This window comes from Argiope bruennichi, chromosome 7 (genome assembly GCF_947563725.1).
Source record: "Argiope bruennichi chromosome 7, qqArgBrue1.1, whole genome shotgun sequence".
In the NCBI taxonomy this organism is placed as follows: domain Eukaryota; kingdom Metazoa; phylum Arthropoda; class Arachnida; order Araneae; family Araneidae; genus Argiope; species Argiope bruennichi.
In genome coordinates this window covers 61,207,286-61,346,904 of record NC_079157.1, presented here as the reverse complement: position 1 = coordinate 61,346,904, position 139,619 = coordinate 61,207,286, and the positions used below count along the sequence as shown (strand labels likewise).

Here is a 139,619-nt window from a genome sequence, read left to right as displayed (position 1 = left end):
ACAATTTTATGCAATAATCTTTATTGACAAATATGACACTGAGATTTAAACGGCTGGAACAGACCGAAAAGAAACGATTTTAGATGATTAGTCAGAAAATTTTTGCTTGGTGCTGAAATCATACTATGAAAAACATCATGATGGTTCTTTGTAGCCACTAGGGCCAATTGGTTCACAGAATAATAGTGGCTCATGAACTATGAATGAACTTTCTGTATGATGATAAATAAAGTGTAAAAATTGTATAATTCATGTTTAATTGACGCATGTCAATAAAACGCAACAGTTGGCAATCACTTTTAACAAATTGTGGATAGAAAAAAATTGACGTTAGTTAAGTCAAAAGACGCAATTTAAATGCCAGATGTGAAATACGCAGATATGCATGTTTTTGAGCCATCACATGAGTTGATACTGTTAAGAATTGTCAAATATTTCAGCGGCATTTTAATCATAATTTGGAACCCCCAAATTCAAAATGACATTTTAAAAGTTGATTTAAACCACCTTAGTACTTTTTCCCCCTTAACACTCCAATATTACCTTCAAATTTCTTAAATATATTTGGGTTTGTATTTTCCTGATACCCCCCCCCCCCACACACACACACCCGAGTTCAACGATGAAGTTTACTCTTTGATTAGGTTTGTGAGGCTGATGCCAATTGTATGGGGGCCTTGATGCCATCAAGTATAATTCTTTGGGACTATTTTCTATCTCACAGATATCATGAGACCGTAATCTAAAGTAATGACTTAATTCTGATTTTCCAGTTTAATTCCTTATTTATGACATTTTTATAATTATAAATTAGTGAAATTTATTTTATCTTTTGAATTTGGCAACACTCTCTACGAACATCAGTACTGACGTTGCAGCGGCGTTTTCTTTTGCCCATTTTAGTTTTTCTTGAATATCTTTAAAACTCCCCAGTTTTCACACTACGCGCTTAAATCAAATTATAGAATATAAAATTCCTTACATTTTCAATCTTTTATTTTTCTTCAAGTTTTAATTTTTTTTTTTTTTAAATATGGGTTCTAAACTATTTTTTCGTCTTCAGTAATTTACGACCCCATAGATCATCAAATCCGCATGTTACCAACATGAAAGAAAGAAAGAAAAAAACTTTTAAGAATGTGCTTTCACTTAAAAAGAATTCGTAGGTGAAACACCATTTGTTATTTTTTTTATTAATTTCTTACAGTTTCCAACAGTTCTCAGACTCCCTCTATTCTTGCGATTTTCACCTACTAAACGTGATTTCGGACCCTATGTTGTATGGTGATTCTTGATTCTTTATCCTCTTGATGTCTACTATCATCCCTCTGAATTTATCGGTCGAATTCAGCATCACCTTCTATATATATATACCGGGTGTTCCATAAATTTGTAAATACTTTAAAAATTCATAAAAATTGAAGGAATGAGTATATTTTAATGCGGTTTGCGAAACTGTTATTCTCATGAAGGGGTATTTTTTTAATAACAAAACAATAGAAAGAGTTCAAAAATTTGTCGATAGAGGGCGCTAAACACAAGTAAAACATACAATTCTACGGGAAAAATACTTTTATTTGCATGCAAGCAATTGCTTACATGCGTATCACACCAGTACTACAGTACTTGTTCTATGTGTCCGCCATTACCACAAATAACAGTGGAAGCGGGAGACAACACTGGTAATTGCATCATACAGCATATCCGGATGAATGCATGAGATTTCGTAGCGAATGGCTTCCTTTAGCTGCACTAACGAAGTTGGCCTATGGCGGTACACCCGAGACTTAAGGTAACCCCATAGCCAAAAATCAAGGGGTGTTAAATCTGGTGAGCGTGGGGGCCATTCATGTGTAAAGTGACGGCTGATTATCCGTTCTTCAGTAAAAGTTCTTCTGAAAAATGCCTTCACTTCGGTGTCGATGTGAGGAGGTGCTCCGTCTTGCATGCATGTCACTGTGTCAAGGACATCGTCTTCCAATAAGGACGGTATCACTTCCTTCTGTAACATTTCCAAGTAACTTGTTCCATTAACTGAACATGTCTTCCATCCTGCTTTTTTACAGGGCTTTTCAAAGAAAAAAGGGCCTACAATAATGAATGCAGTGAAACCACACAAAACAGTAACCCGTGGCGAATGCCGGGGCTTCTCAGTGTAAGCATGTGAATTCTCATGTGCCCATATTCTACAGTTATAGGTATTAACTGCTCCATGCAAAGCAAAATGAGCCTCATCTGTCCACAATATTTTCAGCAGCCATCGCGGATCATCTTCAATTTTCGCCAAAGCCCAATTTGAGAATTCCAATCTCTTAGCTGTATCATTTGGTAAGAGATGTAGCGATTGCAATTTGTATGGGTACAATTGCAATACACCATGAAGGATACGGTACACCGAAGTCTTTGGTATACCAGTTATTCGTGCCACTTCTCCTGCGCTACTGACTGCACTTGTAGACTGTTCCCTTAGCGTGTCCATTTGCGAAGAGACATCGGGGGTACGGACTGTTGTTAAACGAGTTGCACCACTGCGTGGCCTATGACACAAACTTCCAGTTTCTTCGAAATGGCGTACTAGGGAAAACAAGTCCAGCAGGAGTGATCGGACCTGAACCTTTCTTCAATCTTTTCTGGGTCCTAAACTTTCGTAAGGCTTCAGCCGCCGATTCGTTGCTGACATAACACAACTTTACCAATAGTGCTTTATCCACCAGTGTCAACATCTTAATACAAACCTTATGCAAACCTTTAGAAATGATGTGTCAATCACTCACTCTGCCTTCATAAGACTTTAATTTGCATATTTCCACTGATTTGCTTCTGTGCAGCACCCTCTATTGACAAATTTTTGAATTATTTTTTTTTTCTGTATCAAAAAAAAATCTCCCTTCATGAGAATAATAGTTTCTCAAACCGCATTCAAATATACCCAGTATTTCAATTTTTATGAATTTTTAAAGTATTTACAAATTTATGGGACACCCAGTATATATATATATATATATATATATATATATATATATATATATATATATATATATATATATATATATATATAATTGAAAATTAAGCTGAATTTTGGTGTTTATCCATGATAGCATCCAAAAATATTATTGTACAAAAATGAACTTTATGCCGTTTCAAAATCTAAAAAACATTTTTAATCATACTAATTTAATAGTCATGCGAATTTTTCTTTAATATTAGCAATTTTTAATTTTTCCCCCTTAATATCCAACAATAGATTGTATTCTTTCCCTGAAATTCAGTTCTCAGTATTTCATCGAATATTTAATCGCGTGGTTTTCTTCTGTTGTTGAAAGCTAGAGGACAAATAAAAAAGTGAAGTTAGATACCACGAAATTTAGAAGCTAGATGAGCTGGACATTTACATTTTTAATAGTGATCTTATGTTATAGAGCTTATCTCCATTGCAAAGGCTTATATACACAATAAATAAAATTTAGCCTTTTATATCTATAAATTATATCTTATTGTCTTACGTATAGAGGATAAGACTTATTTCGAAACAAATATACATGTGTATGTAATGATATCACTTAATCTAATTTAAGTCTTAGTTAATTTCCTAATTTTTATTTTAATTTAATCCATACTAACTTCATTCTAAATAGTTCTCTTAATTCCTGATCCAACTAACACCTTTTATTTAAAGAATGCTATACGCGCTCTATAAAACTGCTCACTTCTGCATTTTCTCATGATCCGAGTGAAAGAATAAAAATCCATAATGCTTGCAACAATCTTTTAAAGACGCCTAAATTTCTCTTTGTTAAGTCTACATATGTCAAAGAAATCCCTATCAAAATCTCATTGTAAAACCACTAAAGGAAAAAATTTTTCTCTCTTCTGCCCTTGTGCCGCGATATAGATTGACACATCGCTAATCGCTTTGTACAAGTATGTAATAAAGTATGCCTCCTGTGGTGAAATAAATTGAAGTTTTAAAAGTTCAAAAGTTTCTTCCATTCTGCCAAGTATCTGCCAAAAATATGTTGACACACACAAACACACACACTAATTTAGTTTCGAATAAAGGAGAAATTACTGAATATGTATGGATCAAAAATAAAAGATTGGAATACCTCCGTTAGATAAGAAATAATTTATTATTCGTATTTATTTTCGAGAATGGCAAAATTCATCATATATATATATGAAAATGGTGTAAGAGTCCTGTCATTGAAATGATTGTTCTTCTAAGGCAGAGAGTGGCGAACTTTTTTTTCGTAAAGATATAATTTTAGAATTTTTTTAGTCTATATTATATTTTCAGAATTTTTAGATAGTTTAAAGCGTATGCAAACACAATCAGAATTATGGAGCTTCAAGCCAGCAACATGAAATATAAAATATATATTTAAAAAATTGAATCTGAAAATTTAACACTTATCTTTTTTTTTTTTTAGTTAAAATTAGCATGTTTTTGCTTGGCATTAAAGGTAATCTAATAAAATGCAGTACGATTCAGTCATTTGTTATAAATGCTACAATAGTCGTCGTAATTATTACTATTAAAGAAGATTACTTAAAAAAATGTCTACACCTGAATTTTCATTTTTCTAATTGTAGGCAGAGAAATTTTATAACAGATTTAAGTAGAATGGTCAATAAAATTAAAATGGTATATACCGGGTGTCCCATAAATTTGTAAATACTTTAAAAATTCATAAAAATTGAAGGACTGGGTATATTTGAATGCGGTTTGCGAAACTATTATTCTCATGAAGGGGGATTTTTTTTTTTTTTTTTTTGATACAGAAAAAAAATAACTCACAAATTTGTCAATAGAGGGTGCTGCACACAAGCAAATCAGTGGAAATATGCAAATTAAAATCTTGTGAAAGGCAGAGTGAGCGATTGGCACATCATTTCTAAAGGTTTGCATAAGGTTTGTATTAAGATGTTGACACTGGTGGATAAAGCACTATTGGTAAAGTTGTTTTATGTAAGCAACGAATCGGCGGCTGAAGCCTTACGAAAGTTCAGGACCCAGAAAAGATTGAAGAAAGGTTCAGGTCCGATCACTCCTGCTGGACTTGTTTTCCCTAGTACGCCGTTTCGAAGAAACTGGAAGTTTGTGTCTTAGGCCACGCAGTGGTGCACCTCGTTTAACAACAGTCCGTACCCCCGATGTCTCTTCGCAAATGGACACGCTAAGAGAATAGTCTACAAGTGCAGTCAGTAGCGCAGGAGAAGTGGCACGAATAACTGGTATACCAAAGACTTCGGTGTACCGTATCCTTCATGGTGTATTGCAATTGTACCCATACAAATTGCAATCGCTACAACAGCTCTTACCCAATGATACAGCTAAGAGATTGGAATTCTCAAATTCGGCTTTGGCAAAAATTGAAGATGATCCGCGATGGCTGCTGAAAATATTGTGGACAGATGAGGCCCATTTTGCTTTGCATGGAGCAGTTAATACCCATAACTGTAGAATATGGGCACATGAGAATCCACATGCTTACACTGAGAAGCCCCTACATTCACCACGGGTTACTGTTTGGTGTGGTTTCACTGCATCCATTATTGTAGGCCCTTTTTTCTTTGTAAAGCCCTGTGAAAAAGCAGGATGGAAGACATGTTCAGTTAATGGAACAAGTTACTTGGAAATGTTACAGAAGGAAGTGATACCGTCCTTATTGGAACACAATGTCCTTGACACAGTGACATTCATGCAAGACGGGGCACCTCCTCACATCGACACCGAAGTGAAGGCATTTTTGAGAACTTTTACTGAAGAACGGATAATCAGCCGTCACTTTACACATGAATGGCCCCCACACTCACCAGATTTAACACCCCTTGATTTTTGGCTATGGGGTTACCTTAAGTCTCGGGTATACCGCCATAGGCCAACTTCGTTAGTGCAGCTAAATTAAGCCATTCGCCACGAAATCTCATGCATTCATCCGGATATGCTGTATGTTGCAGTTACCGGTGTTGTCTCCCGCTTCCAAATTGGTATTTGTGGTGATGGCGGATACATAGAACAAGTACTGTAGTACTGGTGTGATACGCATGTAAACAATTGCTTGCATGCAGATAAAAGTATTTTTCCCGTAGAATTGTATGTTTTGCTTGTGTTTAGCGCCCTCTATTGACAAATTTTTTGAATTATTATTTTTTTTTTTTGTATGAAAAAAAAATCCCCCTTCATGAGAATAACAGTTTCGCAAACCGCATTAAAATATACTCATTCCTTCAATTTTTATGAATTTTTAAAGTATTTACACATTTATGGGACACCCGGTACTTCTGAATGCATATTTTAAATTTAGGTTAAAGTATATGCTTTCTAATGATATATCTGTTGCCCGATTTCTCAAGAAAGTTACTGAAAATTCTGAGAATACGATATGATGTTATGGTATTTTCAACAGAATGACTGATTCACATTGTTTAGTTGATTTCTTGGTTCCTCTCGACTAATAATGAAGATGAATGCGTGTGCTAGCGTTCTGTTTACCCACAGCTACCAAATTTGACACGTGTATACCTTGGAAGGTAGAAATGTGCACTTGGGAACAATTTTCTTGAAATATTAAATAAATTTTGAATTAATTAAATATTAAGCTGAATTTTTGTCTCTTTCCGCGATAACATTGGAAATGTCCCAAAGCGCTTTGGGACTCGCTCCATATTAGAAATGGCATGTTATACAAAAAATGGGAATCCGATGATGGACGCAGCCTCAAGTGGCAGCTTCTCCTACCAAGATCTAGGAACTAGACCTTAAAAATAGCAAAATCCTTGATTCGAGCCAATGAAATTCACACGAAATCGCGCGTCATCATGACGTCAGAAATAAATTTAAAAACAACGGTTTTGGTGGTAAACATGAGTATATGGTATTATTAAACTGAACTTAACATGAAATAATAAGGGTACTAGTATTTTATATGAAATTCTGAAAAAATTCTGGTCCAGCCAAAGAATACGGTTTAGATAGACCAAATAATAGACATAATTTGAGGAACGTATGAGGAAAGACTTCAGTAAGCTTTTTAAACTAAGCTTTCTCTCTTTGCAGCCTCATTTTTGAATTAATGTTATGTTTCTATAAAGATGTCAACACAATCCAATTAACATGGTGATTTGTTAATTTTAAGGAAGGTTTAGAAATTCAGAGATTATTTTTATTACTGTGTGGGTTGAGGTTCGAACTCGAAACGTTTGGGTTCGTTGCCGAGTAACAAAGCCACTAGACAAAAGTGTACACTCTTCTCCGGAAGTTGTTAACTGGCTTATAATGTTACCACCACAACAGTCCCCCACCAGTGAGTCGGTAGAGTTTATCGCGCCAGTTATGGTGAGCGACGAACGTGATTATCGCGCCAAGCGTTATGGCGAGCGACGAACGTTGTAATCGCGCCAAGTGTTATGGCGGGCGACGGTTGCTGCGGGTAGATGGAGCCACGACAGCTGAATGAAGAATGCGGTTGTTCAGAACCAGGGTCACCAATGTGCGGGTTGAGGTTCGAACTCGCAACGTTTGGGTTCGTAGCCGAGTAACAAAGCCACTAGACAAAAGTGTACACTCTTCTCCGGAAGTTGTTAACTGGCTTATAATGTTACCACCACAATTACTAATCTTATAAAATTTGACTTAATTTTTTAGTAAAGCAATTTACACAATATTTTTTTTTTTTTGCAAATTAAAATATTTTTTTATTTTATAACATAACTTTTATTTAACAGGAGAACTAAATTATTACAACAGAACTAAATATTTAAAAAATGCACATTTAAAATTAAGATGTGCATAACTTTCAATAAAAACTGTGCATAATTACAAGACAGACAAAAGTATATGCCAAAAAACACAAAGATGCTTCATTTTTGTGGCCAAGATACTTAAAAGTTTTAAATTTTTACAGCACTTTTTTTATAATAAGTTCACAAAATTGAAATTAAATATTATTCTTTACGATTTCAGTAATTGTTAATAATTTGTAAATCCTTTTTAATATATTAATGGTTCGTTACTGCTATTGCTATTCTTTCCTAAACTCATTTTCTGAAAGTATGACAGCATTTATTTTAAAAGTTGTCTAACATTTTAAGTTAAAACGTATAAACTTAATATATATATATATATATATATATATATATATATTATAGACTTTACGATATGGAACCAAAAATTATCCACATTTTCGGTTATTTCAGCTAAGCCAAAATTAATTAATGATTTGGTTGACATGTGGGATAAATCTAAAGCCTTTTATTTTGCTGGACCAGAATTTTTTCAGCATCATATTTTTCATATAAATAATTTCTTAAATTTCATATAAAATACCATTATTATTTGATCAGTTCAATAACACCGTATACTCATACCCATTATGACTTAATAATGTTCACAACCAAGTCTTCTGTTTGTTTTTCTCGTATTTTTATCTCTTTCTGACGTCATGATGATGCGCGATTTCGCATGAATTTCATTGGATCGGATCAAGGATCCTTTCATCCATTTGCTATCTTTAAGGTCTAGTGATCTAGGATTCCAGATTTCTTAAAGGCGGACCTGGTTGCCAAAGGCATTTTTTTAAAAATAAAATTTATATCTGAAAATATACAGCGATTGGAATATCGATAGACATCCTAATAGAAAAAAAAATGATTATTTTAAATCAAAAATCTAAATAAAATTTTTAAAATTCTTTTTTCGTGAGCACTTGCTACCAAAAATCTCTATGGGCCAAATTTGGTAGCTGTAAACCCAACGATGTGCTTTATAGAGAAATCGGATGCCAATCTGCAAACTTTATGACATTAAAAAAGAACTTTTATCATTATATTTGTGAAGCGCCATTTGAAAATTATCGTTGAATATGCATGCATCGCATGTAATTTTCATTTCAAAGCTTTATCGTTTACCTCAATTAAATTCGTTGCTGTGGAAACCAAACAAACAAATTACAGATTCTGTTTAGTTTAATGATAGACTATCAAGTTTGCTTTAATTAAAAAAAACAAAAAAAAAAAAAAAAAAAAAACTTCTATTCATGCGAAATGAAAATCGGAAGAGATTCATCCAATACATAAAAGAAAAATAAACATACAAATATTGGAAATCGTTTATTCCTAGTAAATCCTTTGATGAAGTGTTTTTCCATGGTAACTTTTCCCAGTCAAAGTATAAGAACAATTTTCCTTTTTGAGGTATACAAAAAGAAAATAATACACTCATTAAAAAATTCGAATTCCAAGCTTTTGACCAATCCGTCGTTTAAGCGCTTCCTGAATCCGAGAAAACATTTTTTAACTATGTCTGTCTGTCTATGTTAAGTCAAAAATGCTTTGAATTAGACGAATAAAATTTAGTGTGTAGATTTATACAATATTTGTAGATTGCCTTCAAATTTTGAATGAAATCCATTCATAATAAATCGGTTTAACTAGCTGTCTGAGTACAAGTGAAAACGATAATTATAAAATATAAAAACCTAATGCTATAAAATTTGGAACTCATATTTAGTATCTACAGTGTAGATAAATATTGAATTTTGAATTAAATCCATCAAAAGGTTGATCGTATGTTTAACTGTATACATTACACATCTGTTATACATGCATGTTTCAAAAAACGAAATAATTTTGATAATGGAAATTGGTATGTGATATTATTACTAAAAATATAGTTGCACCAAACTTTGGTTTCGATCGGTCAAAAAGAAATTGTCTAAGATGCAAACTCAATTTTCTTCATTGCACTACGTACAAAACGCACATTTGCGGGACTCTGAAAATTAAATTCTGAGCACCTGTATCTCGTGCCCTAAATCCATTATTTTATACGAAGGAAAGGGAGGGGTAATAGCTTTAGAAAGTATGCATGAAAATTTCGAAGAGACTAACGCCTTTAATTTGTATAAGAAATTCATATAAGGTGCTTGCTGAAAATTTGATGGTGCTCGAGATTCAAATTTTTTCATATGCCCTCTATTTGTTTTCTACAAATATTAGCTATTGTCATTACCTTTCCTTACAACCACAGGAATGTATGTCTTTCCATTTAATATACCTTTCATGTCTTCTCTGTGAATAATACTTTTCAAAAACTCAACCGATATCAGAAATAGGGTAATTACACTTTTTTATTATTGCAACACATTGGAGAATCACTTTTCTATTATAATACTGTTCATTTTTGAGTTGACGAGTCGCCACGGAATTCATATTTTTTACAAAACATTATTGCTTGGCCAACTGATCCTCTAAACTAAATAGGCGCTATGATGTAATTTTATCCCGCCTACGCATTGGTCATACTCGCTTGACACATAGATTTTACTTTTTGACAAGGATCCTCCAATATGTGATAATATTAAAATTGCGGAGATATTTTAACAGTTCTTCTCATTTTAATAGAATTCGCAAGTTTTGCTGATCTAAATTGTAAACACTTTAATTCCAACAAATTTACATTAGATTTTTTATTGGGGACACATCATCCAAACATGTTCTTGTATATTAAAGATGTGGGTTTTATCCATGAAATTCAACATCTGGTTTTAATATTTTCCTTCCTTTTCAACTTTTGACTAGTTTGAACCCACACAGTCAGTTACACTTTTTGCAACGTCAAACTACTTTTTATCTTACTGGGAAAATGTTAAGCTGTTTTGGCGCAGCATATTCTGTATCGGGATCTTGCGTCAGAAATCCAAATCCAAACCAAACCAAATTACTGCAATGTCATTTCGTTGAATGGAAGGGCATTCGATTCAATTATGGAGTATCGTTTTCGCCTTTTTTTTTTTTTTTTTTTTTTTTTTTTGACATTAATATATTTAGGAATCATATTAAAAAGGAGTTAAGAAAAAGATGAAACTGAAAACAGAAAAAGGTGGAATAATCTTTTAAAATAAAGTCTAAAAATGAAATTTACAAAGTTGTGAGATTACATCACTAGTTATTTATTCATTTTTTTCATAAATATAGGGTGCGGCAAAAAAACTCAGACAAAGTTATTATATCATAGTTAGAAGTAGCATAGAAGTGAAGTTAATGAATTTCTTTTTAATTTTTGCTCATTTCTTTTTGCCTACCACTTCAATTATAACATATTTTATAATGTATCTTTTAGTTACGTATTGTCTTTTGGCTTTTTTACAACGCCAAGCAAAAGATATGCTATTTTAGAGTTCAAAAACGAACAGTATGAAGTCGTTCCTTTGCTTAACGTGCCTCGGCAAATGGTATCTGAGGCAATCTATCGTTTCAAAGATCTTGGCAATAATGGTCAAAGTCCAGGAGGTGAATGAAAACGTATGGTAATAGCCGTAAAGTTATTAAAAAGCAAGCTCATTTCCATGAGAAAGATCGCTCGTAAACTGGGAATAAGAGATCAATCAATGCAACGAATTTTCAAAAACAAAGCTTGGACTGAAGCCTTAAAAGTTCCAAGAAGTTCAGCTTCTACTGAAGAAAACAAACTCATGCGGCTCCAAAGACACCAAAAACTTTTGAAACGGGCCGCAAGTCAGCGCTGAGAGAGATTCCTGTAACTATGAGAAGCTCTTTACCGTCCAAAAACTCATAATTCCTAGAACTATAGGATCTAGTCAAGCACTTCAGCTTGTCAAGCACTGTTGAACATCGCAAAAATCCAAAGTCAGTCATGGTCTGGAGCGGAATTTGCGTACGCAGCAAAACATCTCTGGTTTTTGTGGATGATGGCTTTAAAATAAATTAAAAAGTGTACCAGCGGAATATTTTAGAAGCTATTGTATTTCCGTGGGTCAAAACGCACTTCGGCAATGTAAAGTAGAGTTTCAGCAAGACTCTACACTAGCTCACAAGGCTAAAAAGACAGAAGAGTGGCGCAAGGCGCATTTTCCGGACGTGATATCATCTGGAGAGTGGGCACAATACTCGCCGAATCGCAATCCCCTGATTATAGTATATGGCCCATTTTGAATTCTAGGGTTTGCATTAAACCACACAAACGCTTGGACTCTCTAATGCAATGGCTTTTGTGGGAATGGGATAGACTAAGGGTAGAAAACTTGCGGCCCATTGCTGAAAATTTCAATAAGCGTTTGCACGACTTTGAAGCAAATTAAATTTATTTATTATTAAATATCTATTCTTATTTTTACTTGTTATATTTTGTTAATTTATTTGATTTTCATCAAGTGATATTAAAACTTGTTTGTCTGGGTTTTTCTGCCGCACCCTGTATTGAAGAAAAAATTTTGAATTCATATATGAGAATTTTTTGGCGAAAAAGATATACGAGCAGGGACGAATTTCCTAGACGTTGTATAAATATATTCATAAAAATACAAATTCTATGAATTTTATAATATTAAGATTTTGATAAGTACAACCCATCAGGTTCATATCTTTTTCCTTAAGTTAAATTTGTTAGAATAATATTTATAAACACTGAGCGTCTGCTTAAATATATTATTGAGTACTAGAGTCGCCACAGATCGCCAGCTGTTTCGCCGGGTATATTGATTATATTTGGCTTCAAATAAATCGTTTTTTATAACTCCATGTTCATAATTCGCCAAACTGTTTGATATTAAATTTATGTTAATTTAATTGTCTTAACTAAGTTCTGTTTATAGTGTACATCAGTCTTTTTATGAAAAGTCCCATAACATAACGCTATTAAAAAAAGTGATATCCAGTTCATCTGTCTTTTAAATTTCACAATACAGTAACTTCAATTTTTTTATTTATCTTGTAAAGTACGCAGATATTAAACAGAATCTTCCTTCTTTCGCTTTCACCAATGGAAGAAAATCATGCGATTAAGTATTTAATGAAACAATAAAAACAGTTTGAATTTCAGGCAGCAATATAATATACTGCTGAAAATTAGGCAAAAAAAATGTATGCTTGTTTCAAATTGCAAAAATTCAGAAAAAAATTCGGATGACTATCAAATTGGTGTCATTAAAAAATAATTTTTGTAAATTTGAACGATGTAGAATTCATTTTTGTGCAACATTTTTAGAAGTTATCGAAGAAAAAAATGTTAAAATTTTGCTTAATTTTTAATTAATTAAAATTTTAGAAACATTTTTTTAAAAAAAATCGCTGAGAGGTGCGCGTTCCTCCCTCCAAGGTAACATGTGTTATATTTGGTAGCTGTTGGTTAAACTGTCTGGATTATAGAACGCCACACACGCACATTAATTAAACATGAATGCTGAATTAAATATGATTAATTAAATATTGCGCTAAATTTTAGAATTTTTCCTCGAAAAGTTTCGAAAACATTACTGCACAAAAATAAATGTTAACATTTTCAAAATTTGTCTTTTTAAGGATATCGATTTAATAGTTGTGCTAGTTTATGCTCAATTTCGGATTTTGCTGAAAAGTTTCAAAAATATTACTGCATAAAAATAAATTTTAACATTTTCAAAATTTGTCATTTGTAAGGATATCAATTTAATAGTCGTACTAATTTTTGTTGAATTTCGGCAATTTTTTACCCAATATTCAATGATAGATTATTTTGTTGCCCTGAAATTCAACCCATTTTCACTGTTTTATAAAATATTTAATCGCATTATTTCCTTTCATTGTTAAAAGCTAAAAAAGAAAAGTTCTGTTTAATATCTGTGTAGTTTACAAAACAAATTATAATAATAATTTTTTAAAAAAAACTAGAGTGGTTTCTATAAAACTTTTTCGCATAAACTTGATAATACACTCTAATAAACTTGTCATGCCAGAAAATTCCTTACATAGCACTGGCATACAATAGTTACGAAATATTAATTTTGGCAAGAATTTAGTACTTTTATTAAATCTATCGTATCAGCCTTGACGGTTTATTATTATTATTATTATTTGGTGATTATTCCCTGGCATGTGGTTCATAGTCCACGAAATTCGAATTTGTGTTTCAATGTTTTTCTTAACTGATTGAAAGCAAAATTTGACACAGAACTATAATTGCAATTACAAAATCACATATGAAATTTAAGTCATCGTGTCATTGAGTTTGTATGTTTCTAAAAGTAGGACAGACCAACAAACGATCAGTACCTTGTTGGGACTTCGTGGACTATGAACCACATGCCAGGGAATAATCACCAAATAATAATAATAATAATAAACCGTCAAGGCTGATACGATAGATTTAATAAAAGTACTAAATTCTTGCCAAAATTAATATTTCGTAACTATTGTATGCCAGTGCTATGTAAGGAATTTTCTGGCATGACAAGTTTATTAGAGTGTATTATCAAGTTTATGCGAAAAAGTTTTATAGAAACCACTCTAGTTTTTTTTTAAAAATTATTATTATAATTTGTTTTGTAAACTACACAGATATTAAACAGAACTTTTCTTTTTTAGCTTTTAACAATGAAAGGAAATAATGCGATTAAATATTTTATAAAACAGTGAAATTCGAATTTGTGTTTCAATGTTTTTCTTAACTGATTGAAAGCAAAATTTGACACAGAACTATAATTGCAATCACAAAATCACATATGAAATTTAAGTCATCGTGTCATTGAGTTTGTATGTTTCTAAAAGTAGGACAGACCAACAAACGATCAGTACCTTGTTGGAATTGGCTAAATAGGTGTCTAGACCATACATGTTAATTCTGTGTATTGAATTTAAACTATATAGCTCTCTTCATTTTGTAGTTATCTTGCTAGTTTTTATTCGAACAACCGGATAGACAGACTTCCCCTGAACGGAGTTTACTCAAAAATTGGTCTAAATCTACAAATTTGGTGTAAATACTGTATACCAAATTTCAATCATCCAGCTCAAAGCATTTTTGAGTAATCTTTAGCAAACACATACAGATAGACGGATATTTTCGATAAATATGTTTTTCTAACTCAGGAGGTTTAAAAAGTGGAGGTTAAACAAAATCAGAATTTTTTGACGATTACTACACTTTTTCTATAATACGAATACGAGAAAGTAAAAATGAAGTTACAGTAACGCGAAATTTAGAGCATAGATTCATCGAAAATTTATATTTTTAACAGCGTTATGATGTTATAGGACTGTCTTCATTTTAAAGGTTGCACACAATAAGCAGAACTTAGGTAAGCCAATTAAAATAAAACTGCTTTTATGTCAGACAATTCGGTAGAATCATGTACATGAAGTTGTATACAAATGATTTATCTGAAATCAAATATAACCAATATTATCTACGAAACAGCTGGTCACCTAAGGCGATTATTAAAGCAATAAAAACGCATTCACAAAGTAAATAAAATATAAAAATAACTACCCTAAAGTAAATCATTAACATGCTGATCAATTTAAAAATATATTGAAATTGAAAAATAAGAGGAGGGGAAAAAAGAGAGGTCCCATTGTGCGCTTTCTAGAGCAACAAACTACCTAAGTCCGCCAATGAATACGAGGTAAATTATAAACATGATAAATACCAAAATTGGAAACATTTTGAAGTCTTAATCCTTTTCAGAACTGCTTATTTCACTATCTTTCCCATACGATTTTTGAAATGAAGTCAGATACTGTTATGAACCTGTAATTGGACGCTGATCGGATGCCGGATCAATGACCTCCGGGCTTGGCAACAAAATGCATGATGCTAGAATCCTCAAGAATTTTGGCGACAAGACCAATAAGAGCCGAGTTAGGCTTGATTGTTCGAAAACCTTCTCTGCCCTGCTCCGGCAACTATAAAAGGCTGGTAGTGCAAGCCGAAGACAGTCGTGTAGAGAGTCGTATAAGAGCCAACGACGAATTAGTTAGATCAGTCCACGAAGCGCAAGTGGTCAGTAAAGCTCAAGCAAATAGTAGGTTGAGAATCGGTACCGTGCGGGGCCGAGTTTGGGAGACAAGTGTTGAAGCAGCATCGAGTTGTGTGTGAGTAGCCATTCGTATAATAGTGAATAGGTAATTAGGTACAACTAAAGCGTTTCGACAGACCTTAGTGAATCGTTACGTAGATTCTCTGTTTTGCCATAAGTGTATTCGTTTTAATAAATGTCGTTATTTTTTACAGAGGCCTGTTGATTGTGTTACACCATACACCGACTACAAGCGAACCCGTTCTTTTGAGTTTAAATGGATTAATAATTTTCGTAACATTTGGTATCAAAAGTGGGATTTTAATTGAATTTCCGCAATAATACATTGTACTCAAGAGGTATTCCTTTTAGGATAGACTTGGGTGGAGACTACAGGGATGGGAAATTTGAAAATAATAACTAAAAAGAACTAACTCATTGGAGCCAGACCCAGCAACTAAGAGTTGAGTGAACCAGAAATATCATTCGTAAATTAAATGAAGAAACAAATCAATTTTGAAAATAATTTATGAAAGGCTTCGTAGTATGTTTCAACACTTTATTTACATGAAATTAAATCAATCTCTGTTAATTATGTAGAGAATGTATATTTCTATGTGCATTTTAGCTCCACTGGTCAGACGGTCTAACTTACAGCTAACATATTGGTACATAAATACTCTGGAGGGTAAAAATGTGCAACTCGAAATCTTTTTTAAAATTCTGATTAGAATTTTCATTAATAAAAAAAATAATGATGTTTTTTGGAGTTGTGGAGGGTTTGTAATAACTCTCAAAATTTTATTATGGAACGTTCATTTTTGCATTATTTAAAAAAATTTGTTCTTTGATAAAATCAATTTAATTACCATATAAATTTTTCCAGAATTTTAATAATTTTCTTAAAAATATTTTTGCATAATATATTTTATTATTGTAAAGAAATTCAAACCGTTTATTTTCAACTACCAAATATTTAATCACGTGATTTTCTTCCATTGATGAAAGCTAAGGAATAAAGTTTCTGTTTAATATATGTCTGGTTTACACGAGGAATAAAAAAAATAAAGTTACTGTACCTCAAAATAAACGTGCAATTAAAAGATTAATTATCAAGACATGGACATTTTTTTTTAATGGAACTATCATGTCGTGGGTTTTCATTAGAAAGGTTTGTGTTCACGATATGCAGTGCAAGAGTAAAGTTGTTAAAATAAAATATTTTAAAGTTTGTCACAATTTAATGATTAAAAATGCTTCGCTGAGAGAACAATACAATTTTATAAAGATCTGCAATTTGGATGGAAATCTATGCTAATATAATATAAGAATTATAAGATATTTAATTGAAATTAAACATAATCAATATTCTTGGCAAATCAGTTCGTCGACAAAGGCATCTAGAGGTACCGGGTGCGCAAAAACTTTAAAAATTTATAAAATCCGCAAAATTAAGCAAAATAAAAAACGGTTTGCAGCATTAGCATAGATAAGTCACAAAATTTTTTTTTAGGTAAGAAAAAAAATTAATTCAAAAAACCGCCGATAGGTGGCGTTTCGTACATAAGTGAAAGAATAGACACTCAAATATTAAAAATAATGTTATCAAATCATTTATTATAACAATATGTGTTCAACATGTCCACCATCACACGTGATTACCCAATGCAAGCGTGCCACAAATCCAGCAAATGGTAGAATGCAGCAAGTCCGGCTGTATACATGACATCTCTCGGCGGATTGAATCTTTCAATTCCGACAGATCGGATGGACGGGATCGATACACTGGTGTTTTAAATTTCCCCATAACCAAAAGTCTGCTTGTGTCAGATCTAGTGACCGAGAAGGCTATAGAAACTTTCAACGTTTACAAATGATTCTCTCTTCCCCGGCGTCTGTATCAGGAATTCCTTGACTGGAGTAGCAGTGTGACTTGGTGCCCCATCTTGCAAAAATGAAACAGAAGAAAGCACATCTTTTTCACGCAAACATGGAACAACCTTTTCACGCAGAAGCGTTAAATAACGCTGAGCATTAACTGTCACCGTTTGCCATCCATTTACTGGACACTGTGTTTCAAATAGGGATCATATGATGGAACCTGTGGAGCCACAACATAGTGTGCCTTTGGGGGAATGCAGTGGTTTTTCAGTGCACACTCGTGGATTTGAAGAGAAGATGTGACAGTCATGTGCACTAACGTCGCCATGGAGCGAAAAATGAGCTTCATCTGTCCAGAAGATGTTAAAGATCCAGGAGGGATCTTGTTCAATTTTGGAGAGACCTCGCAAATGCTTCTCGCTCTACAGTATCCGATGCTAAAAGTGTTCATGGAAAAACTGTAATTTGTATGGATACTGATTAAGAATTCCATGAAGAATGTTGCATATCGAGGATAGTGGTAATCCCAAGCTTCTGCCAGCTTCTCGTGCACTGCTAGTCCCTGCCGCAGTTTTGGAAGCTAATGTTCCCATTTCGGCTGCAACGCGCTCCGAACGTGTTGATTAGACTTCACTTCAGTTTCATAATTCGATTCAATTAGCAATAGAATGATTCAAAAGGCTCTTACCTGTCAGAAAGGAACTGGAAGCAACTATACTCTGTTTCACCCTAACTTGGCAGTAGTGTATATTTTAGGGATGCCGAATCGCAGTCGTTATCAGGGGAACTGGGTTACTTTAAAGTACAAAGTTACTAGAAATGCAGATCGCTGGCGAAACTTTATCTCGCAAATTTTTCGCCAAATAGTAAATATTTATTTACTTTATTATATTATCACTTTATCGGAGAATTAATTGTTTCCTTACTTTCATTATTTTTTTAATATTATTGATACATTATTTTAATAAATCATTAATGTTATTTCATTTCGTTTCATCGTTTCTGAAAAGAAAACCCTAAATCTTTCAATATTCGGTAAAGCGTAGTTCGGCTAATGTTTTTCGAAAAGATATCTGTATCATCGTTCACATCTTTTAAAACTTTATCTAATGTTGGGATCTCATTTCTACGAAAATATGCATGAATTTTTCGTCAAATACAGGATAATGTAAAATCATCATATTTTACAAGACCTGAATGTTTGGCGGAGATGTAAAAGAAAAGCGCGCTAAATATTTGACCTTGAAGACCGGTTCTAGCCAAAGTGGAATTCATTATGTCAATCTTTTAGTTTTATTCGTTCGCTTTATTTACAAAATACTTAACATATAAGCACTTCTAACTTGAGAATAATTTTAAATACATATTGATAAAAAAAAAGGATTTCTGTAATTTATGATATTATTTGATAAATTTCTGCGCATTTTAACTATTTTAAAGTCGGAATTGATGGGGAACTCTTTCACAAAGCGGAGAGTCACATTTTCTACCTTTTACAATACTGCCAAGTTAGGGTGAAACAGAGTATAGTGGAAATTTCACATTTTATTCACACACAGCTAGCATACTTACAGGAAAGACAAAGCAGTACAACATAACATCACCACGTACACAACAAGACTGACTAAGAAAAACAAAAGCCAAGGAGGGGACACAGCGCCCTCGGGTGGAAAGCCTTGGACCTTGAGGGGTGTAAATAAAGTTTCAACATGTATCTTCATTAGACTTAGTCGTCCGCACCTTACACGATCCTCCAGCGATCCGGTTTCCTCAGATCGCTGAACAAGCTTTATGAGGTCTGCCACTGTTAAAGGCCCTTTTCCAGTCTTCACATTTTTTTGAAGTCGGAATTTATGCAGTACAATGGTCTCTAATTCCTAATTCAGGTAAAACAGCTTCACCAGCAAAGCTGTATCTTTTCCACTCAGCATCCTTGTTCACATACATGATGGCATGGAACGGAAAACTGGTTCTGGATCAAGAGCATAAGTATTTATAATCGCCTGTCTCATTTGCATACATCCAACTAAGTCGCTCATACCAGCGCCATCTATCGGCTGTTTTTTAATTATTTTTTTTCTTACTTAAAAAAAATCCCATGACTTGATGCTAAATCTGCAAATCGTTTTTTATTTTGCTTAATTTTAGGTGTTTTATGAATTTTTAAGTTTTTACGGACTTTTTGTCCACCCGGTATAAAACTGGGTCCCTACTTTTGGGTAAATGCCATTGATCATCTACTTAAAAAAAATGTTTGCAAATTATAAAATAATAATCATCGGGGTTGTTCACTAATAAATTTCTTTGATCATTTAATAATTTCTTTGATCAATAAATTTCTTTGATCATTTTGAAATTTTAGTATCTAGTAAACTAGGGAAGATTTCGAAGGAAATCTACTAATATTTTTTTACTGATAAACTGATTAGGTTCAAAATTTGAAATAAATCTATAATTTTGGTTTCAAGATCACATAAAAAATTCCAATAATCTAGCTTCATCGTTTTCAATTATCTGTTTCCCATAGGAAAGAATAAGACAAATGTACAGTCAACGTGTGGACGGATTTTGTTGACAATTTTACAAAAATCTACAATTTGGGCTGAAAGATCACAACCAAATTTTATTCGTCTTTGAGTTATCGAGGCCACAAACCGATTTAATCCCAAAAATGGTTATTTTGGGCTCAGAGAATCTAAAATGTAAAAATCCATCAAAATCTCGAGGTTCTTTTTTTTTTTTTTTTTCTTTTGGTGATATCGGTATTTTTTCGTTGCATATTTCGTTAAGATAAAAAATGTTATTCGAATACTATTTCTATGTTCAGATAGCAAAACTTTGCAAATATTTTTTTTTTTTTTTTTGATAATTTTGCCAGGAGGAAAAAATTTAGCATTTTCCTTTTTTATATACGTAGTATAGATAAAGTACAGTAATCGTCAAAACAATCCAACTCGAGGTCTTGACGAATCACCAAGTTTCAGACCTCTGTGCTGACTAGCGCTCTCTATGTACGAATTCAAAAAAAAAAAAAAAAGAAGAAGAAAAAAGACCAGAACGAGAGAAGCTGTGATGGAGTGACGTGAGGATGAGTGGTGTTATGTGGTAAGACGTTGTGTGTGTAATGTGTTTCGTGGAATATGGCCTCAGAAAACTGTTAATAAATGTTTCATTTAATGCTGAAATAACTTTATATCTTTTACATTTGTACCTGTGATGTGTGCAATTAATTACTTATTAAAACATACTGCACTAAAAGGTTGTTGACTATTTTTTGCTCTTAAGAAACGTCACACCTCCTTGAGTTCGAAAAACACGTTTCGTCTGCTTTGAGCTGAACGGATGAAATTTGGCATACGGTCTATGCACGAAATTTGTAGCTTTCTATCAAATTTTGAGCAAAATCCTTTAAGAGGAAGTCTCTCTCCAGCTATTCAAGTAAAACTTAACACGATAATGAATAAAATTCAGTAGCTAGATGAATAAAATTCTGTACATATATTTAACAACTCTAGGGTAGACACTTGTCAAATTTGAAACAAAACCAGCAAGGGGTTGGTCATCTGTCTGTCTGTACTTTTAGAAACATGTAGACGCGATAACTCACAAATGCAATGACTTAAATATATCAAACTTTTGTTTCAATCGATTGAAGAAAAAAAAACACACAAATTCGATTTTTCGGATACTATTAAACGCCTGCCAGGGATTAATCACCAAAAAACTCGCCAAGAGATCACACAATAGATTCATTAAAAATACTAAATTCCGAAGAGTTTTTTTTTTTTTTTTTTTTTTTTGTTTTTTTTGACATCTTTATTTTTTTAAAGATTTTATGAAAAAGGAATAAAGTTGTTTTACACAATCAAACCTACTACCAAAGTTGTATACGGCATTTATAGCGGTTTCTCAAAAGTTAATATTTTGTAACTTATGTACGCGATTTCTATAGAAGGCACTTTCTGGCACAACATCTTTATTAGAGAGTATGCGAGAAAGTTTCGGGGAAATAACTCTCGCTGTTTTTTTTTTGTTGTTGTTGTTGTTGTTGTTTGTCTTTTGACATCTTGATTTTTTTAAAGATTTTATGAAAAAAGAATGAAGTTGTTTTACACAATCAAACCTACTACCAAAGTTGTACACGGCATTTATAGCGGCTTCTCAAAGGTTAATATTTTGTAACTATTGTATGGTACTGTATAAAAATTCAAATTTGGGAAAAAATGATTTATAACAATTCGCCAACTGACCACTCTGAATTATTTTATTATCTCAATTAAACAGATTTTTTTAAAAATCAATATTGCTGCGAGTTTTTAAAATCATACATACAGGCACTAACTATTTACACTAACATGGAATTTTCATAACTATAAATTCGGCAAATACTTTCAGTTAACATTAAATTATTAAAAATTATTTGTTTTCCTGTGCTACGCAGTTTATGATACACTAGCCGCTTTTGGCGACCAGTCCGCTCCTCAGGATTAATGACAGCTAAAATTTTAAATTAAATAATTTGTGTACTTAATCTTCATGACTTTCTCAGTATAATATTCTCTAACTTTAAATTTTGATTAACATATAACTTATACTGTTTTAGAAGACTTACACCATTCTGCTCATTGTACTATGGATTTCTATATTTTTCTATCTATATCTTTATACATATAATTATATAATACGAAAGAGTAGCACTGTTTAAAAATGGGCGCTTCTTTAAAAAAATCTCATCATTATTTGATAATGAAATTAATCCTTAACTGTAAGTACATCAAAATTTTGAAATTTTTATTAAATGCATGCTTTATTTTAAAAAACTACTCAACATGGAAAAAAAATAAGCGGAATCTTCATATTTTTATCATCAACAATGGAAGACAAAAAAAAAGATGTAATATTAATAACAATAATGAAAACGATTTGAGTTTCACTTCAATAATAAAATATATTGCTGCTTAAAATATTAAAAAAAATAAATCAAAAATAGGAAAAAAAATTATACGACAAAAAAATTTTATATTTGAAATGGAAATTCTTTGAATATTAATATGATATCAAAATTTATTTTTGTGCTGCAAAATTTTTGGAAGTTAGTGCGGGAAAATGGCAAAGTTTCACATAATTTTTTTTTTTATTTAAAGAAATTACCAAAAAAAAAAAAAAAAAAAAATCGCTCCGAGGTGCACATTTCCACCATCAAAAATATAAATATACCAAGCTTAGTATATCTAAATCAATTTCTAAGCTCTGATCTATAGAACACTAACATACATTCATCTTTATTATTAGCGTTTACAATGAATGCCATTAAACTGTATAATGGTATAATGATAGACCTACGTTTGAAGAAATTAATTATTGGCACATTTTATGGAAAATGTTTAAGCAAAAATTTTTAATATACCATGAAAATATTTTTAACTAAATATTAAGGTCAGAATTTATATGTAAGCATTAAATCATTCTTTTAAATGTTATTACATTCACATTTTTTTTAAAGCAGAATGCGAAAAATTAATCGTTTGGCAAAACACGCAATGCCAACGGACGAATGCCTACTAAGAGGCAAAAAATGCAGAGAACAAAAGATTCAAGTACATTAAACTCGCAAAATACGAGTACGAGCGTAAGAAATGTTTGAACACGCGCCAACCTTTCTAAGTAGCCAGCCAACAGGCGTCTGTTCCTTTTTGGAATGGAAAGTAAAACTTGGAAGTTCCAATATACTGCGACATTTCGGTATATTTAAAAAGTGAGAATAAATGAAATTTAAGATATTTTTTTATTTTTTTTGCGAATGCACATATTAAAATATTATTTTATTTTTATTTTCTCATATAGAATAAAAAAAATTGGAACAGCCTAAAAAAAAATCCTCCAAAAGTTAAAAAAAAAAAAAAAAAAAAAAAAACATCGTGCATCTTTTTTTTTTTAAGTACAGGAATAATAACATTCATAAAAAATGTATTTAATTGCATTTCAACGCGACTGGGTGTCAATCCAGTAGTTAAAAGTGGAAAATATATTTTAAAAATTTATTAAAATTAAAGAAAACATTACAAAGAAATAAAATTAATATAATCGAAATTTTTTAAATAAAGGCATAAAAAGTAGTTTTTGTACAAAATTATTAAGAAAAAACCGCTTAGGTTAACATTTTAATTCAAATCTTGAAATTCCCTTTTTTATTGAACATTTACTACTCAAGAAGTAATAAAGTACCGAATTTGATAACTGAAGGTTCCAACGATCTGCCTTATAGTATTGTGAACGATTTTTGCATAACATATATCGCAACTTGCAGATAATAACAGCCAATTCAAAAATGTAACAAGCCAGAATGATGCAATTCAATACGTAGTCTTTAATCCCAAATTAGTCATGGCCGAAGTTGGCTATTACAATCAAGCCGAATTGTATTTAGAGTATGGAAAAAATATATAAAGCAATTTTATAGTTTTAAGTTGGTTAGGCTATCCGTAATAGGCCTTTAAGTTTGCACCATATATGTTACCGGGTATAGGATTGAGACACTCATTTTCCACATCCAAATAAAAAAAAAATTTGTGAGTAGTAAAAAGACATAAAATGAGCAATCGAGCATTATAATAACTTAATTAGATTAGGAATAATTTTTTTAAAATTTTAATTTGGGAAAATATTTTTCATTTCTTTTTTAAATTAGAATAAAATTTCTAGAATTCGACTTAAATATGTTACATAAAAGAGAATAACTGATAAAATTTTTAGATTAATATTATTCTTGCCTTACATATTTTTTTTGAGAAATTCGACTTTGTCTAAATACAAAGAAGGGGGGGGGGAGGAAATCGAAAAAGTGCCTGCAAGTACTTTTCTGCCAAATTTCGAGAGCTGAAAAATAAACCTAATATAGAAGCATTATTCTTCGATACCACGTGGTATTATAATGGTAGAATTTCAGAAAAAAAAAAAATAGGTGAAAATTGTAATTTTGTTTTAATTGTTAAGCCTGAATGTTTTACCCTATGCCGCTACAAACTAAGATATTTTAAATTTAATTTTTACTTTTCCTTAATAGGTTTATTTTTCCGTCCACAAAGTCTTATTCATGAAAAAATAATTTGGGCATTTTCGGACTTTTTTTATAAAAAAAATAATGCATATATCGACCTGAAATTTTTACCAGATATTTCCTTCTATAAAATATATATTAAGAAGGAATTCGAATTTTTTTAAAATGCATTCTTGACTTAATTAAGCTAACATAACTTTCGATAGAACATTTTACAAGTCTTTTCAATATCTATAACTCTTTTAAGTACACATTTATTTTAGGTTAAAATTTTATTTAAAGGCGAAAATCAGGTATTTTAACTACACTTTCCACCTCCCAGTATATCTGGGAGCTAACTTAAAGAGACCAATTTTGGATAATCATTACATATATATATATATATACCAGATGGCTTGTCGGATATTTCGTTATCTTTAATTTCAGTTAAATCTTTTAAATATAACTTTATATCCATGATACAGTGAAGCTGTCTCATGAAAGGCATGTTACTTTGTCTTCATATGCTCCACGCATTATATATTTGAAACTCTCTAATAAAGGAGCACTCTCATGACATCAGGGAGCTATTAAGATTATAAATGTACAATTCATGTAATTTATAAATTTTGCATTATTATGGCATTTTTTTTGTATTTGTTTTGTAAACTACGAATTTTGCATTATTGTGGCATTTTTTTTTTTTTTTTTTTTGTGTGTGTGTATTCGTTTTGTAAACTACATAGATATTAAATAAAATATCCTTACTTAAATTTCAACAATGCAAAAAAAATTATACAATAAGATAGTTGATAAAAAAATGAAAATTTTTTAAACTTCAGGGCAACAATGCAATTTATTGCTGGAAATTAAGGGGGAAAAAATATTTTTAAACCAGCTGGAGCGATCTCCTGAAACTTTCCCGCATATTTTTTCCCCGCGTTTTCTCATAGCACGTCTTGCTTAGAATTACAATAGTTAAGAAATACGAATCTTCAGCGTGAGTTAGCATTTTTACTGAATCTGTTGCGTCATCCTTGACAAGTTTCTTAGCAATTAATCTCTTGCATGCGTTAATAGTATCCGAAAATCGAATTTGAGTTTCAGACGCATTTTTTCCCACCGGTTGAAACAAATACTTCGCACAAAGCTCTCTTGTACTGACAAAATTAGATACCAAATTTGATATATTTAAGTCACTACATTTTTGAACTATCGCGTTTACTTATTTCTGAAAATACACACCCACAGATGGTCAAATCTAGTTGGATTTAGCTTAAAATTTGATAGATGGCAGTCAAAGTTAAATCTGTGCATCGAATTTTATTTATCTACCACCCACCTTTTGTTAACTGTTACCTCATATTCGAACAGCAGAACAGACAGACTTCCATTGGATGATTTTGCTCAAAATATTAAAAATTTTTCCATACTGGATCAACAAAGGCCTACCAGAAACCTTCACGCATGACCTCTAATAAATATATTTGTATATTATTAGCCATATGATATTGGCGATCCATAATTACGAATGAGCCTATACGGGGGCGATCTTCGACGATTAATCGCTGGGATGCGATTAATACGAAAGTACTAAAAAACAGAGTATGTATTTTGAATGCCCTTTTCGAGTGATTAAAACCAAAATTTTGCATAGAATTACAGTCGTAAAAGAAAAAGAAAAAATCACGGACTAAATTTCATATAATTAAGTCATTGCATTTTTGAGTTACTGTGTTTACATGTTGGGGAAAATAATACAGACCGATAATGCCTTGATGAATATGTCTCCACATATCTACAATTTAAATGTTAATTCTGTGTATCATCTCTTCGTTTTGCAGTTGTATTAACTTACATTCGGACAAACGAACAGATAAGATTTCTTCAGAATGGATTCCGTTCGAAATTTGAAAGAAATCTACAAATTTGTTATGAAGTCCATATACCAAAACGCTTTTCAGTTATCGTGTCCAGATATAATCCAAAAATTTGTTTTCCGGACTCATAAAGGTTCGAAACGTGGAGATTCGCCAAAAAAAACCAAGTTTGAATTTTTAACATTGCAATACTTTATCTTTGTATATGCGAGAAAGTAATAACTAATATGCCAATAATAATTTGATTTTGTATGTCCGAGTGGACAATCCATTCTTCCCAGTATTAATTATATAGGGTGTTCATTAATTGTTGTCGGGGTTTCCGTACCTCATAACTTTCGAATAAAAAATATTACGCAAAAACCGATTACGTATTCGTAAATTACAACTCAAAGAATTTTATTAATGGTATTAAAGTGTAAAGCTTGCACAATTTGCACTTTGTAGGCATTCAGCTGAAGGCGATTATGTATTCGTAAATTCGCTGAACAAATTTTGACTTTTGATAATCGTACGGGTTCTCCGAGCCCCATATTCTACAGTTATGTTTATTCACTTTTTCTGACACATGAAAAGTGGATTCGTCATTGAAGAACCATTTCCGAAGGTAATTTTCATCATCCTCAATTCGAGTCAAAATTTGTTCAGCGAATTTACGAATACATAATCGCCTTCAGCTGAATGCCTACTAAGTGCAAATTGTGCAAGCTTTACACTTTAATATCATTAATAAAATTCTTTGAGTTGTAATTTACGAATACGTAATCGATTTTTGCGTAATATTTTTTATTCGAAAGTTATGAGGTACGGAAACCCCGACAATAATTAATGAACACCCTGTAGGTAAAAATTAATGACAGTCGGGTTTCAAGTCACAATCATATTTGACCCTGCTATCCCAATTTATGTAAACGCTATATTATATATATAGTGGCTCCTAAAATTGAGTATACACTATACTCTTTCTTCTTTAATTTTATTCTTTTTGATCTTAAAATTCCTATTTATGGCTAATATTTATAAGAACGACAAAATATACATTAACAAAAGTATTAGGCTAAAAAAGAAAACGAAAAAATCAATAATATTTTTATTACAGTAATTTTTATGTCAAAGTTACAAATTCCAGTCACAAAATTGAGTATACTCCTAATAAAATATGAGACTTGACTACTATTATTTATTTTCAAATGAATAAGTAAATCAGTTTTGTTACTTTAATTGGCAATCATTGATTTCCAAGCGAAAACAAATGTTTTGGTTATCATAATGAGCTCCAGAAATGAAACAAATGTTGAAATTCGGAAACTTGTTATTAGATTGTCTCAAGATGGTAAATATCTATGAGAAATTGCAAGGGGAATTCAACGCAGTCACGGATGCGTTCAAAAAATTATCCAGGAGTATAAAATGTATAGCCAAATTGTTAATAAACCTGGAAGAGGAAGAAAAGAAATCCTCAATGTCACGACCAAGAGAAGAGTTATTCGAAAGGTAGCAAACAATCCTAAGGTGAATGCTACAAAAATTGCTACATTTACTTCAAGAACAATTGGAAAGAGTGTTTCTGCAGAAAGAATTCGAAGAGTAATCTGAAAAGTAAATTAAAATGGTCGCCTAGCCAGAACAAAACCATTCATTTCCAAAGTAAATAGAGAAAAAAGAATTTCATTTGCTAAAAGTCATATTTCAAAACCTCCGGACTTCGGGAATCAAGTAATATTCAGTGACGAAGTAATTTCAATGTTTTGGTAGTGATGGTCGATGTTATGTTTGGAGAATGCCCAATTCTGAACTTCCTCCTAAAAACACCAATGCTTCTGTCAAGCATGGAGGTGGTTCACTTCTTGTATGGGGCTGTGTGTCAGCAAAAGGAGTGGGAAATTTAGTTTTCGTTGATGGAATCATGGAAAGAATTGAATGTTTGGATATGTTGAAGAACAATTTAAAACAAAGTGCCCAGAATTTGGGTTTAGGGTCAGGTTTTCTATTTCAACAAAATAATGACCCGAAACATACAGCTAAAATAGTTAAGTTATGAGTGTTGTATAGTTGTAAATTGCAATTGCACACCCCTCCTCAATCTCCAGATCTCAAAGTTATTGAAAATTTGTGGCATAATTAGGAAAATCAGTTCAAAAACTCAATATTAGAGGCCAAGAACACTTAAAAAGAGTATTACAAGAAGAATGGTCGAAAATATCCGGCGAAACAACTCAAATTCTTGTCAACTCAATGCCACACCGTTTACAAGCTGTTCTAAATGCAAAAGTATATGCAACAAAACATTAATTTAGCCTTTTCTCTTTTTGTTTAGAGATTTTGCTAGATGTATACTCAATTTTGTGACTTTGGAATTTGTAACTTTGACATAAAAATTACCGTAATAAAATATTATTGATTCCTCCGTTTTGTTTTTTAGCCTAATATTTTTGTTAATGTATATTTTGTCGTTCTTATAAATATTAGCCATAAATAGGAATGTTAAGATCAAAATTAAAGAAAAAAGAGTATAGTGTATACTCAATTTTGGGAGCCACTGTATATATTCCATTATCTCTCAATGTTCTGCTATATCTTTCAGTTTCCATAAGCAATTATCAGCAGAAAGTAAAATCGTTTGACAATCAATATCAATTTTCCAATGGGAAGGGGAAGAATTTTAACTCAGAGAATAACAAATTTGGTTTACGAGTTTCCCCTCCTCCCCCCCACATATAAAATGTCAGATCGTAAATTAAACGGGCGAAAAATTCAATTTATCGCCGCCTTTGCTTCTATATATAGAGATGTTGCTGCTTGTTAAATGCAAGATTATCAAGAAATACCGTTCAGCATATTTTTGAATTTGTATATGAAAGCAGAAATCTTCGACTATACACCATTTAGTTCAAATACAAAATGTTTTCTTAATAAATTGAACTGCAATAATAAAGGATCTTTCAACCTTTAAAAAAAATTGTTCCATAACACTTCCATGCAGCATATTAATAATTTATTAATCTGCAATGCAAAAAGTTTTAGATTATTGCAATATCTGTATTAAGATGCACATGATTTTTATCTGTATTAGATCAATAAATACTTCAGTAAAATTGAATTTCTGATGTAATTTTACATTTTATTGACAAAACTGCATCAGAAATTATTTGATTTTCCTTTTGCAAATCATATTTTATACTTAAAATATCAGCTGCTTTCAATTCAATTGTTAAACCGGAATTCTGCAACTTAAATCCAAAGAATGTTGTTCACAATTCATCTAATCGTTTGTCTTTTCTATTTTTAAGTCAATCTTCTCCAAAGTTTATTTTTAGTTACTTTTTGAAGTTAGTTTTGTTAGTTAGTGTTTTGTTTGAAGTTAGTTTCATTCTGCTTCAATTCGAAACTTATGTAATGTTTCTATATATTTAATAAAACATATACATCTACTTTCATTTTGTCTTTACTTTGATGAAATTAAGAGTCAAATCATGAGATATGCAGTTCCCCTTTTCAAGCTTCAAATTCGATTTGTTTTCCCAAGTATGGTTTACTCCTATGAGCCCAGACTAATCTCGAATCGCCCCGTTCGATAGCGACTCGACTCTGGTATATATATGAAATCCAGGAATGGATTTTTTCGCCGACCGGAAGCTCATATAGAAGGAGCGACTCCATTCTGTTTCTTGCACAAAAATTTAATCTGGGCTTTACCCAGTTATTTTAATACTAGTAGAGAGTTAAATGAACTAAGAAAGAATCAAGAATTCTGTACTGTGTAGAATCTTGAAGCACCATCCTTCATATTGTTAACATTATTTTTCAATCATAATTCCCCTCAAGAATGCTCGAATTACATGAAGATCCCCCCCCCCTACTCGTTAAAATAATATAATCGCAAATTTAGTTTCAGAATCCTAACACCATTAAATACAGCTGACTTGTTCTCGTATATCTTTCTACAGATTAAGCACAATTTCTTATTAGTGGCTTTTCAATCAAGTCTAAAGTTACTTTCATTTTAGTTATAGAAGTTGCTTTTATTTGCATTTTAGGAGAGTTAGATATGCTGCAAATAAAAAGCTTCAATGCAATACAAGAAATTTTGAAATTATTAGTGCACTCATTTTCCACTATTAGGTTGCAAAAACATTGCATTATTGAATAATAAAATCAGTGAAACATAGGATCATTAATTTCCCTCAAGGGTTATCCATACAAAATGGACAATTTCTATAACCAGATAAAAATCAAACTTTATAGTTGATTTTTTTAGCTAAAGAATATGAAGACATTAAAATCTTAAAGTACTATCGGTATAGTGGAACTTAAATATAATAGCACCAACTAGGGCAATTGCAACCAGTCTCTTACCCTTAAAAAATTTTTACCTAGCAAATAAATAATTCATTTGTTCTGCCTGATGGGGATAATATCGAGAATTATTAGCACTATAGACAACATGTTATACAAGAGAAAAAAAATGTAACACATTAAAATGCAATGATATAACAGCAAGTCATCTCCGCTGAACTGGAAGATGAAGTATGTCTGCAAGTGTGTGCAGTCAATGTTGTATATAATGCAATTACTTCCAATCCTAACCTATTTTTGTCTATCATTTTCAGTTTTGTTATAAGATACTTTAAATGACATTCATAATTTAATTTCTGTATTATGTAAGGTAATTTATGAAAAATCTATTGGATTTCATTATAATTTTTATTCACAGCATCTAATACTTCTAAAATAAATTAAGTGATGGTAGCAATATATGTATAAGTTTACCCAATTAACTTCTTTTCCCATCATTTAATGAATTTAATTAAACCAGTGTGGTGCCCCTTAAACTTTCTCGTATAATCTTTGATAAATTTTTCATGCCAGAAAATGCCCTACATGGCATTTTAGTACAATAGTTAAAAAAATAGTAATTTTCGAAGTGAATGTAGCATTTTTACTGAATATGTTATGTCACCCTTGATGATTAATCCCTGGTATACGTTAACCCATTCACTGCCAGCGAAATTTATAATCACTTAATTTTATAAGTTTCCTACAAGATATCTTATAAAGGGTTAATAGTATGCAAAAAAACTGGAGATTTGGGCATGTTTTTTCCAACCAAGTGAAAAAAATTGAACTGCACTTGCAGTCAATGTCCATCACATACCAAAAATTAAGATATATTTACATTATTGTGTTTTAGAATTATCGCATTTGCATATTGCTTCTAAAAGTAGAGAGTGACAAACAGTCAAAATGTTAGATTTAGCTCAAAACCTGACAAATGTCTAGACTATAGATGTTACATTTGTGTACCAAATTTTATCTATCTAGCACTCTTCATTTTGCAGTTATCATGTTAACTTATATTCAAACATCCAAACTACCTGAAAACAGATTTCACTCAAAATAGAAATCTGGAAATTTTGTGTAAAATCTGTATCAAAATCCAGCCGTCTTTTGAGTTATCTTTGTCACAGATGGAAATTTCCTAAAAATGTTTTTTTTTTTCTCTCTCTTTTTTTTTCTAATTCAGAGAGATTAAAAACTTAGAAATGCGTCAAAATCTCGAATTCGAATTTTTTGATGATTACTATACTTTTTCCATAGAAAGTAAAAATTGTATCAACTAAATTTCAGCAAAAGCAGTTAAAGGGGCTATTAAAAAACTTTAATAAGAAATACTAATACCTTTTCTCAGGAAGAGGATTAATACTATTTGAAGAAAACATTACATATTTCAATCTATACAAAAGTAAAAAAAAATTAAACAGATTAGAGACTTTTGTTACTATTTAGAATAAGGATAAATTTCAGGCTGTTTTTTCTCTTGTTGTTTGTAACAATTTACAAATTCCTAACTAATGAGTTTTCTTCGCAACCAAGTTTTCAAGCAAAATTATGAGATTTTTTTCAATAGATTCCACTGTATTTACTTTCTAACGAAATTTCCTTAGGACACTTGAATAAATTTGGAATTCAGAACTTATTATAATATCAATCTGCTAATAGAATGCAATAGATAATTAATAACTTGAAAATAGACAATTTAAGAGAAAAATAATTAAGTGAACAACTGTAAAAAATATGAAAAAGCATTTTGTTCAAATCACTTTAAAATTCCTGCTAAGACATGTGCATAAAGTCTGTTTAGTTCAAGGGCAATTGGGTTTCTTGCTGGCAATGGATGCATTAGAACTGAACTATATATCATTCAATATTGTTTGGCATGCTGACCCAACCATACTGATAGGCTTATTAGATAATTTTTTTTAATAGAAAGCATGAACGTGATAACTTAATGATTCACAAGCATACCAGCTCTATTCTACTTCCTTGTGAACATTTTGTTAGAAAGCAATCCTCTTTCCGCATTCGAACATGTACCAAATGTCTATTCAAGCACCATTGAAACGTAAATATCAAAACTCTGATATCTACTAGAAACAGATATTCAAACTTCCCCTCCAACAAAATCAATTAAGGTAGATTTTCGCCCTTACGACACATTTGGAGTACTATCATTCCATAGGCATGTTGTGAATGTATGGCTTTAACATGTCAAGTACCATGTGCATCCTTTTCTTCTAACCCTTAAAATATAATATTTCTTTCATAACTGGAAATTATATAAAATAGATGTATTTCAGTGTATCATTTTTATGATCTCAAGCTTAAAATTTTATAAATTAAGTATATATAATTAGTATAGGTGTCCAATGTGGCCTAAACAAAAGGTATGGAATCAATCATTGGTGGTTAACAAGATAGGAAATGAATATATACTGTCAGTCAACCACCAACATGGCACTTAAAATGTTAAACTGCTTTACTCAGTGATTAGTATTTCACAGTACTACTTGCAATAATTTCAATTTTACAAATTAGAACTGTATCATTTTTCATGACCTATCCTGTGCAAGTTCTTTCACTTTATGATTCAAGTATTTCTGGAGTTTGATGAAAATGTTTTGAAATTCTTATCCATAGAAGATGGATTAAAAGTAGCTGTTTAAATGTTGGGTAAAGTATAAAATTTGCTCCTGTTATATAATGTGATAGATAAGAAAACAATTCACAATGACAAACAAGAAAAACAATTCACAACATAGAAATTGTTAAACACTGCCTGGGATGAAATATTAATAAAAATTCTCTAGCATCACTCAACCTTAGTTTTAACTACATGCATATTATACTAACATGCAATAATCTATCTCCAGAAACTTCATTATTGGTATTAAGAAATCTGATTTAAAAAATAATCCTAAATTTAATTGATTATTAAGCATTGTTTTAGTAGGTTTGCATAACAGAGTATTAAAAAAATTCCCAAAAATCGATTATTAAGCATTATTCTTTTAGTTGGTTTGCATAACAGTATATATTTGTTTGAGATAATTCTTAATCTTATAATATAAAAATTAAAATAATTACTTCTGATAAATTTGAATTTGTAGCATGCTTAAACCTTTCATTATCCCATTTCAATAAATAGAAAGTGAAAAAAGTGATATAATGAAGATGAAAAACCCATATGTTTTTGTTAAAATAAACTATAAACAATTAAAAAAGTTAGTTCTGCACCCAAAACCAAAGAAAATGAGAATATTTACATAGCAATAAAAATATAGATTTAAGTTCCAAGTTTTTGCTAGATAGAAATAACTAAATTGCAAGCATAAAGGAGGTTAAATTGTAAAAAAATAAACTATTAAAAATTAATAGAAAAAGATGTTATGTATATATACTTAAAAAAATTTTTTTAAAAAAAATCAAACTGTTTAGTAATGAGTAGAAGATTTAAAATATATAGTAAAACTCTGATCTTATAGGTTCTATTATATAATAGCAAAATAAACAAAAAAGAAATTTTTTTTTAATTCAAAATATTTGAGTCAGAAATAAAGAAAATAATTTTTATATTTAATTTTCTAAAGAACACAATCGAATATTTAAAAATTAAATTTTCATAAAAACATCTTTATTGTTAAAATCTTGTACATTTTCCTAAATTAAAATGCTTGGGATGGAAGATATAAACCGGATAGCTGTTTTACTTCCTATTTATAATCTAATACTTTACATTCACATGTTATGATTCATAGAAAGAAATTTAAATTCAATTATTACAGCAATATTTTCACTTCTAGGAAATGAATTAGATGGTAATGCTTTACGATCTGAACAACAAATATCATAAATCCAAATAAAATCAGAGTTTTACTATACTTTCACAATGTTAATCAAGTATGCTCAAAGAAGCAAATACAAATAAACCAAAGGGATAATAAGCAGCCATTAATATGTACCCAACACATGTTTGGGTTTTCAGATAATTTATTCAATCTGTAAACAATCGAAGCGCATATAATTAGTAAGCATCAGCTGGTGTTGCAAAAAATTAAAAATCCATTATTAGAATAATTTACATAAAACATATCGAAGACATAAATAAGATAAAAAATGTACAATAAATACTGTGGTAAAAAGATTGCAGTGATCCTCAACAAAGGACGATATCAACAAAATTTTAAAATTGCATGTCGTTCCATAATAAAAATTAAATGTACAGTATTTTTAACTACTATATTTCAATGAATCTTAACCCTATAAAAAAGACCAATCACAGCTATTAGAATTTTTCAGAATCTTTGTTCACAGTAAGAAAATATTAAGGGAAAACTTTGAATATGCAGATATATATATATATACTATACAGATTTAAGAATTGGAAAAAATTCCGGAAAAATTTTCCCAACTAAAAATAAATTTTGAAACATCTCTGGTTCTGGCAGATGTAAAAAGTTTTATTTACACAGCACAATCATTAATCATTTCAGAGAGGAAAAGAAAAAAATTACATTTACACATTGACACAAGAACATGCCAGGCCATGTTTTCCACTGAATTGGTGAATTTCCAGTTCTGGTTACAGAAACTGTTATAATCTAAATAGTCAAGAAGTTGAGCATATCTGACTTAATTTTTAACAAGAAAATTAAGGTGCAAGGTGTAGACATCCTGCACACTGAACACTGTCAAATAAAAAATAAATTAGGAAAAAAAATAAAGAAACTGCCAGTAACTATAAGCATAAAAATTGCATAGATTGTTTTGTTTAATCCTCAGTAGAGTTATTAACAGCAAATTGTTGCCAATTCACAATAAAAATACTTTAAATTTATAAATTTCAGTCTTCCCCCATTTGCTACAGAATTTTTCAAAGTAAGAACTGGACCCAAAATAACCGCACTGACCAGAACAGGAAACAGCAGAAAGTAATATGGTGTAATGGAAGAAGCGCTAATTATCAAATTAGTCTATTGGGTCACATTGCATATTTCCTTGTCCATTCTCTGGCCAGCTCATTGTACTTCTCCCGATCAGTTTTGTAGATTTTAGCTATTTCTGGAACAAGAGGATCATCAGGATTTGGATCGCACAGCAAAGAGCATATGGACAGCAATACTGGAAAGAAAAGAAAACAGAATTCAGCAACTTATGCATGTATATAATAAAAACTCAGCCTTTTAAGATAAAAATTAAATATTCATTAACCCCTTGATGCAAGTCCTTGAGTATAGCTAATCGTGAACTTTCTTGAGGTAACTGACAATGACTTTCACTTGCCAGAAATTGAAAGCTGATGCTTTTTATGAAAAAACACCAAAAGTTTCTATATTAAGCTCCCTTCTTAAAACTAACAATTAAATTATCTGCCCTGAATACTGCTAATTGAAAGTAAGCTGCAGTTCATTGGGTCAAAATTTAATACATTCAACAAAAATATATTTATAAAGCAGCCATTTAATATTTAACTAACTTAAAAATAACTCAGTGACAATTCAGCCAATGAGGCTACAGGAACCATCCTAAAATTATTTAAAAACATGTGTTTTCATTTTTATTTTACTTGATCATTTCTCTCCAGAAAAAGTTCTATGATAAATGAAAATGAAAGGAGCGAAGGGAAAAAAAATGGGGGGGAAAAACCCGAATCAAATAAGTGAAACTGGGCTAAATATAAAATAGCACTGGAAAATATCAACATTCACTTGCTCTGCATTAACTTTTACATCAGAAAGCAAAAAGACAAGTTTTCTCTATGAAAATAGACTTCAGAGCTGGAAATTTTACAACTAGTTTAAAACATGGCAACCGATGTTTCTTCCCCTTTTCCCAATCCAGTAGAAACATCTTCTGTTAGAAGTTACTCATAAAAAAGTTTCCTTAAGTACATCTTAGATAATTAAGTACATCTTAGGCAAATTAGAATTTTTAAAACAAGATTTTCCCATTATATTCTCAGGAGAATTTTTTTACAATGCTCTTCATTTCTGAGTTGTTAAGCCACCAATTTACATACATTATACTCGTAACATGTATGTAGGAGTAAAACTGAAAAATGGGGGACAACGCTACCAACTAGCCAAAGAGTTTAAATTCCTTTGCACTGAAAGGAGTAACATTTTTTGAAATAGGAAATATAATTGCCACCTTTGACAATATTAAAATACCAAATTTCGATCAAATTTTTTATTATATACGTCTTTAAAAAATGACAAATTTATTCTTCATTAAAATTTGAAAATGATGTTAACATTTAATGTGTCAAAACAAGCAATAACATGTCTTATATTAGAATCGGGCTTAAGAAAATAATTATTTTTATTCCAAGCCCTACATATAATTGTCCAGTTTTTTTTCTTTCTCCCCCCCCCCCCCAAATTGGATGCAAACTTTCAACAAATGCATATAAACCACTACCAACAAGTTCATAATACCCTCAATACAAAGGAATAGTATTTCTTAAAACCATAAGTTTTTAAAAACTTCATAAACAATGACTGAAAATATTAAAAGTAATTAAGTCCATGAAAAAAAGCATGAAAAAAAGCATGAAAATAAATTTATACATTTGAATGTGATGTATAAATACCTATTTTAAGCTTTCGTGCAGTTATTTGAACAAGTTACGAGCAAAAGAATGAGAAAGCATTTTATGCAAATCAGGTTTATTCAAATTGTTAATAATATTTGACATTTTTAAACAGCAGATTTCAATAACTTAAAATATAAATCAAGTAAGAAAATACAGAAGAAACGAAATCAAGCATCTATTCTAAGAAAGGCCCCAACCTCCTAATTAAAAATACAAACATTTTTATAACTTATTTCATTTTGTTAAAATAATGGTGTTAATCCTGGAAATGAATTCTATTTTTAATCTTCTAATTATTTTATTTTATTTTTTTAAGATTGATATTTTAATCCAACATTTGTAAACCGCTTATCTTTTAAAACTAATTATTCATGTGTAATATTACAATGACATTTAACATTATAATAGAAGTAAAAACAATTTAAATAAACTGCATGGTTGCAATAAAAACCAACTTCAAATCTTTTATACATCACAGAAATATACAGCTAGAAGATTAAACTATAAAACAATTAAAGTGAACTGAAAGAAATTAATAACTAAGCACAATCTTTAATAATTAATATTACTAATTAAGGAATCCAATGAATATGAAGGTATTATAATAAAAATAATTTATAATCACCTTTAGATATTGTTAAAGCAGGACTCCATTGTGAGCGTAAGATATCCAAGCAAATACTACCATTACTGTTGATGTTAGGATGATAAATTCTAGTAGTGAATGCTACCTATATAAACAAACAAAAAAAAAATGCATTAGAAAATTTTTGAAAATATTTTTATATAACAATATACAATTATATTTATATAATTGTACTCTCCTTTTCTATAACTTCTATTGTTGACAGCCATGTTCAATTTTATGATAAAAAATTGGGTTATAGTTTAATTGTTATTAAAAAATTATATAATTTTTATATCAAATAAAAATTATTACAATAGAAATACTGTTCGAATACAAACAAATTAAACTTTATTACTTTTCATAAAGCTTTAAGAGGTGCACAGATGTTGCAAAAACAAGTTGCTCAATAACTTGAAGTGATAAATTTAATGGTTAATCAAACCATAAAACTTTTTTTAAAAGGGAGGAGGAAATTTCTAAGCTATTGTTTTAGATAAGAGAAAAATATCAAAATATTTTTAATATTATGGAACTTATCTATGAATTCCAATAAATTTTATTTTAGTTAACCCATTAAAGAAGACAAATTTAAATAAACATATATACCTATTAAGAAGGTTATATAAATACATCTGTTAGTAATAGAAGATCTAATAGATAGTTCAGCTATTTTAAAGACTAAGATAATAGGAAAAAAATTAATCAAATATTAAGAAAAAAATTTTTAATGCATTGTAGTATTTAATGTATTATTAAATAACAACCAAGATGTTTTTTCCCCTTCAAATCCAGGAATACAATACATATTTTCATTTAATTCTACTAAACATGGCTTGAAATTTTGAAAGAATTTGATAAATTTTCATAATTGAAATGCCGAAAAAATACTTAAAAATATATATACGAATACTTTTCTAAACTTTTTTTTCCCAAGGAAAATTTGTTAAAGTAATGGAAGCTTATAGGAGTGGTCTCCCTGAAACTTTCTCACACTCTCTAATGGAATATCCCTGTCCCCCCCTTGTATAAAATTGACCTTGGGAAGCCCTGGAAACACATGAGTGCTCAGATTTTCATTATCACACAAGAATTGGATGCTTCATAGTACAGCAAGGAAAACCATTACTTGTGTATTAATTGGCAAAAAATAGTTACAAGAGACTGGTCTTCAGTGTGAATTTAATATTTTTACTGAATCTAGTGTTCAATGTTTGGCAATTACTCACATACAGTTAATATACAAGTACCAAAAAAAAAAAAAAAAAAAAAAAAAGGCCCCCCCCCCCAAATGAGTGACCCAAAATTGGACATAAAACTAAGAATGCAGCGACAAGATCACATACCCAATTTTATTTAAATCACTGCATTTATATGCAGGAGAAATTATTAAACTATAGCTTCCGTAATTTTTCTAGGACTACAAAGATGCAGAGGGGAAAATTACAAAAACACTAGTTAAGCTTATTAGTTTTCTTATATAAATATTTTTGTTAAGTTGTAATTTCAACCATAATTTGTTACAAAAGAACTGACCTAAAATTTATTGTTTAGTTTTAGTTTGATACTTATTATACATGACATCAAAATCAAATTAATCTAAACTCACTATTAGAATAAAAGACTTTTTATGCATTAATAAGATTGTTAATACTAATATATATCTGGGAAACTAGACAAAGATTTTTACAGTGCTCAATAAAACTGAGTAAATCTAAATAAAATAAGCAATTATTAAAGAAATTATTTTTACAATTGAATTTACAGAATGAACATTATACAAATAGTTGTGTAAAAACTTAAATGAAATTGGAATCTTTCGGTGCACCTATACAGTATCCATTTTAAAAGTTTTGCCCTTTTTAAAATCTTGAATTTCAATACAAAAATAATAACAAAAACAAAGATAATAAAACCAATATTATATATCAGTTGATTGTACTTTTTAAAACCAATAAAGATTTTGAAATTCCAAGTTAGTTATTGAATAAATTTAGAATTAAATTTGGTTAATTTGAACACATTACAGCTAGATAAATACCTTTCTAATCTTAGAAAATTTATGGAAAAATTGAGCATAAATTCTTTCCTAACAAAATAATAAGCCCAATTAGTTTATCACCCATTCAGCATATGGAATTTTATTGCAGCACAAAAATGCTGTAATAATTTACAAATCCTGACAAAAATAAAAGACTAATAGAAACCAATTGAAAATTAAACCAAATGAAAAAATCCAGAATAGATTTTGTTAGGGAAAAATTGATACAGTACACTCCCGATTATCCGCGGAATTGGGTGGCGCGGCCGCCGCGGATAACAAAAATCGCGGATAATCTGAAAAAAGCTAAAAGCGAGTATAGCAAAAAAGAAAACAGTCATTCCAACTTTGAAAAATCGTTTTATGTACAATAAAACGTAAAATAAACAGCAGGATGTTTAACTAACTCTTAATATTTTAGTATATCACTCAAAACTAACCTAAAATGCATTTTGTTATGAAAACAGAAAAGTGCTTTGTATTTACGAGAGACGTCAAGGATACACAGAAAAATTAATACATATGTACTATTTTAATACTGTAATGTATTATGTAATTACAAAAGCATAACTGTAAAACTGCACTTTTTTGAAAAAATCAGTCAAAAAAAAAAAAAAAAAAAAACCTTTGTGTGGCAGGCGCGGATAATCGGGAGTCTACTGTATTACAATCTTTTTAGGTTTTTAGTCAACGCAGAACTTATAAGTCAAACTTCTTTTAAATGCTCCTAATACCTATATTTTTATTAATATTAATGACAGCAATTATTAGATTAATTATTATATTATTATTAATATTAATGACAGCAATTATTAGATTAATTATTATATTATTATTAATATTAAATACAGCAAGAAAATATTTAAAATATAATACAATTTATAAAAATGACTTAAAAATAAAATATCAAAATTTAATAGAAGCAACCTGAACTTTACCTTTGGAGGTTTAAAAGGATAATCTGTAGGAAAATGAATAGTGAGGAAAAATACACCTCCTTGATATGGGCTATCTGGCTGCAAAGGAAAAATTTTAAAAAATTAGCAAGCATATACAAAGTAAATCATTAAATAATGTAGAACTTGTAATGATTTATGAATAAAATGTTAGAAATTAAGTTTTTAGAACCAATTAAAAATACTTTATATAACAAAAAGAAAAAAATAATTTACACCAAGATAAAAATTCTAGCTTATCCTTTAGATAGCATTTAAGCAATAATGTAGGGTTTTTTTTTTTTTTTTTTAATGAAATGTTTCTTCTATATTCGGTTTTTTAAGCTTATATAAATTAAAAAACATGAATCAGAAAAAATTTCCTCAATTTTACACAGAATCAAATTATTGTTGAACTTCTAATTGGTTTTCTTTTTATTGTATTTAGTTAAAATATTGTGTTTAAAAAGTATTGATATTTAAAAATAACAGAATGTTTAGAGTGATTTTTTATAGAATTTACAAAATCCAGTTGATTTCCTGTATTTTTCTAATACATTTCATATAAAGTTTCACATGACAAAGTGCACTTTATTAGTCCCTGACTATTAATTTTAAAATTACAGCTAGTCAACTTCATTTTATTTCATAAAAAATGCAAAAAAGTGATTTGTAAATTATAAAATTTTAAATACTTAATTATAATTATTAAGTTCCGGACTAAATCGGGTAAGAAATGGTAATAATCGCAACATATTTTTATAATTACGGAAATTGAAACCCAATGGTCTACTTTAAAGTAACTTTAAAAAAAAAAGTTGTCTTTAAAAATTTCTTTATAAGCATCTACAAAACTAAAAAAAATATTCTATTATGCTTTACAGGTAAATTTGAAATAAAAATATTAAAAAAATCCTAGAATTGAATTCTGTATTAAGTTTATTATGGAAAAAGAAATAAAATAAAAATTTTCAGTAGAAAATACTATACAATTAGATTTCCTCAAATAAAATATTATATTCTATACAAGAGAAACTTGAAAATAGATGTTACTTACTGGACCCATTATAGTTGCTTGCCAATGGAATACTAGATAAAAGAAAAGTACATTTTAGAGAATGTACTTTACTATGATCAGTTTTCTAGAAATTGTTCTAAATTTTCTAATTAATAAATAATTCAATATTTCTATTTCATTTTCAGCTGTACTTATTTAAATGCTGTCAAAAATTACAGATGTATATATAACAAATATAAAATTAGAACACACACTAAACCTAGTTTAGGTACATTAAAAATTATACTTGACAAATGATAGTTATAAATCTTGGATATTATACAAATTTATTCAAATTGCAATAAAGCGAATAAAAATTTTTAAAAGCAAGGTTAGAAAGGTAATTTAACAAAGGTAAGAAAAAAATACTAAAAAAAGCATTTGTTTTGATTATTAAAACGTTTATAACAAATGTTTTTTTTTTAAAAAAACTCAATCACATTTTTAAAAAATGCAAAATATTTCAGCAAATAATATTTTAAGGGTAAGAGAAGAAACAACTAAAAATACATTAAAATTCCAGCATTTCCCACAATTTGTAATGAATATTAAAATGGGATTTTCTTTCCAGTTCTTTTGGATTTTCATCTTTTAAGACGCCAATTTCTGCATATGGAATTTTAAACATGTTTCTGCTTAACTGTTACTTTGTGGTCCTAAACTATTTAGTTCCTGTTATAATCAAAAAAAGTAGCATCATTCAGTTACTTAACCTTATCTTAGTATAAATTTGAGAATGGATTCTATACATAAATCAGTTCAAATTGATTCATATTAAAAAATCATCAGAGCTTCTTTACAAAACATTAACAAACATGTTGAAACATATCTTAGCTAATCAAGCATGAAATCTTTAATGTATTGACTGCTGTAGTGAATTTCTAGCATTGTAATTTATATGGGCTCCACCGGTCACCAGTGATTCCCCATTGCAGTCAAGATGTTAAATTCACATTTTGCATCAAACGTTTTAATTTTAAACCTGAACTATAAAACATAACTAATGAAACTGATTATTTGGATTAAAATAGATTGTCAAGCAAACATTTCACAGATATAGAATCATTAGCATAAAAATTATCAATAAATAAAAGAATAACATCTATGCTATATAATTAAGAGAGAATTATGCCTTTTTGAATAGTTACTACAAATATACACTCCGTTACACAAAGCAAAATGCGAAGTTCATTTGAATTGAAATAGTTGTTTTGAATTGGTACAGATAATACTACCAAAAAGTAATTTTTTAAAAATATAACAGATAATGTTTCCAAAATTAGGATTTTCAGATGTAGCATTCTAGTCAACAGAAAAAAAAAAAAATCTTTCTTAAGAAATAAATATACAAGTTAAAATATTTTATTACCACATATCTGCTTGAGATATTAATCCATTTTATTAATATTTTTTAATTAATCTTAACCTTTGACTTATCAGTACAACTAAAATTCAAATTGTTAAATTTCTACATAATGCTACATAATTTCTATATTGAATTCAAAGAAAAAAAATTCACAATTTTTCAATCTGTTACCAAAAATAAAATACCTAATAACACATAAACAATTTTCAATAAATTACAATTACATTTTAACTCCCTGGCCCATATATAAATCAAGTCAAATCTGACTTGTCATTTTAAATAATACATTGCTTCCAGCTTCCACATTAATGTTATATAAAGATTAATAAAGAGATTAAAATCTTGCATAACTTTTAATAATTAAAACAAATTAATAGCATTTTTATATTCTCTTAAGGATTAAAATCCTAACACCCATTACTTTTCCCAGATGCAAAGAGTTTAAGCTATGTCAAGTAGATCATATGCATTCAGAATTCACAATACGGAGTTCAAAGCATGAATATAGTATTAGAAGAAGCATTTCTAACTTATGAAAATTCCAATCAATAAAAGTTTAATTAGAAACTTACTTAACCCTATATGAGCCAACACCAGCAATAAAAAAAATATGTATAGCTTAGTAAGGTATTGATATCTAAAACCAGTGAATGAGTTTTCTGAATGTTGGAAATAACACATTAGAAAATTTTGCCGCTCCTTCACCATAAATTAATATGTTCATATTAATAGACTTTAATGTATTAAACATAGAAATCTATAAATTAAATTCTAAGACAAAAATAGCTAATGTTACTGAAAAACTGCACACACATTTTTGGCAAAAAATTAAATATTTTTTATAAATACTTACAGTCATCACCAACAGGACCAGCAGAACACTGAGCTGGAGGATCTCGTCCTAGATCTTGTAGTTCCTAAAATTAAAATTTATAATAAAATTTAATTATTCAACAATTTCACACAGAAAAAAGACAGAATTTTTTAAAAAGATAATTAAAAATAATTTCTAAAATATAAACACCCATAAATTAGTTTCACATAAACCCATATCATGGTTCATTTTTATTTACATAAAACAATTTTCAAAAACGTTTGCCCTTGTTTATGATTTACTGAAATGGAAATTTATTATAAAGGGTAATACTAGAATTCATACCTTATCTTAATCTAGATTTAAGTAGTATTCTATCATGACAGATATAAATAATAAAATAAAAATGCCTATAATTCAGTAAACCAAGTTTGTAACAAGTTAATATATTTTTAGGTTTTTATTACAAAATTAAAATGCTACTATTCTTTTACAGAGAAGACTAAATTATTTTTCAACATTCTATAGAATATTTATAATTTTGAGCAAAATAATTTCCTCTAAAAAATAAAGTTAAAAGTCAACTTTTGCAAAATAATAATTTTTATTTATTATAAAATAGTCTAAAGAGACTAAAAATATGAAAATATGCTATGCAATAAAAGGAAAACATGATAATCCATTGTATCAATTTTTTCATCTTCGATACATATTTATATATTTGTTACTATTTTCCAGCTAAAAGTTTTAAATTATTACAACTCATTAAAAAGATAACATTGCTATTTTTAAATTTTTATTAAGTGTATGAAAATATAACTGCTTATTTTACTAAAAAATAATTATATTGAAATAAAAAAAAGTTAATTCTGTCACAGTTCATAAATTTAAAATGATCAAAAGCACAAATAAAATAATGAAAGAATGAATAAAAAGAAGAAAAGTTAAGATTTCATTACATCTTCCAGCTTTTAAACAAAATATGATTTTAATCCAATTTTTCTTTAAACGAATATTAATAACCGATATATTAACTATAGATATTAATATAAAAATAGTTAACTTAAAAATAATCTTACATTACAACTAATATCCTTAAAAAACAAAATTTCATAACTTTTTTTAGAAATTTTATATAAATTAAATGATAATTCAGCCTTGACTGCACAATTGAGAAATTAGAAATCCTCTACTATCCTGTCAAGCAAAACATGTCAATTTAGTGCAGGAAAAATACAACTCATGCCTGAATGAACACAGTCCAGGAACTTGTTACTGCTACAATTAAATATGAGCAATGAGTACATTGCTTTTAAGCATAAAGATGAACTCAAATTTAATTTTAATAGCCAAATATAAATAATTTTATGAAAAACAAGATGAAATTGTAGTTTCAAAATATCACTTCAAAAAAAATCTGAAAATAAGTAAATAAATGATATATTTTAATTCAATCATGTTCTTAACAATTGACAGATTTAAAAATTAAATCAAATTTAGACAAATTGTATGTAGATGGTTAAAGCATGACTTAAATGCAAAATTTTAAAGAATTAAAAGTAATAAAACTGATTTTGAAATCAGTCTAAATTAAATCAATATACTTATATATTTATACAAATTATCAGAAACTTATATTTAAAGATAGCTTACCATTTCCTATATAGCATAATTTAATTCTTAACTTTAATAAAATAATTTCAAAGAATTTAATAAATTAAGTAAATGAATAATAACGATTTTTACAGCAGAACAATTAACAACTTAGAAAAAAATTTTTAGTATTTCTAATTGTCTTTTTCCACACTAAAGCAAAATGAAACAAAATCCTCATCTAAGCTAACGAATGATAAATAATCAAAATAATGCAAGAGCATATTTTCTAAAAATCAGAATAAACTTAGGTTAGTGCTAGTCAGGAAATAAAAAGTAAAAGCATTCTTTTGTATGCACATGATAAAAATCATTTACTAAGGTAGATAAAATCGACAAGATAAGAAAGAAGATAATACGAATCAAAATTGATGATTTCAACTATTAAAATAGAATACAATATCAGCTGACAAGTAAAAAGTGTATTTATATTCTAGAAGCAAATGTTTAAACTATCATTTGTTGAAAAGTACTACACTGCTTTTAATAAATGGCGAAAGCAATTAGAAGCAGAAAATTCAGTTTTATATTGCAACAGTTCCAAACAATCCTTTCGATCCCAAATAGCAAGTCTTACTTTTTCGCATGTCGAATTACAATTTATTACAATTATTATTTTAAACATCGTATTCCAATTAATTACAAGGAACAATTTCGATAAGCAAGAATTGATCAAATTGACCAATTAGATTTGTCAAGTAAATATACTGAATAAATTGCTTTCCATATTAGATTTTCACTCCCAAAAGCGATAAATACTATACAATAGATATAATCACAAATTATATCGTTAGAAATTAGCTAGTTTAAAATATATTTTTTTATCAAATATCATTATCTATATATACATTTAAGAAATTATAGGCAGTACTCTGTGATAATAATAAAAAGCCTTTGGGTAGGTAACCTTAAACAAAATAAAATTTTATAAATTCTACCAAAAAATTAAGAATTTTAATATTTAAGCAATTATTTTAGAGGAAGCATTTATTTATCTTTATTCAAGAACATATTCAACGTCAATTTACAATATTAAATGAATTATGGCAAACTTTAGTGTTTCCAACATAAGAGTACATGTTTGTTGAAAATACATAAATTTTTTTTTGCAATATTCCATAACTACAATAAGATTTAACTGAATATTTTTATAGCATAATGTGTGATTATCAAATCTGACAGCTCTTGCAAGACTCAGCTGTCACATGTTTAAATAACTCGATTAGAAATTTAATTTTTTATGAAATAATTCAATTAAATACACGATTGTACTGGAATTAAACTGTATAAACATAAGTAAAATAAATTTCCAAGATCACAAGAAAAATTTAAAAATAACAAAAATTTATTAAAGTAATTTGTATGCAATGAAATAATATGCAATTATTTTCAAGAATATAATTTTCTCGTGATTAATGAACCGTAATTACTTACACTTTGGCATTTCAAGGATAATGACATATCACGCTATTTCATCATAATTTTAAAAATGCATGTTTTTATTTATACAGGATTAAAATAAAAGAATTTTAAACTAAAGAAACTTGCAATTTTTTCAACCGCATTATTTATAATATCTGTCCAAGACCCACTTAATTAAAATATATCCAAAAAATAAGCTTTTGTTCTGTTATCAAGACGATACTGAACTTTCACAACTGAATTCTCGAAATTCGCACTTCCGTTTCAAGAATTATCAACATCGACGACATAGAAAAGATTTAACAAACGAACATTTCATAGAACTAAAATTCGACAGAAAACTTGTAAATATAGTTTAAAATACATACAAAAGTTTAATAATACCCTTATTATCAGCTTTAACAAGTGTAGGCTTAACAATTTCATTATTAAAATTTGAATACGGTCCACAATTTAGATACAGGTTTCAGTAATCTAATATTTATTTAAGAGCATAATGATTATTAATGCGTAGGATAAGCAGTTTATTGTACTCAAATTTGGACATAAATTTTTGGCGCTTTCCCTTAAAATGCATTAGTAACCAATCAACACTATAATGAGGACAAATATCTCACCTTATTAATTCTTTTCAATGCCATTTCTTAGTATGTGAAACGGATAAAATCCGAATTATAACCTAATAAAGATTTTCCGGCACACGGAATTATAATTTTTAGCAAACCAGGAGCTAAAACAATTTTAACCGTAAAGGCGTTGAACTGCAGATGTAGTAATACCCGAAAAGAGCAATAAAGTAAAGATAGAAGATCAAAGACAAAATTGCGAGTACAAACCGTGTGGCGGTGCAGCCAGATTAAAATTTATAATTTTTCCTTCATTGAACTTACAGAAACGAGAGGGCAGTACTCTCTTCTAATTGAAAACTAATTTTTAATACATAGAGAAATATTTATGACAAAAATTAAGTAAGGAGAAAATCATCTGAAAGAAATTTAGAAGCAAATAATAAAAAATATTCAGTTTGAAACTATTCAATAGTAATCATTTGCCTAGTGAATAAAGTGGCTTCAAAATTTACTAGGACAAGCATAAGAGACCTACGGCAACCAAGGATAGCAGAATTTCTTTAAGAATCTAAAGCAGTTTTCGAAAAAAATCGGTAAAAGTGTCTATGATATAACCCGACAGATTTAATTTTGCATTTTTTATATCATATTCACATGACACTTCAATCAAATTTTCACAAAACCTGGTTCAGATTCATAAAGAGCTTCTTCATGTTCTAATCTCAAATTCTACTATTCCAAGCCCCCAAATGCGACCTAGTACCATTTTGAAGCACGCATTCAATCATTTTCCATCAGCTAAGAGAAGACGTGTCTTTTCTTCACTGAGTTGCAAATCCAAGTGCCCTTTATTTAAATGATCTTCGATATATCCAAAATACCCATTTTGCCTTGTACGGGCCGCGATCATTTATATGAACTCCCAAATACTTCCAACAACTTTTTAATTAACTAAACAAAATGTTTTCTTTTCGGCATAATGAAGTGGATTCTTTGATTTCTCTGATTTAAAACCTTTTCGTTCCATGAAAATTCTTATAAGAAACTTTCCTCTTTTCACCAAATCTGTCTTTATGAATTTTCTCGAAAACAACAATTAAATTTCTTTTGTTTGTTTCTTTTCTAAGTAAAATTAAATCTATATTTAAATTCATATAATACCGATACGTTTAGTGCAATCAGAATACATCATAATTTTGACTCCATTGCCCTCTATAAAATATTTCATCCCTTAAAACAGTAGAAAATTTTCTTCGCGAAAAAGCTCCAATATTCAGAAAAACAAACTTTTCTCTTTCTAAGATGTAAATCCATGCCTATATTCTTTGCTGGTTAGTTATTCTTTGTGTTTATGGGTTTACTCCTACATATAAAGAAAGGAATCTATATTTCTTCTAGCATGTATGAAATGCTAAATATTTTGATTTTTTTTTCTGAAAAACAGTCATTAAGCTTGAAGGATTGCAAGTACAAGATCCCCATCTTTCTAAATCTGTAATCGTTGACCGAATATTCCATACTCAACAACGTCCTTTAAATTATGAAATCTTTCACCCCAATCTCCAGGTGAAAACTAAGCCCGGTGTTCATAAAATTACTCCCTCAAGGAATTTATAAAATAAATAACAAAGTATAAATATAAAATTATAATTCATAATTCTTTCGAGATTAATTCATGATTCTCATCGAAAGAATTACTATTCATTATTCTTTCGAACATATTTCATTACCGATTACTGCATTAAAAAAAAGAATTGGATATGAGAATTGCTTTTATTGACAGAGAACAATGCAAGAATTACGATAATGCTAATTAAATATTGATAATTTAAAGCAGTTTTAAAAATATTTGTAATAAATTCTTTAATCTGATTTTAACCATTTAGCTTTTGAAGTTATACATGGTATTATCTATAATTTCACATTTTCTTAGCCTTGTTAGATCACTTTGGAATTTCAGTGACATTTGAAATTTCTCGCTGCAATACTTAATAGAAATTATAAAAATCATTATTCACTTTAGTATGCCAATTATTTTTAAAAAATCTGAATATATTTGCATGCTATATTGAAAGAAATGTAATTTTGTTAAATTCTGTTTTATTTTTTTCACAAGTTTATATTTTAATTTTTAAAAATCTGCGTTTTATAAATTAAGAGCTACAGAACTAAAAAAAAAATATTTTTGCTTTTTACATTTTAGGATTTTTTTCAAATACATAATTGTGATCAATGATGAATGTGCAAAGGATGTATAATAAGATGTAGAATTCTATTAATTGATTTTTCATCATTTTGAAACCTCACGAACTTTATAGTGAAAATGATAGATCCTGATTTCGGGATGCAGAAATGTCCGCTATTTAAATCTATCAATACGGTCTCAAACCTGCCAACTTTTTCTTTCATAATTATCTTTCCTATTTTATATTTGTGTGTGGCTTTTGCGTTAAAATTCAAAATTCTTTTTGATTTGCTAACATAAAATTACATATCACCCTAGATTCTTTGAGGAAACGCTATGAATACTAATACGACGATTTAACGCGAAACGACGCAAAACACGATTTAAACTAGAGGGAAGGTTTCTCTTCAAAACTTTATCGCATACTCTTTAATTAAGGTGTTAACCCCTTCCTCCTTCATAAATTACGGACCTTGGATAAGGTCTCGAAAGCCTTGCATGATATTGGCGAACAATAGATTAACAAGAAATCAGCATTTTTACTGAATCAATCATGAACCTTTTCGATTTTTTTTTGGTGATTAATTCCTAGTATTTACCAATATGTAACCGAAAATAAAAGTTGTGTTTTAGATGCATTGTTACTCGGCTATTGAAACCAAACTTCGACATTTAACTACAATCGTTATCTCAAATCACATATCGAATTTTATATATTTAATACGTTGTGTTTTTGAGTTATCGCATTTACATCCTTGTGCAAATACAAAAATCAATCATTTGATGGATTTGTTTCCAAACTTGATACCGACACTTTAGCTTTTAAATCTGTGTGACAAATTTTATCCATCTAGTTCTCTTTTTGTTTTGTACTTATTGCACTAACTTATATTCGGACAGCCGGACAGACTTTCTCTGCAAATTTAGTATTCAGATTTTATATTAAATTCAGCCTAATGAGCTAGACTGATATATTGATAACAATACGCTCAAAGCTTTTTTGAGTTATCTGTCTCACAGACAGATATAATGTCAAAAATATGTTTTTAGAATTAGAGGAGGTCTAAACTTGGGAGATTCGTCAAAGTCTCGAGTTCGTATTACGATTACGATACTTTTTCTATACTCCATATACAAAAAAAAAAAAAATGTTTGAGGGAAATAATTAGGATGTAGATTTGCAATTTGTATAAAATACTTTTATAGCATTTGTCTGAAAATATATAATTTATCTCTTAAAAATTCATAATTTTTTTGTGTTTCATTCATATTTCCTTTTGGTTCATAATTTTTCGTATTACTGTTCATATGTCATTTTATTTGCTTCTGGGAAAATTATAACGCCTTCATAGAGAGATGAGCTATAAGAACTACATTTTTTCTTGTTAAATAAACTTTAAATACCGTGGAAAAAATATATCGAACTTCCTAACGGCAAAAATCTCTATACATCAAATTTATTTTAAGAATGTTGGATTTTCAATAAAACGGCAGTAGAACTAAAAAAAAATTATTATATTTCTTAAATAAATTTTTCGGTGAAAAGTAATGAATATTTGAATATTTATTAAACTCAAAAGTAGCATTGATTTTCTTCGTATGATGAAATGTAAATACATTGGAAAACAATGGGAGTTTCCTCATCGGAATTTTCTCACGTATTCCCTAAACGTTTTTTTATTCTCTCCAATATAAAAATTAGGGATCTTGGGAGAAGTTATAAATTCCACGAGCACTCAAATACTTATTTTCAGAGTTTAACAAATGAACTCTTTCATATTTCGTACTAAAATGATAAAAACAAAGTATGTAAGCAGCTTTTTTAGATTTATTGAAGCCAAAAATTTCACATTGATTTACAATCTTAGTGAAAATATCGCATTTCAAATTTCATTTATTTAACACCTTGTATTTTTGAGTAATCATGTTTTCAAGCATGCATATACACAGATTGATAGATAGGTAACCTATTGTTGAATACGGATCTACCTTTTAAATGCTAACATCTAGTTGCTTACGTTTTGTGGTTAACGTGTTTTTCCATTGACTCGTTTACACAGACAGACAAACTTCTTTTGAATGGATTTCCCTCACAATTCGATTGAAATCTATAAATATAAAGACTATATACAAAATACAAGACCAATATAAAAACCATCATTTATCAATCTCAAAGCAGTTTTGAGCTATGGAATTCACAAATGCTTAGAAATTCCAAAAAATATATTGTTCAGATATACAAAAATTTGAAACATGGAAATTTGCCAAATATCGAACCATTCATAAGAAGCTCGTCAGTCTATCCAAGAGCAAATGAACACAAAGAGCGGAATAGGTAAAATTTGCTACACAGTTTTAGCATCTAAAATATTGATATCTATTACATTTTAATTAAATTTCATCGATAACGATTTCATTGATTGAAAAACGACCAATAGATTGATCGTTTGTCTGTTTGTACAATACATTAATTTAATTAGATACATTAATTTAATGTTGACAGTAAGATTGCAGTATTGTCCTAAATTCTGTTTCTAGTAGGTTAGAAAATAAGAAATGTAAAATGCATATCGGTTCTCTTCACTATACTAAGAAACACAAAATGCTCATTCTGTCTGAACATGGATGTCTGAACATAAAACAACAGCCAGTTTAGACAATTCTTCAGCAGGGCATCACAAACTGCATATCATGACCCACTAGTGTATCATGAATCAAATGTTGGTGGATCGCGACAAAATCATGAATGCATTTGTATCTTTCCATAATTTGCAACAATGTGATGTGGGCTTAGCATCTTTATCAAGTCACACGGTAGAACTATTTTTTGGAAAATTATATCTAATAACAAATGTCTTTTCTTCGCAAAAGTTTTTTTTTTTTTGGTCATAAAAAGTTTGTAAAAATTTAATAAGCCGAGAATGCCATGGGTCATTATAGATTTGGTTTTTAAAAAATGGGTGACAGTCTTCAAAAATTTAGGGTCCATGCTCTAAAGTGGACCAGGAAAAAAAAATCGGAAATGTCCTGGTGTCAAAATTTATAGTGTAAATCTACTACTAATAAAAATGAATGTGTATATTTCTATGAGTTTGTTGGCGCTGAGCGGCAGACTTTTTGATCAAGCGCAAGCAAATTTGGGACATATATATTTTGAAGGGTGGAAATAAGCATCACGAAGTGTTTTTCAAAATTTTAATTAGAATTTTAACTAATTAATATTAAGCTATATATTAATTTTTTTTCATAATAACTTTTAAAAATATAGGAGAACAAAAAATTTTGCATCTTCTAAAAATTAATTTTTTTTTCTTTTCAATGATAATATTTTATCACTTATTTTTTCTCTTTTTAATTGATTTTAAATAGCATTTTCACCATATTTTACAGCAATATATTCCATCGTGGAAGTGAAAGTCAAGTCGTTTTCACTGTTGCTACTGATATATCATCACGGTAATTTTCCATTGTTGATGATCAGGATATAAAGTTTCAATTTATTTTTCCATATTGAGTAAGTTTCTGTATAGCACATGCTTTCAATAACATTTTTGGAATTTCTTTGCATTTAGTTTAACTTCAAAATAGCGAAATAGTGAAAAAAAATTTAAATACGTTTATTTTTAAACAATATTTCTCATTTCTTTATTTAATTGGATGCATAAAGATGTAGACAGAAAATTAGGAACATGTATAGCACAATGAACAGGTCTCATAATATGAATGTAATGTAATCAAAATTTGACTAGTAGTATCTTTGATTGCTTAGAAAATATAAGTTGTCTGCGACATTCATACATTATCTTGAAGATCTTTTAAAATATCAAAACAATTTTTATATATTTTATTTAAATACTTATTGCAGTAAACTGTTTTATAATAAATTTTTATCCGCTGATCGTTCAAATCGTGGTATGAGTATTCCGTAAGAAGATATATTTCAGAAGACTGGTCGTGAAATATTAATACAAAATGCCAATTGAAATCTTCACTTTCTTTTAGCTTTTAGGTGCCATCAGTATGGTTTTCTCTTTTTTAGTGTCTTATTGATCAATTTAATTCAAGATTATTTTTCTTAAATGTAAAAGGTTTTCAAAAATATAAAGGAATTTAGTTGGTATAGCTAGATTGACCCATATAAATGTGGAAATTATCAAATTTACATTAAAAATTAACCGGAGTGATCTAAACGAAACTTCATTGTATACTTCCCAATAAAAATGCAATCTTCCGCCCTCCCATATAAAAATTTGACTTTAGTTTGACAAAGTTTTGAATGTAACGAAGGCTCAGATTTTTATTTTCAGTGTCTCGCTAATAATTATTATGTACTTCATAGTATAGTGAAAAAAATCGAATATCCATTTTGCATCGACGCACTACTAAAAGTTTAGTAGTGCGTATTTATGATGTTGCATTTTTTAATTATCGTGTTTACATGCATGAAAATCACAGACAATCAGACGTCAATTCTTCGAGGATTTGATTCAAAATCTGTCACATATATACATTTTAAATGCTACGATTATTTATCAAATTCCTAAATTTCCATTTACTTGCAAGCGAAAATATATATCAACAAACGTTCAACTTCTAGAGGAATTTGTGGTGAATAGCATATAAGCCAGTTAACAGCTCTTCTACCCGAACAATTGCTTTGGTATAATGGTTATGTTACTGGCATGCGAACTATAGGGTCCTAGGTTCTATCACTGCGCATCACATGCCGCTAAATTGGTGACCTCGGACGATGAACCTTCAACCTTCGTACAGCTGTTGTGGAGCCATCTACCCGCAACCAAAGTCGCCAGACTCACTTGACGTAGCAACTAAAGTCGCCAGGCTCATTTGGCGCAGCAGCATCGGCAACCACTCATCCACACACACTCGGTACTCAACTGGGTACAGGCCCATTAGATAACAGTTCAATTCAACAGCCATATAGTTCGTCTCACCTCTGCATCACTGGAGGGAGAGTCTGTGGTGAATAGAATATAAGCCAGTTAACAGCTCTTTTACCCGATCAATTGTTTTGGTATAATGGTTATGTTACTGGACTACGAACCACAAAGACTCAGGTTCTGTCCTCACGCATCACATACCGCTAAAAATTTGATACTGATCTTTGATAGATCTACATATATATATTAATATCAACATCAACTGCCAGTCTTTGCTACAGTTGGGTGATAGTGTATTGTAGGTGATACGATATCAAATATTAGGGTAATATTTGAATCAATATGATATAAGATATTACGGCGGTACTTGTATCAATATGAAACAAAGCAACAAAGTGATACTTGAAACAACGTATTGGATTGTGATAATAGCACCCAATACTAGTAAACCATTCTGTCTCAGCCATACTAATGGCATGTTTTATGACTTCTAGCTACCTATTATTAATATTATACATATACATATTATTTCTTATCATTAACTGGAATTAAAAGTATTTTTAACCTATTTTTTAGTAAGATTAAGTATACAAGACTGATGGGATTTTCGATGAATAGTGTATTTTTGTTTCAATTTTTTAATTTTTTATTTTTGAAACAAATAAGTAATTCAAACAAATAGAATTTTTACTTGTAAATTAAACAAAGCAAATAAAAGTTAAGCTACATAAAAAGAATTTTTAAAAAATAACGATTTAAAAATTTTATTTAAAAATAATAATATCTTTTTAAGTTAAAAGTATAAATGTTTTTACTTTCTTTCATACGAAGTATAGAAAAAGTACTGTAATCATCAAAAAATTCGAAATTTTGACGAATCTCCACATTTTAGACCTACCTGAGTTTGGAAAATGCATTTTAAGAAAATATCCGTCTGTCTGCGACAAAGATAATTTGAAGCCATTTTGAGCTAGACTGATGAAATTTGGTAAATGGCTCTTACACCAAATTTGTAGATTTTATTCTCACTTTGAAAGAAATACATCCAGAACAAGTGTATTTATCCAGCTGTCTAAATGTAAGTTAAACGATAACTATAAAACGAAGAAAGCTAGACGGATAAAATTTGGTACATAAATGTGACATCTAAAATATAGACACCTATCAAATTTGAAACCAGATACGTCAGGGGTGTGTGACTTTCTGTTAATCTGGGGTATCAAATCAAGTAGATATGATAATACAAAAACGCAATGACAACAATTAAATACATGAACCTGAGCATGGGATTTTGTGACTACAAATGCAGTTTTGTGCCAAATTTTGGTTTCAATCTGTTGGCAACATTGCGTCCAAAACATAATATATATTTAAAAGTATCTAGTATTAAGTGCTGGGGATTAATGACAAAAAAATCGATAAAGATCACTCCATAGATTCAGTAAAAATGCTAAATTTATGCCAAAGGTTAATATTTCTTTACTTTTTCTCGGCATTGCCATGTAAGGCATTCGCAATTGGATTTCATATAATTATTTTTTGAAGTGATATAAGGAAATGTTTTTCCCCAACGTTCACAGTTAGATCTCAAGTGTCTAATAAACTAGACCGAGTTCATTATGAGTTGTTCGAAAACACATTAATAGAGAATTTGCTGCATTTATCATCCATTTTTAAACATCACAAATTTGTGTAGTATTTATAACAATATCTAAACTCTTTTTAAGCATAAATAATCGAATTCATAGTACACCATAGAACGCATTATGCTTTTTGGATCATCAATATTGTTGCGAATTTGTTATATTGCTTCCCTTCTCAGTAAATTCCCTGGAAAAGAAGATAGTTTTACAGATATATTAACTGACGCTGAATGGATGCCGAGTCAAAGACCGTGGCCTTAGCAGTGAATTTGGCGACAAAAACGAGTTATGAATATTCAAAAATCTTGGCGATAACTCCATTTTAAATTTGAATTCCGAAGTTTCTTTTAGACCATTTGATGTCCTGTCATAGAAGCTATAAAAACCAAGACATGGAGAAGCCGTGACGTGAGAGACGTGAATCAATTGAGCTGAACTAAGTATTTCTTCGAATATGAAGGATTTTCTACAAGTTCTCTCTGAGCACTTTGTTCTGTTGCTGTTGTTGCTTATTATTGATTTCTGCAAATGTTGTTTTATATACGCTTTGTCTGTGTTTTGTATTTTTGCATTTAATAAAGCGTCGTTATAATTTTTTTGAATTCGTTGAACTCTTCACCGTAATCCACTGGATGGATGTTTATTCATAAAAATATTATTTCATTAAAATTTTTGATTTATTACTTACATTATGGTCGAGTTGTGTCATTTCGTTGATTTATAAAAAATTGTTAAAGACAGTCTAATGATGAAAATGTTACATTAATATTTTTATCGATTATTTTTTTTTAACATTTTTGTTATAGGATAAAGACTTTGTTTTCACCCTATGCAATGCCAAAGAACATGGCAAAGTGTTTATTGTTTGCAATGTAAGAAGGAAACTACCCGCGAATGGAGTATCTTTAAACATTAATTTGAAATAGAAATACGATATTGAATGAATGACAAATCTTTTACTTTTGACTAATCGCCTTTGGAGACCAGATAGTTCACCGAGATTAATGGTAAAATAATAATAGTAATATATATATATATATATATATATATATATATATATATATATATATATATATTCACACTATTTTAAAAGTTTTACATCAGTTTGCCCATTGTGCTATGCATTTTGCTAATATTCTGTTTGTATCTTTTATACATCCAATTAATGTTAAGAAAAAGAACATTATTTAAAAATGGACATACTTGAATATTTTTTCACCATTGCTTGTTTTTGAGTTTGAACCTCAATCGCAAATAACAAAATTAATTTAAAACAACAACAACAATAAACAAAATTAACAATAGTAACAAAATTTTATTTTTATTGAAATCATACCTTTTACTGAAATTTTACATGGAAAAATAATCCCTTTTTAACACAAAATGTAAGACTATATTGTTATGATGTCCTTAAGATATTGTCCTGTATTCAGAATATCGAACAAGATATCGGACAAACTTATGCTTAGAAAGGTCGAAATTACATATCTTGATCATCAACAATGGAAGAAAAAAATAAATGAAATTTTTCAAGGCTTCATTCAGACAACGATTAAATATATTGTTGAAAACATTCCAAAATCATTTTTAAAAATTGATTAAATAATTGAAAAACAAATTAAGCCACAAAAATTGGTATCTTTAAAAATATTGAATTTTACATTGATTTAAAAATAATTTTTCAGGAAAATTTTCGAAAATTATGAAAGAAAAATGTCGATGTCTCGCGTAATTTTAATCAATTGAGATTCTATTCAAAATTTAAAAAAAAAATTAGAAAAGCGTACAATGCTAAATCTAAAGTAAGATGGATGAGAAACAGTATTAGAAAGAGGAAGTACAAAACATTTTTTTAGAAAATTAAAATATTTTCATGAAAACTTATAATACCGGCCGCGTCTAGCGACTAGTTTGTTCAGCCAAATTATTGAATTTTCATGCTGTAAGACGATTAATATGAAACTCGTTTTTTAAAATTCCGCTTATTTGAAATTACTTAAAAATCTGAATTTATTTGAATGAACCTCCACAAAATTATTATGACAAAAACTAAAAGTGCATATATTGCGAAATAAAAGAGGAAGTAAAAATCCTAGTTCTGAATAAATTTCCAAGGAAAGCAGTTTTTTTTTTTTTAAATCTTATTTTAATATTCGCGAAAGCATGCGGTATAATGTTTTGATGGATGTTTGAATTCAATTATTAAAAGCATTATAATTTTTTGAGTAAGCATTAAAAGCATCTCTTAACATTCTGAACTAAACTTGAAGATTTATTCAATGTAATGAAAAAAATATATACAAAAATGAAATAAATAACACCTAAAAAGCATTTTTTTTTCTCGTTTAAGAGGATGTAAAAGATGTGGTCATTTATTTTCGTGAGAATTATTTAACTTCTTTATTAAATGACACTACCTATTTTGGACATTTATTATTATTTTAATTCTTATAATTAAGTTAATTTAATTCTTATAATAATATAATATTCTTATAATATATATTTGTTATTATAAGAATTAAATTAATAAGATATTAAAATGTTTCTAAGTAATTTTTGCATTTTTAAATACTGAATTCTGTAAAAATTCAGTAATTCGATGTGCGTGACAGACACGTCATTGTGTGCGAAGGGGTTTAAGCCTATTTTTGAATTCGATAAAATTTTGTATTTGAAGTCTATTTCTCAATTTCTTTTACGTCTTTTCCTCTCTGATTGAATGAAGTGTTTGACATGGCGAGCAGCATCTATAACAATATTTTTCAGATTCTTTAATAAGTGAAGCATTGAATTAAATATAGATGAAAAAAAAGCTGAGTGAAGCAGTCAGAAACGATCTAAGCGATTTCTGTGCCACTTACGTTAGCATTCCATATATAGATTTTTAATAATTAAAAATATTCCATATATCCAAATTAGACAAAAGTAAAATATATGTTAATCAGGAAGAAATGCAGCAAAAACATATATTAATTTTCGGAGTAATAATGTTCGAACTCTATGATCGTCCTATTTGAACATGAAGATAATGTTTAAAACGAGACATACCTCAGCCATACTTGGGTGAAAAAAGATTTCTTGTCCTGATTTGTTTTGAAATTACACTCCTCTGATTGTGTATTTTATCAATATCATTAGCAAATAATATTAAATATTCATTTTACAACACTTTACCCATTTGTTTACTGTGCAATATTTTGTTAGATCAATATAATAGCAATGACACGAAAGTATAAAACTCATTATTTTTCACTAGCTACTATGCCAATTTTGTGATCATATTAATTTCAATATTCCCACTACCATCTGTTTGTTACATTAGTAGAATTTAACTTTCTTTTTTTCTCCTTAAAATTAAGATCTTATACTGCAATATCACAAAATTGGGGTTAATGTTATGTTGTTTTGAAAGTATAATTTTATCGTGGTAAAAATAATATATTGTGTACTGTAATGTCACAAAATGAATTTCTTCAAAAATGAAAGAGTTCTAACTTAAATACCTCGAAACAGATTATCAAAATCATTCATTAAATCTGCAAAAGCCATCAGTTAATTTTTTAAATCTGATTTTTAATTGTACTTGAGTATCTGTGAATTTAGAATGTGGATGGCTAGTAACAGTGATCAACCGAAATACGTGAACGCGGCTGAAAACATATGACAAGCTTTGCCAATCGCATATATTGTAGCCCTCTGTTGGCGACATAATGCTTGTTCTTGAATTTTGATGTATTGTACGGGCTGGTAACCCTCGAAAGGTGTAGTGCAGCTAGTGATGCGGATATCCTTAATTTGCTTACGAAATTCTATGAACTTTTTGACAGAAAGATATTGGTGTAAATTAAATTAATGATTCGAAATCTACTTAACTACCATCAATGAAGAGATGATAGCCATCAGACTACTTTTCATATTTCCCTTTGTTACATGGACTACTGTAGAAAGTAGTAAGTTTACTATTTTGTTTACAATTAGAAAGACTATTATGAATATGCTGTTTTTTTATATTCATTTGTTGTTTGTTGACTAGTCATAATTAAACATCTAGAAAACCTACCAGGCGTGTTAAATACTACATTTTTTCAATTTCAAGGTCTATTTAAAATATTGAAAACAAAGCTGTATTGATTTTCATAATATTTATCATAATTCAGTGCTAAGTCGAAAATTGCATTGAATGCACTATTTCTTTTTTAGATGTTTAATACGATAAAAAATTATTTGTAAAATCGATTTAACGCGATGTAGTGCGATGATTATATTCAAAAGCATTATTTTATGAATAAATATCGTGTTTGTTTATATTTTTGTTTACTAAGATTTTGAGATAATTTCAAACTATAATTGTTTCGTATCTCATATTCAATATCGGGAAGGGTTTCTAAATATACTATTAAAATTTTTAAAAGAAGAACGATTTTTAAAAATATTTTCATGTAAAAAGTTTCATTCATTCAGGGTCTCCCAACTAACTTTAAGTTTATTAAAGGTGTCTGATTTTTTTTAAAAAACATCCCTACCTGCTTTTAAGCTGCAAGTGTAGAATTTATTTTTTTTCTTTGAAGCCTTTGATTACTTGTACATGTCTCAAATTTAATTTGTTGTTCAGTATGCTTTCTTAATTTATATCTAGTTTTCTAAATGTTTTTATAGTTTTGTGTTAAATTTCTTTTTATCAAAATTTTCAGTTTTCTTTTTCATTAATATCCTTGACTTTATAAATTTACATAAGAAAAATATTAAACTATTGTATAATTGTTAATTGAATAAGAGATAAAAATAATACATTTAAATATATATATATTCCAAAAGTATATGAATTAAAAGTATTTTGTGTTTAACTTCAGATTTTAAAGATTACTAAAAGATTTTTTAAATAATAATTGATCATGAGGGAAAAAAATCTTTAAAGACTGCTATAAAAAATTTTTTATACATATTTTTTAAAACTTTTTTATGAATCTACCATTCTTGCTAATTTAAAAATGTTTTTCATTTTGAGTCTTTTTGTATTTGTCATTTATTTCATTTTAGCTTTATTTAGTCTTTATTATTAATGAAAACTTTAGCAGAAAATTATCAAGTTAAAAATATTAAATAAAAGCACATGGTAAAATTTTGGCTTAATATTTTAGGGATTTTTTAAAATGTTTATTGGAATTAGTAACATTCTTTTAATTTTGTTGTATCCGGTGATAAATGTATAGAATGTTATTTATTTATTTATTTATATATATATATATATATATTTCTTTAAATAATGGATTTAAGAAGATTATTTTCAAAAATAAGAAAAATACAAAGAAATGTGGATTTTCTTGAGTACTTTATTTATTAACTTAATCTTATTTTTTACATTTACATTATATTAACTTTCTTAAATACTTTTTTTTTTTGGAATTTCAACTTTAAAGATTTCTTGTATCTGTTCTTTAATTAAAGTTCTTTTATAATAAAGTAGCACAACTTTTAATCTAGATCTAAAACAACTACTAGGATAAGATTCTAGTAAAATCTGTAAAAAATATTTAGTTTATGCAGAAACAAACATTATTTTCCAAATATCTGCATGTATGATTTTGAATAAACCATTTTGACCATTTTTTATTTTGTTTTGGGGAGTTAAAATTACAAAATATATAACATTAACATCTATATAATATATAGCATTTTTTCTTATCAAACTTCTATATGAAAGTTTGCAAAATTCTGACTGTTTAAGAAAAACTCTTCCCACTTAGCATAATATTTATATTAACTGCTAATTAATAACTGCATAAAATATAATTTTACTACTCAAGCTATATTATATTTTTATGCAATCTGTATTGATAATCAAGTATAAAATAAGTTGTTTCTGGAAAAAAAAAAAAAAAAAAAAAAAAAAAAGACTACTTAACTTTATAAAAGATAGGATTTAAATCTTAACATTTAATAATATGATACTATCAAAATGATTTTATCTTTTTTCATAGCATTACTAAAAAGGTTTATATCTATAATTTGAGTCAGGCAAAATAACTCGTAATAAAAAAATATCCCTATATCTGATAAACATTTGTATAACAGAACAGTTTTTTTCTATGATCATTATTCTTCCAATTATTAACATTATAATCTCACTGATATAATTTATAATTGATTGCTGAATTTTTGGTATGCCAGGCATTGCTCTGCTGAAAATATTTCCCAAATGCTATAAATTTTAAGAAATGGCCACTTTATGTGCATTATGGTGCATAGATTGGATTTCAGAATGTACTAATTTAATTCTGTATGTTATTGTGAAAATTTCTGCCTTTGCCACTTTTTGTAGAACTTAATCTAGAGTTTGATGAAGTAGCTAAATCTAAGTTATCTTAATTGCTGTAGTATTTTTTAATCTTTTTTATAAATTTACTTTAAACAGATCACTTTATTTATCTAAAGTGAAGAAAGTCTGATATTTTTTAAAAAAATTATTGTTTTAGTTTAAATTAAGGAAGTATAATATAGAAAAAAAAGGCCAATTTGAAGCATCTTTTCACTGACTAAAATAAAAAAAAAAACATTCTCCATATGTGCTAAGTGTAATAATCATATTAGCAAAACTTGTAATTGCTTAAATTGATAGATTTTGTGTGCATTTATCTCATTATCAAGCAAAGCAAAGATAAAAAGCCCCCTCCCCCCTCATCAATTTTTATTATTCTTAGTTAGTGATGTTGATCAAATGTATGAGTATCTTTTTTACATTCTTGTATATGTAATCAATAATGAGAATATTTACTGACTCTAAAAAAAAAAAAAAAATGTAAACTTGTGATTTTGTTAAATTTCCACATATTTTAGATCTCCCTGAATTTGAAGAAACTATTTTTATTTTTTAATAAATGAAATATGTAAAAGGAAAGTGTTGTTATCATTAAAGAATTCATTACCAAGATTTTATTGAATTTCTATTATTAGATCTTACCGAGTCCAAAGAACATCTTTTGGAATTATACCTGGCAGTGAATAGAGCTGGATAGATGAAATTTAGTATATCTTTACATCAAAATTGTAGATTCCTAACAAATTATGAAATCTGACTATAAGAAATCCGTTGTTTTTGTGTATGCAAACAGAACTCAAGAATTTAAATATCTAGATAAATAAAATTTGGTTCTTAAGTATTGTTGATAGAAATATAGATCTGTATTAAATGTTGAACAAAATCTGTAGGTTGTGCTGTTGTTGCAAATCTGCATATTTGTAAATAAGTAAAAACTCTAAAATGCAACTATCAAAATGTATAATAACTGGCATATGATCTTACTGCTAAAATTATAGACATTATTATTATGAATAAGTATTATGAATCGTAAAATGTATGTTGCACGAGAAATATCTTTGTTTGATATTCAAGAGTATTTAATTTTATGTTATGGGTGGTATAGATGCTGTATGAGTAAGATATTTTGGTTATCCTACTGTCTTGTGACTAATCTTATGTGACTGTTGTAATATATATAGGGTAGCTATTTATTTATTAAAAAGGGAGGATATGAATGGAGAGAATTAAATTCGATTCTAATAAACGAAGTAGAATTGGAACTTTGCAAGATTATGGAAGTTTTCATTTTCAGATTCATTCAGCTTCTCAAAAGCTGTTTCTGTAATTAGTGTTTGACGTTAACTTGAAGAGTTAGAGGTTATATTTTGGTATTTTTTTTAATAGGCCGGCGCAGCTGTTATAAGTATCCAATGCTCAGTAAATTCAAATGAGTTACTAATACTCATTCAAATGAGTTACTCATACTAATATACTCATATTAGGGCTCTGTATGTCTTTTCTTTTAAAATCTGTTTCATTGTTATGAATACTGTTTCCGTTATTCAAAATTTTAGAATAATTTCAGGTCTTCTACAAAAAAATTTTGCATCATTTTCATTTTTAAATTTTTTTCATTTTTTATTTTAGTGTTATGATTTTCAGATGAAATGAATAACATATTTTTAAACATAAAAATAGAATTAAGCAATTAAAACAAAAAGTTGAGTTGCCTTAGAATTACTCGTATTTAGAAATGTTATTAAACTTTTATGAAGGATGATAAGCTTATCCTGTTGTTATGAAATCCTCTGATTTATTCAAGGGGGAAAAAATCAAACCATTTACATGTATGCAAATTCTGTTTCAATTAATCGTGAAACATCTATTGAAAAATGAGTCTCAAATATGGAGTTGTAAATTTGTAAAATTTTGCTTAAGGTGAAATCAAATTATTTAAAAAAAATATTTATTGCAGTCTTTTTTAACATCAATGGCTTTTCTAATTTTTTTTACTAATCTTTTTGAAATGAATTTCTGTCCAAAGAAATTAATAATTTTTTTTTATGTGCTGTTTGTAATAATTAATATTTCTGTAATAATTTCTTCATTAGAAAATTGTAGTATTAAGACATATTAGTATTCAAATTTTAATTCTATGTTATTGATAATAATTGACCTTCGTTTCTTGATTGCTATCCTTTCTATATATCTTGCCTGAATGTATTTTAACAAAAAAAAAAAAAAAAATCAGCATTTGCAGACCAAATTAATCTTTATAAGGACCCTTAAAGAGTGCAAATCTTGGAGCCTTTTTTCTCCACCAAACTCTCAAAAGGAAATATTCTTTATGAATTTTTAATTTAATCTCTGTTGTATAAATAGTTGATATGACACAGTAAAACACTTAATTACAAACCCTTTCTGAAAATTTCGGTATACCACATATTAAAGAAATACATAATGAAATTTAAAAGCAATTTGAACAAAATTGTTAAAAAAAAAGAAAAAAAAAGACAACACTTCTATTCACAGAATCTATTTAGATCATTATTAATTAATATCTAAATTGATTATATTAATATTATTTAATATTTGATTATAGGATCAAACATTTTTTTAAATAATTAAATGCAGCATTTTTTTCAGAATTATAAAATAACCTTGTACAAAATAATTAATTTGGAATGTTGTTAGAACAATATTTCAAAATTAATTTAAATACTAATTTGAATAAGTTTGATTGCTCAGTTTTTAAAATTAAATAGAGGCATAAAATTAAGCAAATCTCAGAAAATCGGGGGAAAAAAACTTTTAGGACTTGGAGTTCTTATCCTATATAATAACAATCTTATATAATAATTTGTTCCTAAATACCTGTAATTGCTTTATTTGCAAATGTTGGACGTGTTTTCATTTAGTATTTTCCCAGGCATTTTAGCGGTTCTTAAATCAGTTTTTACTTTTCATTGTTTTATTAAAAAGAAAAAAAAAAGTTTTTATCTCTTCAAAAATTTTTTACAACAATATATAAATCAGTTAAAGAAATTTACGGATGAATTTTCGCTATAGAAAGTACAGGAAAAAAATTAATGCAATTTGACAAAAACAGCTTTTTTCGCAGTCAGAGGCAACTTTTGCTCAGCTTTTACCAAGAAATGGATAATGACCTTTAAAAAGTATTACTGTATTTTTATTCAATTTAAGAATCGAATCGAAGTTCTTTTGTTCTCGGTAGCTCAAAGTCGGTAATCTTTTTTTTTTCAAGGCGTTGTGATTTGGTGTTGGGAGAGGGGTAGAAATAGGCAGATTACGGTCAAGACAAGTTTGACAGACGTTGTACAGGTAACAGTATGACTAACCGCTGACGTTTATTTATTTGAAAAAAAATAATATAAATGCAGAATATGGGGAATCGGCTTGTTACTGTAGCCAAAGCAATCCGTTGTCATACTATAACCACGCCTTCCAAGTACGTATGCATGGAGAGGAAGTGGGGAGGGGTCAAAATGACGGTCGTTTCATGATTCTTCAGGTTTAGACAAATGCTGCTTTCCTCTTCGTTTTTATTTGCTTTACTACGTTCATTAACCTTTGTTTCTTATTCGAAAACGTGGGTGAACGGATTCACTGCCTTTCCTCTATTTGGAGATAACTAGATATTTTAGAGCTATTGATAACCAAACGATTGTGTATTCGAACTAGTTTGGTAGCGTTGGAATTGTTCTATGTGGATTAGAAGTTGTAAAATGAATACAAAGAGGAGCGATTTAAATAGATGATACATATTTAATACTTCTTGAGTATTTTGTTAATTCCTGATACTACTTTTTTCGACATGAGCCAGTCACAAATCATTTTTTTCCCTGTCATTTTTGTTAAAAAGAATTCTAATTTATTCTCGGAAATGGATTAATCGATTGATTCTGTCAGCTTTTCAATACTGATAGAAATTCATTTTGCATTTAGTTTTTATTTATTTAAAAATTCTCTGTATAATTTGAGAATCAGTATATTAATAAATTTAATCCAGTTAAAAATAAGAATTATTTTTAAATTAAAATTGTAAAAACATTATACCTACTTATTCAATTGAATTATGTACACATTTATGTTTTTCTATGTTTAGATTATAAATTTTTCGCATCGGTGCAGTGCTAAACTATGCATTCAATTAACCAATGCATGAAAATCATGAATGGAATTTCACAAGCGCAGCATTAGCAAAGTCTTAATTGATAACATAAATGCTTTGACTTTCTCGTACACTAAGTATAAGTTTAAAATGTTTCTTCGGGATTTTATATCTCCCAGTTTGTAAAAGGCATTTTTGAAATATATTTATATATTTGTTTAATGAACACGGCAGTTGAATAATGTTGTAAGCAATGTTGTAAGCTAGATGGATGAAATTTGGCATGTTTTTCTTAATCCAAAACTGAATCTATGTCAAATTTTGGGTTAAATTCTTCTTCGGGAAGAGGTTTTATTTCTAACTCAATACAGGTATTAGCGTATGTTTGATTTTTTTTTTCTTACTAAGCTATGAAATTATTCATGGTAATTCTAGAAAGTTGTATTTACAATGATTTTTTTAAAGATATGCTTTGCCGTTTCTGGAGAATGAAAATGTTTCATGCTTTTTTATTCCTTCTAACGAATTCGTTTCTTAATTTAATGCTCTTTGCTATTTCTTTTTCGAAATTATTAAATACATCTGTTTATTTGCACGTTTTCGTGTTATGATTTTTTTTAAAAAAAGGTCTTAAGAATGTGGAAGACAAATAGCACGGCATTGAAACTGACATTATTGATAATTTCTTTCAATTAATGATGCCAAAGTATTCTTTATGGGGAAATTAGGGAAAGAGGCGATAATATTGCAAACACTATTTCTTAAAAAAAAAAAAAAAAAAAAAAAAAAAACACCAAAATAAATAATAATAAGGAAAATAGGAAAGGAAATATTCATACTTTTTATTGATAAATTTCCGTCATTTATGGATGTATAAATGAAAATCTTGGGCAGAAATCTCCCTAATTTTTTTTCTTTGAAGTGACCTCTTTATGATAAATGTGAAAGCAAAAGGAGTTATGCAATGGTGCAAAAGGCTGTGTTCAAAAAAGCGAAACTGAAACGCTACTGGGCCATGAAATTAACTTATTTCTGCTTATTGGGGTTACTTTCCCACTTTTTCTACGGTTGCGTACAGGTGTTCGGAAGCAGTCCGTATTCAGAGGCATCCATCATTAAATTTAAAAATAAACAGATTAATTAAAAAATGCATAGAACTTGTAATAATCCGTTATGAATGGAAACGCGGTAGAACGGTATTCCCCAAGCAAATTTTGCTATTTTTTTATGGGATATTCAACTTTCTTTTTTGCCATTTCATTTCGCAGTGATTTAGGATGCTTGGGTACTTAAAAGAATGGTTCCATTCGTTTGTTATTCACTTAATTTTAATTCGTTTGCAGTTCGCGTTGTGTTATCACAATGAATTCATGTTCCTGTGATAACGTCAAACAGAATGAAAAAAGCATGACGTCAGAGTATAACGTTATATAACGCAGTTTGATGTCATATGCTGTATGTTTTTCCTTTGGTTGTGATGTTATTAAAATTTTGTAAAGATCGGTTGGCTTAATTTTTTGTAAAAAAAGTAAATTTTTAGATAGAGAAAAACGAGAGAGAGAGGGAGAAAGTAAATTTTTAGATGAAGAATAACGAGTTTTTCCGAAAAATAATTTTTGGAGGTTGATGATGAAAATAAAATTTTACTTAATAATTCACGTCGACGGAATTGTCAATTAACACTTCAAAATTTTAAAATATGAAATAAATAGTTGAATTTATGAAAGTTATTCCATTTTATATTAGTCGAGTGTTAATTTCGAAATAGTTCATACTTACTTGATGCATGTCAAGTTACTGCGCCGTTTAAATATAATGATATATGACAACAGAGTTTTAGACAACGTGCAGCGATGTTAGATGACAAGAACAGTTGCATTTATTAATTTAACTGTAATGTCACATGATTCACTCCATTCAGATAATTAATATTTTTGTTGTTTCCCAAATTTCATTTAGCAAAATTAAAAATAAATTATTCGTTTTATCTGTTAAATTACTTTTCGGATTGCTATTTGACAAGAAGAATTTCAATGGACATTAAACTAATTATGATGCTGTAGACTTGTAGAAATTGTTGTTTTGACATGATTTTCTGAGTTACTGGGAAAATACAAAAATTCTATTCAACTTGTAAAAAATCTTTTGCAAGATTTATTTTTATTTTTAATTTTTGCAAACGATTTTCTTACGTCCTAAAAGTAAGTTAAAAGGATTAAATTATTATCTTAAAATATCTTTTTGACTGGGGAAAAGATGTTTTAATAACATCAAAATTCTGAAAATTGTTAATTTTTTTTTCTGAGTCTAAATTTGCAATTTTTGATTATTTCTATGAAAAATAACCTAATAAAAAAAGTAAATATGTGTTTTATTTTTTTTAATGAAAATGTATTTTAATTTTGATCAATTACGTTTCATATTAATTACTTGCTCTTTATTTAAAGTTTCCTTTTCTGTTTTTTCAAACTTTTTTTTTTTAATTTTTAATATTACTTCATTTGAAAATCCTAAAATGTGAATGAATCTGTATTTGTAAAATAAAGTTTGATACTTAAAATAAATTTGATAGAAAAACATTTAACTGACGCAGTTCACTGACATCGAATATTCTCTCTAAATTATCTAAAATTTTAATACCATATGAAAAAAAAAAACAGTTTCTCACCCTGTATTGTAAATGAGAATTCTAGCAAGTTTCTTGGTATGTTCCGCACTATTCGTGATGGAAGTGGGATAAACCTTAAAGGAAAAAACCCCGACTTACTCATGATTAAACCAACCTAGACATGATTTTGAAAACTAGTCGCATGTATCATCGGATTTGACTCCGTACCCCGTGCATAATAGGTTTCATTATGATCCACCTAAAGCCATTCGCCAAGGTTACACAATTGCTGATCCCTTGTTTTGCCGCTGGTTAACCGGAAACCCAAGAATTGAACGTCTTGACCTCTCTTTCTCGTTTTCGTAACGTCCCCACCCGCCTTACGGGCTTCTGGCGAAGTGATGAAATTTTCGTTTGTAAGCTAGCTAATTGCATATTGGATGTTTGATTGAATGCGTCACTTTTCTTGTTACTTTATTAATGGCATCTTGTTATTTTTTTTAATTGATTGAAATTGTTTTTTTTTCTCTTGATATTTTCAATTTTATATATCCTCAATGTATTAACACTGAAAATAATTTTTTAAAAGTAAAAATTCGATTATTTATACTAATCTCTTTGATTAAAGTCGTTTCAATTTTTGATATGAATGCAGTGTGGCATTTTTAAGTCGATTTAATGGAAAATTGTATTTAATTAGCATAAAATTTATTTTAACACGTTAATGTGTGTAAGCTTGGCGTGCCATCTGTAAATTGCGTGTCGCGAAGTACAAAAATCGTTCAAAACGCTTTAGTGCGCAGATGGTTGGATATGGAGAGAACAGATTTGCTCTGTAGTTATTTCTCGAATAGTAAGTTCTTATTAAGATTTTTCAAAATGCTTGATTGGATTTTTAATGAATATTCTAAATGATAACGCATTCCATCAATAACTTCAGTGCATTTTTTTTTCACAAAAGCCTTTTATAAAATTTTTTTTAGTTCTTTAATTTTAATAAATTTGTAAAAAATATTTATAAGGAACACTTTACTATGGTACTTTCCGTTGTTTTAGTAATTACGTTTATATAGCAATGCGTTGCGACGATATTAAAATACAATTTTTGTATACACTTTATTGTTGCTATATATCTTTGACTAAGTTTTTGGAAATAAGAATTTAAAAAAAGAAGATTCTTCTTTCTAACATTATTATAATGCTTATGGATTAGAGCTTCAAATCTCTTAGGATTTTTTTTTTTTTCCTTTAAAAGAGATATTTTATTGGTTTCTAGTGTTTCTCACAGTTTTAATGTAATCAAATGTGGATATGCATATATAGGATAAATGTTTTAAATTTTAATATTTTTGGATTAGTAGCCGCATATATCCAGCTGAAGAATCCAATATAATATAAATATTCATTATTTTTCCAGTTTTATGCTCGTGTTCCTCCGTAATTTAAATTGAAATTCATTGCGCTTAAAAGGGGGAAAACATGTGACGTCACAACAGTTCGCAAAGTACTCTGTATTTAATGTAATCATCATGCATTTAATGTAATGTCAACTGTTGCCATTATTTATTTGTTAAATGATTTTAGAAATATTCGAAATTCATCTTTGAAAAATATACGTCAGTTGGGCTTGGATATGCACTCTTAAAAAAGAACTTTAAAATGTTTGTTTTTAAACAGTTGTAAAAGTATTAGTGTTTTTCCCCTACTTTCTCGTATAGAAAGTATGCAAAACAAAACAAAACAAAAAAAAAAACAAAAACATTGCTATAAATTTTAATCACTAGATTTTGATGTATCTCCGCATTTTAGCTCACCACAAGAGCCCGAAGAAAAACAAAAAACAAAGCAAGTAATATAATTTTTTTTAAAAATTCAATTCCTACTTAGGTCAACAAAGAAAAATTTTATTTTAGTAACTTTTTATTAAATTATTATCAAAAAAATTATTACGTATCAAAAAATAAGTATAAAAAATTATTGATTTTCGCAAGAATTGAACTTGCATTCTTCATCTTCACGTGAAAAATACTAAAATCCTTGCATTTTACAGATTGAGCTGTTGCCTGTTGATTTTAGTTTTCATTACAAACTGCTAAAACTCTATTAAAAGTATCAAAAATTAATTAAATTTAATAATTAATGAATTAATATTTGTAAAACTTTATTAACATCAAGTGTCATCCACTACAAGTTTAAAAAAAATGTATTTGAAATTAAGTGAATGAATAACAAGTAATATATAAAAAAATTTTAAGTCAATTCCTACTTAGGTCAAAAAAAAATATTTTAGTTACTTTTTACTAAATAATTACAATTAATATAAATATGTATATACTTATAATAGAATTACAATATTAAGTGGCAAAATGGAGCTTGGCGACATGGCGACGGATTTGGTGATTTTGGCGACCAAATAGAAATTACTGTACAAATTTAATTAATGAATTAATATTTGAAAAAAACTGAATAAACATCAAGTGTCATCCACTACAATTTTTAAAAAAATGTATTTGAACTTGAGTGGATGAATAAAAAGTATTTTATTAAATGTTGAAAATTTGAACAAGGTATATAAATATATATGGGAGAGTGTGAACTAATAGTAGGAATTGAAAAAAATATATATTTGAATATTATGTCTTCTGGCTCTATTCTCGGTAACTAAGCAGCAACGTATGAAATTTGTTTTGCGGTTTTTACATCAAAAGTGTAGATGTTTTAAAAATTTTAGTTGAAACCCGTTTATGAAAAATATCTTTTCATGTGAACATTATAACTCAGGACTGCAATCAACTAGGTAGAGGATTTTCTAGGCATGGTTTTAACACCAAAATTGTAAATGTCCATCTAATTTTGGCGTAAGTACGTTAAAGAATAGTTCATCTGTTTGTCAATGGTGTGTATGTGAAACGATAACTGAAAACTCGTTTGTAATAAAATGATGAACGGAAAAATCGTTGTAAGCAAAATAATGAAATTTTGAATTCATTCTTGACACAAAACTTAGATTTGCACCGAAATTTGGATTCAGTTGTCATCGGGAATTCTCCCGAAATGCAATGATTCTCTTTGCAGATATTAGCGAAAGACTATTGAAACCACTCCCTCTGGTTTTATTTTTAATAATTTTGAAATGCTGTATAATTATAAAAATGAGTGTACCAACCTGAAATCAAGTAAATCTCGAACAATTCATGTATTTAGCAATAATCATGTAATATTTCTTACAGCACTAATCTAACTGCGGAAGCTTAAAACTTTGGTGAAATTGCGCACTCATTTTCCGAAGCCGTCATACCATGTATAAATGACATATGTCGTACATCCTTCTTTGTGGCTTCCACGAAACCGCTCGGCAAAAATATGCACAAACTACTGTTCTTATCTGTGTTGTATTGGAATTTCCCCTTAAATGTCTACTTTTATCACTAAGTAGAGCAACACCTTTCTTTCCTTTTTTTCTTCTTTTCTTTGTGGCAGTCAACGCGTTAAATCCGGCACGAAACCCAATAAAACTTTCAATGAAGGTCTTGCTTGAGCTCCTCCTTGTGTATTTCTCGATTAAAATGCAGTTTGGTATTCTATCCGTTTCATTTTTCATTAATTCACGGGTGGAGATAAAAAAAAAAAAAAGATAGAAAGTATGTCGATTTTTTTTTTTTTTTTTTCCATTTTCTTCTTTCTTTACATCCTTTTGTATTTTAATCTCCTCAGATTTTCAAGGAATGTTGTTCTCGGAGAAGATTTTGTTTTATTTTGTTTGGTGGAGTACAGAGGTGTGTGTGTGTAACCAATGAAAGTTACTTTTAAAGTTAATATAAAACTAAAAAAGACACTGATTTTATTGAAATTTGTGCAAAATAGTTGATGACTTTAAGAAAACTGACAGATTAGATGTAAAAAAAAAAAAAAAAAAAAAAAAAAGAAGAATGAGTAAAGTTCAAAGAAGCACAAAAACGCTTAAAAATAGTGACGAAAAGGTTACAGTGAAATTAAGGATAGGTTAATATACAGCGGCCTTAGAGTAAATGTGAGATAGTTAAGAAAATTTGAAATAAAAAAAAATTGTGAATGATTTCTAGTTGCATTTATTTCCTTCAAAAAATATCCACCGAGTTTCTAAAATGGATCGATTTCTTTTAAGATATGGGATTTTAAAATTCTCGTGGAAGACAAATAAAGTGATATTTAAATTGCAAATTTTGGCATCATAATTCGAAACGATGCAAATTAAATGCAAAATGTATAAGTAAAGACCTTAGTTCTATTTATAGACAAAAACCAGATTTGGTCATTCTTCGTGAAACGTTTGTTAATTGTAAGTTTAAAAACTCATAAGTATTAGCAGTGAAGCGTTACGGTTGTGAATGATCACACTTTGCGAGCTTTCGAGTAATAACACATTAGTACAATCCAATCAACTAAATCATATGCTTCAGTAATCTGATTATGTAAAGGGATTATGTAAGTAAAGTGGACTATGTAAAGGGAAAAAAAGTGCGAAAAGCAGTTAGCACGCTACCAATAGGGTAGATAGATAGCACTTTACTGGAGACCCCTGCGAATTCGAGGTAACAAGAAATATTCCATAGCAGGTTGGAGATACTAAGAAAATGTAGCGTGACTCTGATGAGTTGGCAGTGATTTTTGATCTCAGACGAATGTTTTTGCTGAGACGGGAGGAAAGTATGAAAATGAGAGTGGATTGCGGCTTACAGGTGGTTTTCAAAATAATGGAAACACAGATTTATAAAGAATCCTTTATTAATATGGTGTAGGACCGCCTCTGGCATGTTACACAACTTGGGATTCGCCTAGGAATCGATTCATGCAAGTATTGAATAGTGTTTTGAGGAATATTGTACCGTTCTTCCTGGAGATATTGTGAAAGTTCTGGAAGAAATGCCGGTGGAGGATATCGATTCCGTATTGAACGCTCTAAAGCCGCGGTCCCACGATCGGAGGATCTTCACAGATGTAGTCATAAAACTGTCACCCTTCCTTCGTGGTGCTACCCCCGCCTGTGGCAGCGGACCCACGACCAGAGAAATCTTCAGACGGCACGCGTTCCCCTTTCGACAGCTCAAAACCCTCAGTTTCTTTAGCCCCCTACCCCCCATAGCCCAAACAAATTTCCCGGCTTTTTGATGTTTATCCATCTACCGACATTTTGCGGGAAGCTACAGGCGTACCACGGGCGACGGGGGAGTGTGGTCCCCCAGTGGGTCGGATGTCATATTTATGACCAAATCCGTGAGGTGGCAGGTCGTTGGACCGCCGCTTTAAAACAGATAATAACAGTTCAATTATATTGAGATCTGATGCTTGTGCGGGCCAAGGCAGATGTTTAATTTCATCCTCGTGTTCATGATTCATCAAGTCTCGCTGCATGGATAGGTGCCTTATCATCCTGGAAAATTCCATCTCTTGAAGGAAACAAAGTTTGCATCATAGGTTGGACCTGGTCAGCTGAAATTTCTCTATACTTCTCCCCAGTGATCCTTGCTCCAGCTAGACGGGCTTCTACAATTTGGCCTCTTTGCAAATTCGAGAGGTCCGACATTTTGTGCTTTTGAAAAAAATCCAAGAATTACAGAACTTTAATAAAGCTAACACACTACCAGAATATATACATTGTTATTTATATATATGCATAAAAACTGTTGGTTATTATTGTATTTTAATGCTTACTAAGAGCATTCAAAAATGTCACTTTTATTCACAGATGTTTCCATTATTTTGATACCCACCTGTATGTAATAGAACTGTCATAAATCCATTTAATTTTTAAATTCACTGAATATAACTAAAATAGAAGAACTAAAAAAATCTTAATTAAAGCAAATCTAAAGTAAAAGAATCGCATTTATTTGAAATCTGGGACATTCAATATTTTTTGAAATGAAAAGATGCATTCTGTCATAAAAATCATAAGTCGAAGTCATGTAGTTTGAAATAATAGCAGTTGAAAATATTACATGTTACTAGAAAATCTAGCTTCAAAATATTACCGAGTTCATCAAAATATTTAGCGTTTGGGATATGGAAAGAATAATATATATATATAATATATTCCCTGAATAGTTAATTCAGGGAATATTCATTCCATTTTATCACTTACTCTGTGATATAAAAATGAAAAAAAAAAAAAAGTGCTACTATTTAGATGGATATTATTCTGGTCTTACTGAATAAATCTGTAACAAATGCCAGCTCTTATTGACTCTTTTACACCCAAGAAAACATTTGCCATATTATTTTGATTTATTAGAAATATTCAACTCGTGGAATAGGCATAATCTTAATCGCAAATTAATATCGTTTGTCAGATTTTTTTTATCTTCTAAAAACAGTTTTAATAAGCGCCATCTGCAAATTCTTCTGTCATTGAAGTGTTTTAATGCATATTAATTTTTATTTCTTGTCATTAGGCTTATTTTTCTAATGATCCCAATTAGTACTTTAAAAATATTAAATATATGTGCCAAAGCGTTTTTATGTTGCCTTCTCCTGAAATTAATCGTTTAAATGAAAAATTAATGTTTTAAAAACGTTTCTATAAATTTAGAAAGTCCATGGTTCTCTCATGGGCAATTATATGTTGCTAGATTCTACAGGGAATTTCAAAAAATATTATATTAAATATTTGAATATGCGAAATGCTGATGCTAAAATAATTTTTTATTCGGATTCGTTATAGTAATTAATTAGTGTTGAAGCTAAAACCTAATATGGGCAATATAAAAAAAATCCCCTTCTTAAAAATATATCTGTCTTGCTTTTTCTTACAGACATATAGAACAAAAAGACGCAGTGGGTAACAATAAATAATTTACTTGACAAATCTCCACATTTCAGACCTCTCTGAGTCCGGAAAGTACATTTTTAGGATTATGTCTGTTTGTCTGTAAATACGGTAATTCAAATACATTTTGAGCTAGATGGATGAAATTTGGTATAAGGTCTTTATATCAAATTTGTAGATTTCTGTCAAATTTTAAATCAAATCCCTTCTGAGGATACCTCTCTGTCCGGTTGTTCGAATGCAAATTGGCATGGTAACTGCAAAACGAAGATAGCTAGATTGATGAAATTTAAATCTAATTTTATATATGTGTCGGATTTGAAACTGAGTCTGCCAAGTGTTGACCATCTGTCGGTCTGTACATTCACAAACATGTAAACTCAAAATCGCAATGACTTAATTATATGAAATTTATTTTGTGATTTTATGACTTAATTATACGCGAGTACATTTGTTAGAGAATATGGTCATAAGTTTTGAGGTAATCACACTCGCTGTATTTACTGATCGCTTAGCCGGGAAAGAAGTTTTAACTCTTTAATGCATGATTTTTTATTTTTTAATAAATAAAATTTGAAATCTGCTTGGAAAATGGTATAGTTAATGTGTAAAATACCCCACATAAGATTAAAAAAATTTTTTTTTTTAAAAAGCATATTGATGTATTTCTTCATCATCATCATGAACAATTACACCTCGAGTTCTACAAATCTACCGCATACAATAATATAATATTTCAAGCATAAATAATACCTCTCATTTCATTACAAAACATGAAAATTCATGTAATAATTATTTTTAGCATTTAAACAAAAAGGACCATTGCATTTACTACATGACAATTGTGTGGTACCTTTACATAGTGGAATTTTACACTTCAATCCGTTTGAAAATATAGGCCAGTAACCAACACCATCTTTTCGTACATCCCTAGGCGGCAAAGGATGAGATGAACCCCTAGGTTTAGTGTATTTATGTAGAACCGATTTTGCATATTGATGTATTTTTACATCACATTTGATCAGCATTTGCAAAAATATAAATATTATTCGTGATTCTTACCGTGTTTCTATCCTAAAACATTTTTTCCTTGTGTTTTTATTACTTTTTGTATACATAATCGTAATTCCTAACGCTCACCAAAATGAAATTGTTTTTAGATAGCGCGCCAACAAAATTGTCATAGATAAAGAAATAAACTGTCAAAGATTCTGGTTGCTTTCGGAAACAATAAAATAGTTTTGATAAAATTAAAAGAAAAAAAAAACAATAGGCAAATGTTGCTATATACAGAGATATGAGGTTTTAAGCATACGAAGCAAATCTACATCGCTATACATTTAAGGGTTAAATGTTCTCTAGGTTAAAGCAACTGTGCTTTAATGTGTTAAAGTGGAAGAGTAAGACTCGGTTTAAATTTTCTCTTAGATACCAGCGATACTGCTACTTCCTGGCATTAATCTTTTTGTTTTATGTCTGCTAAAGTAACAATATCAGAATGGAAAGTTGAATTATTTTTTTCACTCAGGAAGACACGCCATAAATGCATTAATCGATTGTCGTATTCATAACTATTTATTGTAAAACGAAAATTTTTGTATGTAGGTTTCGTATAAAAGACTTGCCTATTGTAAAGGTTCGCATGACAGAGTTCGGAAAATTTTTTTGTAGGTCTTCACCAGTCGTAGTCCCTAGAACCCAAACCATCCTTTGTTCAAACATTATGTGTGCGTATAATATTTTATCCATGTGAACACGGCAACTAGAATAAATTTGACTGAATTTAAACTTCCTTTCGAATATGTTTTAAGAAGAGTAAAATTTTTGGATGAGTTTGTAATGAATCATCTATAACCCAAAGGGATTGGGGAGTGGAAAAGGTGAAGGATTGTAATTTTCATTTCTGAAATTGACGTCCCATTGAGACTGTGGTGAAAGCTTATAAGCCAGTTAACAGTTACGCTACCCGAGCAATTGCTTTTGTAGAGTGGTCATGTTACTGGGCTGCGAACCACAAGGTCCCAGGTTCTATTCTTGCTCATTCCAATCCGCCACATTGGTGACCTCGGACGATGAACCTTCAAAATTCGTACAGCTCTTGTTGCGCCATCTACCCACAGCAAACCAAAATCGTCAAACTCACTTGACGTAGCAACGCAAAAAGGCCGTAGCAACCCAAAGTTGTCAGACTCGCTTGACGCAGCAACAGCAACTACACACGCTCGCCATAACGCTTGGCGCTACTCAAATGGGTACAGGCGCATTAGAATCAACAGCTAAAATACATCACCACTCAACAGCCATATCGTTCGTCTCACCTCCGACTCACTGGAGGGAGAGTCTGTGGTGAAAGCTTATAAGTCAGTTAACAGCTACGCTACCCGAGCAATTGCTTTTGTATCGTGGTCATGTTATTGGCTGCGAACCACAAGGTCCCAGATTCTATCGCTCATTCCAATCCGCCACAAGACGAACAAATTTCGTATTTAAGAATTTTTCAGTAGCTGCAATTGTGTAGAAGTTAGGGGCTGAGGCATGATTTTCATTTTCTAACTTCCATTATTTTTTTCAAATAATCTGTCTTGCCACATTTAAATAAATAATTTCTCCGATTACTTTCTTTTTTGAATTTAAAATTCTTTTAAGTGCAAATGGTTTAAAGTTTAATACTTGTAGAAAGCAATTAAATAACCTGCGGGAGTGGTCGCTGCAAGACTTTATCGCAACAGCCATATCGTTATACCAGAAAACGCCTTGCAAGGCATTGGCGTACGACAGCTACGAAGTGTTAACTTTTGCTGTGAATTTAGCATTTTTACTGAATCCAACGTATCAAGTTATTTGACGATAAATCCTTGGCATTCGTTAATAATATCCAAAAACTGAATTTGTATTTTAGACATTTTTTCTCAACTGATTGAAACAAAAATTTGACACAAAGCTGCACTAGCAGTCACAAAAACTCATATCTAATTTGATATATTTAAGTCATTGCGTTTTTGAATGAACATATTTCTGAACGTACAGACCGACAGACAGTTAACCCTTTGTTGGTTTTAACTCGTACTTTGATTACTGTTTACACTATCGGTATTAAATCTGTGTATTGAATCTTATCTATCTATTGTAGTTCTTTTCATTTTGTATTTGTTGTGTTAATTTGCATTCGGACAGACAGACTTCCTCCCAACAGATTTTACTCAGAATTTGATAGAAATCTACAAATTTGGTGTAAAAACCGTACGCAAAATTTCAACGTATACAACAATTTAAAAAATCAAAGCATTTTTGAGTTATCTTTGTCACAGACAGACAATTTTAAAAAAACGTGTTTTTCGAGCTGAAGTGTGAAGATTCGAGTTCAAACTTTTTGACGATTACTATATTTTCTCTATACTACGTATACAAGAAAGTAAAATTAATGTGGTAGAAATATTTATTGGAAGATTGTGTAAAAATGACCTATTTTAGAAAATATCTGAATTTGTTCCATTCTTTTGAATGTATTTGGTTATAATTATATATTTATTTATTTAAATGTGACAATACAGATCTTGTTGAATATTTATTCTCCAATAAATACTGAATTATGCGATATCAGTAAAATCATTATCGACGGTCTATAATATCGACAATGTTTCTTTGTTTCTCCCTGAGAATTGAAAGGAATTTGAAAATATTAACTTGAATGATAAGGAATCTATATACCTTTGACTTTCAGCCTGTCGGGAAGACCCCCCCCCCTTGCCTTCCGGCCGAAAAATATCAACTAGAAGGAATTTTGTGTATTGGAAAAATATGTAGGGATTGCTTTGCTTTGCTTTGCATTTATTTACATGGAGTAAGACATTGAAATGTTTGTTGATTGTTTGGTTTCAGTTAGTGATACTGGCCACCATTACGGTAATCTATCTATTCATGCACCACATTAATAATATTAATACAGTCATGTCAACTATTTTAATGACAAAAGAAACTATTGGGTTGAAAATTTAAATTATAGTTGCACAATAAACATTCAGCGTAGTTACATGACTGTTATTACAAAGTGGCGAAATCAGTTAAGTTCTTGAAGTTATGCATTCGTGTCTGGGTTTTTTCCCCAGTACCACATCTTTGTTGTTTTTTTATATGGCATAGCAAAAGCGACCTTTTATGTCGCATTTAATAGTGTTGAGTTTTCATATAATATAAAAATTGTCGAAATCGGTAATTGACTTGTGTGGTTTCATTGGTTTTACTAGATCTATTTTTTCGATAATTCGCAAAAGACGGCGATTGGTTTTATAAGTATAGAAAAAGAGCACGGGCGATTTGCGTCAATATTTAAATGAAATGTAATTCTTTCAGTTGAGATTTGGTATTTTTCGAAAATATGTTTCACCTGTTCGTTCGCAAATAGATCGCATTATTCTAAACTGGAATTTAACGTCGATTCAGCTTTTGTGATTGTAAAATAGATGAAAACGTTGCAAAATATTTTATTCTAGATTTTAGAAAGGTTATATTTTTGAAATCTGGTTTTCCTCATTTCTAGGAGAATGTGGCACTACGGTGCATTGAAAGAAAGTTTGGAGAAGAAATGTTCTAAGAATATATATATTAAAAATTAATTTCATCGAAGGAAGTATACTCGAGATTTATATCTTTCACGGCAAGCTCAAAGTTTTAAAATCAGTAATTTGAAAAATAAGAATTTATTTTTTAAAAATAGAAACAGATGTCTGAAAAACAAGATACTTTTTTTTTTCTCCCGTAATTGTTGCCTGTTGTTGAGATTCTCTCTTCAGGATTCGTTTTTGAACTTTTTAATCCTTTTTGTTTTCCCAAATTTGTTATTTGCCATTTTGTTGAATTTTATTTAAGCCTTTTTAAGAACATAGATTTTGAAACGGTTTCATATTTCAATTATCTTTGCTGCCATAAAATGCATTTTTTTATCGACTAACATTTTACTCTACGAGTTGTCTAGTGGATTATAGGATAATTTGAATTTTTGTTTTTATCATCTTTCTCTGCTAAAGGACAAGTGTATGTTTTCAGCCAGGCATTCACGATCACTCAGTGCCCCCAACGATTGCCATTCTGGAAACAGGATTATCTTCTTGTGACGCGAATTGAAAAATTGGACATCGTAACATTTGCATTCATTTCCATCTCGCCATTTGGGATGAATTCTGAGTGAATAGAGCAAGTGTGGGACTTGTGTTATGATATGTTCGAACAAGGTTGTAACTGAGGGTGGTATAATAATGTAGACGTGGACGGCTCTCAGTGTCGTAACTAAATGGATGGAATAAAAAAAAAAAAAAAAAAAAAAAAAATGCAATAGCGTTGAGCGCCATTATACTGTTTATGTTAAATGGAGTGATTGTCTTGAAATTTTTAGGAAGGAATGACTCTCTTGTTCCTAGGTGAAGCGCAGATCTGGCCCAGTTTCCCTTTATTAAGATGTCTTTTCACTTTGTTATGGATCTTTAATAGATTGTCATATAAGAATAGAAACACAACTATCACCAACTTTTATAGGTTTTTTTTACATTGTACGTTTATTTTTAATTTTTTACTACTTTCAGTATAAGAAGACAATTGTACCCAATTCCGGTTCCTCTGTTGGTGTTACGCATGCTTGTCTGAGCTTCCAAATTGAAAGTAAAGAATATAATTTAATATTCGCTTTGGATTATTAAATAGCATACTATATTTTGTCAAGACTAAGATTATATTTTCGAGAATAGTTCGCGTTTTATAATTTGGTCTTCCCAAAGCTTTCTCGCACTCTGTAAGAAAAGTGTTATTCTGCATAAAATTGTGGACCTTGGTGTAAGGCCGCGAATACTTACCACGGTATTGGAGAACAATAGTTACAAATTATAGGTATTGGCTTGAATTTACTGAATCGGTCGTGTAATCCTTAGCCATTAATGCCTGGCATGTAGTAGTAGTAGTAATTCGAAAATCGAATTTATGTGTTTCGTATGTTTTTTCCAACCAATTAAAACCAAATCTTGACCTAGAACTACAATTGTAATCACGAAATCGCATACTAAATTTGATATATTTAAGCCATTGCGTTATTTAGCTGTCGTGTTTACATGCTTGTGAAAGTACAGTCGCACAGAAAATCAACGGATTTGACGGATTTGGTTCCAAATTTATTAGGTAAATACGCTTTAGATGATAAATCTACATACCAAATTTTATATATCCAGCTTCTCCCATTTTGCAGGTATTGTATTAACTTATATTTGGACAGCTGAACAGATAGACTTCCTCCAAATGGATTTTGAGCAAAATTTGATAGAAATCTATAAATTTAGTGTTAAAGATCATATACCAAATTTCAAAAGTCTAGTTTTGAAGATCATATACGAAATATCAAAAGTTCAAAGAGCTTTTGAGTTATTTTTGTCGCAGATAGACAGACATCATGCCAAAAATGTGTTTTTCGAACTCGGAGAAGTCTAAAACATGGAGATCCGTCGAAATCTTTGAATTTTTCGACAATTACAATATTTTCTCTATTACTATCTATACGAGAAAGTAAAAAAGAGCTGGAAAAATTTGTTCTGTAGAAGTTATCATCGTAATATGTAAAGTAAATAATATGTAATTTGATTACTTAATTAAAATATATCCTAATCTTTTTTCTTTTTTTTTAAGGTATCTGACTAGGTTCGGAGGGGATTTTTCAATATATATTCTTTTATATATATATATATATAAGTTATTTAATTTTTTTGTTAATTCAAAGATAAAATGATGAATAAAAGGGAAATTATTAAAATATATATGTCACTTTTGAAAAAAAAAAAAAGCATGTTTTGATGTAAATTTTAGCATTTATTTACAAAAGCTAATATTGTTCTAGAGAAAAAATTTTTTTATAGTTTTTCTTTGTAGCATTACATGTATAACAAATCTTAGAGTGTAACTACTATCTACGAATTATATTCAAAAATAATTTTTTTTTCTGTAATATATGAAAGTATCTATGAAATTTAAATACTTTTTCAACAGTATTTACATTAAACAATCATATATTCACTACTAGAACATTCAGCATCAAATCATCTATAGTTCATTACATTCTGCATAACATAACGAGCCCTCATTGTAAATTTATGACGATACTCGTACAATAGAATAATAATAATAATTAAAAAAAAACCCTCTTTCCTCAGAAAATGTATTTAAAGTTTTTAAATGAATATAAATAAGTATCACCTATTTGTCAATAGTTTGTTGTAACTTGGCTTCTAATTAACTTGGTGATAAAATAATGATGTCACTTGAAACAGAAACGTACCAATTTCTTTAAAACTATAAAAAAATAAATAAATAAATAAAAATTAATTTTCATCTAAATTTATATTTTCAATCTAGGCAGATACCTTAATAAGGTAGAAATCACGCAAGAAAAAAGATGTAAGAAATCACAATATATTCTGAATCACAAACTCTTTTTTTAAAAAAATATTAAATTAATCCCCGTAGTTTTAGCTTAGTTTGGAAGTACATGTGTGAAACTACCTTTTATTTAGCCTTCGTGTGTAAGTGAAGGCAGCCTATTCACATTCATTATCTCAGTTTTTGGTCTTGAACAATACCAGAAGTTAATTTCTCTTAATAAAACCTTTTACGATTTCCACTTTCTAAATAGACAACGCATAAACGCTTTTTTTTGTCTTCTCTTTTAGATCTTTATTTCAAAATTCCGAAAGGACGTTTGGGAGTTTCCAAACGTCAAGGTGTTTTTCGCGATTTCTATACGATGTATGAGATTTTTCAAAGACAATAGGGTCAGACAATAACAAATCATTGTTAAGCTGCTGTGACATTTTCATCATGTTAATAAACGAAACGTCAAAGGGATTTTATCAAGGCGCTTCCTTATTCAAAATGATGTTGTGTTAAAATTCAGTTCAAAACCAAGCAATGTATAAAGATATTTTTTAAAATTGCTAACTTACATTTTACAGTTGAATCGTTACTTTAAAAACTTCAAAATTTCTTCTTCAAATATATAATAGAAATTGCCAAAAATTGAAAATTAATTGTAAATTTTTATCTTTTTCCTACTACAGTTTTGCTTAGTTGATATTTGTGGATTCAAGAAGATTTGAAAATTAAATTATCAAAGAAAGTTATTAAAATTTTCTACAAATTTTCTTATAATGCATCAAAAAATGGATTTTCTTAAAAAAATAAACAGACTCAATTTTATTTTTGGTAAATGTTTATATCTCTACTAGTAATAAAGATGAATATATAATATAATATAGTGTGTGTTTGTTTTTTGAAATTTTAATTTAAATTAAGCTGAATTTTTGACGTCATTCTGCGATAATTTCTGAAATTATTACTGCGCAAATATGAATTTTACATCGTTTTAAAATATAAAAGGTGTTTTTAATAATACCAGTTTAGTAAATGTGAGAACTTTTGCTGAATTTTGGAAATAATTTTTTGCCTAAATTTCAACAATTGGTTACATTGTTACTTTGAAATTCAATCTGTTTTCGTTATTCTGATATTTAATTCTAAGATTTTGCTCCATTGTTGAAAGTTGATACAAAAAAAGTGGTGATAGTACCATTAGATTAAGAAAAAATTAATTATAATAAGAAAAAGAAACGTTGAATTGGACATAATAGCTCTTTGATGTCTTGAAGGTTTCCCTTGGAAAAAGTTCATATGCGTAATCAATGGAACATATACAAGACTACTAAAATTACTCGGTTTTAATATTTGATGATTTGACGAAATCATGAATATGGAGTTTTATCTAATTGATTTAATTGAAATTAAATATAACTAATATCTCTAGCGAACTAGGTTGTCTCCAATGGCGACTAGGAAAAAATATTAGGCAATTGTAAAAGATTGTTTTCTTTCTGAACATAATCTTTCCTTGAATATAACGTCCACTTTGTAAATGAAATATGGAAAGAAATTGTATTGTAATCATCAAAAAGCTTGGTCTTAGATTTTTCATGAATTTTCACATTTTAAGACCTTTCTGAATCCGATTTTGTTTTTTCGAAAATGTGTTTACCTGAAAACACAATAACTCATTCACTGGAAGTGGTCTCCTACGTACTTTCTTGTATAGCCTCTAATAAATGTATTTGTGTATTATAGCCGTGTGTCATTGACAAACAATAGTTACTAAAGTGCCTATTGAAGTTTGATCTCCGGCAATTAATCTCTGGGATGCAAGTAATGCATAAGTATCAGAAATTCGAATATGCATTTTGGACGTCTTTCATCTAACCGATTAAAATCAAAATTTAGCTGAAAACTACAATTAAAATTCCAAATCACTTGCCAGATTTATATTTTTAAGTCGCTTCTTTTTTTGAGTTATCAGATTCACATGTTTGTGGATGTACAGACCGACAGAGCGGTTAACACCTTGCCTAATTTGGTTCCAAATTTGGTACTGAACAAGATTTTAAATGTTAAATTTGTGCACCAAATTTTATCCGTCCTGCTCTTTTTATTTTGTAGTTATATTAATTTATATTTGGATATCAGGTAGACAAATTTCCTCTGAATAGATTTCATTCAAAACTTAATAAAAATATGCATATTTTGTGTTCCCATATAACAAATTTCATCCTCTAACTCAAAGCGTTTTGAATTATCTTGTTCAGACAAATCTGAAACATGAAGATTCGTCAAATTCTCGAATAGGAATTGTTTAACGATAATAATACTTTGTATACGAAAAGGTGAAAACACAAAAGGCTCTGCTTAAATTTAGTACGATCTTTACCCCACAATCATAGATATGTATCCAATTTAGAGTAGGACTCATAAGAATATCTTGTGTGTTCTTCCGTGTGTAAGCAAATATAAACTCAAAAATAATATGCTGAATATGATAAATTGGTTATGTTTATATTGCTAAGACATCAATAAATTTTTGTTTTAGTTCCATCAATAAAAAGAATACTTATTTGACTAACCATGTATACATTAATGCGTAACTTAATAACGCAAGAAGCTAAATAAAATTTAGAACGCGTTCTTATCTATGTAGTTGGGGGGGGGGAATTATGATTTATATCAGATTTTGATAAGAGTAGAGGTTCGAAATTTAAAGTCGTTTCTGTTCTCTTTATAATGAAGTTATCTGAAAATAAGTTGCCTTGCATATTTTTGTTGGAATTTGCATATATTGGAAAGTTTAGAACAGAACACTCTGGTTTTAAGCTTTTATTTGAAATATATTACCCGGTTCTCAGGAAAAAGCCGTTTAGAGCTAAGTATCATGGGATATCAGACGAGTCTATTTTGATAGGAGATATTGGCGGATGTAGGCATTTTGCATCTCCAGGCAGTGCACATTACGAAGCTCCTTGTTAAATAACAAGCCAATTTATCTTCATATTTTAATACGCTGTTAATTTAATCATATGTTATATTTGAATTTAATTTTTCTGTTGATAATTTTAAGAAAATGTTTATTTTTTTGAACATGTATGGCATAGAAAAATAACTAAAGTAATTAATTAATTACTTTAGTTATTTTTAAATTTTATAAATTTTGAATATAAAATATTTAGTATTTTATAAATTTCAAATTGAAAAATTAATTTGAATTATTAGTTAATGATTTCTATACTTTCAAATAATTATTATGGTCGATTATAAGGAAATAATAGATTTCAAACAAATATAACTTTAAAAATTTTTGCTTTATTGGACCTGCTAAGTGAAATATAACCTGTTGTATTTCATTATGTTATGAATAAGTAATTAATTGGATTGTTATTTATTTATTAATGATTTTAATTATTGAATGTAAATATGCGCTGTAATTCTTATATTTCATATTTTATAGTTGTATTTTTTACAAATTTATTTGTTAACTGGGCTTTTAGGCTAGGCTTAGTCTATCACAAAATGTGATAGGTTAATTACCTTGTAAAACTGTTTTGGTTATACCCCTTCACCTCGCACGACACTGCCTGTATGTAGCTGTCCAGTTGGAAATCCTCCGCAACATTAACACAGCCTTTTTATTACAACAATGTTTTCTTCGAAGCTTCCTTCCCTTTTCATATTTCTTCCCCTCCTCCCCTCTATAAATATCGAAGGTCAGCTGCCATCTCGTGAGAGCTGAGGAATTTTTTTATTGTTGCAATATTTGTTTTGTTGTATTTATCACATTTTGTGATAAGGAGACTATTTTAATTCAGTGATGTCATGTGTCACGTAATTGATATTTTGTTCCTTGAAGCATATTAAACTCCTTTATAAATTTCTTGATGACAGTGGTGGCTTAATATTTCAGAAATTAGCGGTGGTGTAAACGATGTTAAGCAAAATCCTTTTAATTTCAAATCAGATTTGATATCAGATCTCACATTTTCTGAATTTAAACATATCTAAATGATTAGGAGTGAAATGTTCATTTAATTTGCATCAATTTGAAACTGCTGCAAATTCCTTGAGGTACGAAATTACTTTTTAAAGCACAGTAGAAGATCGACTATCCGGACTTCTGTCAACCGATGTCGATATTAACTAAGTCTGTACCAGATAATAAACTATGTTTTTCGTTTATTTTTTTTTTTTATAAAGTCCTCAAAGTTGGCACTGGAGCTAATTGACATTTGCATTTGTTATTATGCCAAAATTCGAAAAATCTACACGATCCAGTATACCCGGATTTATGGTGTGTTCCGTCAGTACGTAGTCTTATAATATGGGATGTTTTATAAGCTAAAAAGTTAGAAAAAATACAAAACTGAAATGCAGTTTCATTAGTGATGTGAGCAAGTTCCATGTATTTGCACGAGGGAAAAAAAAAAAAAAAAAAAAAAAAAACAGCCGGTGTGTTCCCTCCAAAGCTTTTCACGCATACTTTCTTATAAATTTATCATGCCAGAGAACGCCTTACATGGTATTGGGGTACAATAGTTACGAAATATTAACTTTTGCCGTGAATTTAGCATTTTTACTTAATCTGTCGTATCATCCTTGACGAGTTATTTGTCATTAATCCAAGACATGCGTTTACCCTCTCACTGCATATCCCGCGATTTTCACAGGCAACGTAGAAGTAGCAAAATTTGCACAGTCCGCGGGTGCATTTTTCCGACTCTTTAGCTGTGCAACCCTATCTTTTCCCATTCATGGTTTCATTTCGACTTTTCTGGCTTCGTTCAGATCTGGGTTAACAGATAGCATTAGTTGTCCATGGTCCTGCGAAATATACAAGCATGTTTTGCAGTATTTTGCAGGTTTTTTTCAAAGCTCAAAGATGTCTGGCAGGAAACGTTTCACAATAATTGTTTGAAACGTGGAGATTCCTCAAAATTACAGTTCGAATTTTTTGACGATTACTATATATGAGAAATAAAAATTGGCATATTAAAATATGTTTGAAAGTTACGTGTTGTCTGGGTGGGGTAAAATATTCTTTAAATAACATTTTAAAAAAATTGTTCAGAAAAGAAAACAGCGGAAAATCACGAATCTTATAGTTCTAATATGCCATATGTATTTTCTGTTTTTTTCTTGTAATTTTCAAGGAAAAAACTACTCAGGAATATATGTCGGCTATATATGGTTAAATTTGCGGACAAATTTAGAAAATCTTGTTGATGTTAAAGGAATAATTTAAAATTTAGTCTTTATTAACCGAATTTTCAATTACCGAGGTGATTATAATCTCAGGTAGTTTGAAAAATCGAGTTTCTTTTGTATTTAGTTCTCGATTAAAACAGCTTTTAAATTTAATTAAAACACTGTTTTACACAGCTTAACGTTTTATCTTTTTTATATTCCTACTTATTTAATCGTAGGCAACAAAGGCTTGCCTAAACATTTTCATATAATTTAGATGTATAATTAAAACTTTTCTTATGTAAACAAAGCAAATTATTATAAAATTTGTTTCAAATGGTTTGTGCATTTTTATTTTTGAATCTAAATGATATCACAATTTCATTCCTTATACTCTTTAATCTTTTACTCATAGTTCTGAATTCATAAAAACTTTTTTTGAATTTTGTTTGTTATATTGTGAGCATGATTATTAACAAGAACAATTAAGTGAGCTGGTATTTGATATATGGTTTACTATATCCAATTGTACATCTATATCAAATTTTAGACAGCTCTGTCATCTGATAATTTGCTGTCTATTAATGTGCATGTGAATGCTATAACCTCAAAATACAACGATCTAGATAAATTTGGTATGCACCTAAATTTTTTGTCTATTATAAGAAGATTGTACTTTCAATTAAAATGAAGTGGCGTAGAATGTATATTCGACACTATTATTGCGCATCGAAATTTACCGCATTCATTCGCCTGCCTTACGCGGAAAGGTTATATGCAGCTGCAAATTCTCACATTTTTTTTATTAAGTTTTATTCCAATATATAATGCGCTTTACTTATTTTATTTCGTATTTTGCATTTAAATGGAGGATATCCGCTGTTACAAAATTTTTCTTATCTCCAATAGGGAAAACAAATAGTAATATAATAATAAAAAAATAGATTTGTTATGCATAGTTGTATTCGATTGCCTAAGGGAAAAACATATTTCATCGAAAGATAAAGAAAGAAGGGCAGAAGGGTAGAAGTGAACCAAAATATGCTAAAATATAGACTGCTTTCTGCCATTTAGAATTAATCGTATTACACTTTTCTATAAACATTTTCTTTCGAGTAAAACCCGAGAATGTAAAGTTGAAATGTATTTGTGTTTAACTCTATTCCGGTATACAGTTTTTTCTTCTTTTTTTCTTTGTTCTGCTTCTGTAATTCATGTCATAATAAATATTGCAAATAAATATCTTTAGTTGAAATAAATTTTTTGTTTTAAATTTACTTGATACTAGGAAGAATGATGTTTTTGCTTGTAAATAAAATTTATCGTTTGGTTATTGTTTTATGTTTAAAATAAATATTATTTATAAAATATTTAATTTATTGTGGGCATAAAGCAATAGCCAAACGATAAAATTTATTATTGCATTGCAACGAATATTATAAACTATCTAGTAGTGAAATAATTACGTTTATATTCGAAAAGTTGAACTCGGGTAACTAAATGTTTTTTTTTTATTGGATTGTTTTCGCTTGCATGTTTTATCATTTTAGTGCGTAGATTCACATTATTTGACTGCTTTTTTAAAAAAATATTAATGATCATGGATTCTTGAACTAATTCCTGCATTTTTCAAAATTATATTAGTAAAATGTAATTCTTACTGTCATACTTTTTTTCTTTATTTGAATACAAATGTCACCTGCCTTTAGAAGACAGTAACATTTAGTCAGTTTTAATTGGTGTGGGAGTTTTGGTATTAAATCCGTGCAGTTATAACTTTAATGATTTTTAAAAAGAACATGAAAAGTTCTCTTTGTTTCGTTGAGAGTCCATCATTAATAATAATTTATTTAAGTGTTAATTTATTTATGGTGCATGCTTTTTCTGTTTTAAAAGAAACAATTCTGACTTTGGAGTTTTGAAAACAGTTCTTACTGAGTTCTTTATTTCTTTTTTTATTTCTCGATTATTTTAGTTGATTTTTTTTTCTTTATTATTTACTGTCTGGTTTTTAAAGCTTTTTAAATAAATCTACTTTCTGAGTCCCCCCCCCCCTTTTTAATTTAAAGACATGATATTTTGTCTATGATGCATTTATAGTGAAATGTTAGAAACAGTTGCTTATATAAAAATTATTAGTGGATACTAAGATTTCCAAAACATACTACAAGTATAGGCGTCATGTAACGATTTTGTAAGAAAATATATATTTATATTATTTTTTATATTATACCTAAGTTTTAAAATACCTTCTTAAAACAAAAGAAGTGATATTTGAAGCGGAAAAATTCTTATTTTGAAGTTGTCATTTGAAATGCACAATAGCGGGAATTATTGTCAATGTCAGTAAGGTCACAGAAAATGACAAATATTTATGACTTAAGTGAAGTGTTTCTATTTTTGATATATTCTGTAAACCGAGTTCTTAATTTATTCAACTGGTAATTCTTCCTTTAATGATGTTTTACTTGATTGCGTATCTCGGTGTAAATTGCGCAACAAAATTAAGCTGTTTTTCTATAGTACATGAAAAACGTTTTCTTGATATTTGCAATTATAATTCATTGCTAGCATATTTTTCAGGATGTTGTTGGCAACGTATTTTCGATGATGAAATTTTGTTGAAAAATATATTCCTGTCAAGGCTTTAAAAAAACCCATTGCACCATACGCCATTCATAAAAATGTGGATAAAATACTCAAGCGTTCTCTTGAAATGTGTAGATTTTGAATTTTGTTTAAGTAAGTTGCCTTTCTAGATCTTTGATGCAGCCAAATTTCTTGAATTTCAGTCCTCGACAGAAGCTGGTAGAAGATATACGTTATAGATCGCGACAAAGTGCAATACTGTGATAAAGTAAACAATTTAAAAAGTTGCAAAAAAGAATATAAAAAGAGGAAAGCCTGCAAAGCTGATTAATCATCTACAATTATTGCATTTGAGTAACTATATTTAATTTAAAGTAACTATTAAATTGAAGAATTATTTTATACTATTTAAATAATTTTTTTTACCCATACTAATTTTAAAAAAATAAGCCTCTCTCATCTTTCACATTAAAAAAAAAAATATGTGCTTTTTATATATAGCTAGAAATAATGATGCAGTATTTAAAATCAAGTAATTGTTTTCAAGCCAGCCGTCGAAAAACGTTATTTCCTCATCGTATCCGGGAGATTTTAATTACTTAATAAATTCAGTGAGATCTGAGATATAACTTAAAAAAAATATAAAAAAAGCACATTTGAACGATCAAAATTTTAGTCTTTTTACAATACGAACAATTTACTTTGATGCAAAATCGAGATAAATCCGGGAGAAATAATTAAAATTAGGAAACTGCCTTGGTTAATATAGTATGTCTAATGTTTTAAGACCTTTATGGGTCAAATGATCTCAGAAAATTTGATATGCAAGATAAACTTCTGTATATCGAACTTAAAGACTCCTGGAAAAAAAAAAAAAAAAAAAAAAATAGAGAAATTTTGAATATTAGGATTACAGATTGCAAGCATTTTCTCATTCTTACACGATATAACATTTCTTTTCTATGAATACTACGTCACGTTTTACTTTCTTGTGTAAGTAGTCTATAAAATTTATAGTAATCGTCGAAAATTCGAACTCGAGATTTTTACGAATCCAAAAATGAGTTCTAAAAACTCATTTTTGGAAAATGTCCGTCTTTGATAAAGAATAATTAAAAAATACTTTAAGCTAGACGACTGAAATTTAGTATACCGTCTTTATACCAAATTTGCAATTTTGAATAAAATGTGTTCAGAGGAAGTTACTCTGTCCAGCTGTTCGAATATAAGTTAACACGATAACTATAAAAAGAAGAGCTAGATAGATAAGATTCGGTACTCAGATTCGGCACTTATCAAATTTTGAGCCAAATTCAACAACGGGTTGATTGTCCATCGGTCTGTGTCTTTAAAAACATATCAACGCAATAATTCAAAAATGCAATGACTTAAATATATCAAATTTGGTATGGGGTTTTGTGACTACAAGTACAGTTATTGTCAAAATCTTTGTTTCAATCGACTGAGAAAAATGTATCTTAAACACAGATCCGATTTTCGGGTACTGTTAATAACATACTAGGAATTAATCGCCAAAAAAAATTGCCAAGGATGAACGATAGATTCAATTTAAATGCTAAATTCACGCCAAAAGTTAATATTTCGTAACTATTGTGCGCTAATGCCACGCAAGGCGGTCTCTAGCATGACAAGTTTATTGGAGAGTATGAGAGAAAGTTTCATGGAGACCACTCCCGCTGGATTTAATTTATGTATCCATTTAAAGCATATACTCCCCACTGGGCGCTGGAGTCTTGAATGGTGGCTTTTGTGGGTTCAGCGGTAAGTGGTTAAAATAGTAATAAGGGACGATTCTGGCAAGCTTACTTATTTGGAAAATTAATAACATGACTGAACTAATAGATTTACCTACTAATTGCAGTTACTCGAATATATTGAGTTAGTTGTGATCTTTTCTCAAATACAGATACAACAAAAATCACCAAATTTAGAAGAATTTCTTTGAACTCTCAATCAACGAAGAACTGAAAATGAATTCAGAAATGGATACCAACTGTTTTGGTTATTAAAAAAAATTATTATTAGGTCCCTATCTTGGATTCGGCAGAAGTAGAGAAATGTGTACTTGTTTTTCTTTCATTGCATTTGACAGAGCGTGGGTTCAATTCAAAAGCTTATTTATTGTGTAAGAAAAGGAACAGACTGCTTATCATCACCGACGTCAGGAATTCTTAAACCTCTAATTCTCTAGCCAGCCTGAAAGATCTCGCCCCCCCCCCTCCATTTTTTTTTACTTTTTTTTTATTTCTAAAATTTTAATAAATAAGTTTTTATACTATATTTGATAACCTTTTTAATTTCTATTTCGTGATTCTTAATTGTTAAAATACTTATAGATAATATGCAAGTATGTTTTAATATTTGCTATATTAACTAGTACAAAAGAGGCGGAGCATTGGAATTTTTTTTTTTCTTGTAAAGAGAGGTTACCCAAGAAAGGTTGAAACTTATAATACAGAGTAGTTAGTATCAATGGTAGATTTTAAACTAGTTTAATTATATTAACATCCCGTTATAAAGCAACACTAGGGCTATTTTGGGACGGACATCGTAATTTTGAACCGCGGTCAGATGGCGAAGACGACACTTGAGCTGGCATCCCCCTCTCCACACCACACCAGTGGGAGGACGTTTGGCATGACGGATTTAAAGTGCAACAGACCCACTTACACGGCGGTTCTTCGGTGGAATCGGGTCTCGAACAAGAAACACTACTGCTCACAAGTCAAGACCTTATCACCAGGCCACCGCGGCCTCCAGATTTCCAACTAGGCAGATTACGCAGCTACTGGAGCCACTAATTTAAAAAGTATCCGCAAGCAGATCGATTAAAAAATTATTTTCCTTCTTTCCATATAAATTTAATATGTGATATGATTAATTATTGTGTGGCATTTGAATTTTTTTTCCTTGTAAAGGGGGAGATGCCCAGAAAAAGGTTGCAGTCTTCTGATCTAGAGTAGCAAGCATCAGTGGTGGATTTCAAACTCGGCAAATTATGCAATTGTCTAGAGCCGTAAGTTAAAAAAGAGCCTTTATGCATAATTACTCTTTATGCAAAGAGTAATTATGCAATTGTCTAGAGTTAAAAAATAAGGCAATTAAAAAAAAACTTTTTTTTTCTAGTTACCACATACATAAGTTAGTTAAAAAAAATATGTGAACGATATTAACAATTTATCATAATTGATCAGGGTCATATATGTATCATTAGCTTCATTTAGTTACAATATTTATAAGCTAGATTTGCTTTAATAATATTATATACAAATGGGAATATCGGCCAGTCTGGAATCATAATAGATAAGTAAAAAAATACATATGCACACAAAGTCAGTAAAATATAAAATATCTTTAAATTAGAATTATTAATCGTTAACTTGTGAAAAATGTGCTGAAATATGAAACGAAATGGACAATCTTATGAAAAATAGGGCTTTCATAATTTGTACTGTCTATGGCCGCAAAATGTTTATATTAGCCCCGCGTAGCGTGGAAATTTGAAATTCTAAATTTGCAGCGTATTTAGTCATTTTATTAATAATTTGCTGCCCAATCATATGCTTGTTCTTATTTCCATGATTTTTACTTATTTCAATATTGTATTGGATTTAAGTCGTTTCTGATCTTTTCCACCTTTCAAATACATTATAACAATTGAAGCACCATTTTAAAAAGTTGTCTGGACTGTGCATGTCGAAATTTCATTCATTTATTTTGTCACAACTTTCTTTTCCATCTTGTTTTCTACATCCTTTATGAAGTAGATCTTTTCCATACTTAAAATTTCTATTTAAGTGCATTAGTCACCATAAGAAATATAAAACCAAACTGAATGTTGAATTAAAATTTCGCTCCAAGTTGGAAGAGAAATTCGCTGAACAGATAACTAGGAATAACTCTCAACTCAGCAGCAGCATCTGTATTGATTTTTCACAAACCATTTCCTGCCTTCTATGAATTTGTTGCAGTTTGCCGGTAGAACAGTTCCTCCATTTTTAATTTAATTAAATTTCCTACATTGGAAGGAAATACGTGGGCGATTTCCGATTGCATTTACAATTATAATTGCATTCATATTCATAAATTTTTGTATTAAAATTATGAATATGAATTGTGAATATTAAAATTGTTGTTCAGTTTAGAAAAACTCTATTTGATTTACAAAAACTTCATATTGAAAATTCAAGGTTCCTGGGAAAAAAATGATATATAGAGGTGCAAAGAGGTTCGTTTATATTTCAGAGTTAAATAGGTGTAATATTTCATTTTATCTATTAATGTTTTAATACAACTTCATAAATTTCTTTTAGATAGTACACAGTATTTAAACCTATATCTCTATCTCTACTAATAATAAATAAAAATGGATGTGTATGAGAGCTGATACTCTAGAAGTCGGGTCGTTTGACCTGCAGCCTATACTTTTGACATATGTATATGTATCTGAGAAATTGAAAGTGATTTGTCGCAGTGATTTTTGAAATTTTAATGAGATTTTGGCGTTTTTCTATGATAATTTCCGAAAATGTTATTTCAAAATAATGAATGTCTCGAAATTTTAAAAAAATTGTCTTTTTAATAATACTAATTCAAAAGCTGTGTTACTTTATCCTGAATTTTAATGATTTTTTAAATATATGTTTTTATTGTCGAGCTTTGCCAAAAATTGCCGCAGATGGTAAAAATTAAATTTTTCTTCCTAAATGTTTGCATCATAGTGAACTTATTATTATTTTATTTTTGTATTTTTTTAATACATTTTGTAAAAGAAATTGTGGTCAGGTCTGTCTGTTAGTTAGGATCTAATTTAACCCATGACGTGCGAGCGTAAGTTGGCAGCACTGAAAGTGTATTCCTGTTAGTCATGTTTCCTCTTTGTTTCATCTTCATTCTTTAAGACGTTTCACAATTTTTTTTTCTAGCCATGACCTCTATTTTATTATTATTATTATTATTATCCAGAAACATTTTTGAGGCCACATGTATGGCTAAAATGTTTTTTTCGTAATCAGAACACCAATGATGTATAAATTAGTGATAAATTAAAAAGATTTCTCAGTACAATTAAAATTTTTTTTCGTAATCACTTCTTCAGAAATAAGACATAAGTTAGTGATCAGTTAAAAGAAAATTTTATTGGCACAACTATTTGATAAATTTTAATGAAATGACTGTTGAATATGTACAATGGTTTTCTTAATTATTTTTTAATAAAATCATTATTTTTTCATAAGTAGTTCATGAAACATTTTGATAATCGTGGCCTGTGATGTTCGATTGAAGCCAAGTCCAAATGTTGAAACATTTCAAACGAAATGTGATCATTTTTTATGCCCTCATAAGAAACTTAAAATAACGGTTTATCTTTTGCTGCCATACTTGATTCGATTATTTTATATATAGGAATTTAAAATTAGTTCATCTTTATATAATTTATGTATTGTAGTATTTTATGTCCTTATAAACCAGTCATGATATTTCGCATTTATTAAAATAAATCAATGAAAATTTAAAATATTTTAATTTATTTAATTTTACAAAAATATTTGCAACATTATTTTTTAATATATATATCAATATGTTATTGGAATTACTCATAGAATCCACAAGAGTGGCCATAGCGAAAGTTTTGCTTTTAACCTTTAATAAAAGTGTCCTATCGTTTTATATAAAAATTGCGGATTTTGGGTAAAGCCGTGAACGCCACAAGTACTCAAAGTATAATAAAGAAAATCGTGTATCTACTAAATCCCATTGGCGAACAATAATAACGAAAGACCGGTCTTATCGTTGACATATATACCAGAAAATAGAACATATATTTTTGACGCGTTTTTTCCGGCAGATTGAAGTTAAATCTGATATAGAACTACAACTGTAGTCGCAAGGTCACATACCAAATTACATTTATAGTGTATTGAAATGCATGCGAAATGGTGAATTTCTCGACGGGTGCAGTTACAGATCTACATTTGTGATGATGAATCTGTGTACCAAATTTTATTTATGTGGTTCTTTTCTTTTTTTAAATGCTCACTTTTTTTGTACAACCGGATGAACAGACTTACTCTGATTGAATTTTGTTTAAAATTTAATAGAAATTTCTAAATTTTGTTTAAAGTGCATATACCAAATTTTATCCATCTCGGAACTTTTCAGTTATTATGTTCTCATACAAAATTCCAAAAATGTGTTTTTCGGGCTTGGGGAAGTTTGAAACGTGGCGATTCATAAAAATCTCTCTCTCTCTCTCTCTTTTTTTTTTTTTTTTTTTTCTTTTTTTTTACGATTATAGTACTTATTTTCTCCTTGTACACTTTGTGTACGAAAAAATAAAAACACAGTTGACAACCTGATATAGCAAAAAAGGCCACCACTTCTCTTTCCGTCAGTGTTTAACTAAAATATGGAAAATATTCATTTGGACTGTTTTTTTTTTGTACGCGAAATTTACTGCGGTGTTCTACCACTGATTATATTATTTACTAGCCGCCTTTGGCGAACCGACCGGGTCGCCAAATCTTAATGTACGTTAAAATTTTAATAATTAAATATTTTATGGAACTCCCATTTTAATTGCTTCTTCATTAAAATATTTTAAAACTTCAAATTTTAATAGTCATATAATTCACTCATAATATTATAAAGGTCTTCAGCTGATTATATAGATACATATTCAAAGATACATATTTTGGTGGGAAAGTTAGTTTTTAATTAATAATTAAAATTCTAATTAAAAATTCAAAAAAAAAGGGACCCTAGGTGCACATTCCCGACCTCCAAGGTATGCATGTGCCAAATTTGGTAGCTGTAGGTCGAACGGTCTGGCCTGTAGAGCGCCAACACGCACACGCACGCACGCACACACACACACGCACACACGCACACGCACACACACACACACACACACACACACACACACACACACACACACACACACACACACACACACACACACACACACACACACACACACACACACACACATATTGAGCTTTATATAAGTGTAGATTAGTTATGTTAAAATTATATGTATATCTAAATAAAAATTTATAAAAGCAGACTCTAGATAGAAATTTTATTCCCCGATTTAAAATAATTTAATATTGTTTTTATGTTGTTGTTTTGCTATAAAATAAATTCACACTTATTTAGGATTTTTTTTTTTAAATTTTATTTGTTGCTTGAAATTGCATTGTGCTTAAGCTATTTTCAGGCTCAATATAAGTTATTGTAGTAAGGTGAATTTAAAATTGAGATAAGGCAGCTTAACGAAAACATCCTATTCAAGCGAAATATTTATAAATTTAATTGCGCATTTTATGAAGTTCATAAGCATTTGTGTTGCATTATTTTAGTGCATGAGCTCTTCGGCGATACTGTGCCTTTGTCCTTCCAATTAAATTTTTTAGGTCATCCTGGTTATTTTGAGCGTTGCGGAATAGCGGTGAATTTTTATCGGATGTGATTGCTGCTGGCTGACGTTTGTTTGTTGAGGAAACGTTTATCAGTTCGGTTTAGCTGCTTGTTTGAAATTAGCCTCTGCTCGAAATGAAAGAAAAAAACGTTAACTTTTATTAAAAAGAGCTAACAAAGAGAAATTTTTAATTGAGTTGCAGTTTAAACTGAAACTTTATTAAACATCGGATTAAAGCCGAAGCTCGTCTTTAATGAATATTTATGTTAGAAAATGGAATGAAAGGGATGGGTGGGGGAGAAAAAAAATGTACGATAAATATGCAAAAATATTCCGACATAAATGAAAATATAGAAAATGACAAGAGTAAATGATTTAGTAAAGACAAAGAAAAAGTAATTAAAAATTATTTTTCAAAGCTTAAAGATGAATGCATTATAAACTTCAATAAATATTCTACTAATCCCTTACGATACAATTTTTAATAATGAAATAGTGTGCATAAAATAAACGTTTAATTGCAAAATAACAAGTTTTATTTTATTATTTCTTATACATTGTTAATTAAAATTGTTATTGATTTGCATAGAATTGTAATTAATTGTGGATTATCAAAAGCAGCTCATATTGCACATTTTAGTTGGTTTTCTTTTCTTCTGAATTGAAAAATTCTGATTCTTCATCATCGTTTCAACCATCTTGAACTTCGAAATCTTGCATTACCTACTATTATTCCTTTTAATATTTATTTCACAATACATTTTCCCTTAATAAAAATATATATTTACCAACGGTCACAATATTTACGAGAAGGAAATCCGACTGACAAAATTTGGCCGTCGTACCTAATGATAAACAAAAAGTGATAAATGATCTCTGATATTTATACAAGGGGATGCAATATTGCCGGATTCAGTGCACTAAAAATTTTAAACTATCATATTTAATATTAACTTCAGGCGCTTGACGAGTGTAACTTGCTACTTTTCACCAAGGAAGTACTGAATATCGTATAGCGAGCTTCCATGAATCGAAAATATGCATAGGCGAACTTTTTCAATGATTTCGCATTTCTATATACCGATGAAATATTTTCTCATTGCGAATTTATTTCGTTCTTTAGATTATGAATCAATATATATAATTTTTCAACGTCGTGTGTAACGCTGGGTAGAGAGTTTAAAAATATCCCTGCCGATGCGAAATCGCAACTTCTGCTTTTGCATCTAGCAATTCGCCCCCCCCCCCCCCCATTAATGTCTTGGAATGGAGCTAAGCATGAGTAAAAATTAGTTATGGGGTCATGAATTTCATATTGCATTTACATTTTTTTTATTGCTGGATTGTAGTAAAGATCGATGATTTGAAGTCTGCACTTTAAAAAAAAAAAAGCCGATTCATTTTATTTTTCCTCGAAATTATTGGCAGCTCTTACTTTCTTTCAGTAATTACGTCATTTAAGTTGACCTTTTGGTCTGTCGGCTCTTCGACAGATATGGTTCCAAAATGGATACATGTCTGTACTTAAGATATGATATCTATTTAATAAATTTTATCCATTTAGATTCCTTCCTTTGAAATTTTGTTTAAAATTCGATAGAAATTTATAAATTTCGCGTAAATACCATACAGCAAATTTCATCCATCAAGCTCAAAGCATTGTTGCTAAATCGTACTCATAGATAGACGAACATAATGTCAAAAATTAGTTTTTCGCCTCGGGGAAGTTAGAAACCAGGAGATTAGTCAAAATCTCGAATTCGAAATTTTTGACGTTTGCAGTACTTTTTCCTTTGTGTACAAAAAATAGCAGGTAATGGATATATTCCAAACTTTCTGTTACTGCTTGATATATGTTTGTAATTTGCCTGCAGATATTTTTTTTTATCCGGTTGAAGGAAAGTGAATATTATTTTAAAATAGTTTTAGCGAAATATTTCAAATAATCATTAGATTCCTTTGTTCAAAAATAAAATTTAGTTCGATTTTCTTTACAAATTACATATATATGATAAGTCTGTTTCACGCTATTTAATTTCAAATACAAGGGCACCTAAAAATACTAAGTCCGGTCTTTTTTTTTACTTTTTTTTATCCTCTTTATAGCTATTGAATCAAGCATTGAACCTTTTTATAGCTATTGAATCAAGCTAAAAGAAGGAGATTTATAAAAGCAGTGGTTTGCGTTATGAACTTTTTTGTATGTTCCCGGGTGATTGAGCAACTCTATGAGTTGCATTTTTCTAATATCCATCATGAATTGAATTTGCCTAAAATATATCTAAGTTCCTAATTCAATCCCTCTTCACCTTAAAGAAATATAACAAGATTAAAATTCATTATTTTCGATTTCTTCCTGATTGCAAATTTTTTAAGATTTACAGCATTATTCCTCAACTGAACGTAATTTTTTCAAGATATCTGTAAATTTTTATTAGTAAATATCTGTGATAATGTAATATTCAATATTAATTTAATTATGAAGAATGACTTATGTATAATTGTTTTTGGTTAGGGAATAATAGATGATTTGTATTATATATTTCTGTGCATTGGAAATTTATATATTTTTTGTTATCTACGATTTTTGTTATTTTTCAATTTGATTATAATATGCAAAAATTGATTTCACAATCTTAAAATAAAAGCAAACTAACGTAAATTTTGTTAATATTAATATAGTTGCATAATATTAAAGGTTTTCTAAAAATGATAGAAATTCCAAGGTTCTGATTTTTTTAAAACTTATTTTCATGTACAAAACATTGTGCATTTTTATATTTGTTTTTCGTTTATGCGTTTTTGAAGGTTTTTTTTTAATTAAAAAAATTACTATGCTATTTTAAAACTACCATTAAAACGTTCGCTTCTCAACTTTTGATATGGAGATTCGTTGAACATCTAAAAAAATGGATAATTTTTTCTTGCTAATTTGCGTTTTTATTTTATCAACAACTGCTACATTAAAAAAAGAAAATGAGATGGTAATTCTGAAATCCACTCCAACCCTGTTTTGCTCTGAACAGTCTGGTATTATATATATACACTGATAATAACTTTCTAAGTCAGTCAAACAACTTCCTAGCAAAGTAGGAAGTTGTTCGACTTCCGAAGGGAACAATAATCTTGTTTTGAAAGCAATTACTATGTATAATCTGCGATTTATTTGATGTGTTTATCAAAAGTCTGTGAGGAACAGGGGGATTACTTAAATATATATATATATATATATATTATTTTTGAAAATGACGACGGAAAATATAGCCAAAAAAATAAGTTTAAGATCAAATGAAAATTCTAAGGCCATATTTTGACAAAAAAAAAAAAAAAAAAAAAAAAAAAAAAGCCAAATGTTTTAAATTTATCCGAAGAAATGTCAAAATGGCGACCTTGGCCTTACAGTTTCAGAATAAGAAAGATCTTGCCATGCTTACTAATTTCCTGTTTGAACTTCATTTATTGGTAAACAGATGCAAGTCTTGTTTTAAACTCTTAATTGTTGTACTTGGAGATTCTTCGTCTTCGGATTATCATATATTTAAATTCCTAATCTAAAATTAAGTCGCTTTTGGATGTTTTGACTCGACAAACAACTGAGCGTTCTAGCTGATTCAGTAAGACAACTTAACAACAAAGAAAGAAGGTGCCATTTAATTAGATAATAGAATAATTACCACAGTTAAAGAATTAAATGTTAAAATTTTTTATGTCGTTTGAATTTATTTGAAATTTTACTTATTTTTAAATTTAGTTTTCAAGAGATAATTACTAAACTGTTAAAAAAAAACAACAGCTATAAGACCATAATTGACGTTAGCTATCCCAGTTATAGTCGAAAATTTTAAATTTGCACAAACAGTATTTCCTTTTTCTTTTTTACATTTTATTAAAAGCTTTTACTTAACTTCACGGTTTTCATATTTTAATTGTTCACTTTCATTCACTTTCTCATGTACTAGAGTTTTGAAATTTTATACAGTTAGTGGTTCTCGATGACAATCGAATATTTCAATAGTTTTGGCGTTCTTTAATTATCAATTAATACATGAAATTAAATATTTTAGCAGAATATGAAAAATATAGATTGTGCACAAATTAGAATATTTGCAATAATAATTTTAGCACAGATTTTGGATATTAATACAAAGTTATGGTTAAATTTTATGATTGTTTTGAATATGAACGTAAATTAAAAAAGTCAGCCGATTTCATAGGTATGGCATCGCAGCACCGGCGTGATTACATTAAATTCCTAGACTAGGTTATATTTTACGTTTTTTTTTTTAAAGTTACGATAAATATCATTAAGAATTAAAGACTGAAACGGAGAAAATAATAAATATAAAATTTTTTTATCTATGTTAAAAAGGAAAACAATTTTTTCTTGAAAGATCTGGAGGTAGAAATCACAAAAGCATGAAAAGCAGAAAATTCTGGAAGGGTGGATTACGATCTGTGGATTTTTCAGTTTGTAAAAAATGTTTGAAGTCTTATTCTTGTTAAAAGAAATTAAACACACCGCCAGAATCTATAATAGGAAAAGTTTATTATAAAATTTTGTTGATTTGCATTTGGAAATATTTCTGAAATAATGTTAAGTTTTTTGAAAAAAAAAAAAAAAAAAAAAAAAAAAAAAATGCTATCACCAAATGAAACATTCAGTATCTTGCTTCTGGTTATTATTGAAGGGGGAAAATATGCGATAGTTAATTCATGTTTGGGCTTTGTGGTTTATTTTCTGGGCATTAATAAATTGAATCATTGTGTACCTGTACAAGCTAAAAAAATTTCTGAAATGAAACCTTTCTTTCTTGGCATTTGTTAAAATGTACATTTAATTGTTTTGCTATGATGGATTAAAATGCAAAAGAAATTTTCCTGTTAAAAAAAGGATGTTACAAAATACCAAAATATTTACACTAAGGATAATGCAATTTTTTAAAAAATATTATTCTAGGCACTCAGAGTTTTTTTTCTCCATATTTTTATTTTGAAATCAAATAATTTTTGAGTAATATCGAACTAGCTTCTTGTGACCTTTTTATTTTATAAGTATCGATTTTAATTTATTTTATAGAAATGTTTAGAACCACTCTATGCGAAATTTTATAATTTAAAGATGAATTAATCAATTACAAGCGCTGCTTTACTAAAATTGTATCTGAAATTGAAATGAATTTCGAATCGGTATTCCGGTCTTCATTCTTGATACAAGATTCTGTATTATGTTTAGAAATTTCATATTTCTTTAGCACGCATTTAATTCTTACATGTTTGGTGCTTTGAAGGACTTGGTCTGCTTTGAAAAAGTTATCACATATCAAGGGTCATCGTACGAAAAGTATTTAATCAATATTGTAGGAAGTGACCAAAAGAAAACAATAAAAGGATGTTAAAATATTTTGTTTATATATATATATGCATTAACTTCAGTTAGATTCTTTTATTAAGCGGAAGATAAACCATATAAGTTTTTGATTTAAAAAAAAGTCATTCCCTCCTTTTGAATTCTAATTCGTTTTTATGCTTTTCAGGCATATTTTTTTTCAATTTATCGCCCATATTCTCGGAAATGAACCAATTTACCGCCCCGCTTGCAATTTTAGTCCTAAAAGTACACCCTACAATTCTCCTGTCAAACTAGTATAAGCTATTGCTGACGGCTTCCGTATTTTTTTCGCCCTTTGCTTTCTATTCGAGGTATAATACGACTTTGTTCTGTATTCGATTTCATTTTATTTTTTGTTTGGTTGGTGAATCGGAACAGCTTGCACTTCCTAGGATCACGTCATTTTTATGGTTACATTCTTATTTCGTGAAACATGGTTCATCTTAGGTAGAGGAAATTCTTTTTTTACTTTTGAAAAGGTCACATTGCAGAACCTGTTTTTTATTTAACCTGACAATATGCATAAAATTGTCTCAAACGGATTAACGCTAAATGAGTTTAAAAAAGAATAATAATTCTGTTATTCGTTGTTTTAATGGTCTTTTAAATCTTCAAGTCCTTTGTAAAGAATTCTTAAAGCATGGTATGGATACACGTTCCCATTATAATAAGATTATTTTTTCTGCCATTTTGTTTGCATTTGCAAGATCGGTTAATCGATGCACGATTTTTATTTTGTTTGTATATTATAGATTGTATTAAGACAAATGGATATTTAATGAATAATAATTTTTTATTAATTAAATATTCTGTTCTTATCAATGAATTATTTATTAGGATATTATTAAAGTATTCGACTACGAAAGACGATAAAAGCTTACAAATTATGCAGTATGATAAATGTTCTCTGTTGGTATATTAGAAGACAATGAAACAGCAAATGGTTTATTAATATCTTCTATAATGCTTGAGTAATTCAGAGGAAGAAATTTTTATAATGTTTTGCTATCTAAATGTGCATGCAAAGCTAAAAATAGAAGTGGTGAAAACTTTGCGACAATACTTAAACATGGAAGTTTTAATTTTGGAATTTTTTAATAGCAGACGATTGCCAGTGTCGTAGTTGTAGTAGAGTTCTTTTTCTTTCTGCTTCATTGACTGCGTTAATATTTGTTCAGAAGTTTTCTTTATTTGCATTTAATGAATATTTACTTACCGTTACTTCAGCTATTTTAATAAGTCTAGAAGAACTTTTTCTCTTCATTGAAGTTCTATTTTTCATTAGTTTTGAAGAATAATTTATCATGTGATAAATTATTCTCCCATTATTCAAATTTGTTATCAAGCTCGTGCATATTTTAATTTCCTACTTATATGATAGTAGCATTTCCTGCTTCCTAGGCTTCGTTGCATTGATAATTAGCTGAAAAGCTTCGCAATACTTTCAGAATAAATGCATAGTGGATCCAGTGAAAGTGTTTAAGCAGTATTAATCACAGAATGTCATACTTTCCATGCTTTTTTTTCTTCGAATGAGAAAGTTTTCAATACTTCGCTAATTTTTTTTTTTTTTTTTTTTTTTTTAAGTTCAAGCTAATTTTGTAATGAAAGGGCTTCAAGAAAATATTCCTTAATGTAAGAAATGCAACATGATTTTTGAAAAAAAAAAAAAAAAATGGCAATGGAATACAATTTACGTTTATTACATTATGTTGAAGTAAGTGATATTATAATAAAGTAGGTATAATTAGTTTTATTCTGGACAGTGAAACTTTGAAATATCAAAAAATCTCCGATGAAGGTTTGAGCTCCATATTTATAAGTATTTAATAATAAAAACTAGTTAGAAGGAGATGCAAATGCTAAAAGAAAAAAGAAATCACAAAGTGAGATTAATTACTTTTCAACTAGAAGTAATCTGAACTATATTTAAAAAGATTTTATGCAAGCTATAATAAAAATAAAGTTAGAATTTGTTTAAAGAAAAAATTGTATTTCATATTTTTTGCATCTTAGTAAATCAATAAAGTAAAATTCGCAAACAATGTATAGAATCTACTTACAATATGAAAGAACAATCGAATTAAAATAACCTTCTGTTATGTATAAAATCATCAGAATAAGCTCCGAGATGAATTGAAAAGTTAAGGATTTTTTTTACTGCATTGGAATGATATATTTATGTGTGTAATTACAAAGTTTTCTTTCAAAGTACATTCTTCTGTTAGATAATTATTTTAAAAAAATAAAAAAAAACTTTTTTTTTTAAAAAATAAAGTTACTAAAGTAGAAAGACTTTTTGAGATATTTGTTGAACTGATTTCAATGAAAGTTGCTTGAAATTAAATTGTATCAGAAGAAGCATGTAATATTTCATTCCCCCTTCTTGTAAGCCTCCATTTTAAATCAAGTTCCTTTAAAAAAAAAACGCTGTTTTTACTCAAAACTGCTTTGTGTTAAAAATATTTTTATTGTATCATAATAAATTATGTTTACTCTTTGAACTTACTCAAATCATTTGATATTTTCTTTGACTTATTATAAGCAATATTACGTTTTGACTGCTGGATGAAAGCCAAGTAAGTATACTTTGCCTAATGATGTATGATGAACAAATTCCACCTGGTATAATAGATATGCTTTACTGTGGGTAATCAAGTGAATAAAATGTGTTTTATACTTTTATGGCTTTTTAATAAAAGAGGGTAAAATGAGTGTCTGATAAAGTTGTAAAAAAATGCTTTCTTATTAATAATGATAGATTAGGAACATAATCAAATAGTTTAGCTCTTTTTCTTAAATGAACCCTGTTATGGTATTTAATAAACCTTCTCTTGCGCAGTTTGTATTTCTTATTTTTATGAAATAATTGTGTAGAAATGGGAACATTAGAAATTAATCTATTAGAAAAAGTTAGAATTGTATAAATCTGATTATAACACACAGATGTCTTTTTAAATACTTAAAATGTGTTAAATATACTCAGAAAATTATATATTCTTTTATAATGAAATTTGCCTATAAAAGGAAAAAGAAAAGATAATTATAAAAAAATCTTTTATTTGTTTGTCAGAGTATTTTTTTTACTTGAATATGCAATGCCTAAACTTCGTTATTATTATAATATTTGTGGAAGATAAGTTTATGGATTATAACTTTTATTTTATTGTACATATATCGGTACTATATAATCTTAATGCCATGCTATTACTCTAATCATCTGTTATGTCCCGAGATTAAGAACCTTGAATTTAAGAACTTTGCCCCTCAAATCAGCAAACATAGTTAAAGTTTTTATACTTTTAAAGAAACATTTAAACATTTTTTTATTAATACTTCAATTAAAAAAAAATATTTATTTTAAAGGCTTTCTTAACTGATTGTATTTTCTTTTATTTTCAGCACAAAGATTAAATGAATATATACAGTATTATGAACCTCTAAATTATAATACAAAGAAAGTTCATGATAATCATTTACGTGCCAAGCGATCAGCTGAGTCCAATTCATATGTTCATTTGAATTTCCATGCTCAGAGGCGGTAAGAAAATTATTTTAAATTTATAATTATTATGTTAAATATCTTAATAAATTTTTTAAACTTTTGAATATTTTTTTTTCTAGGCGTTTCAACATACGTTTAAAACGTGATACTTCAATATTTTCAAAAAATTTTGTTGTTGAAACTCCAGATGGAGAACATCCAGATTTTGACATGTCACATGTGTATGAAGGACACATGCCAGGTATAGTTAAATCATTCCTTTGTATAATGCTTGCAATTAAGATATTCATTATTCTTTTTTTAATACAATTTTCATTGTTCATACAATATATAACAAAAAGATCAAAAGAAAAAAAAATTAATAAAAAATTTGTGCTTAGTTAAAAAAAAAGCATGAAAAGATTTTTTTTTTATCTTTATAAAAGTATATGTTTTAAATTGTACTTTTAATCATATTTTCTACTTTTTTCATTGGGTTTTGCTATATGTATTTTTTGAAGCTGTAAAACATTTTAATTTAAACAAAAATCTTAATTGTTCATGCAATTTGAGCATAATTAAAGTTTTAGTAATTTTTCTCTTTTTGAATATGCCATTTCTTTAAATATAATAGTTCAAATGTAATAGCAAACAATATATATTTTTGTGGTATTAACTATTAAAATATAAATGTTCAATATTTTGGCATGCTGAATCCTGATTTCAGAATACCATGCGAGATTTGCTTGCAAGATTATGCATACTGAATTTCAACCAATTACCAATGTACTTGTTTTTCTCATTTTTTTAAAAAAATTAAAAATTATTTTTATATGAAATATTAAGATTTTATTCTTTTTAGATTGAGTGTTATTGTTTACATAATTTATAATTGCATTTTATGTTTTGTTATAGATGAACTGGGCAGTGTTGTGTATGGTTCTATACGCAATGGCATTTTTGAAGGCAAAATTCATACTAGAAATCAAACATATTACGTAGAACGTACTCATAAATATGGACTGAAAGATCAGCCATATCATTCTATCATATATTCTGAGAACGATGTTCGTGATCCTTATACTGCTAAGAGAGAAGATCACATTGGTGGGTGTGCAGGTACTGGAAAAATCTTGCAGTGGATGCAGGACATCAGCACATCTGCAGTACCAGAAGAAAGAAAAAGTTATAAAGATGATTCTGAGAAGCAAAGTGACAGTGAAACCAAAGAGCATGAAGTAAGAAATTAATTATTTCTTGCATTGAAATTTTCTTTCTTTTAGTTGTGATGTATTCTCCAAAAAGTAGCATTTAAATTAAACATAGTGGAACAATGCGATGATGTATGTATGATATTATTAAATAATGGTAATACAGTAGTAAAATTCTAGGTACAGAGATTGAAATGAGCTGGAATAAATTTCAGATTATCAATCATGTGTAAACATGAATTTTGATGTATATGTCCTTGGATTATGAATTGGGTTACCATATTGTGTTCAACCTTCTAATAATTTAAAAATTACTGCATAATTTAAAATTTCTGATAAAATTTTTAGATGATCATCACAATATATATGATTGTTAGCACATATTTCCTGTGATATATGTCGGATTTATTACTTTTGCAAGCAGGTTCTAGGAGACCATGCAGTGAGGTTATTTAATTTTTGTAATTAGTTTGTTGAGATTCAATTCAATTTAGTTCATTTCATTCATTATTTATATAAAGTGAAATATGAAATCAAATCAAATCAAAGTGGATGTCAACTCTTCACTATGCATTTCCCTTGGGATATATGTACTTCAAAGTAAGGTTAATCTAAAAAGTCTATCTGTATTACTGTGCTTGGATTTTTGTTGAGGATATACATTTTAGTTTTGATCGTTTAATTAACACATCATGTTGGTGTGTAATAACATAGCAAAATTAAACATTTAAGCTCACCTTCTAGACATAATAATTTAATTGTCAAGCATGTTTCTAATTTAAATATCATTTTATTATTCTCTACTCAATTACAAAATTTTAAGTTTTTTTAAATTTTGTATTTTTTTTGTAAGTAGAATTACCTTAATTGCTTGCTATTGGCAAACATAGCCAGTAAATGAACATGAGACATTTTTGATAATTAATCACTAGTTGCAATAAACATGACATTTTGGCATTTTTTAAATTAGTGATTAATTACTGGCATGCAGTTAATTTCAGTATTTTTCCATTAGCTCAATGGAAGGCAAAATAGATAAGATATTCACAATATTTGTTATATTTGGATATATGTTATATTGTATATTTTTACAAATATGCTAAGTAAAGAAGCACATTTGTGTATATTTTGTCAATTACTTAAAAAACGAACAAAAAAAAATATATGTTGGTATTTACATTTACTATTGATTTAATGGAAAAGTACTGATTTTCCTTTATTCTTCAGATTGTTAAACTCTATAGAAATTGAAAATGATTGTAAAATGCCTTTTGAGATTATATTATCATTATATTTTGTTGTATTGACTTAGAGCAGAAATTGATCTGAATTTTTTTCCCCCGTGTGCCCTTTATTTTGTATGAAAAGCCATTGAATAATTAGCTATGAATTTAACTTTATAGGTTAGTTTTTAATTGAAATAGAGGATTGAATTTTTCTTCTGAAACTTCTTTGTGTTTTTATAATATATTATTGCTGAAAGAATAAACTAAAATTTAAATTATTGAAATTGGCCTAATAATTTTGATATTATGTGATTTTCTGTAAATGAAGAAATATAGAAAAGATATAAATTGATTAGACCTGTTTATTTATTTTTATTGCGTTTTTATTTATTCTCAGATTTTATTGTTATTATTATATTTTGGCATTTCTGGATGGCAAATCCACCAAAAAATAAGTCAATCTTCTTTGAAGTCTGTTAAAGAATTTTTTGCTTGGAAACTAATAATAGCATTTTAATATTTATTAATTTAATTTATCCGTAAATTTCTCTTTTTTAAATTTTGTGTTTTAAAAGTAAGTTTGTGATATGTTTTTAAGACTATAGAAGTGCACTATATTAAAAATGTTATTGTTTTTATCTTTTTAGAATATGATACGAAGGAAGAGAAGTACAGCATTCACTAGAAATTATCACAATATTTATACAAGAGACGCACAACAATACACTCCATATTCAATGAAAGAAACAAATACCGAAAAACGTGCCTGTTCACTATATATTCAAACAGACACTTTTTTATGGGACCATATTAGAAATTATGAACTTTCCGACACAAACATTCGTGAAGAAATAACTTCATTAGTGTCGCAGCACATCAAAGCTGTAAATCATATATATGAAAATACAGATTTTGATGGTTTTCGAGGAATCAAATTTGTTGTTCAGAGGATAAAGGTAAGGAAATTAAAATAATTTAATAATCTATTTTTTATTGTTCACTTAGTATTTTATATATTTTTTTAAGTTATAGAAAGCTTTATAAAATGAATTTATTCGTTTAACTACGTCAAACATTGAAATGAACTCTATAACAGAAATAATCTTTTTAGTAAAGTTCTTTTTTTTTTTTGGATGGGGGAGGGGATGTAAGCAGCATTTTGAAATATGTCATTCTATTTTTTTAATTTTAAAATCTGAATAAATAAATCACCTTTCCTTCTCTTTTGTTTAGAATTTTTAATGTATTAATTTCTCATCTGAAATTTCTGAAAAAAAATCATTTTATCAATTTTTATTCCATTGATTTCTTTCAGTAATGATAAATAATAAAAAAATGGCACTGATAGAAATAAATTCTGAAAGGTAAAACAAAAAAAAATCGTTACAAAAATAATGAAAAATTCAAATTCTGCATTGCACTGGTTTTATCTTTTTTTTTTTTTTTTCTAATTTGTTCAACTAGGAAATACATGTATTTCCTAGTTGATTTCTTTCTGTATCAATGAATTAATCTAATTATTTTCTACTTTATATAGAAAATGTTTGCACATTTTATAAACTGTAAAAGTTTTTATATAAATACATTCTTGAAATGAGGTTTGCCGTGGAATATTAATTTATTCATGCTTTTTAGAATATTGAAACTAAGTAGAGATGAATTGTTATTAAATATAGTTATTTTGTTAGTTTGATATTTTTCAATTAAATATTAATAATTAATAATTGTACAATATTTAATTCAGATATTGGACATTTGTAGTTGTGAGAAATAATGTAAGTAATCAAATGTCCTTTAATCCATTTATTATTCAATTTTTTAAATTAAAAAAAAAGGCACTTTTTAAAAATTATTCTTTTGCTGAAAGAAATGTAATGAATAAAATGTTAGCAAAAACGGCACTGAAACAAAAATCCGTGGTCTAAAATTAACCTTTTTTTTTCCTTTGTAAGCTATTTCCTTAAAATTTCCATAAAATCTGTTTAATATTCAGAATCATTATTTTTTATAAATCATAATTATTTTTAGTAAAAATTCAACGATTATTTTTTGGTTATATGTTGTCTTTCGAAAATGAAAATTAGGATGAAAAATTATGTTATTACCAGTTATGAATACTTGTATTTTTTTCAAGATCTTATTGAACTAATTATTTTTATAAATTTGTGATTGAATTCTGTGTGGTATTTTGTAAAAGTACCCTTCTTGATACAAGTTAGATCTTTATTTCTTATTAACATTATGTTTTGTTCATATAATATTTTTGAAATGGATGCTTTTTAACCAGTTAACTGAGGAATTTATTTAAAAAATCCTTTATGTGATATTTAATCAAAATCAAACAATTGATGTGTATGTACATTGAAGGCAGTACAAACGACTGCATAATAAATTTTGTGAAAAAATCATAGTAAAGCAAATAAAATTTCTTCTTTATTGGATTTTAAAAAATTAATGTTCACTTTTGAAAAGAAGATATTGCTATTGAAAATTTAAAAATTTCTAAAGAAGCAAATATAAATACTGATGATGTTGTTGGTATAAAGTTGGAAGAATGTTTTCGGAAGAGACAAGTAAATTTTGCAGTTGTACTTGTTAAACCAATATTAATGTTTGATAATAGTTAAAAAATACCAATAAATAAATAATTTATAACTATCACATTGTTTCTAAGAACTAAATATTACTAAGGGCCTCATAGTTTATGCATTTTATTTATCTAGTTGCAATCATTATAAAAAAACCCTAACATATAAATGAAGTATTGGGAAGTCCCATTATGCAAGTATGGGAAATATCCAATGGATTGGGAAAAATAATCAACTTATTTTGTAAAAAGGAATACATTGTACAGGGAATAGTTTCTATACCAAAGTATTTAACCCAATTTTTTTAAAAAATTTTTTTGCAGGTTTATAGATATTATAAAGAAATTGTATTTGTATTGAATCCTACTGAAGTTTTTATACCCAATGCTCATTTTTTTTATTTTGCACAACATGTATACATGTCGAACGTATAAAAATGAAGATTTGTATACATGTTGAATGCAGTTAACTAGTTAAATTAATTTTTTAAAGTTCTAATACTTGTTTTTATTTAAAATAACTGAATTCTATTATTTGATTAAGATAGGATAATGAATAATAATGCTCTTAGTAAAGTTATTTTATTATTTGCGGAATGTCCAGGGTGAAAAGTAATGAAAGAAATAGCTTTAAAAAATGAACATTGAACATTGTTTTACTTAAGAAATCTCAGTCATTTTTATTTTATTATTATTTTTATGTAGATTTGGTCGTTTTCCCGCATGTGATTCTTGGTACAAATAATTTTCTTTTGGTCATTTCATTTGAATGGGAATTGATGTTCATTATCAGTAAAAGATTTGTATACATGTTGTTACTAGTTAGTACAGTTACACATACTAGTTAGTACAGATTAAGTATCCAGCCACCCTGACAATAGGGAGGAATTTAGAAAGTGTCTAACTATTATTATTAATAGAACTTAAGTATATATTGCATGAACTGTTGTGATTAAATTCCTTATCAGTGATTTTCGTTAAGGGTTCTCTATATTTTTTTATAATTGTTAGAAAATGTTATTTTTGATGCTTTTATGAGGTATATTTTAGCAATCATGTTTGTTTTATGTCATTTTCTTAATGTACTTTCTTATATTCTTTCAGATCAACGACTCCAGAGTTTGTGAACCTAGAGTCAAACGTGCCAATCCTTTTTGCTCACCCAATATAGATGTTTCAAATTTTTTAAATTTGAATTCTCAGTTTAATCATGATGATTTTTGCTTAGCTTATATTTTTACATATAGAGATTTCTCTGGTGGTACTTTAGGATTGGCATGGGTAGCCTCAGCATCAGGTAACATCGGTGGGATTTTTTTGAATGATTATCTTTTTTCATAGATATATAATTTTATTTTAGAATTTTTGTCTGTATAATTAATTTTTATTGTTCTTGTATTTATTTGTATAAAAAAGGTAATTAGTTTGTGTACTTATCATGAAAAATAACACAATTTAATTTGATATCTAAAAATATTAATTTTTATCAGGATTTACAATTATTATTTTTTAATTTTTTTTGTTATGAAAAGTTATTGGTTCCAATTTAAGTTATACAGTACAAGTCATATAGTTTAAGTCATATTTAAGTCATAAGTATTTTCCACATTAGCATTTTTTCAAGAAAAATGCTAAAGGGGGAAAATATCTGCATTTTTTTTAAATGTGCAAGGATTTTGTTCTGTTTGAAAACATGTGCTAAACTAAATACTTTATCAAAAATCTTATTTTAAAATTATAAGTGAAATTTATAATATATCTGACTGCTTTCTTTCATGAGTTGATAATTTATTATGTGTTTTTCTACGTTAATGTTAAACTCAATATTAATAGTTTTCACCACATTTATATTAAGCTCAAGATTAATAGATAATATGCATTTATTTACAAAGAATAATTGCATCCAACATCTTGCTAAGATATAATATTATATAGACCAAGTTCAGTATGATTTAAATTTTATTGATTGTTATCCAAACTCATTCTAAAGTAAATTTAAAATCCCATCTATATTATTTTCCCATGTATTGCTTAATGATGATGGATACCATCTTATTACTCATAGTAATATATAGTATCCATACATTATGTATCGTAAAGTGTTATATTTTAAAAGTATATAGTTATCATATTGCATAGTAATACGTTAGCCATATACTATGGTACCATAAATATTATGCTTATACTCAATCCATTTAACTTTAGTTGCCAGATTTCCATTTTTCCCTCCTATAATTAGCTATTCAATCACTACTAATAATAAAGATAAATGTTTGTGTGTGTGTTGGACTTCACAAGACAGATCATTTTATGTACAGTTACCAAGTTAGGCACACATTTGCTTAGGAGGGTGGGAATGTACACCTTGGTGCGATAATTCAAAAATTTTAACTATAATTTTAATTAAAAATAAATTTGAATTTTACTGTTTTTCCCATGACAACTTTCAAAAATATTATTGCAAAGAAATTCAAATTCATATCATTTCAAAGTTTGGAAAATTATCTTTTGATTGACACCACTTTAGTAGTCGGTAAATTTTCCAAAATTTTGGCAGTTTAAAAGTAATCTTTTTGCTTAATTTCCATTAATAGATTACATTGTAACTGAAATTTAAATAATTTTTCTTTGTTTCTGTTTCAGTGCATATTTAATGGTGTGATTTTCTCCCATTGTTGAAAGCTAAAGAAGAAGGATTGGGTCTAATATCTGCCTAATTTAATTAATTAATATCTCCCTAATTTAATAAATTATTTATAAAAAAATTGGTGTAATGAAAAGTTAATTTTTTTTTTAATTTTAGGACTATAGGCTGTAGTATTTTTTTGAAGTTATCATGAAGCAATGACAAATTTAGCTTAAATTTTAATTAATTGAAATTTTTGCACAAAGGTGCACATTTTTCTTCTAAAAGCACATTTTTATCTTCTATGCACCAAGTTTGGTGCTCTAGGACAAATGGCATGACTTATGGAGTGTTAAAACATACACACACATATTCAGTTTTATTAATAGTATGGATTTAAACACAATAATTAAATTGTCTTTTTCCATATTAAATATATTTCCTGAGTCAGTTTTTATGAAACCTTTATGTATTTCCATTTCAGTTTATTAGAATGCTCTTAATCAGAATTAATGTTTTATTAAAGGTTACACTAGTAATATTGGGGGGAAAAAATGTTACTTTTTAAATAAAATTGTGTGAGAAAGGAGAAAATAAAACCAAGCATGCAAATTAATTTGTCATTATAAATTAAAAAAAGCTTGTAGTTGCATGTATATATGTGCAAACTAAATTATCTAACTATTAATAATTATTACTAAACTGAGTCTTTCCCAAATTGATACTTTTTTTATAGTTGGATGGTGGAGATATAATTTATCTTTTTGTACTCTTTTAACTTTTTTTCTGTAGAAACATTAATGGAAGAAAATTTGGTAATGGCCATATTATCTTAGGACCATATAGTTTTTTTGGAAAAGTACAAGTTTTATCCATTTTTGGGATTTATTTATGGACATTGGTTTTGTCAGTTTCTTTAGAAGAGTGTGAAATATTTTGTCTTGTTTTAATTCATTAAATTAAAAGTTTTTAAATTATTTCAATGAGGCATTAATACTTTTAAAATTATATAAAAACTTAAAATGTTACAAAATTTTGCAGTTCTTATAATTTGATAACTGAATTTTGGATTTTTATTCTTAAATATTGTGATTATGCTGGCGGTATTTGAAGTAAGTGATTTTTTTTATAAAGTAAAGTAATTAAACTGACTGGTAATGTATTTTGGGATGGTGAAATGATCTAATTTAATATATGTCTGCAGAAGAATCGGATTTTAAAATCTTCATGGCTTCTAACAAAAAAAAAAAAAACAAAAACAAAAAAACTATTATATTGTTATTATTCTAATGTAATCACCTAGTTATTTCTGTTCATGAAATTGGTCTTTTAAGTATTATATGTATTTATTATGTATTAATAGTATAAAGATGCATGAACTTTTCCAATCTTTAGCTTCTGCATATTTTCTCTTTGATGATAATATTAATTTATAATTCAATGTTTGTTAAATGATATTTTTGCAATATATATATTTTTTAATTTAAGGCTTGAATAAATTAAATAAAATTGTTTTTGCAATATATCATTTTTTTCCCTGGATAGATTTAATTATTTCGATTTTAAGTCAAAAATAAATTTTGATGTTAATTATTATATAAAAAATTGTTAAATCTAAAGAATACTTCAGCATTTTTTTTTTTTTTTTTTTTTTTTTTTTTTTTACTAAAATTCTGCAATTTTTTCATGAACTAAAATTTTTACACTTTTTTTAGCATGTACAATAATGTTTTTATAGTATTAAACAAGAATCAATTGGATCTTGCAGGTGCCTCTGGTGGTATTTGTGAAAAGTACAAATCTTACACTGAAAATATTGCTGGACGGCAAGTGCAGACTAAACGAAGTTTAAATACAGGAGTCATAACTTTTGTTAATTATAACAGTCGTGTTCCACCAAAGGTTTCAGAGTTGACACTAGCTCATGAAATTGGCCACAACTTTGGGTCTCCTGTAAGTATTCTTTTTGTTGTTAGTATACATATGACTTTAGATACTGTATTTATTAGGAAGCATTAATACTTGTAGTTAATATTAAAATATAAAATTTTAGGGCATTTTACTAGAATCGAAATTACCTAAATCAAAACTATTTTATTAATGCAAATTTTTGCTAGAATAACTCCCATAATCCATCCCAAATGAGAGGAGAAATTATAAATAATCACTTCAAAATGAGCATTCGTTTCTCTCAATAGTATGAGTTTCTGTTTATAATTGCAAAAAATCCAATGATTCTCAGAAACATATGCAAGCCTAAGATTTGGACCAATCTTTCAAAAGAAACATACTAATAAGCTTGCTGATAGAAGATATTTTGTTCAACATTATGCAAGAGTGTGGTGTTTGCCCCTAAGTTGAATTTAATTCTAATGCACATATGCATTATTTGTGTTCTAAAAGGGATATATCTGGCTTTTTCAGGTAACACTTGTCATACCCTGTTGGTCTTTTTATCACCACATTAAGTGAATCACCACCTTAAATATGGCATTACAAATGACCTTGTTGTATTGCTATTTATCGTATTAGTATTTCATTAAAAAAACAATTCAAAGTTTCAGCAAAAAAAGAAAAAGCTTCTGATGCTGTTGTTATTTATTCCAAAACATTTTCTTTAAAATAAATAAATAAATAAAATCCAGAATCTGCATTTAAAACAGATTGTACAGCATTCATATTTTTTCCATAACTATTTCATGAATTATTACTCTACCATAAATTATGAATAATGGTATGTAATTTTTTTTTGGTTCTAATGCAATTGGCAATTGTTTTGACAAATAATTTTATCAATGCCTGGTTATAAAAATTAATATAATATGATTGGTTTTGGATTTTTTACAAGTACATGCACATAAAAATTTGATGGAAATGCACTGAAAATTTTACAAATAAAAAATGTGATCAAAATAATTTATTTGAAATTCGAATATAAAAGGTTGTGTGTATTAAAGTAAAAGTGTATTAAAGTAAAATCAACATTACTAGTGATAAACATATTTTTCAATTTTTTTTAAGATGAACTTTCTAATAATTTTTCAGTTAATCGACCATACTTTATTTCAATAGTAAGAACTCTAGTATTTGAATGAATTACAAAAAAATTTCATTCTTTACCAAGACTTCATTTTAAGCTGGGGGAAAGATGTATACCTTGTGTTCATTCACATTCTACTGTTAATGAATTAAGTTGTCAAAATGATTGATAATGAATTTTGCTTCTTTCATTCATAAAATTACTTTAAAAAATGATTTTGTCGATTATTTAATCAATTTAATTACTAATAAATTAATTTTTTTTCTTTTATAGCATGACTATCCTAAAGAGTGTAGGCCAGGTGGTGCTAAAGGAAATTATATCATGTATGCTAGTGCAACTTCTGGTGACAGACCTCACAATAATAAATTTTCTGAATGTAGTATTCACAATATCAGTGCTGTTCTTCGAGCTGTATTCAGCAATGAAGGCAAAGAAAATTGTTTTGAAAGTAGGTTGCATGAGAATTAACTATTATATATATATATATATATATATATATATAATTTTTTTCTTTAAACTAAAAGATGCAATGTTTTTTTCTTTTTTTCACCCAATCTAATCAGACCTCACAATAATATATAAATTGAAATTTGCGACTTAAAACTTAAAGGGAATTTCTCAAAATTTGTGCAGTGTTATAGTTTAGGTTTTATTCATTAAATCACTGTATTACATTTTTATTTTATATAGTTATTGAAATCATTAATTAATTTTAAGTTAAATGTGAATCAATTTTTAATAGTTTCTTTTTTAAATGTATAGAAATTTCTTTTTTAAACCAGTTTTGTGATAATGTCTTCATGCCACTTGTCAGCGTTTTCTGTTTTATTTTTATCATATAGCCTTAGAATCTTAATGCTTTCTGAAATATATATAATATTGAATTTTCCCATCAGTAATACCCTGAAATAAATGAAATTCCTGAACACTTCCAGAATTATTATAAAATCTTTATAATTTTTTTCCTCTGAATATATATACATAATATATAGTTCTAAAGATTATAATGGTTCACCATCTGTAATTCTTTCTAAATTTGTGATTTGATTATGCTTTACAGTATTTTGAATTTATATTGAACAATATAATGAATTAATTTTTATATTAATACTGTATATAAAAGAGCCTCAAACCCATTGGGATCCTATTCACCTGGAGTATAATCCGAAACTCAATTAATAGAGATTAAAACTTCAATCTCAACTTTCCTTTTAACAAGGACTTCCAAAATTGTTTATTTTGAAATTATAAAAAAAAAATACTCGGATATTACCATTTATGTTTTTAACAGATTACTTTATTAATCTCAACTTCTTATATACACTTTTTGGAACATTATTGGGTTTGATAAGAGGATTTATGAAGGGTACTTATTTACTGTTCCCCTTCAATTTTTCCAATGATTATTTAAGAATGATTCCAAAAGAATATTTTCTCTGTTGATTATGGTTCACTTTCCAATACATTCACAGCTCCATTTTTTTTTTAATGCATAGAATCTGCTTGTATCAATTCTGAAATGCTTAATAATAAAATTGCATTTAATTTTTTTCCTGTAAATAACTTCTTAAATTATGCGAGATTACATTTGATAATTACATTTTATAAGCATTTTAATTGACAGACCTCTTGTACATTGTGGTGGACTAAATCATTGTGAATTTTTTTAAAGCTTTTGTATTATGAAAATCGGCTCCAATTCCAACTTTGACACTCTTTCCCAAAAAAATTTGGTGACCTTATTAGAAAAATGAAAAACATTGCTTGATTTTTGTATATCAACTTAGTTAAAAGAAACTATCAGTCGATTGAGATTCTACTATACCTATTTCAAGTACGACATTTCATGGAAATTGACGATATATTTTAAATTTAATTATTTTTATTTTATGTAACAACTTTATTACATTGATAAATTTTGTTATAATTTTACTAAAACAAATTTTGTCAGTAATTTAATTTAATCTTGAAATTTATTTTATATTTTCAACTTTTTAAGATATGTAACTTTTAAGAATAGGCGAGTTTTCATTTATTTCATGAGTGATTTTAATCAACTGTATTTATTCCTAAAATTTCGATAAATTTTATTTTCCTTATTATTGGCAAACTAATTATTTTAACAAAAAATAAAGAATTGTCAATGGTAACCTTTGTAATTTTAAAGATATATTCAATATTTAATGTTTTTGTGATGAAAAAAAATTAGCAGTGCAGCAAAAAAATAATTAAAAAAAAAAATTTATTAGTAGTTCTTATATTTATGTATGTCTTATTACAGAGGATGATGGAGCTTTCTGTGGGAACAAGATTGTTGAAGATGGTGAAGAATGTGATTGTGGATATGATGAAAAAGAATGTACAGAACTGTGTTGCTATCCTAAAGAAGTTGGTAAATTCTTAAACCTTGGGGAACCTGCACTTCCCTGTCGTCTAAGGCCACGTCATGAATGCAGGTATGATATGTACTTTGTAATCAGTTAAGTTATGTGAAATTTTGTTTGAAAATATATGTATGTTTAAAATAAAAGTGTTTAAGAAGGTATTTAACAGGTACGAGTTTTAACATATTTAGAAAGCATTTAAAAATAATTAATATTGCAAAGATTGCAATTATTATATTTAGTCTTTAAAATTATTAAAATTTTGAATTTTTCATATTATTACAAATATACTTAGAAACTGGGTGATTGATGTAGATATAATGCCATTTTAAAGAAATTATATTATTTTTTTATAGTTTTATTAATGCTTAAACTCATTTATTTCTTTGAATGGTCTTTAATGGAACTGCCAGGATAATTGAAATAAACAAATTTCATTATTTAATAGGTTTCTTAAATCAGATTGATTAAATTAATCAAAAATTAGAAATGTAATTAAAATTATTATTGTAATTGTGCATATCATTTTGATAATTAGTTTTCAAATAGTTAAAATGACAGGCTGATTGATCCTCTAAATCTTTTTTGTATACTTTTATTTTATTTAATAAATGGCACATTGATGTTTTTTAAATATAGTTGAAATGTGCATGACTGTTTAGTTCTAAATATGGAATGATTATTTTGCAATGAAATTTATTTTGACTTATTTTGAATTTATTTGCAATTATGTTTAAATTTTAATCAATTTATTTATTCTATATTATCTGATTTTTTTTTCTTTAATCGCAGCCCAAGTCGTGGACCATGTTGTGATACAAACTGCCATTATGTTAACAAAGGAACATTGTGCAAATCTGAATCAGACTGTACAAAACAATCACGCTGCGAGTATCCTTTTTCATTGAAAATGTAGTTATATTTTGTGATATTTTAGCTCAGTAATAAAATGACTTTTTTCTATACTGAGTACGAATGTAGTATATAGATTATTTCTTTTGTATGCAATTTTTTAAAAATTATTATTTTTTTTATTTTGAAGATGTCCAAAAATTTTTGATGAAGCTTTTGTATTCATTTCTTTTAAATTCTGTTTTTCATGGTTTTATGACATCCTATGTATTACACACAAGATGCCTATTCTAATTGTAACCAAATAGATAATTTTAAAACGTTTAATCGATAATATCTATGAAATTTTGCTCTGAATAGCTGAAAGAATTGCATAAAATGTTGTCTGAATCAATAAATACACTTCTAAAAAAATTATAATAAAATAAATACAAAAAAAATCAATAAAAAATTAATTGATAAATTAATATAATTAATGAAATTTTCCAAACATTTTATGTAATTGATTGGATAAGTCATGGGTGGCTATTTTAAATAATAAATGCATTTGCATTGTCTCTTTTTAAACCACGAAGTTTCGTATTTCAAAACAAAAATTTTGCATATATAAATTGCTTAATATATCAACCTGATTAATTAGACATTCGCTTTTGAAATAGAGTAAAAAATTTCAGATGCAATATATTTTATTTGCTGTTTGTCTTCTTCGGCCTTTTAAAAATACAATGAACTTGCATTTCTCAATAATTTAAAATTATTTAAACATCATCTTGTGATTTTTTGTGAATTATTTTTGCAAGTGCAATATTTTGCTTCTTAATAACATTCTTATTTTTGGACTTTTCTAAATTTTTAAAAAATATTACTTGATTATTTAAAGATCCTAAAAACTATCTATTTTATTCAATAAATTTTTGTTGCTGTAAAATTTATACTTTTTAATTAATAGTTATCCATACAGCAGAGCTCTTGTCCTTAACATATATCTCAGTGGATTTGCTGCAGAATGTCCACCACCTGTAGCCAAACCTAATCGAACAATATGCAACGAAGGTACCCAGGTCTGTTGGAATGGAGAATGTATTGGTTCCATTTGCCAGAGATATGATATGGAGGAATGTTTTCTGACTGAAGAACATTTAGCCAAGCCTGAACAAATGTGTGAAGTAGCTTGCCAAGACCCAGGTATGCGAATAAAGAATTTTTTCTTTTGTTCATAAGTAATTTACCATGTTTCATATGTTTCAATCATGCTATATGAGATATATATATTGGTAATTCTCATATAACATGTTTGCAACGTACCATTTTAAATGGAACAAGGAATTTTTGCAAAAAGGGGGACAAAGTTAGGTGCTAAAAATGCAGAACTGATTTTGATAATAAACAATATATCTTTATTATTATCTTTACAGTCTCCAAAATATTTTGTAATTTATTTCCAAATATCATCTGATTCTATAACTGCAAATTTTTATCATTTCTGTCCTAGTGTTGCATTATAAAACATGAGCATGTTTGAAGCAAATACATGTTCAAGGCCATTGAATACATTCGAGGTAGTGGTTATTGTAATATGATTAATAATAAATTATACAAGAAATTATTTTTCAGTTGTATATATTCTTGAAGCACTTTAGCAGGTAACCTTCTCAATCGTAAGATCTTTGGAGTTATCAAATACTTCAAAATACTAAAATGGCCAGGTTTCTCTTTCAGAAAAAAAAAAAAAAAAATCCCTGCCTTCTTAAGGACTACAATGGCAGCCTATTATAAGTAGTGTTAGAGTTTTGACTCCCTCCGGTGGAGAAAAGAGGAAATTCTGTTCCCCTAACCAGATGTATTCGAGACGCCGACGCGGCGACATGTACATACTCTCTCTCCCGCCCTTTGTATTGTAATGTGTTTGTGTGGTAGCTTAGAAATGTCCGTGTCCATATATGTGTGAAAATAAACCTATGAAAGTTCAACTCCTGCTTTGATTGTTTACAAGAAGCCTCACAAGCTTCTTCAGTTTCAAAAGTTACAAAGCAAAATTGTCTCCTTTGGTTTTTCACTTTGTCAAACAGAATTTCCCCTTTTCTCCACGATGTTCAGTCAGTGCATGACAATTCCATAAATGACGAAGCAGGAGTTGAACTTTCATAGGTTTATTTTCACACATATATGGACACGGACATTTCTAAGCTACCACACAAACACATTACAATACAAAAGGCGGGAGAGAGAGTATGTACATGTCGCCGCGTCGTCGTCTCGAATACATCTGGTTAGGGGAACAGAATTTCCCCTTTTCTCCACCGGAGGGAGTCAAAACTCTAACAAGTAGAATAATAATTTTAACACTATTCCATTACAGTTCTGACTTTACATTACTCCATTACATCACTATATTATGTTGATATAGAAAAGAGTCCCATTTCATGGCTCTTAAACAAATGTACTCTCATGCATAATTTGAGACATCAGAAAATCTGTCTCCCGAATCCATCTGGATGAGATCTTTATTGAGCAAAATGCACACACATTAAGTATTCAATTACATTTAACAAAAGAGGAAGGAAATTTTCTAGTCTTGGGCATCTTCTCTAGTTTCATTGAATAGGCATTTGTGCTTTCTATGTCTAATGGCCTTTCTATGTCTTTTTTCAGTGTCTAATGGTGTTTTAAGTGGTTTTTATTACAGATTTATGACCTCTGTGTTTTCTGTATTACCATTATATGAACACAATCGCCCAACAGCAAGCGGAAAGTTTGCCCTGAAATTTCATAAATAAAAATGGATATAGAAATTTGATACATTTAAGGATTATGTTACTAAATATGATCCAGTGTCTTATAAATAATTAAAAATGAATTTTTATTTTTAAAGCTTTTATAATGTTTTATTTAATACTTATTCAGAAATTTCCACAGTATTTGATGCCAAGAATCAGCAAACATTTAGGAACAATTTTTTCAAATTCTTAACTAATACTTGATTGAAACATATGCGATGAAAATAATGTGAGAGACAGAGGCAACCTGTTAGTTTAAATAACAAACTGTAGCAGTGTTTATTTTTTTATTGAGGTGATTACTTCCTTATCTAAGTGGTTTTAGATTTTAGGTCTGTGAATTAAAAAAAAAAATGCATTTTAAAAAAAACTAACAATTAATCTAAGATAAGTTGAATCAATATAATTACATTACATTATTATGTACTGAAATTATAATTAAGGACATAGAAGTAGTATGTTAAGTTGTCATGCATGCATGCATGTTTTGTATGTTAGACAACACATGCATGCATGCACACACATTATGGGTCAATACATTTTTTATACTAATAGTGAATTGAATAAGTTGTCATGCATGCATGCATGTATTGTATTCTAGACAACACATGCATGCATGCATGCACACACATTATGGGTCAATACATTTTTTATACTAATAGTGAATTGAAATTTCATTCCTTCATGCATGCTTCCCAATTATTCCCATAACATCCCTTCTCTATTGTATCATACCCCATAAGACCAGGAGATTTTTTCTTTCATATGTTATAATCAGTATTATAGCTAATGAATCTTAAGAGTCATGCTTTTTTGATTTTTATTTCTCTCTCAAAAGGAGCAGTCTTAGGATGTATGGAATAAAAAAGTTTGATAATGAGTTGTTCTCGAAGGAATCAAATTACTTTTTTATCTATTCTTTAATTTTGTGATATCAGTTTTCCTTTATCAGTAGTGTTAATCGAATAGAGAATGCTAAAGGGGGAAAAATACAAAGAATATTAAATAATAAAGAATTTTATTCAGAAGCAAAAAGCTGAAAGTCTTTCAGAAATGAAAGCAAATTATTTTTCATGCACTAAATAATACTGGTTATAGAACAAATTACTAAAAATACTGACTTATATGAATTAATGTATAAGTGATTATTAAAACTTGCATATTACATTCTAAGTGAATTATATTCAATTTTATTTGTTGAATGATGTTTATTTAAATCTGATAATTATTTAAATTTTAAAAAGTTTGATTTGAAAAATATTTTTTAAAATTATAATTCAGTAATCGACTATGTACAAAACTCTAAACATATTTTTCAAAACTATGATACACGTAATGAATAATTGAAACTCTCAGCAAAAAATTGAATTTTCTGCATGCGTTCTAAGCATTAACAATATAATGAAAAATGTACTTTTTATATTGCTTATTACAAAAGTTTTCAACTGTGTGAGTTATAAAAAAATAATTTTTGTATGCAATATATTAATAATTAAAACAATCATTTATGCTTTAGTATGTGAAGTAGCTGAAGATTATAAGCTGTGTGATATTCTATAAAAGAAGTGAACATTTTTAAGTAGAAAATACAAGCAGTTAGAATAAATATTATGCATAAAATACTGTCTTTTTTATAAAATCTGGATTTTTTAGAAATAGAAAAATAAAATGAAGTTGACATTGTTCTGTCTTTAAAAAGTCTATGTTCTGTCTTTAAAAAGAATTAAATTGATAATTCCACAGTCCCTAAGAAATTTATTAAATTTAATTTCTTTTTATATTCCTAAATAACTGCAATGCAGATTTTTATTATCTATGTAAATGGTTATAAAATTGGAAAAAATTTTATATGCTGAATAGGTATACAGAAAAAAAAAGTTTCATATAGTTCGTTTGGAATCAATATTTAATTTAGTCTCATTTGCAAAATTAGTGAATTACTACATTAAATGCATTAAAACTGTGATATAAAACCACTTCTTGGGTTCATTCAAGGTCAAAACCTCATTTGTAAGTTAAGAGCATTCCGCTTAGTATATAGGAGAGAAATGCTACAGGTGGTCGAAATCGAAAGTTATTTTCAACAAATATGGTTAGAAGAAAGGAATAATTTTTTAGGGCCTCATTCAAAGAAATTTTTCCGTGTTTGTTTCCTGAAGCTTGCAAATTAATAGTTTCTTTTGATAATTCTCGTTGAAGTATTATTTATATTCTTCTTGCATAATATATTACTCAGATTTACACTTAGCAAACTCAAAATTTTCTTATTTATCCTTAGGAATGGTTTTCTATGTTTATAAAAATCCAGTGAGTTTCTTTTCTTTCACTTTGTAACCTTATGATTTTCCTTATAGGTAAAGAAAATACATGTCGAAGTACTTATGTTATATCAAAAATGAAAAATATAAGTGGCATTAAATTGCGACCTGGGTCACCATGCAATGACTTCAAAGGTTACTGTGATGTGTTCCAAAAGTGCCGTGCTGTTGATGCAGAAGGACCTCTGGCAAGGCTGAAAAATCTTCTCTTCAATCAAAAGACATTAATGACTATTAAACAGTGGGTTACGGTATGTGCAATTCTAAAACATCATTTAAACAACTGCTGTATATATATATATGTAATGATATTTTAACTCTAATTTCAATTTAATTAATTTTCAAGATTTTATCTTAATTTAGCCCATAGTAACTTCATTCTAAAAATATTCTCTTATTTCGTGATCCAATTCCACAGTCTCTACTTAATTAATTCAAGAGAAGCTTTGTTAAATTGTTGAATCAGCTAAAATCTAACTTTCCCACACCGCACGTGAAGAGATAAAATACCGCTAATCATGCAAATTCTTTTTTAAAATCTCCCTGTGTTCCCCCTACCTTTTCCGCACCTGTAATGAAAATCCCTATCAAAATCTCATAATACATTAGCACTGTGAAGAAGTATTTTCCCTATCAAAATCATAGGTTATATAAGACCAGGGATAAAATGTCCAAGAGCTTTTTCCTCATTCCTTTCTGTGTCGTTCTGTGTGCTCGTCGCTTGTACATATGCTTGCTTCATGATGAAATAAAACGACGTCACAAAATTTAAAGTATCTTCATTGTCTTCAAACTGCATCATGCTTCACAACAAATAATATTACATATATATATATATATATATAATATACATCTTTCTTTACTAGTTCACTTTTAGTGACTGACTTCTTCTCTCTTAAATCATTTCTTTTGTAACATCATTTTTGGAATAGAATTTTTTTATTGACTTCTAATATGGCAAACTAAGTTTACATTGAAACATTATTTGTATAGAATTTAAATTTAAAAAATTAAAATAGTGGCAACATATTCAGTTGCATTGTGCTAACAGTATCAATGACTTTATCAATACACACATATTACATCCCCCACTCCCCCAAATAATATTATAAAAATTAATAAACATATTGTGTAAAGTACTATAGAAGCATACAGTGTAAATATACTATTAGCAAATATTTTAGCAAAATGTATTCTGTAAAGTCATATATATAAATACATGACAGTTAATGTACACAAATTGTATATGTAGCTCCATGGCAGTTAAGAAGTCAACAAACTTATTTTTGTATTTTATTTATTTGTTATTGAATGAAGTTTCCAAATTCTTATCTTAATGTTTGCATCATTAATTTAAAACATTTTAAATTGTATTGTTTACCCCTCTACCAAAACGAGTTGCTCGTTTAGATATATTTATTGTTGTATGGATGGTGTTCTTTCTTATTCTAATAATAACTAATAATTCCCAATAACTAATTTTTGAACAGTTAGAGAGAAGACATACTTCCAGTTAGAAAAAAGCTTTGATGAGAGGAGGAAATGTGTTTTATGTTGTTTGAGTCAATAAATATATTTATCAAAAAGTTATACAAAATCTGATTTTCTTATATAGTTCCCAGTCATATTTAGTAAAATATTCATGACCTTCTAAGAATAAAATGAAAAAATTCCATTCTTCTGTGATTAAAACTGACCTGACATATAAAATGTTGAAAATTGCTATTTTAGACAAATTTTACCAATAAATTCAAAACCTCAAGATTCTGAGGGATTGCTTGCATGTTGAAATTATGTGCCATTGTGTTGTTTTTCAAACTATTCCTTAAAATAAGTATGTATATCATCACTATTTAGGTTAAACATCTACAACTTGATTAGTTTTAGTCATAAAATAATGGGGTTTTTAATAATGATCGACAGTTTTTTACTAAATATGATTGATAAGACTGAGTTACAAATAGAAAGTTACTATTCATATTTTTTCAGAAATATATTTATTGACTCAAACAATTTAAAATATATTTCTTCCCGTAATTTAAAGCATTTTTTTTTCCAGTTGGAACTATATATTTATCACCTACTCGTATATATTCACCTGTATATTTATGTATTTATTATATGTTAAAATATGTTTATCATAAGTTTAGTTCTATATATATTAATCTGTATTTCTCAACAGAGTTGCTGGTGGGGAGTTTTGCTTTCTGTTGTTGCATTTGCAATAGTCATGGGCATATTCATAAAATGCTGTGCCGTCCACACCCCAAGCAGTAATCCAAGAAGAGCACCTGCTCTCAGAATAACGGATACTTTACGACATCCTGCTGATACTCTAAGAAGAAAAGTAAGTCAAATGTTGAATTCTTTTGTCTTCCTCCATTTTGTCATTAACTGTCACAGTCGATGATAATGGCAGGTGGTGTAAATAATTGTGCAGTTTTCATTTAAAATTCACACTGAATAGTATATCTTGGATTACATCGAATGAATTTTAATGTTTTAAGTTTTATAAAACATTCTAGACTTTATTTAAAAATTAATTTATTTTCACAAAATTCTTTTAATAAAACTTTTTCTGTGTTTCAACATTTGAGTAAATAGCATAACAGAATTGGACATTATTGCGCATTAAATCAACTATGGAAGCTATTTGATGGAAATATATTCTATATGAGAAAGTAAAAATATATTTAATAATAGATCCAATGATATGTCATCATTGTTATAAATAACTGCATTTTCAAATATATAATATTGCTATAATAATATATCAATAATAATGTATTAAAAATACTATATATTAATAATTTTTATTAAATATATATTATTATTTATTATCAATTAAAAATAATTCTCTGTATTATGGAAACTTCATTTTTTCTCAAACTATATAATTTATTCGCCTTAAAATTTTATTGACCAGAACTTGAGATATGTGCAAGATGATATATAATGTAATATGGTATATAAATAATTTCCATAACCATTCCAGAAGTTATTTGTTAGAAAATGAGGAGAAATGGAGGAAAATATGTGAATTTTTATTTATTGGTTAAATGTTTTCAAAAAATAATTAATTTGAAAGTTTGACATAGTAGAGTTCAATTAAAAATTGAGTTATGATTTATATGTTTGAATCTGTTGACAATGTTTCCATTTAGGAAGAGCTCTTGTGACTGGCAAACAAAAAGAAATGCCACGTTTATTGTTTTGTTTTATTTTATAGATAAAATTAACTTAGTTATGATATCCTTAATGTAGTGTAATTTTTCCCCATTGCAATATGAAAATTTGTTAGGAATATTTTGATTATTTGAAAAGTCAATATTTTTTTTTAATTGATTTTCAGCGCCACCGTCATCAACAGCCACCACCTGGACCACCACCTCCTTATCCTGGGCCTAGGCCCTCAGCTCCTCCAGCTCCAGGCCCTTCTATTGCAGGACCTTCTCATGGTTATGGGGAAGGCCGTGGGCATTATAATCGCCGGGACAAAGCTCAGCAGCCTCCCCCAACACGGAACAAGAATCGTGTTGATGACCATGCTTATATCTATAACAAAGGTACTGTTTTAGAAATGAGGGGGAAAGCATATGCCTGACCAATAGTGTGCTTAGTTTCAATTCTTCGAATGCCTTTACTCATCATGGTTCTTCATCAGTGGCATTTTGCCTTCATTGGGGCGATGGACTGATGTAAATGGTCATTTTACTTTCAGCAGAAATTGAAAGTTAATGCTTCAATAAGAAGAGTGGAGCAAATGTCATGTGCTGAATTTATCACTTGGTTTAGTGATATAGGCATTTGCACTTCTGACTCTGTGCTGATGGTTTGCGGAATCTTCCCTACAAACTGGAAAGAAATTCATTATCCCAATTATTTATGTGTATCATGGGATATATACTTCCTTTCCAGTTTTGAAAAAAATTCTTTATAATTAAAATTTCTAATCCGGTTAATTACAAAATGTTGAAACTGTTGTTGCATCACTGAAGCTGTGAAGCATGAAATCTTCCAAGTATATTTAAAAAAAAAAAAGAAAACTAAACTGCTGAAAGTGTTGTTACCACTCCAAAGGAAACTGGTGGTAACATTTTGAGTGGACGATGTTCATTTCGATCTGAAATTTGTAAAATATTTGACTGGAAAAATATTCACTTCTTTTTTTCTTTTTTTTTTTGAAAAAGAAATGAACTAAGTCAATTTTTTTAGCGTTTTCATTATCTTTTTTGGAGAAATTATAATAGATATGTTTTAGAGCTAAATACTATATACATAATTAATTAGTTCAGAATTGTATTGCTTAGTGTCATTTTTTTTTGTTTTTGTGAACTGTATGTTTATATATTTTTTTAGATTTTTTATTCTTTTTTATGCTTGCCTATGAATTGATATGGAAAGACCTCAGAGACTTGCAACTCCTTCCTTCCTTACCTATCTTTTATAGAGTACTTTTTGTTATTTTTACAGTCACTGTCTTCTCAATGAAAGAACAAAGTAGTTTATGTCAATGAAATTCGGTTCTTTTCTTGTTTATGTAAAATTATTGCTCCAAGAACTAAAAGAAATTTCTTAGGCAAAACATTAGCTTGCAGTTATGATAATATGTACCAATTATTCTTTAAAAATTTTTTTTATATAAGCATTGAAAATTTCAAACATTGTTTAAAACAGCGATTATTTATTGGTAAGTGCATTTTATAATAATAATAATAAAAAAGATCAGTTTTAAAAATTTGTTTCTATGCAAAAGAATATTTAGCATTGGATAAAATTTGCTAATTTTTCTTTTCCTGGTGTAAATATTAATTTGCATTTACTTTATCTCTTTTAAATGTCTTTTTTGGTAAGATTTAATATAAATAAGCATAATTTGATCATAAATTGTTTAATATTTTAGCTTATTGCTTAAAAAAAATCTTATTTTATTGTGTGATTTGAATGACAATAAGGCTGCCATTGGCATTTTGAAAAAGACAAAGTTCTGGTTAATGTACATTATTTTACAAAATGACCCCTTTATTATTTTGTTAAACAAATTTCAGCTTATTAATAAAATTAGGTGTTACATTTGTATATATTTAATTTTAGAATCAATAGATGCATCAACTTATTATAATATCAAAAAGAAAAATTATATTTTGATATTTCTCCAAATAAAAGTCAAGAGAATCTTCTAAAATATTGGGTTATATGATGTTACTTATTGTTAATTGATTTATGCCGAAGAAAACGAATGTTAAAAGTATGACTGTTTATTGTTGTGAACATTTTATTTTATTCTTAAAAATTTGCATAAAAATATACACATGCAAAAAAAAATATTTTTTGATGCACCACTTTTTGATAGGATTTGAATAATTCTTTTTTGAACAATTCTTTTGTTTTGATTGTATATAATATGAAACATGTTTCATAAAAAATAAAATGCTATTAAAAATTGCATTAAATATTCCAGAGTGAAGCAAAAATCAATTGAGTATTCTTTTTTCATAACAATCGTATACCTCTTGCATAATGCTATATGGAGATTTTAATTTTTATTAAAGTTGAATTTTAAAATTTGAATTATAATCTTTTTCTACCTTTGAATATTTAATGTTTCTAAAATTAGGTTTTTGAATTTCCTATCTTTTAGTAAATTAAATTACAATATAGCCTTTTGATTTTGAGGAAAGGAATTTTTTATATCTCTTTGAATGGTGGCCTTATGTTATTCATTTTTCAATCTTTCTCTCATTTCTTTTCATTTTAGCTTTTCTCATGTCATTACGAAAGTGATCCTGGGATGATCAAATGTTTTACTACTTATTTCAACTTTCAAGTATATTTTGTACTTAATACAAAATTTATACAATTGCTTCTACTTTTTATAATAAAAATTAGTCAGAATATATATATATATATATATATATATATATATATATATATATATATATATATATATATATATATATATATATATATATATATATATATATATTAAAGTTAATTTACTTTTTAATATGATTAAGTCTCCTAAAGGAATTGCACTGCCATTTTGTTTCATTTTTTTTAGTTGGGGGGGATGAGCTTTCCAAATATTGTGCAATGTCAAAAAAATGAAGGGATGGATTATTTATTGTTTAATTTAACAGCTAATAGTTTTAAAGTTAATATATTCAATTCCTAATTAATTAACTAAAATTAAAATTTTAGTATGGAATTTTATATTTTCACCCTTTTGGTTGAATTAGGAATTATGCTACTGTACTGTTTTGATCGATAACCTGTAAAAAATGCTTTTAAGTAAAAAAAAAAAAAAAAAAAAAAAAAGGTAAATAATTAAGGGGGAAAAAATGTGTTAAAGTTTGTCATGGTTTACTAATGGGTCATTCATCTTACTGAATGTTTACTGAGAGATCTTTCATGTAGACTTTTATTTCTAGGAGATTTATAAATATTGAATCAGATTTAACTTCATAAAATTTCTTATAAATGTTAAAGATCTGGATATAATTGTATGTATAGATAAAAATAAAAATTTCCATCAAATTTTTTTTTATAAAAATATTGTATTGTTTTGATTTTATTAATCATTTTGCTCACTTATATGTATATTGTTTATAAGTTGATGTTAAATGCATGTTTGAATATATGTTTAGTGATAAAAATGGTGCAAACTGGAAGTTGTTGCATCTTGTCGTGCATAATATGAAATTATAATTTCATCATTTATTAGTCAACTTTCAAAATTATATAAAAAAGTATATTTGTGAAGAAAAAAAAAAATTCCAAGTTTGTGATATCAATCATTGAAAGATACAAATGCTACTCTTAAATACTAATTTAGTTTGAAATTTTGGAGCCTGCCCTGCATTTCAAATTATACATATTATATCAAGTGTAAATTTGGTTGAAAATGTGTAGATATTTATTAAATAAAATTATAATATATAGAAACAATTTTAATGATTGCTGTATAATTAATTTATGCTCTGATTTTTTTCAAAGCTTACATTGTGATTTTATTATTCATGATTTTTATTCAATAGATAATTGGTATCTTGTTTTGATGCTAATTATATTTTATATGAAGAATTTCAAAAGGGAAATATTAAATGATGTGCAACAGGAAATATATATATATGTATGGACTATTTAACATTTTTTATTTTTTGTATAAGACAATGACTGTATGCATTATTTATTTATTTCTTATGATGTTTCACCTATTTCATAATCATGTAAAAAGTAAATTTTTATTTATTTGCATTAGAAATAATTCATTTAAATTGATATTTCATTTTTACTTTAATGAATTCAAAATTAAATCAGTCGTTTAGTAGAATTAGTAATTCCAATTTGCTCATTTCAGTATTAGCCAAAATGCTCATATTGTAAATGTTTTAATATGGCAGTTTTTTAAATGTGTGTTCTTTTTCTATTTTTTTTGTTCATTCTGTTCTTTTTAAACTGTGACCAGCGACATATTTTAAGGCAATAAAAATGGATGTTACATAATTTTTTAAAGATACATTCATCAAGATTAGTTAAACTAAGCATTTAATTTAAGTAATTAAGCATGTACTTTTTTTATATTAAAATTCAGCATAAAGTAATAAAATTTTCTTCCAATTTTTGCTATTGTTAATAATTTTTAGAAATTAAATACATGATGTAAATTTTGATTAACCAGTTATGCTTTTATCGAGAAAGCCAAAAATTTAAATAAACATGTATATAATTTATAAATAAGCATTTTATTCTGTCATTTTTACATGCACCTCAATTTTCTTACCGTAGATAATGTTAAAGGTTGAAAGAGAACTAATTTCTTACAACCCTCAATTGTAAATGAAACTTATAATTTTAGAATATGCTCGAATATATGCCATAAGTTTCAGAAATATTTTATAGAACAAATGTAAGTCTTGTGTAAAAGTAATAGTTAAGCCTAATGAACAGTAATGCATTAATATAACAGTTGAATACTTAACCTGGTTCCTATGAGGTGACTTGGGATCAGTTATCTTTTGCTTCATAAATGTAAAAGTTACAGCATTGATTTAAACTCTAGACAATGGGATGGTTGCTTTAACTTATAGTGAAGAAAGTCTTGACATAAAGGTTTCTATATCAGTTAAAATGAAAGAAGTGTTCGATAAAAATATTCTTGTTTTAGCTATCCAAGTAGAGATACCTAGATGGGTGTTGATAATCCATAGCAAAAGCAAGAAAATTAGAATACTTAATTGCTTGAAATGTTCATTGTGATATTTTTATGACTAAACTACCAAGTCCACCTCAAGTGACCTTCACTACGTGATTTGTAATTATTTATACCCTCTTCCTTTTTTGAAAGGTTGGTTGAATTTGTTTTTAAACTTTATGTGCAGTGAAGCTTTGGTTTTTAATTTTCATCTTTTCCTCTGAATATTATCAATTCCTTATTTTTGAGTTTTTCATTTACTGGTCACAAGTACAATTTTACTATCGAAGAAATGTAATATAGCATCTTGTGACTTGTTCATGTGATGAAGTAAAAATTGTGAACATTTGAGTGTACTTTTAATTTTAAATTATTTTGAAAAATATTTTTAAATTAGTAAATTTGGCTTAATTTAATTTGATTTAATGCTTAAATTTCAGAGAATTTCTTTTCGATTATATTTAAAATATCAAAGTAATGGTTGCTAAGTACTATTAAATTCCATCGTTTTTTGTTTCTTTTAAAGAAAGATATTACCGAATAGTCGGTAACAAATAATTATGAAACATTTTTTATCGATATATGTATTAAAATTTTTTTTAAATGTAATAAATGATAAAAAAAAGATTATTTTCAATTTCTTTGCATTGCCTCAAAAATAAATCAGAGATAAGAGGGATGGGATACAGTCAATTTAGGCATGAGATTGAAGAATGGCTGTTAATTGTTTAATGGATGTCAATTGAATATTGTAAAAATACTCTTTGCTATAAAAAAATATTTTCCATTTAATTTAGACTGGAAATGTTTAATATGAGATTATATTTTTTTCATTTTCAACTTTTAAAAATGTTCTCATTTTTTTTTGTATTAAATGAAGTTTTGTGTTGATAAATATTTTTTTTCATGCAAAATAATGAGTGAATTTTGGCGGCATATCACAGAGATCATTTAGCCCTCATGGATTTAGTATACACCATTTGCATGGTTCATGCACAGGACTGTCTATGTGGCAGTTCTTTGGAATCAGATTTTGAATCTAGAATCCTTTTGCCCAAAGTTAAAACCTTACTGTCATGCCACTACAGCTCCTAGTGTTTTGTGTTAAAATAGCGAATTAAATATTCCATTAGATAATGGATAAAAAAAGGTGAAATCCAAATTAAGGCTTGAATTTGAAATCACGATTTTATTCAAGCAGCCTTCTTTTATTATATTTTTATCAAGAGCTGTCTTTTTATTTATTTGATTTGATTTGAATAAATAAGAAAAAAAAGTACGATTGAGTATGAAAGCAATAATTTCTGTCATATCTTGGAAGTTAAATTTATTATTTTTTTAATGATTACTCTACTATTCCTTATTTTCCTATTCATTTTATAATGTATACACTGTCTTAATATGTAATTATTCTTTAAAGATAAATAATTTATTTAAAACCTTGATTAAAAATTTAGCAATGCAAAACATATTTTTAAAGCTTAGCCTTCTTCCAAATCTAAACAGATAGCAATAAATACAGATTGAAAAGTTGAAGCTTTTTATTGCAAATACTGCCCTATTTTTCAATAGAAATGTAGATTTTATTAGAAGGAAACATTTCTTGAGTTTAGATTAAAACTAAGGGAGGTCACTTGTTCATTTAGTGAACTGGCTTTGATTTTGTAAAAGTGGAATGTATTATTATTTAATATTATTTTATTGAGAGTTTTTCTCAATTTTTTTTTTATTTTATTAAAAGTACACTTTAAATGTTGACACATTTTCACTTTTGAGATTGCATATTTACCCATTTATGGATAATTATATAGCTACAAGAATCACCATATCTTGTGTAAAAAATGAAATCCAAAGTACAGCATTTTTCTTGCTGAAGATGTTCATATTCAAAGTTTCACTGCTTTGTCTCCTTTTGGTTAATTTAAATACATTGGTGTATTCATCATCAACATACTTTTTCATCTCTCATCACAAAAAAATTACTCTGTAAACAGCTGAAATATATTTTTTAATAACAATTTTAAATTGTAAATATATCTACTCTTTGAAGAGCTGTTTCATAGACTCCAATGTCTTCTGTTGCCAAATTTAATTTGTAGAGCTGTTGACCACATGGAACTGTACGATTAATTTTCTCCCACTTTAATCCATTCCTGTGCAATGTACCATTCAACCTACCTTTCACTTGTAAATTAAGTCTTGAATAGAAAAGCTAATATTCTTTTGTGATGAAATGTGATTTATATTGTAGCTTTTTAACAATGAAATTCCACATGCTATATGTGTTCAATTTTATAATAAATAAAAACGAAATAACAGTATTTGTACATTTTTCTTCACATTCTAAACGACTTTACAAGCATTATATAATTTAAGGTAAGTTTGAATTCTGAAATTCATTCTTTGGAAAATTACATTAATTTTTATATTTGCATAATACACAATTTAATGCAGCTTTATATCTTTAAATACTATTTTTCCACATTCTAAATTTTGGTAGAATTTTCTCTTCAAAACCCCATAAATAAAAATCTAATACTCATTTTTTATATAATAAAGTATCAATATTTCTGCAGTTTCTGAATTGGGGAATAAATTATCTTTCGATTTAGAAATATTCTGCAATTATTTCACATTATGAAAAAAATTGAATATATATATATATATAATATATATATATAGGCTGTTCATTAATTATTGTCGGGGTTTCCGTACCTCATAACTTTCGAATAAAAAATATTACGCAAAAACCGATTACGTATTCGTAAATTACAACTCAAAGAATTTTATTAATGATATAAAAGTGTAAAGCTTGCACAATTTGCACTTTGTAAGCATTCAGCTGAAGGCGATTATGTATTCGTAAATTGCAACTCAAAGAATTTTATTAATGATATTAAAAAGATTAATGAATTTGCACATGGCTGCTCTTCGTGGCTCGTAACACATCGAGACGAAATTCGATTTCCCTCGAAGTGTTCTCCAGCATTTGTGGGGTAACATTTTGGATCGCAGTAACAATTTTGCGCTTCAATTCATCAAGGGAGGGCACAGGGGTCTTATACACAATATTCTTGACAAATCCCCATAGAAAGAAGTCCAGCGGTGTTATATCTGGTGATCTCGGAGGCTATGGGATTGGTTCACCTCTTCGCATTGTTGCCACGTAAAATTCTTTGAGTTGTAATTTACGAATACATAATCGCTTAATATATAAATATGTTATTTATAAATCAAATCCTAGTATTTAAATATCGGATAGTAAAATAGTTTTTGTTTTGTAATTCAGGAACTGCTAGTGTATTTCTTAAGCTATTTGCAAAAATTGCAGCAATTCGTTTAATAAATTTCTAAACTAGAATGTTGCTACTTAATTTTTTTTAAATTGTCATTTAACAGGTATATTTTAATTTCCTAGACTTTTTTAAAAATCAATTCTATTCAAAAACACAATAGTTTTATAGAATTTAAAAAAAAATCATCCCAAATACAGTCACATACTTTAATTATTTACAGCATTATTAAATACAGTAATCGCAAAGGAGTTAACATCTCCCTGCCTCGGCATACTGGATAATTTGATTAATTTTTGATGTAATGTGAGGTCCATTCCTTTATCGGAGTAGAGGTAACTCGACTTCGCAATATTTAAGCAGTTGGTCACTTACATGGCAACCTCTCATGCATATTCATAGTGATTCCAGGTGGGAGCAAGGAATAAGCAATTGCAAAGGAATTTTATATGATTTATCTTAAAGACCACTGTTGCAACAGCGTAATGTGAGAAACTGAGTTGGGAGTCCTAAGATATGCGATTGAAACAGTCGTATTTACCATCATAGTAAAGCTCCTCCCGTAAGACATTCGTATTTGATTGGAAGTAACTCGATCCTACAACATTATGTAAACCATCAGGATAGCGAAAATGGGCCTACATATAAGGCAGCCTTTCATTCCTGTATTCGCGGATATAGAAGTACATTTTAAATAAGTAAGGACTAATAGTTCAATTAATAGAAAATATAGCTCTCACTTGAATAAAAGGTCGAATCTTTCACTTGATGTCATTTTTCTCTGAATTTATGCGACTCGAAGAAATTTACTGAAGATGCAAGATTTGGAAGAACAGCTTTAGTCTGAGTCTCAGAAATCATAAGCAGTCACTAACCATCAAAATAAATCTTAATTTAATCAAACCTATCATATTCAATTGACCATTGTCCATTTCAATCCCACAGATTTAAGAATAATGGGTCTTTATTTTGGTACCTTCAATATGAGCAATCAAAATTTATATGTTTGTTATCTTGAATCAACTAACATTGATTTTTCAAGTTA

General features: G+C 28.5%; 2 protein-coding genes across 3 annotated transcripts; one reads left to right on the top strand and one right to left on the bottom strand.

Moving 5' to 3' along the window:
- Window positions 1–35,368: 35,368 nt before the first annotated feature.
- Window positions 35,369–48,242, bottom strand: LOC129975941 (ubiquitin-conjugating enzyme E2-17 kDa). The gene is made up of 6 exons (XM_056089240.1): window positions 48,055–48,242; window positions 44,402–44,465; window positions 42,183–42,214; window positions 41,129–41,206; window positions 38,150–38,255; window positions 35,369–36,050 (listed from the first exon to the last, which is right to left on the bottom strand). The coding sequence occupies exons 1-6, from the start codon at window positions 48,076–48,078 to the stop codon at window positions 35,911–35,913; spliced, it is 444 nt and encodes a 147-aa protein (XP_055945215.1). The 5' UTR covers window positions 48,079–48,242; the 3' UTR covers window positions 35,369–35,910.
- A 12,187-nt stretch (window positions 48,243–60,429) lies between these two features.
- Window positions 60,430–132,648, top strand: LOC129976095 (disintegrin and metalloproteinase domain-containing protein 10-like). 2 transcript variants are annotated; one of them, XM_056089474.1, is made up of 14 exons: window positions 60,430–60,685; window positions 107,982–108,120; window positions 108,204–108,325; window positions 108,979–109,301; window positions 111,148–111,456; window positions 114,192–114,393; window positions 117,482–117,666; window positions 119,027–119,204; window positions 121,038–121,212; window positions 121,933–122,031; window positions 122,984–123,177; window positions 127,124–127,338; window positions 129,270–129,434; window positions 130,440–132,648. In XM_056089474.1, the coding sequence occupies exons 1-14, from the start codon at window positions 60,625–60,627 to the stop codon at window positions 130,689–130,691; spliced, it is 2,619 nt and encodes an 872-aa protein (XP_055945449.1). In that variant the 5' UTR covers window positions 60,430–60,624; the 3' UTR covers window positions 130,692–132,648. The 2 variants fall into 2 exon arrangements, with proteins under 2 accessions (XP_055945449.1, XP_055945450.1); XM_056089475.1 differs by having other exon boundaries at window positions 60,431–60,685; window positions 114,192–114,384.
- The last annotated feature ends 6,971 nt before the right edge of the window (window positions 132,649–139,619 follow it).

What these genes read in the sequence shown, in the direction of transcription:
- LOC129976095 (XM_056089474.1), top strand. Translation starts at nt 60,625, where the DNA reads ATGATAGCCATCAGACTACTTTTCATATTTCCCTTTGTTACATGGACT. An exon ending in AGGCCACGTCATGAATGCAG is followed by an intron (nt 121,213 to 121,932) that starts GTATGATATGTA and finishes CTTTAATCGCAG; the next exon opens with CCCAAGTCGTGGACCATGTT. An exon ending in CTATTAAACAGTGGGTTACG is followed by an intron (nt 127,339 to 129,269) that starts GTATGTGCAATT and finishes ATTTCTCAACAG; the next exon opens with AGTTGCTGGTGGGGAGTTTT.
- LOC129975941 (XM_056089240.1), bottom strand. Translation starts at nt 48,078, where the DNA reads ATGGCATTGAAAAGAATTAATAAG. An exon ending in TGGTCCTGTTGGTGATGACT is followed by an intron (nt 42,215 to 44,401) that starts GTAAGTATTTAT and finishes TCTTTTATCTAG; the next exon opens with TATTCCATTGGCAAGCAACT. An exon ending in AAGCAACTATAATGGGTCCA is followed by an intron (nt 41,207 to 42,182) that starts GTAAGTAACATC and finishes TTTCCTTTGCAG; the next exon opens with CCAGATAGCCCATATCAAGG.